Source organism: Mirounga leonina, unplaced genomic scaffold, assembly GCF_011800145.1.
Source record: "Mirounga leonina isolate KUSES-001 unplaced genomic scaffold, KU_Mleo_1.0 Mir_165, whole genome shotgun sequence".
Lineage (NCBI taxonomy): Eukaryota > Metazoa > Chordata > Mammalia > Carnivora > Phocidae > Mirounga > Mirounga leonina.
In genome coordinates, this window is record NW_023270415.1 from 70,801,115 (window position 1) to 70,945,293 (window position 144,179).

The 144,179-nt window shown below is 41.1% G+C and overlaps 1 long non-coding RNA gene and 1 pseudogene across 2 annotated transcripts; one reads left to right on the plus strand and one right to left on the minus strand.

The window, feature by feature from the left end:
* Nucleotides 1-13,254: 13,254 nt before the first annotated feature.
* LOC118015215 lies at nucleotides 13,255-70,828 on the minus strand. Of its 2 annotated transcripts, XR_004680582.1 has the most exons (4): nucleotides 70,776-70,828; nucleotides 22,636-22,862; nucleotides 19,328-19,491; nucleotides 13,255-13,321 (listed from the first exon to the last, which is right to left on the minus strand). It is a non-coding gene; the product is annotated as an uncharacterized LOC118015215 (long non-coding RNA). The 2 variants fall into 2 exon arrangements; XR_004680581.1 differs by lacking the exons at nucleotides 13,255-13,321; nucleotides 19,328-19,491 and adding an exon at nucleotides 20,479-20,859.
* A 45,707-nt stretch (nucleotides 70,829-116,535) lies between these two features.
* LOC118014787 lies at nucleotides 116,536-117,331 on the plus strand (annotated as a pseudogene).
* The last annotated feature ends 26,848 nt before the right edge of the window (nucleotides 117,332-144,179 follow it).

Sequence of the window (144,179 nt, forward strand, 5' to 3'; positions counted from 1 at the left end):
CAAACAAGTAAAAAAACATGTTTCCAGATTGGCAGATTTATATTTTTTCTGGGTTTTGTTTGTTTGTTTGTTTCTGAGGCTGACAACCTCACTCACGTATCTAACAGGTAGTCTGACTACTCGCAGAGGCTGTAGTCGTAATGTTCCCAAGAGCAGCAACATAGGGAAGGCCACAAGGCTCAAACACTTTACAAGGCTCTTCATACCTCACACTGGCCAAAGCAAATCGTGCCTTTTGTATCAGATGAAAAATTTGATGAGAAGATCTCTGTTCCCTTTCTTGGTTCATTCTTTTAAAAAAAATTACCAATTTGACAAGCATCCTTTTCAATTCATATAATTATTTCCAATTGTCCAAGAAATAACCCTAATAAATGGACAGAGGAGTCATCGGTGGACACTGGAGTAGAAAAGAAACTACAAGATGTTCTCACCAAACCTCTCACCCAAAGCAAAAGTCATCTTGACAGATCCCTCACGTAATCAAGCAAAGGCTTGAATATCTAGAGAAGGTAACTCAGTACCTCACAAAAGAGCTCTGAACTGTTCATTTACACAGCACTCAAACAACAAACATTTATTGAATACGTACTGCACGCACATCAGGACTATCAAAGGCATTATGGATAAGACAATAAATAAGATAAAGTTCCTACCCTTACAGAGATTATATTCCTGGGTAAGAGAGACAATAAAAAACCACGCCAATATGCATATAATAAAAACAAAGAAAAACAAAGCATGATAACAGAAGAGAGTACAGTAAGGGAGCTTTAATAGGGAGTCAAGGAAAGTCTCCCGGAGGAGGTAACATTGAGCAAAAATATCACCTAAAGTGAAGGAGTGAGTCATGTACAAATTTGGAGGGAAAAACATTTACATGGATTGGAAGGAAAAGAGAGAGAACATAAAATGTGAAGAAACCAAAAAGTGAACAAACTTGCATTGATCCAGTAACAGAAAGAAAACCAATATGGCTAAAACAGAGAGGGAGAAATTTCTTCGGTAATATTTTTTAGTTGAATCCTTCTCATAACTTCTACCTAATAAATTTATTATCTGTTGATTCTCACTTAGTTCAGTAAGTAATTAAGCAAACAAACAGATGCATGGATACATTATCCCAAGGCAGGTAAGCTGAAAGGATTTTCACCCCAGAAGGTGAAACTCCGCAGACCAGAAGAAGGATACCTGAGCCCCACATTCGCACAAGCCCTAGATACTGAGACTAGGGAGACTTTCTCAAGCCTTGTAACCATGAGCCTTCATCCACTGTGCCTAATGCCCACCCTCCACAAAGAAGCCATCAAGAATAACTCCACCTTGCCTCTCGTATCAGTTTTCATGTGTAAAAGTTCTAAGTCAAAGCAATGCTTCTGACTTCCAACCCTAGCAACTACCCTAGGCCCCGCTCTTGATTTCTTGTTCCCCTCCATATATTTCTGCTTTGCCCTCTGGAAATGCAAGTCCATAATCGTCAAACTCCTCTATAATGTAGACTCCTTCTCAGGTCATTCACTCCAACTTCTTTCCTGAATGGAAATCTGGCTCTCCTCTAGACAACACTTCTTTTTACAGTTCTTACTAAAGCCACTGGTTTTAACACAGTCATGAAGTAGGACACTACCCTCTATCTCCCTTGGGATTTCCTGTCACTTTTCTGAAAACCCCTTTTGAGGCTCAAGATATCTGGTTGAGCACTATTCTCTACCAGCTTTGGCCTTCTACTGCACCCCTAGTTATTCCATCTTATTCACTAAAGAACTTGGCATCTGACTCAGAGCGTTCCCCTGAAACTCTATTCCTACCTTGTCGTTTCTGATGTCGGTGACAATACAGATGAGTTATCCAGTAAGCTGGCTTCTCGACAACCTGGACCTTCATCTCGAGGTACCTTCTACTTTCCCGACCTCTGCTACTAACTCCCAGGTTCTCCCCACCTGACACTGTTCTACTTCTGAAGTTACTGATTCAACCACTCAGATCTCAACTTCTGCCCCAGCTTCCTCATCACCTCCTCAAATTACTCTTAGTTTCCAACATTGAAACTCACTGTAAATTGACCTCACTGCTCTAAACCAGGAGCAGTTCACTTCCTGCCCTAAGCAGTTCATATGACCTATCAAATTTCAATAAGTTTTGGATAAAAATATTCCAAATTCTTCTGTCCCTCTCTCTTCATCTGTCCCTTTTTCATATTTAACTACAAAAACCCTATTCTTGAACTTTTTTCTGTCTATATGCAAGCAGCCAAGCACTGCTGGAAAGAAAGATATAATAGGATATTTCAATCAAGGTCCTAGCAAGAAATATAGAGCAAATTCAAATTGGGGAATTCAGGAAAGTTTTAACAAGGGTACTATTTACAAAGCCATAAGCAGTGTACTGGGCAACTCAGAAAGGATCTTGCCGTACGGGGCTAGCAACAGCCAAGGTGAATTGATCACTCCAAGACCTAAGAGGGGATAAAGGAGGAGCAGCTTACCAAACCCAGAGACAAGGCTACTTGGCAGGATCTATGATTTTGGTTGAGAGGTGCATCTAGACTCCGGCAGCTCCTACGAAAGAGGAGTCGACAGAATAAACACCACAACCTTCCTCTTCTCCTTTCCTCTAATCTCCTGCTATTGCTTTCCATGGACAAAACTTCCTGAAGATAGAAGAGGTGGTGGATATAGCCATATAGGGCATCCCCTGGAGGGTTAGGGGTGCATTTTGAGGGGCAAGTGGAAATTGTCAAGCACAGTGAATATATGGGAATAATCCACAACTATACATTCATGATCATCACCCCAACTGGACTTTGAAAATATTTACACGTTTCTCTTGCTAACACTTTCTCCAACTTTTCACAATTATTTCAAAACTTCCATTCTCTTTAGAACTCCACACTTCACCCCGTGTCCCATTTCACTATTAGCAGATGATCTGGTGTCTAGTTTCTCAGAGAAAACAAAAGCCATCAGAACACTCTCAATTTCCTTGCTACAAATCTACAGAACCCATCCTCTCCAGCTCTCGTCCTGCTATCACAGATGAGCAGTTTCTCTTATGCAAATCTACTCCCTCTTCTGCTGTGGATCCTATCCCCTCCCTCCTTCTCAGAAGACCTTATATTGTCCACATTTGTTTTCTCCCTACATAAAATCTCATTCTGCCAGAGCCTTTCCCATCAGCATTTGAACATACTTGATATAGCCCGTATTTAAGAAACTTATTCCAGCTCCTCATGCTCTTCTAGTAAGGACACATTATCACTCTTCCCTTTTGTAGCCAAGTTTTCCCCCCTAAAACTGTGTATATTTTGTATGTTTACCAATAATAGATAACAAGTCATTCCCTTGAAATAGACTAGTCCAGGGAGGAGCAGAGGGTGAGCTAGATAGATAACCCATTCCCTTCGTTTTCCAGATGAAGACCAGAGATGAGCAGTGACCTGCTCAAGGTCATACAGCAAGTTTTAGGATTGAAATTAAATCTGATGATCTAGGCTCACCAGCCCCAGTGCTTTCCCTGCAACAAGCAGCCTCCTTCATTTGACTCACCCCAATAGTAGTAAAAGTATTCACATTTAGAATGTATTCCTATCATAAATTACATTTAATAGCTTGTATAAAATGGAAAAAGTAGTCAGGAAAATGACCCAGGTACCATAAATCTGGCCACATCTCAACTGCCGAGGGCAGAGGAGGCAGGAAGGACCAGGAGGGACCAGAGAGCATAGACACTATTAAAGTTCAATTTTTAAAGGGCAGTGCTTGACTTCAAAAATCTTTAGGTTCCTCTCTTACTGCCTTGAGATCTGCCATCATTTAAAACATTTGTGTCTAAGAATCTTCAATCTTATTAAAATATTTGGCTATATTAAAGTCACATGACATTAGCTCATGATAAATATTTCTACTCCCCAACCCTGATTTATGAGAACCAGCTAGTAAATAGTCTCTGATTCAAAGAGTGATTAACCATTATTCACAAAGCAAAATGAGCCTGCCCTGGCACGTCATAAATTTAATGTAATCTCATCTTGCTTCACATTTTATCCATAGTTTTATTCTACTTTCCATCTTCTCCCATCTTGCCACAGACTCCAAGAGATGTGCACAAAGGAACATCTGAAGAGACGTCTCCTGTCAAACCATATCCTGGGGAGATGGCAAGGAGGACTCAGGGAATCATAGTAACTGACTGTTACTATCAGAACACAATTGGAAGTGGTCTTCAGGGGAAGGTGTGAGATTTGCCATAAGTCCCCTATCTTGAATCAATTCAAGACTAGACGTTAAAAGGCAAACCCCAGCCTTCCTGGAAAAGAAGGAATTTGACTGTTGAGGACATAATATGGGCAGTATGTGTTTGGTAGATCAATGGTAATTTGTCAGGCTTTCCAACCATAGTGATGGTTAATCCAGGAAGTGAATCATTTCTCAGGGTGATTGCTCTTAAGAGAGCCATATAGTCAATTCCTCCCTCCACCATGGATTTCCAGTCACTAAAGTCATCAAGTTGCCCTGAACACCCCTCAAAATAATGTGCTGTTACTGTAAAGGGCCTCCTGTGGCTCACTACAGACCACATCTGGTCCATGCCTTCAGATTCCCTTTCCACCATGCCCTGCTCACCTTACGTTCAAAGTTCCTACCACACCAGTTTCTCTCAGCATTGCTCTGTCTGCCGGGGTCCCAATCATCTCTCAAAATTCATCTCAACTGTCTTCTTTTGGGAAAATGTCCCTAAGTATATCCCTCCCCATGTCCTTTATAGCAACTCTTCTCAAACCTGAATGTGCAAATAAATTACCTAGGGATTTTGTTAATATGCACATTCTCATCCAGTGGGGCTATGGTACAGGGTCTGCCTTTCCAGCAAAGTCCTAGATGATGCTGATGCTGATGCTGATGCTCTATGGACACCCTGGGCACTAAGACTCTGTAGCATAAGAGCACCTCTCCCGAGCTCTGACAACACCCCGGGCACTAACCTCTTTCCTACAACTCTTTTGCAACCGTTCAATTGCAGTTTTATCTCTACCAGTCGACAGGGGCTCTTGAGGTCAGAAACTATGACTCTTTCAGGTGCAAGTGGCAAGAATCCAACTAAATGGAGAACAAGGGAAAAGGTAAGGGATGTTTTGGCTCAATCATCTGAAACAAAAAATCTAGAAACATCCAGGTTCAGACACAGCTGGATCCACATGTTCAAATGATATTGTCAGTACTCAGTTCTCTCCCTCTCTTGACTCTGCTTTATTTTGTTTGGCTTCTTTATTAGGAAGTGAAAGTGCTGAGCTTAGCAACTTCAAGAAGAAGAAATACACTCCTTTCCAGGTAATCAGAGACTAATGAAACAGAGAGGTTAGATAAGCAATATCTAATCAAAGATATTAAGTCCACTAACAGAGACATGTTCGGGGTACAACAAGACCTGAGGTGATAAGGGACCTACTCAACCTGGAGAATCCAAGGAGGGTAGATGGGACAGGCCTTCCAGAAGAGATGATGTCAAATCTAGGTCCATTATTAGGGAAGAGCATCCAGGGAGAAGTCACCCTAAATGCTCCCCTTAGCAACTTCAGTAATAATGTACATCAAAATCAGGAAAGCCAGTCTGATACCCAGATAGCTGAGATTGGCAATGCCATGTATTAGGGTGTTTGGAAATATCTAAATAGTCTGAGCAAGATCCTGAAATCAAAATGCTGGTAAGTTAAACGCCATGTAATCTTTATTTTACAGTAGAGAAAATAATTTGAAACTCAGAAATTTGAAATGACCAAACGTTTACTGACTCTTTTGAAGACATTAATAATTCCACTGCTTATTCCCAAATACCCAGGTGCATGAAGTAATACTAATACAACCATAATTTCAGAGATCAATAAAATAAGTATTCCAAGGGAGACAAATTTCCGTCTAATCAAGCTTTTTACAAAGAAGAGAGAAGCAAAGAAGGTTTCTAAGAAATATATCCATGCACATGCTGAAAAGACTGTAAAGATGATAGTAGAAAAAAGTGTCATAAATTCACCTAGCAAATATTTCATGCACACAGAGTATGGGGCAGACACAGAGACAGGGAACCTAAGAAAGGTTACAAAAACAAGTAGTTGCCTCTGCCCTACGATGGGAACCATTATTGAGAAAATATCTTCAGGGATATTAAAAATTCCCAATGCTAGACAGGCACCTGGGTGGCTCAGTCAGTTAAAAGTCTGACTCTTGATTTTGGCCCAGGTCATGATCTCAGGATCATGAGATCAAGCACCATGCTGGGCTCCATGCTGGGTGCAGAGCCTGCTTGAGATTCTCTCCCTCTCCCTCTGTCCTTCCCCCCACTCACGCACTCTCTCTAAATAAATTTTTAAAACTTAAATCTTTAAAAAAAAATTCCCAGTGCTAGGGCTTCAAGAAAAAGAATAATAGGATTGAGGTAAAGGTCCATTATCAGTACATTAAACTTGTTTAATTCAAACATACCAGAGAACATTCAAACACACATCCATACATGTATGGGTACACCATATGAAGCCCCCAGGCTCATTGGTTATGCTTATTAACCCTGAATCCAGATTTTCTGGATGCAAATCCCAGCCCCACTGAGTGCTAATTGTATGCCATGTGGCAAATCATTTAACCTCTTTTGCCTTAATCCTCACATCTAAAAAATGGAAACAATTAAGTACATGCATTTGATAATTGCTGTGAAGATTAAAAGAGATCATGCATGTAATGTGTTTGGAGCAGGCCCTAGAATGCAGTTCTTCTAAGAGTTTGCTCTCATAATGGTAGATGGCTGTTCCCTCCACTCCCTTGAGTAAGGATGAGGTGGGCTCTGGGAATCTGTATATATAAGCCTTTCTCAGCTCCAGCTCTTCTCACTGTGTGAGGATGTCAAACCTCTCAGAGTATGTTCCTTTGGGGTCCAAGAATACATCATGCCCTTAAATGCAAACCATAGGGACCCAAGACTTTTTGAGTATACACGATATCCCCAATGAGGGCTCACTTTAGAATCTTACTACCTGCAAGGTGTAATTCTAATGTCTAGAGTTACATGCCAAGATGGAGTGTGCTTACTGGAAGGGCCAAGGACCAGGAGTCAGAGACTTCTGTTCTCGTTCCAACTTAGCCATGGCCATTTTCTGTGATCTGGATACATCACTCAACTCGGTCTCGTTTTCTTATGCAATAAAATGAGGATAATATCGACCACTATTTTTCTCTCCTGAGGCTGTTGCCAAGATCAAACTAATGTAAATGTGCTTTGAAAATAAAGGAAGGAAATTAGAGAAGAATAAAGGAAAAAAGGAAGAGAAGAGGAAGGGAAGGAGGGAATGAACGCAAGTGTGGTCCAGGGCAGGGTTCCAAATGCTGATGGGTTGATGGTACCCTGAATTCTCACTGCCTGTAAATAAACTCCAAACATGACTATTGTGATACAAAGAAAAGAGCAATGATGGGGAACATTGAAGAAACATTGGTAAGGGAAATTACAAATCCTCTTCTCTGGGGTTTCCTGCACTTAGAAGGGGGATCCACTGTGGGATATTCCTGGCCTCTCTCCTCTCTCTTTCACTTTCCCCTCTTCTCACCATCCCCCACCCCAAAAGAATGGTAAGTTTGGAAGGAGAAAGAGGGCCTACATAGCTGACCCTCCTCCATTCTTCCTCATGGAAGTCTTGCTTTTCTCTGCTTCGAAAGCACGTGGGGAGACACCTCTCTCCTGGTCCACAGTTCAAGGATCAGGTGAGTAAGTAGGCCTCAGTGTAAGGAAGCCCATTAGGCCTCACAGAAAGGCCACAGTTCCAGCCTTCTCACGTTTCTCTTTTAGGGTAAAATGCCTCAGCTAATGTGCATTCTGCTGTGCTCCCCCTGGTGCCAGAAACACCAGCCTGTAAAGGCTGCTTGCTTGGGAATGGGTAAGCCAGTCTCTGCTTTCTCTCTCGCCTGTTCAATAATTAATGGTTCATATTAGTCAACACTAATGATTATATTATTATTCCTTGTCTTTGACATTAAATAAGAATTGGTCTTATATATCTTCTATAACATTAATAAGAGCAAAAACAAAAATTCATTTTAGAATATCATTTTACAGTTATGAAACATTTCCCATTTATTAATTTATTCAGATCTCAAGTTGCCCTATTCGGTGGTCAGGGAAGTTATTATGATCCATATTTTAGATGAGGAAATTGAAGTTCAGAGAGATGATCTTTAAGAGCTATTCAGCTGAAAAAATACAAAGCAGGGCTAGAAGCCAGACCTTCAGACTCTTTTTTAATGTTCGTTCTCAAATGACAAGTCATTCCATTATCCCCTCCTGGACTGAACAAACTGCACCTCACCGTATGGAGTACAGGAATACCCACTAAAGCACTCTTAGACTATACAGTCCTAATTTACTGGCCTTTATAAGGATCACAGGGCATTTTCACATATATAAATATAAAGGGTATTTATAAACTGAAAAGTGCTGAACAAATGCAAGACATTATTGTCCCATTGTTCTTACTTCAGATGTCCCATGTTCCTAAGTCACTTCACAAGTCTTTACAATGCTGGTGGAGTTTGGGTTAACTGATCCATTGTTTGTCTGTGGATTTCACATTTGTCAAGTATGAGGGAAACCAGACTTCATGAAGCAATTAAGCAGTCCAAGCCAGATCAGAGAAGATGTTTTGCTAGAAGCGATGGGAGCCAGACACATCCAGCTCTGTGTAAATTATACATGTATCTGCTTCAGAGATTGTATCACCACTCTTTGTCTGTTCTGCTTGTCCCTAACCCCGAGGATTTCACTTAGCCTTGGGCCGATAGCCCTCACTTGTATCTTCCACAGTTCTGGCCAATATGGCAATTCCTCCTGCCTGTTAAGGAGTCTGGTCAACTTGACCTGGGCCAAGCAATTTATTGAATTTTATTTAAAGGTAGATCATTTGTTTTCCTCAATATGCAAGTCTAATTCATGGAAAACCTTCAACAAGAAGATTATACTCGACTCATTTTGGAAAACTAAGACAACAGGCATTGACCTTTAAGTTAGACCAAAAATAAGGTGATATGGTGGAAAGGGCATGGTGTTTTGAATCAGGGAGACCAAGGTTCCATTCTCTGTTCTGCATTATAAACTTTGAATTCAAGTATGCTGTATATGAGCTACTTTTTATGGAATGCTTACTATGTTCTAGGACCTATTATTACTCTTTTACCTAATTTCACAATGTCTCCATTTAACTATGCATAGTTGTTCAGTAAATACTTACTGAACAACTACTATGTGGTAAGCACTGGGCCAATAGCACTGAGCCTGGAATTTATATTCCATTTAGGAAGACACACACTGAACAAGAAATTTTAAGTGTGAGGAGTATCAGGAGGGAGAAGTTCAGAGTTTTGTGTGACCATATAAAAGAGGTACCCGAGCCATCTCCACAGTCAGGAAAGACTCAAGAATGAGTAGAAAGTTAGCCAGGCTAAAAGAAAAAAGGGGTGGGGGAGGGACAGAGCATTCCAGGTGAAGAGAAAAGAAAGTGTGAAGGTTATGTGATAGGAAAGAGTATGTGACTCACCTGAGGTACTGAAACAAAGCCTAGTATGGCTAAAGCATAGAAAAGATGAAACATAGCAGGAGATGGGGCGGGAGAGAGAGATACAAAGCTTTGTTGAGCATATAAAAATTTATTTCATCTTTAGAGCCACAGAAGTCACAAAAAGGTAAGTGGGGGATTATAGGATTAGATTTGGGGTTGAACAACTCCCTCTGGCTGCAAATAGAGAATGATTTTGAAGTAGGATAGGCAGAAGAAGATGCAGGGAGACCAGAAGTGAGCAGATGGACCATGGACTGAAATGACAGAGATAGTAGACAGATTTGAAAAGTATTCAGTACATAAGGAACAGAACTTGATTGATGACACAAAGAATGAGGAAGCTCTAGAAAAGAAACAAAAGTAATACCCAAGGATCAGGCTTGATCAATTGGGTGACTGGTGGTTCCATTTACTGAGGTAAGGTATACTAGACAAGCAACAGAGTGATTATGGAGGGAGCAGGGCGGACAATGGACATGAGGAAAGACAGCCGAAGCTAAGTTGAGAGTACATTACCCAGGGTCAGGTAGTTGGGGAGTGCTGAGATTTAGTCAGATAGTGGAACTTCAAAGCCCTAGAGTTTTGCCATGATGCACTGTTTCTGCTAAGCTCTCTGAACTTCAGTATCCTCATCTAGAACACGGATGTAATACCAGTCTTATGGGTGGTTATTAATGTTATTTATTTAAGTTATATTGTTTTTCTAGGATGGGCTTTCTAACTACCTGGGGCTGCTTTACTAGCTTCCCAACTTAATGACTCCCACCCACCAACACAGAGAAACATGTCCAAGAATATAAAAAAAATTGCAATTTGTGTGGAAAAGGAGGGCAGCAGCGTTTACCATGTACTTTCTGCCCATCCAGCCAGTACTCCCTCAAAAATTTTAAAATTTTCTGTGTATATTTTCTCTAACTTTCCTCTGCAGTGAGACATGGGGAGGAAACATTAGTTTGCTTTGCATTTGTAAATATGTGTCATAACTGGAGAAAAAGCCAAGCCACCAATAGCCCAGGAGACCAACTTCTATAATGATATGGGTTGTTTGCAGACACTTATGGATAAAAATGTTTGAGTAAAACTGATCTTGGATACTGTACTCCATGAAGTTTATGCCATGTGGCAAAGAATTAAAAAAAAGAAATCTCACATTGATTTCACCAACTGAGATCATTTGAGATGACACAGCGTAGAATCACTCATCAAAATGTTAGATAATTTGTCAGTAGGAAGTTTCCTCTATTTCCTGCCCACTCCTGGCCTATCCTAGCCAAATATTCCCATCAGGTTCCTATAATCTTAGCCAAGGGATTCGCTCCTGTCCCATCCTCCTGGGACAGGAGCGAATCCTGAAGAAGCCTTGCTTCTTCAGGAATAAGGGCATGCTTCTTCAGAATAACATCCTAGAGATGCTGACACTGGAGTCGGCTAATTTTTAGATGGCTGCTTAGAGTTTTGCTCTCAGCACATGTTCTGTCTTTGTGGTCTCTAGACCCGGACATCGTGGCCCTTTACCCTCACTTCCTTCTCTTCTGTTCCTTGGCTGTAGTGCTTGAGTGCACCTGTCTCCACACTCCAACCAGCTCCCTGTGCATCCAGGTGTCTGTTCCCTTCCTCTGCTTGTGTCTACTTATCTGCTTCCACAGCCTTGCCCCAACCTTCAGGTGCTCCCATGAGCCCTCAGGTGCTCCCCTTGACACTTATTCTATGGTGCTAAAAAGTCCCCTTTACAGGTCTGTCATCCTTACTGGGCTACTCAAGAGGAGTCCTGCTCCCCTCTGTATCTCCGAGGCCTACTACAGAAGTTGGCAAGTAGGAAACACATAATATGACTTTGTAAACTAAACCCCTCACTTATATAGAGCTCCAGAATCTCTTCAAACAGCAGAGCTGATCTTGTGTCATATCACAATACATCGTACAGTATCATATCATATGTATTTTACAGAAGGCAGAGAAGTGAGGGTATGTCAATGAACACTAGGAATTGAGTTACTTGTCCTTCACATATTGTTCAGATTTTTAGATACTCATCTATCCCATTTTGGTATAAAGGAATCACTAAAAAGCTGTTAGAGGTAGCAAAGTCTCTTAAAGCAAAAGAGTAGACTGTTTTCAGAGCCTAATTCTCAGCTCCTCACTCCCACCCAAGGACAACCACTTCCAGGATTAGAGCAAACAGAACAAAAAGTGATACTATTTTCAAACACATCAATCCATCTTGAACTTATCAAGTTCCAGAGCCAGAGCTTATGGATCTCACTTCAGGGTGAGAGGGGAGGAGTCACATGCCACTTGGAATATGGTAGGTTCTTGCTAATTATGTATTCAGTGGATGAATCATTAGATAATCCTACAGTTTCTCTCAACACTAATGTCACTGTAAGCAGGGAGATTCCATCAGACCCTGGACTGATGCCCACTTTGGACAAGCCCTGGGCTTTGTGTCTGGGTGTTCCAAACCCTACACCTTTCTACGCAATTTGACAGTAGCTAAGACTTGACTTCCAGCTTAGCTCGAATTCTTGACCATTTCTCTCTGTATTTCTATTTCTCTAACTTCCTCAAACATTAGCCTATGAAAAGCCATTGACTTTTCCCCCTTTCACTCTAGACACCTGGTTAGTTTAATGCTTTTTTACTTTTTTAAATCATGGTAAGAACCTTAACATGAGATCTACCCACTTAACGAAATTTTAAGTGTACAACGCAGTATTGCTAACTCTAGACATGATGCAGGTCTCTAGAACGTGGTCTTCACTTGATCTTAGCCAAAAGGCCAAGAAGCGATTCTAGAACGTGGTCTTACAGAACTTAAAGTTTATACCCATTGAACAATGTCAAAGAAAGTTATGTAATATAACGGGGACTGTGTTAGGCTGGAAGGATATGAGTCCCTTTTCCATCATGTGTGTCCCAGGACAGGTTTGCTAATTCCCTTGACCCTGGTTTCTTCAAGGACAATAGGAGTGTAAAGATCATTTTCCTGTCTGCCTCACTTGGTAATGATGAAAGTCACATGAGACCACATGTGGCTTCACAAATATTATTACTACATATTTAAACACTCTGAGGTGTTCCAATGGTAATGTGTTAGAAATATTTACATTTTGGGAGGAATAATAGGATAGATCAAAAATCAAAAACTGGTGACTCCTGGGAACCACCCAGCCACTAGAAGTGTTTTATCTGGCCTGCATGGTGTTTTGGTTTTTTTTTTTAAGATTTTAATTATTTGACAGAGAGAGACACCGCAAGAGAGGGAACACAAGCAGGGGGAGTGGGAGAGAGAGAAGCAGGCTTTCCACTGAGCAGAGAGCCCAATGCAGGGCTTGATCCCAGGACCCTGGGATCATGCCCTGAGCAGAATGCTTAATGACTGAGCCACCCAGGCGCCCCTGGCCTGCATGGTGTTTTTATGTACTGGGGCCAGTCCTAAAAAGTATGATTTGATATATATATATATAAAAAAAAAAAAAACCAGAATCCTAATGTCTCTTTAAAACTGGAACTCTAGCAATACAGGGCCTGTTTCCCGGGGGGGGGGGGGGGGGGACATTTGGCTGGAGCTGAGTAACACCTGCCCTTTTGGATAAATCATGACCTCTACAATTCACTGCAGTTCCCACCTGTCACACAGGTATATGTACATGAACACACACCTGTTTCACTCATTTCAGTTAATGGTCTGGATCCAGTAGTCATTTTTCTTGTGGCCCACTGGTGTAGCTGAAATAGAGCCAGAAAATCCTAGATTCAAATTCTGACTTTTCCATTTAGTACCTTTGTAACTATAGACAAGAGATTAACCCATCTGAAATTCTCCATCCTCTCACTTTTCATATGGACATAAAACTATTTAATATGTAAGGTTTTATGAGACTTAGATATGGTGTTTATACAGTGGTAGGCACATATTCATTAAAAGACATCATGTTATTTGAAATGAAAGTCATACTGGAAGAAAACTGTAGCAAAAGGAAGGTATCTCTAATGGTAGAAATTAAGGCATTGGGGAAAAGACGTTTTCATATAGAGAAATTTCTACACATAGGATTTGAACTTTATGAGACCACACAGCTGCTCCTAGAACTTCAATGATTAATATAAATAAATAATGGTCTGTCAGAATAGCCAGGCTGTCTTGAACAACCCCCAATTTTCAATCAGGGAATATTGTGTGTGTGTTCATTGCTCCCTTCCAGCTCTTCCATTTTTTCATATGTTGTGCTCTTCTCAATCTTGCCAAGCCTTCATGCATCTCAATCTTCAAGATCCAGCTTGCATGTCCATTTTCTGAGAAGTTCGTCCCTGCCACCTTCAGGTTAGATTAGCTGCCCCTTCCTCTGTACCTCCACAGCATCTGAAATTTCTTTCTATCATTAACAATAATTACACAGAGCAGTAAATTTTCTTACTTGTATACCTCACTCAATATTGTAAGGCCCCCAGGGGCAAGAATGATATCTGTGATTAATTTTATGTGTCAAATTAGCTGGGCCACAGTACCCATACATGATCAGACATTATTCTAGATGTTTCTATGAAGGTATGTTTTTGAAGACATACAAATGTTTAAATGAGTACATTTTGAGGAAAGCAGATTACCCTCCATAATATGGGTGGGCTTTGTACAATCACAGTTGGAGGTCTTAACAGAAAGAGACAGACCCCCTAAGCAAGAAAGAAGTCGGCCTTAGACTTGGACTACAAACCCCTCCCTGGATCTCTGGCCTGCCAGCCCACTCTGCCGAGCTGGGACTTGCCAGCTGCCACAATCTCAAGAGCCATTGCTTAAAACAAATCTCTCTATATGTACAGGGATGTGTCCTGTTGGTTCTGTTTCTCTGGAGAACCCTGACTAACAGGTGTCTTGTGAACCATTGTCTCTCCTCCGTCTGTGGCAAACAGCAGGCATTCAGGAATTGTGGAAGGAGTAAGCACATACATTGAAATATGAACAAATGTTGCAGGAAAAGATTTTTCACTGCACGAAAGGTTAGGTGAATTCACCTCTAAGTTCTCTTCCAACTTTAAAAAACAATGATTCCTTTAAGTCTGGATGTATCTTCCATGCCAATGGACATCAAAAGAAAGCTGGGGTAGCGATTCTTATATCAGACAAATTAGATTTTAAGCTAAAGACTGTAGTTAGAGACACAGAAGACACTATACCATTCTTAAAGGGTCTATCCAACAAGAGGATCTAACAATTGTAAATATCTACACCCCCCTAACATGGGAGCAGCCAACTGCTAACCAAAATAAAGAGTCATATTGATAATAATACACTAATTGTAGCAGACCTCAATACTCCACTCTCAGCAATGGACAGATCATCTAAGCAGAAAATCAACAAGGAAACAAGAGCTTTGAATGACACACTGGACCAGATGGACCTCACAGATATTTACAGAACATTCCACCATAAAACAACAGAACATTCATTCTTCTCGAGCGCATATGGAACTTTCTCCAGAATAGACCACACACTGGGTCACAAATCAAGTCTCAACCAATACCAAAAGATTTGGATTATTCCCTGCATATTCTCAGACCATAATGCTTTAAAACAGCAACTCAATCACAAGAAAAAATTTGGAAGAAATTCAAACACTTGGAAGCTAAAGACCACTCTGCTCAAGAATGTTTGGGTCAACCAGGAAATCAAAGGAGAACTTAAACAATTCATGGAAACCAATGAGAATGAACACACATCGGTCCAAAACCTATGGGATACTGCAAAGGCAGTCCTAAGGGGGAAATACATAGCCATCCAAGCCTCACTCAAAAATATAGTAAAATCCTGAATTCATCAACTAACTTTACACCTTAAAGAATTGGAGAAAAAGCAACAAGCGATGCCTAAGCCACACATCAGAAGAGAAATAATTAAGATTAGAGCAGAGATCAATCAATTAGAAACCAGAAATACAGCAGATCAGATCAACGAAACTAGAAGCTGGTTCTTTGAAAGAATTAATAAGATCAATAAACCACTGGCCAGACTTATCCAAAAGAAAAGAGAAAGGACCCAAAGTAATAAAATTATGAACAAAAGGGAGCGGTCACGACTAACACCAAGGAAATAGAAACAATTATTAGAAATTATTATCAACAACTATATGCCAAAAAATTAAGCAACCTGGAAGAAATGGATGCCTTCCTGGAAACCTATAAACTACCAAGACTGAAACAGGAAGAAACTGACAACCTGAATAGGCCAATAACAAGTAACGAGATTGAAGCAGTGATCAAAAACCTCCCAAAAAACAAGAGTCCAGGGCCTGATGGATTCCCTGGGGAATTCTACCAAACATTCATAGAAGAAATAATAACCTTTCTCCTGAAGCTGTTCTAAAAAACAGAAAGAGAAGGAAAGCTTCCAGACTCATTCTATGAGGCCAGCATCACCTTAATCCCCAAGGCAGGCAAAGACCCCATCAAAAAGGAGAGTTTCAGACCAATATCCCTGATGAATATGGATTCCAAAATTCTCAACAAAATCCTAGCTAATAGGCTCCAACAATACATTAAAAGGATCATCCACCACGACCAAGTGGGATTTATCCCCGGGATGCAAGGGTGGTTCAACATTCACAAATCAATCAATGTGATAGAACACACTAATAAGAGGAAAGAGAAGAACCATATGGTTCTCTCAATTGATGCAGAAAAATCATTTGACAAAATACAGCATCCTTTCCTGATTAAAACTCTTCAGAGTATAGGGATAGAGGGAACATTCCTCAAGTTCATAAAATCCATCTATGAAAAACCCACAGCGAATATCATCCTCAATGGGGAAAAGCTGAGAGCCTCTCCCTTAAGATCAGGAACACGTCAAGGATACCCACTCTGGCCACATAGTACTAGAAATCCTAGCGACAGCAATCAGACAACAAAAAGAAATAAAAGGTATTCAAACTGGCAAAGAAGAAGTCAAACTCTCTCTCTTCGCAGATGACATGGTACTTTATGTGGAAAATCCGAAAGACTCCACCCCCAAATTACTAGAACTCATACAGCATTTCAGTAATGTGGCAGGATACAAAATCAATGCACAAAAATCAGTTGCTTTCTTATACACTAACAATGCAACTGCAGAAAGAGAAATTAGAGAAACTATTCCATTTACAATAGCACCAAAAACCGTAAGATGCCTCGGAATAAATCTAACCAAAGAGGTAAAGGATATACACTCTAGGAACTACAGAAAACTCATGAAAGAAATTGAAAAAGACACAAAAAGATGGAAAAACATTCCATGCTCACGGATCCGAAGAATAAACATTGTTAAAATGTCTATGCTACCCAGAACAATCTATACCTTCAGTGCCATCCCGATCAAAATTCCAGTGACATTTTTCAAAGTGCCTGAACAAACAATCCTAAAATTTGTATGAAATCAGAAAAGACCCCGAATCGCCAAGGAAATGTTGAAAAAGAAAAACAAAGCTGGGGGTATCATGCTGCCTGATTTGAAGCTATATTACAAAGCAGTGCTCACCAAGACAGCATGGTACTGGCACAAAAACAGACATACAGACCAATGGAACAGAATAGAGAGCCTAGATATGGACCCTCAACTCTATGGTCAAATAATCTTCGACAAAGCAGGAAAAAACATGCAATGGAAAAAAGACAGTCTCTTCAATAAATGCTGCTGGGAAAATTGGACAGAATGAAACCCAACCATTCTCTAACACCATACACAAAGATAAACTCAAAATGGAGGAAAGACCTCAATGTGAGACAGGAATCCATCAAAATCCTAGAGGAGAACATAGGCACTAACCTCTTCGACATTGGCCACAGCAACTTCTTTCAAGATACATCTCCAAAGGCAAGTGAAACAAAAGCAAAAATGAACTTTTGGGACTTCATCAAGATAAAAAGCTTCTGCACAGCAAAGGAAACAGTCAACAAAACAAAGAGGCAACCCACAGAATGGGAGAAGAGATTTGCAAATGACACTACAGACAAAGCACTGATTTCCAAGATCTATAAAGAACTTCTCAAACTCAATACCCCAAAAACAAATAATCAAGTCAAAAAATGGGCAGAAGACATGAACAGACACTTCTCCAAAGAAGACATACAAATGGCTAACAGACACATGAAAAAATGTTCATCATCATTAGCCATCAGGGAAATCCAAATCAAAACCACACTGAGATACCACCTCACACCAGTTAGAATGGCCAAAATTGACTAGGGAAGAAACAACAAATGTTGGAGAGGTTGTGGAGAAAGGGGAACCCTCTTACACTGTTGGTGAGAATGCAAGTTGGTACAGCCACTTTGGAAAACAGTGTGGAGGTGCCTCAGAAAATTAAAAATAGAGCTACCCTATGACCCAGCAATTGCACTACTGGGTATTTACACCAAAGACACAGATGTAGTGAAAAGAAGGGCCATATGCACCCCAATGTTCACAGCAGCAATGTCCGCAATAGCCAAACTGTAGGAAGAGCTGAGATGCCCTTCAACAGACAAATGGATAAAGAAGATGTGGTCCATATATACAATGGAATATTACTCAGCCATCAGAAAAGATGAATACCCAACTTTTACATCAACATGGATGGGACTGGAGGAGATTATGCTAAGCAAAATAAGTCAAGCAGAGAAAGTCAATTATCATATGCTTTCACTTATTTGCAGAACAAAAGGAATAGCATGGAGTATATTAGGAGAAGGAAGGGAAAAATGAAGGGGGGGCATCAGAGATGGGAGATGAACCATGAGAGACTATGGACTCCGAGAAACAAACTGAAGGTTTTAGAGGGGAAGGGGGTTGGGGGATGGGTTAGCCCGGTGATGGGTATTAAGGAAGGCACATATTGCATGGAGTACTGGGTGTTATATGAAAACAGTGAATCATGGAACACTACATCAAAAACTAATGATGTACTGTATGAGGACTAGCATAACATAATAAAATTAAATTAAATTTTAAAAAATTAAAAATAGAAATACTATGTGATCCAATAATTCCACTACTGGATATTTACCCAAAGAAAATGAAAACATTAAAACGATATATGTGAAAAAAAAAATTATTCCAAAAAACCCGAAAAATACAAAAAGCTGTTAAAAGATGTTTTAAATGTGTTGAAACTTTCACTCAGCTCTTCCTATATATTTTTAATGGGTATAAAATTTGATACAATTAACTTGGATAGTTTCATCAAGAATGTTAAAATTTAGGGTCACCTGGCTGGCTCAGTAGGAAGAGCATGCAACTCCTGATCTTAAGAGTCATGAGTCTGAGCCCCAGGGTGGGTGTAGAGATTACTTAAATAAATAAATTTTTTTAAAAAATAATGTTAAAATTTATCTCTTTTGGTCCATTTATAAGGAAAGATACATATTACATCACTATTAATAGTTAAAAATTGAAAAAACAAATTTTCAAGAATTAGAAAAGATTATAATGACATTATAGTTAAATGTGCTATACTTAAATGTGCTACATAGCCAAACTTAAATGTGCTACACAGAAAGGCAGTCAATATCATTAGTCATTAGAGAAATAAAAATTAAAATCACAATGAGATACTCGTATAACCTATTAGAATGATTAAAATGAAAAAAAAAAAAAAAACTTGACAACATCAAGTGCTGGTGAAGAAACAGAGAGACTAGAACTCCACACTTTTCAGGTGGGAATACAAAATGTACAACCACTTTGGAAAACCAATTTGTAGTTTCTTATAAACACACACTCACCATATGATGCAAGAGTCATGAACACTTAAGTTCACACAACAACCTGAACACAAAGGTTCATAGCAGCTTTATTCATCATCTCCCCAGACTGGAAACAACTCAAATTTCCTTCAGCTGAGGAATATATAAACAAACTGTGGCACAGCCATTAACTGGAATACTATCTGCCAATAAAAAGAAAAGAGTATTAATTACATGCAATGATGAGGATGAATCTGAAATTCTTCCCTAGGTTAAGTGAAAGAAGCCAGACTCAAAGGCTATATGCTCTAGGATTCCATTTCCATGATATTCTGGAACATGCAAAGCTACAGGGACAACACACAGATCAGTGGTTTCCAGGGGCTGGGAGTAGGGGAAAGGTTGACTACAAAATGGCACAAAGGAAGGATCTGGTGATGGAACTGTTCTATATATTGACTGCAGTGATGGTCACATATATTTGTCATGTAGTTGCCATGTATAAATTTGTCAAAACTCACAGAATTATATACTACATAGGATGGCTTTACCTGTATATAAATCGTATCTCAATAAAAAGTTAAAAAAAAATACTATGATTCCATTCCCAGTCACTTCGTGGAAGATCTTTTCTTCTCTGAAATCACAGAAAATGTAGGCCACCTCTTATTCTGTCTTGTATGATAGTGACATATCTCCCCCCAAAATTGAGAATTCCTTGAGGGCAGAAAAGTTAAATGTGAACACCTCCTGTTCTGGTGCAGTACCCTTGGTAGATACTCTGTGAATAAATCAAATGAATTAGATTGGATTGCACTGAATTGCTCCTGAAGTCTATCTCTAAGTGTTCCAAACAGGCCTTTCATACCCCTCAGGTCTATAATAAATAATGAGCTGTTTTGCTTATTTGTCATATTTTCCTAATTGTTTTAATGCATTGTATTGATTTTTGCATAATATCTTTAATAAAAATCCTTCTGAAGTCTCTCAATGCCAACTAGTAATAAATGTTAAAAGAAATCAGGGCCTATTTGGAGGTTATTTTTCTTTTAATTAATTCAATAGTGATTAAGTTAGTGGGAAAAAATCAGAATGTCCAAATAGAAAAGTTCAAATTTAAAAAAATTACATGGGCTAAATTAGCTTCCATTTGCTTAGGACATTACTATTCACAAAACACTGCTCTATTCCAGGACATTAAATCAACCTGAGCGACATAAGGTAAAACTGAGATCCAGAGTTAGCAATTACTATCACTTATGGTCACATTTACTATGCACTAGACACTGTTACATGTTTTAAATATGTGAATTCATTAATTTTCCTAACAATAAGAAGAGGTGGGTCCTATTACTTCCCTCCTTAAAGAAGGGGGAACAGAAGCCAAGGAAAGTAAGGCAATCTATAATGGTTAATTTTATACATCAACCTGAGCGGATCCCAGTGCTACCCAAGTATTACCATCCGGTGTGTCTGTAAAGGTGTTTCTGGATGAGATGATCATTTAAACCGCAGAGTAGAGCAGACTGCTCTGTGCAATATGGGTAGGCATCACTGAATCCTTCGAAGGCCTGAATAGAACAAAAAGGCAGAGGAAAGGAGAATTTGACCTTTTCTGCCTCACTACTTGAACTGGGACACTGGTCTTCTCCTGCCCTTGGACTGAGACTTACACCATTGGCTCCCATGATTCTCGGCCCCCGGAATTAGGCTGAATGACAACAGCAGATTTCCTGGACCTCCAGCTTGCAGATGGCAGACTACAGGACTTCTCTTAATAGGATCTAGATCTTTATGGTTCTGTTCTTCTGGAGAAGCCTGGCTAACACACTATCTGAAGTCACACATAGCTTGGGGCCAGAACTCAAACCAGATTTGTTGAGTCCAAAATCTGTGTTTTGCCTGCACCAAGCTATCCCTAGATCACTCCGTCAAACATAAAACCGTTACGCAAACGTCTGTGGCTGTCAATGGGCTTGATGTGCATCTTCCATCAGACTAAATAGCTTGGAAGCATTAGCTCAGAGATCCCTTGCATGACTAAGTGGTATTAGAAATATAAAATATATAGAGTATATAGAAATATAGATTATATTATTATAATATATACATTATGTATTATATAAAAGATTATATAGGGGCGCCTGGGTGGCTCAGTTGGTTAAGCGACTGCCTTCGGCTCGGGGCATGATCCTGGAGTCCCGGGATCGAGTCCCGCATCAGGCTCCCTGCTCGGCAGGGAGTCTGCTTCTCCCTCTGACCCTCCTCCCTCTCATGCTCTCTGTCTCTCATTCTCTCTGTCTCAAATAAATAAATAAAATCTTTAAAAAAAAAAAAAGATTATATATATATGTATATATAAAGAAGACTATCTTCTTTCTTTTACTCGCCATGTTTGTGTAAGGATTATTGTTTTTACAGCCACAGACTGAGGGCCCTGAGCCCCAGTTAGCACAGCAACGATGAAAAGGGGAAAAGCAGAGGGAAACCAGTCCAGGGTCCTGAACAAGAGGACACCCACATGTGAGCTTCAGTGTTCTGTGCATTCAGGGCCTCAGTTACACTGGGGTCTGAGCAGCGTAACTTCAAATGATTTGGCAATTTTAATTGAAAGGCATGTTGGTCTTTTTGTTAAAAAATCCAAAAGGGAAGAAAAAAAAGGTTTTAGGTTCAAGGAATATTCCATCTCTATGAGACCAATGAAAGTCCAAAATATTTCCCAGCAAGATGCATTCGTTCAGCTATTAATAACTTTATTATTTTTCCACTATGGCAAGAACCTAGCTGTTCCTCTAGTTGATATTCTCTTAGATGGAAAAAAGAAATCATTATCATTTCAGGCATCAAAAATCCTATTTTCCCTCAAATGAACTGGAAATGGAAGCAAAAAAGCAGGCTTTGCTATGTGAAAAATTCAAACTGAGTATGTAGGCTTAGTCATGTCTCTGTTTTCCCACCTATAAAGTTGAATTAAAAATCAGAAAAGACAAATTTCTAAAACTACCCATTCAACTAACCCTGAATAAGAATGATATAAAGTACTTAGAGTAGGTGACCTTTGCTTAATCTTCGAGTTTCATTTTGACACTCAAATGAAGATTAAAAATTTTACATAATTAGGATTTAAAAAAAAAAAACCTCCCTAGCACTCAACGCCTGAGACGTGTTTTTTATTGCCATTCCCTCCCTGCTAGGAGGTTTCACGAGCCCAGTGAGGTCACTGCTAGTTCCACAGAATCTAGAAGTTTGATGGATGACCACTCAGAATTGAGCACAGCTCTCCATGGCCTGCTACCATCCCCACCCCTGGAAAGAGGCCCTTGGAGTGAGGGAACCCACAGTCTTACCAGTCAGGCACAGGAGCCTGCAAAATTCTACTCCAAGTGTCACTTTCTGAATCATCTGCCCTTTCTCCGAGCCTCTAGGCTTCATCTGCCCTTCGCTCCTCAGGCCCTTGGCTGGGACTTCAACCGGCTCACATGTCAGGGCGCCCTGACATCAAGGTCACCGTGGCACAGCAGGATGTTCGCCTGACCCATCTGGAAGCTTCTTGAAGCACCAGGCTGCTAACTCTCTGTGGGGCAAAGGAGAAATCTCACCCACAAAGTTTCAAGACAATGGGACAGTGTGACCCTGTTCTACAGGGGCCCTGACCCAACTGAAGCCACTCAGCCTCAGCACACACCTCTGGCCTAGCTCCTTGAGGAAAGCATAACCTCTACCGGCCAATCACAGGGTTCTTGTCCTTGCACATGTGGAGGGGCCTAAGCCTAGAGATAAGACAGAAATGAAACAGACTAGGGGAAGAGGAACAGAAACATCTTTAAAAGAAAAGGAAGGGCGCCTGGGTGGCTCAGTTGGTTAGGCGACTGCCTTCGGCTCGGGTCATGATCCTGGAGTCCCGGGATCGAGTCCCGCATCGGGCTCCCTGCTCGGCAAGGAGCCTGCTTCTCCCTCTAACCCTCCCCCCTCTCATGTACTCTCTCTCTCTCTCATTCTCGCTTTCTCAAATAAATAAATCTTTAAAAAAAAAAAAGAAAGAAAGAAAGAAAAGGAAGACAGGGCACCTGGGTGGCTCAGTCAGTTAGGCAACCTTCTCTTGGTTTTGGCTCAGGTCATGATCTCAGGGTCATGAGATGGAGCCCAGAGTCAGGCTCCGCAGGGAGTCTGCTTGAGACTGTCTCTCCCTGTGCTTCTCGCCCTGCCTGCAGGCAAGCTCGTGCTCTCTCTCTCTCTCCCTCTCAAAATAAATCTTTAAAAGAAAAGGAAGAAAAAGAGAGACCCCACCCTGTGAGTTCCACCAGCAGATTCTATTTTCAGCTCTCCTCTCTATATATCTGTCTTTCTACAGTGCCTGCCCCGAGCACAGTAACCACCCCCTATCCCCTCCCCCCCAGTCTCTTCCCCTTCCACTGCCAAGCTGCCTCTCTCTGCCAGCAAACCTGGCATAAGACGTGGCCTCTTTAAATGACAGCTCTATGCAGATGCCAGGTCCAGGCCTCGGGAGCACTTGCCCTAATAAGACCTGTTAGCAGGCAAAGGCACTTGCTCAATTAAGGGACAGCTTTTGTTCCAAGAAGGCCACCCTGGCACAGCCCCAAGTGCTCCCCACCCCCAGCTTTGATGCTCTGATTATCCTATTGTCAGATCAATAGCCCATCTGCTCCTTAGAGTAGTCTAAGCCATCCTGCGCTAAATTAAAACAGATAGGATCAATCCGCGGTTAATTTCTCCCAAGCAAACAATTTATCTCTCTTTTGGATTCTCTTGGAGGGTGAATTATATAATCCTGACATACTATTAGGGCTCTCTGACCAAAGAAAGCCCTGCTACAATGCCTGCCTGCTCTCTTTATTAGCAGCTCCACAGTGTGACAAAGCCAGAGATTTATTGGAGAGTATTATGCAGACCTGGCTTGAACCCTGCACAGTCTCTGCCAGGGCACCCTGGAAGGGAAAAAGGATCTGAATACCAGTGCATGGTAGTAATCAAACCCAAATTTGATAAGCTGAGCATAAGCTTCTATTTCTGAACAATCAATTGCCATCATTGGTGAGTAATACTTTCTCTGCTTAAGATAAAAATCAGGATACCTTGAACCAAAATGTCAGTGGAAACATAGGATTTACACCCAAGCTGAAATAAGCTGGAGGTAAGGGATAGGAAAAAATATATTAATAGTAACAGGAATTGTTAGTCTAATATTATCACTGGGCACTTAACATCCGCTAGCCCACATAATGCTAGATACTGTGTAAACTGAGGCCTGGGAAGGGTTAAATGACCTCCAAGATGACAGATGAGCAGGTGGCACAGTCAGGACTTACTACCAGGAGGCATGCACAGAGAAAGCCCCACTGGTTGTTAGAATATTGGAGTACTTCATACTAGTTGATAAACAGCAGCTGCCCCAAGCCCCAAGTGTTTTCCCCATGTAAGCCCAGCAGATTCACGCACATGTAGCTCCCCGTATCAGGACATCTGGCCTTTCCTATGTCATGGTCACTCAAGGGTTAACCTGGTACATCAGAGGGGTTCTCCAGGATGTGGCCCCATGGCTAGGGCCAACATCCGTAACAGTTGTTAATATTCTGATTATTTCTGGCATGCCCGGCTCAGTCGGTTAAGCATCTGACTCTTGATTTCAGCTCAGGTCATGATCTCAGGGTCATGAGATCAAGCCCTGCCTCAGGCGCTGTGCTCAGTGGGGAGTCTGCTTGAGATTCTCTCTCTCTCTCTCTCCTTCTGCCCCTCCCTCTGCTTGAGCATGTGCTCTCTCTCTCTCTCTCTAAAATAAATAAATAAATCTTAAAATACATATTTTTATTATTATTTCTAATAATGCCAGGATTTATTCCCAGGGATGCCAGACTTTCAAACTCATACTTTAACCAGAATGTTCTTGCTCCCAAGAGAAAAGAAGACCAATAGGAGAAAGTCTAGAGGATGCCCAGGAAGAGAGAGAGGTGATCTGGTAAAGCATCCATGAGGTCAGCCTGGCTCAGTTCAGCTCTTTGGAAGGGGTTTCTGCAGTAGGGTGGGAATAATAAGAACTAATACCTATTAATCACTTACCATATGTCTGGCATTGTTTGAGCACTTACAAATCTTCTTTTATCTTATCTTCTTGGGAAAGATACTACTGTAGTATCTAATGAAGAAAGGTAGATGAAGAGAGAAATGCAGATCAAGAAAGGCACTGTTACCCAGATACATAAAGAGACTAAGTTGCCCGATGTTGCAGATAGTAATTACTAAGAATGGTGTCAAGATCCCAACCTAGGCTATTTAGCTCCAGAGCCCAGGCTGTCAGCCAGCTCACCATATTGTTTTCCAGGGGGAAAGAAAGGAAAAGAAAGTCAAGCAAGTGAGTCATCTCAGCGACTTGATTCCTGTATCCTGCATCAAGGCTGCTTGCCCTGGATGCAAGGACATGTGCAGAGCAGTGACCACCATGGGGAGACTGAAACATTCACTCAAGGGACTGTACAGCCCAGGAACTGGGGCTTTATTCTTATCAATCTCTGACCACTCTACCAGGCTGATCTAGCATAAGAAATACCCTTCACAACCATCTGAACTGATAAATAGCTTTAAATCGTCAACTTTGAAAAAGGCTCAGCAGTAAAAACGACAGAAAAGAAGGAAGAAGAGCAGAGACTGAGCTCCTGGACTGGGGACCAGGAAGCAGTAGGACACCCCAGCCTGTGAAATGGGAGAATTCAAGGCACTTCTGGGTGTACAGAGTTTACCAAAATCACTCAGGTTTGGCTAGGAAAACAGAATCGCACTGTTAATAAAGAAAATGAGTAATAGAGAAGTGGTTGAAAAGTCATGGGAGGACTGACAAATCAAAAAATGGGGATGATAACACAATGAAGACAGGGCAGCAAGCAGCTGCACTGGGGCTACCTACAGGAAAGAAACTGGGGTTATCAGAAGCCAGAAGCTCAGAGAAATGGCTGCAGAGAACCAGGACCCAGACCCTCTGGGGCAGGGGCACTGCCTGGCTGCTTCTCTACCCCTAAAGGGAGCTTGTGGCAATGGCCCTATAGAACTGAATTTCAGTCCTAAAAGGAAGGATGCTGCCAGGTTTCCCTGACGAGCATGGTGAAACTGCAAAAATATACAAAGAAGCTGGGAACTGGACTTAACTGCTGCTGTGGGGATGAGGGGCTGCTGTAGTCGAGACAGCACCCAGAGGAACAGCAACCAACAGAAAGAACAAGTCCCTACTCCCTCCTCCTGCCCTCTGGCTTCTCTCCAGTGCCCCTGTTGGGAGAGACTAACAGGGAGCCAGCAGCGAAGGAGAAATGGAAGTTGCCAACTATAAACCCTAGCATCACAAAGCTGAATATGGAATTGTGGACTTGGAGCTTAATATTCAGCATATACCTGCCCCCCTCCGAAAGTAGTCTGCCATGCAAGGTTGCAGTTCTGAAAGCCATTGTACCAGATCATAATATCGATGAGGGCTAACATTTATTGAGTATTTGGGTCTACATAAAGCCCTGTGCTAGGCACATAACACAGAATAGTTCATTAATCCTCACTAACCTAAGCATAGATACCATCATGATTCTGACTTTAGGGACAAGAAAACTGAGGTCAGTAATGTTTTCAAGGTCACTCAGAATTCAAGCCTCTACCTCCTACCCTACATACTTAACCATTACTAGAAGCTAGTCTACTGTGCACTGTTGGTAGGAATGTAAATTGGTGCAGCCACTATGGAAAACAGTATGGAAGCTCCTCAAAAAAAGTAAAAATAGAACTACCCTATGATCTAGCAATTCCACTCCTGGGAATATTCCCAAAGGAAACAAGATTATTATGCCAAAGAGACAGCTACACCCCCATGTTCATAGCAGCATTATTTACCATAGCCAATACATGGAAACAGCCTAAGTGAACAACAATGGACGAACAGATAAAGATGTGTGTACACACACACACACACACACACACCCCAAAATGTCATTCAGCCACAAAACAGAAGGACATCCTGCCATTTGCAGCAACAGACATGGGACCTTGAGAGCATTATATTAAATAAGTCAGACAAAGAAAGACAAATACTGTATGATCTCACCAATAAGTGGAATCTTTGGGGAAAAAAAACTCACTCTTAGAAAAAGAGATCACATGTGTGGTTACCAGAGTTCGGGGAAGGGAATCAGATGAAGGTGGTCAAAAGGTACAAACTTCTGGTTATAAGATAAATAAGTACTAGGAATATAATGTACAATATGATGACTAGTTAACACAGCTGTGTGGTATATATGAAAGTTAATGAATTGAGTAAATCCTAAGAGATCTCATCACAAGGGAAAGAAACATTTTTACTTTTCTTTTTAATCTATAGGAAATGATGGATATTAACTAAACTCACTGTGGTCATCATTTCATAATAGATGTAAGTCACATCGTTATGCTGTACACTTTAAACTTACACAGTGCTGTATGTCAATTCACCTAAGAAGTCCTTCCAAAGTGTCATTGCTCACCAAAGTTAGTTTCTCCCTCCTCCATATTCCTCTTAACCCCTTGTAGATTACTGTGTCTCTCATTTGTTGAATTTAGTGGAATGAAGTTAGCACAGTCTTTGACTGAAAACCCAGGTCCTCTGGCTTTCTCTCAACTGAGAGGCTGCACATGTATATGCAGGCTCCTTGAGTAGTATTTTTGAAGTCTTTATTTCATGAAACTCATTCCTTGTCTCCATCTCTATTCACTATATTAAGTGATCTGAACTCTACATGGATTACAGCCAATGCACAAACATAATTAGTCTTAAAAATGTTCAAGAACCACTCGTATCCCTACATTGGACATCAACAAAGCCGAAGATGACCTTGGGTTCTCTGGATCATTCTAAATGGAATGCTCTTGGATAGACTACAAGATGTGCCCAGTTATCTAAACCCTAGGTCAACTAGTCTTAGGTCAACTTTATCTAAACCCGAGGAGGAAAATATTGTTTGGCTAGGGGATTTGGGGGCAGGAGTGGCCAGTGTCAGATGAAGCAGTGGTATACAACATATTGGCTACTATTCACATGCTCCTGGAGACCTAGTTTAGCCTATGGCTTGGTTATTTCTTGTCCTCTGGACACCATAAGCACATGTCCAACATGCAAGGTGAGCTGATCTCAGAACAAGCAATAAAATTACCATGGGAAAACCAAGCCAATAGATCTCCACAACCCATAACCAATTTATTCAAGGTCACAGAGACCAATACATCATTTAGACAAGCCATTGACCTCCATGTACCTCAGTGTGACCTTCTCCAACACAATGCCACTATTATTGATTATTGTTATGGTGAAAACCTAAGATAATGTTGGAATGAGGATCAGAAAGCTTGAGTTGTAGGCCTATATCCAAACCTACTCCATGACTCTGGGCAAGTCAACTCCCATCTCTGAACTTTCCTATGCATAAAAACGAAATCCTCAGACCAGTTCTAATTATTTGTGTTTCTTTGATTTCAACACCACAGGGGATATAAATATAAATGTGAATGCCTCCATCCCTTAAGAACAAAAAATCTCATTGCCTTTGACAAGAGTTATGCACATGGAACTGATGATGTTGGAATCATGGAATCTCAGAGCCTAAAGGAACTCTTATTCTGTGAGATAATCCAGGTTCCTCAAATAGAAGTGTTCAACCCAAAGTCACACATGGCAGATTCTGGACTTGAAGTGAGCTCTTCAGAGTCCACTCGCTGCTCCTTGGCGCACACATCAGCGTCCAATGATAATGTACTATCATTCACCATTCATTCTCATTTAAAAAATGCCTGGAACTGTAGAGCAACAGATTAGCAATATTCACTTATTCAAAAATATTTACTAAGTGCTGAACTGAATTTTGCTCTTAATATCAACAGCCAAAAATATAGCCTATGCTCAATTGAAATCTGTGTTTGGGGCACTGACCATCAGCTTAGCTCTCTTTGGTTGTATAATCATTTGCTTCCAAGAGTTGGAATTAAAATAACCACAAGGAACGTGGGCTTTTTGCTGCTGCCAGGCTAATATCCTTGGTGATACTGGAAAGGTAGTTAACTCTTCCTACTTCCTTTAATCCTTTTCAAAATTCAATTCCAAAAATCTTCCTGAAGCCCAAGCTAGGTAATGAGATCAAGTATTTGAAACTGATTGACAACAGCAGAGTTGTCCTCATCACTGGATCAAACCCACCCCCTTGCAGTAAGGATAGACCTGCCTATGGAAGCCATTGCTCTGGGGAGGAAGAGTCCCCACTTATCGGGTGCTAGAAAAGTCTGAGGCACTACACAGAAATGGCTGTCCTAACGTACTCCCCTCACCCCAAGTCAGTTATCTCTGTGTCCTTTTTCCAATTCACAGCTCAAAACCAGTCATTCAACAACGTGTTTTTGAGTGTCTAATATGTGCCAAAGTGCTAGTCTAGTGGGAGGAACACTGTGGTAAGCCAAAGAGACTAGCTCCCACTCCCCTGATCTTTATGTTCTGGTATCGCCTCTGGGAAGCCTTAGGATGCACTGTCTCTCATTAGAGCAAAGCTCATCTCTTTGCCCTTGGGTCTCCTGTGGCACTGTTACTCACTTTGGACAGCCCTTTTCATGTATTTTCATTAAGTGTGCCATGTCAGTCTCCTCTTCTAAACTTGCATCACCTCAAGGGCAAGTACTGAGATTAGTTTTTCTCCATATCCCCTGGTACCTAACATAAAATCTGTCCGGTAATAAGAACTCAATCCTTGCCTTAAGGATCTAATTTATTTATCTTGACTTCAAATCTCCCTGCTGTGATTAGACTGGCCATCACCCCATGCCACTCCACCTGCTAAGAGCACTATGAAGCAGACAACAGGTTAGTAATAATTTTATAGTCCTAGAAGCATACACTGCTTCAAAGTTAATGTGGCTAATTCACATTTATGATTTCGTCCCATCTTCTTGGAGCATAGAAAGGGCAACTGTACAGAGAGAAACACATGACTCAGGGGAGACAGGAAGCTACCCTTCCACCAAGGCCATAGCTGGGTAAAGAGTCACTTCCCCTCCCTCCAGTTGATTCTTGTAGTAGCTTGTTTACACAGAGGACATCAGCATCACATGGTCTGTGCCTTCTCAGAAGGCGGAAACTGAAAATATCACTGCTCTACATAGCCAGTTGGGAATGGAGATGACCACTGGTGGAGGCAAAGGTGAAAACTGCTAGTGTCAAAAGTTTAGCAGAGGAGGACGGGGGAAAGCTCAATGAGCACACACTACCCATTTCAGCCTCATGGTCCCACTGGGAAAAAGAAAAGTTCCGGGGTTGATGCTGAGAAGACTAAATGGACAGATGGGTTATCCAAGAGATTTCAAAGTGAAAACTGGATCTCATAATATTGAAGATACGGCTAATGAAAAATTCCTGATAAACTCTTGGTTATGTCATTAAGGTTTCTGTCTTTTATTTCAGATCATTCTAGCAGGGCTGCTGACGAGGTATTCTGGCCCCAGGGAACAGTTCATGAATTGTGTAAACTGGGAATGTGGTCAAAGAAGGCAGAGAGAGAGGTGCTAAATGTGAAACAACCCTATAAGCTAGGTATTAATTGTCCCAATTTAAAAAGGAGAAGAGTGAAACTCGCAGGTGTTAGTATCTTGCCCAAGGGCACCTAGCTTGTGAGAGACAAAGCCAGCAGATAGACCCAGGCCAACTAAAGTCAAATCTCACTCCCTTCTCCACCACAGTTCCAGAGCAATCTTCACCAACCTCAACAAACATTTATTATGGGAAGCTTTTATGGAACTTTGAGCTTAAAAGAAAAAGAAAACCATGGATGCCCCTTCCTTCCTGATCGGTTAATGCATCCAGGAGATTAACTTACACCCCCCTAATAGATTCAACTCCCCACGCATGGTCCTTCACAGACAGAAGAAGATTGATACGATACATCCAAAAAATAAAAAAGGCTTCAATTGGCTGTCAGAACTTTAATTAAAACACTTATAGATAAACTTCACTGCAGCAAATTGTCTGTGCCACTATTACTGTAGCAAGATGGATGTTCCCTGGGAAAACAGACAGAAGACTCTCCCCCAGACGAATGGGCAATTTCATAGCCATTGATTTTTTACTTTGAAAATTCTTCCCTGGCTCTTGGGAATTGGAACTTGTTCTGGGTGACCTGGCAGCAGTGTTACTTTTTTTTTTTTCTTTTATGGAAGTGGAAGACTTATTTCCTAAGCCCATTCATATTTTATCTTCATTGCTCTCAGAATCACACTGAAGCTGTAGGAGATTGTTGAGGGGCATGGATGGAAGCTTCAGAGGGCCAGGGTGGAGAGAAAGGGTCTGAAGAGTAGGGAAAAGGAAAATGAACAGAGAAAACAGAAAGACTGGGAAAATGAACTGGATAATGAGGGAGAGAACTGGGAAAGTGAGGTCAAATATTTTTGATAAGATTGTTACTAACATCTGAAAATAGACTCATGTAAGTTACAATTTCAAGTAAAAAATTACTACAAATAAATTGGAAAAAAAATCATGCATCTAATTCAATGAACAACATTGCCTCAAGGTATTGGCTTATGGGTGATTCTCTTGTTGAGAAGCCCTGCTCTAGTCTAAGCAACCGTCACCTCTCAGCTGGGTTGGTGTCCTATCTGATTATCCCACCTCCATCTTTCTGCCCTTGTGTCTGTTCTGCACACAGCAGCCGGGAGGAAGTCAGGTCATGCCTCCACTTTCTGAAGACCTCTTCCATGGCTTCCCACCATACTTAGAACAGAAGCAAAGCCCTTTAACAATCTGCTTCTCTGACCACATCACCCATCACTGATCCCTGGCACCTTGCTCAAGTTGCCACCTGGCCACCCGATGTCTCCTGGACATGCCATGCACACACATCACTCGGAGGTCTGGGCTTGCTATCCTGTCTCCCAGGTCTTTACAAGGCTGGTTCTTGTTTCATTCAGACCTTTGTTCAAATGCCCGTCCATCTGAAAGTCCTCTCCAAATCCCCCTATCTCAAGTATCACTCACTTACCGTCTCATTCCTCTGCCTTGTCTTCATAGCATTTTAGTTGCACACACATAGACACTCACACATGTATATATGTATGTGTGTGTATTAATCAGAGTTCTCTAGAGAAGTACAACCAATATGATATATATATATATTATAGGTATTCGATGGATTAGATAGATAGATAGATAGATAGATAGATGATAGATAGATGATAGAGATTTTAAGGAATTGGCTCATGCAATTATGAGGGCTGACAAATCCAAAATCTGCAGGGGAGGCTGGAGACCCAAGGAAGAGTTGATGCTACAGTCTTGAGTCTCAAGAGCAGAATTCCTTCTTTGTGAGACTTTATTCCTTTTACTTCAAGCCTTCAACTGACTGGATGAGGCCCACCCACATTATGGAAGATAATCTGCTTTATTGAAAGTCTACTCATTTAAAGGTTAATCAAAATACTTTCACAGAAACACTAGACTAGCCTATGACCAAAATCTGGGTACCATGACCTAGCAAGTTGACACATAAAATTATTCATCATAGTTAGCTCCATAAGAACAGGAATTTATCTCTCACTAACTGCTCTTCCCCACTGTCTAGAGCCAGGCCTCCATAAGCCCAGTACTCAATAAATATGTTGAATACATATTAATAAACTGTTTATCCCCCAAAAGTCAGCCTGCCTGATTGAACTGACTAGTTGCACAACTGAATCAAGTTAGTCAGTGTTAAACTACCCTGGTATATAATGGAGCCAACTCAGACTTTACAATTTGTGAGGGATAAATTTCATCCCACCTTCCCCACTCCAGTGCTCCCTGAAGACATGGCAATGGTCACACCATCTGGAGAATCAAAGAGAAGGCCGGTGGGCAAGAATAGATCCCCTGAGTGGGTGAAGCAGCAGAGAAGCTAAACACTAAAGGTGCGGATGCAACCACACAGAGTTGGAAATGTAAGAGGAGAAGCGGGAAGAGGAGCTGGCTGCTTCTGAAGGAGGATGCAGAGCAGGCCCATATGGATTGTTTCCAAATCCTGCCACTGACCTGGGAACCCCAGGTAGATTTCCTGGCAGCGCAAGGACACTTGCTCCAGAGGGGAGCAGCCACATGCTGTGCAAGGCATGTAATGTTGACAAATACGACCAATAGGAAACATAAAGAGAAACTAAAAAGACACCCATACCCCCTTAACACACAGACACACACACACACATGTGCACATGGACACGCACACACGCACGCAAGCATGCACACATGTGCACCCCAGCCACCCATAAGGTCTGGATTTCTACAGCACACCTCACTCAGGAAAACCATCATTAAACCAGGGCTTTGAGTATGTACTGCGGAGTGGAAAACTCTAAAGCTTGTCTCCCTCCCTCCACCCTCTGCACCTAGAACTGTAAACAGTTCTTCCTCTCTTTGCCTCCTAGCAAATTCTTAATCTTGGAATATGTACCAGATTTCTCTGAGCTACAGTTTCCTGTCTATAAATTAGGAGCTATCATTTCCCCCCTTTCAGTGTTGTCCTAAGGCTGAAATCAAATACTGCACAAACAGGGCTTAACACAGGGTCTTGCAGGGAGGAGAGACTCCATGTTAATGTAGCCCCAGTTGTGCCAGGCCCCTCCTGTCCCTGGGCACAAATGGGATTACGAGAGCAGCGTGAACTCCCATCTCCCCCTCTGCCGAACTCCCCCATACCACACTTCAGCTCCGCGCAGAATGGCACCATTTAGGACGAAGCAACCCCAGCAGGTACCTCCCACTGCTCTTGAACAAGTCCGTCTGTCTCCCCTGTGCTCAACATCTCTGTGTACTTTTTCCCCCTTGCAGATGCCCTCATCTAGGCTGCTGGGTGTGGACCCAACTGAGGAGCCCTCCCCATCACCCCTGCTGCCGGTGCCTGGGACAGAGGGCTGGCATCTTCCACCAGGGGGCTGCTTTCACGTACTCCTGGAGCTGCAGCCGTCAAGGTGCTGGAGGAAAGATGCCTTCCATGTGCGAGCAGATCACCAGGCCAAAAAAACAAAAGCCTCTACCACACCAGGTTCACATTTCCTTCCTCCTCCTAGCTGAGCGTTTCAGACAGGTTATTTCGTGTCTCATTTTCCTAACTAAAACAGAGAGGAAAAATACCCACTCCACGGAGCAGGAATAACACACACAAATGCATCGGCACATAGATGGCACCTGATCTCTGCTGGCAACCACTGCCTTTCTTACCTTCTAGAGAAATGAGAAAACTGGACATTGAGCAAAGACGCTTGTATCTCATTGTTTCACAGGGCACCTTAAGAAAAGCGTCCCTTTTGCTTCTTCCTTGGGAGCTTGCCATGGACTGAATGTGCCCCCCCCCAAATTCATATGTTGAAGCTCTAATTCCCAGTGTGATATCTGGAGGTGGGGCCTTTGGGAGGTAGAGTCCTCAGCAGAGGGATTAATGCCCTTATAAAAAGACACAAAGAGGGGCGTCTGGGTGGCTCAGTTGGTTAAGCGACTGCCTTCGGCTCAAGTCATGATCCTGGAGTCCCGGGATTGAGTCCCACATCGGGCTCCCTGCTCAGCAGGGGGTCTGCTTCTCCCTCTGACCCTCCCCCGTCTCATGCTCTCTGTCTCTCATTCTCTCAATCTCAAATAAATAAATAAAATCTTAAAAAAAAAAAAAAGACACAAAGAGGGGGGCGGAGCAAGATGGCAGAGGAGTAGGAGACCTGGATTTCGTCTCCTCTCAGGAATTCAGCTGGATAGGGATCAAACCATTCTGAACACCTACAAACCCAACAGGAGATCGAAGAAAAGAAGAGCAACAACTCTTTGAACACAAAAGCGACCACTTTCTGGAAGGGACCCAACAAGCGGCAGATCTGGAGAGACTCACCTTTTTCCCCGGGGAGGAGTGGCATGAGAGCGCACCGCAAGGATCTGCAGGGTTTGGAGACTCCACACAGGATTGGGTGCCAGAGATAGAAATGCTAGGTCACAGGCCAGGTGAGCACGGAGTGCGGCCGGAGACCAGGGAGACAGGAATGACTGACGGCTTTTCTCTGGGGAGCACTGAGGAGCGGGGCCGAGTTCTCGGCTCCTCCGAGGCGGAGATCAGGAGGCCACCATTTTCACTCTGGGCCTCCAAAGCTGTACGGAAAGCTTGCAGGGAACAAAAGCTCCCGAGAGCAAACCCGAGCAGATTACTTAGCCCAGTCGGGGCAAGGGCGGGGCAATTCCAACTCCAGCAAAGACTTTTGGAAACCACGGCAACAGGGCCCTCCCCCAGAAGATCAGCAAGAACAGCCAGCCAAGACCAAGTTTACCGATCAATGAGAACGGCAGAACTCCAGCACTAGGGGAATACTGCACATGGAATTCATGGCTTTTTTACCATGATTCTGTAGTCTTTCAAAGTTAAGTTTTGTTTTTTTTAACTTTTTTTTTTCTTTTTGAATTTTTCTTTTTCCCTTTTTCAACCAACATCTTATCAATCCCTTTTTAAAAACAAAAAAAATTTTATTTTTCTTTTTTTTTTTTTTTCATTTTTAGAGTCATATTCTATCCCTTCACAGTAGTTACCCATATTTTTGGCATATATATATAAGTTGTTCTCTCTTTAAAATTTTGAGAAAGTTTCTTCTAACAGACCAAATATACCCTAAATCTCTAGTGTATGGTTTTTTTTCTACTCCCCTGCCTGATCACATTCTCTCCCTTTTTTTTCCTTTATTTTTAAATCCTTTTCTTTCCTTTTTCAAACAACTTCTTATCCATTCCTTTTATAAAATTTTTTATAATTTCCATCCTTACAGTCATATTCCATGCCTTCATCATATCAACCCTTATTTTTGTACATATATAAGTTTTTCTTTCTTTAAAATTTTTAGAGGCACTTTCTTCTAACAGACCAAAATACACCCAAAATCTAGTGTGAGGCACTGACCTATATACCAGCCTGATCATATTTGATCACATTCTGGTTTTTATTGTTTTGTTCTGTTTTTCTTTGTTTTTATCTTTACTTTTTCTTTTTCTTCTTTTTCTTTTTCTTTTTTCTTTCTTTCCCTTTCTTTTCCCACTGCTTCAGGTCTTTTCTGATTTGTTTAGAGTATATTTTCTGGGAACGTTGTTACCCTGTTAGCATTTTGTTCTCTCATTAATCTATTCTCCTCTGGGCAAAATGACAAGATGGAAAAAATCACCTCAACAAAAAGAACAAGAGGTAATACTGACTGTCAGGGACCTACTCAATACGGACATTAGTATGATGTCAGATCTAGAGTTCAGAATCATCACTTTAAAGATACTAGCTGAGCTTGAAAAAAGCATGGAAGTTATTAGAGAAACCCTTTCTGAAAAATAAAAGAACTAAAATCTAAGCAAGTCGAAATCAAAAAGGCTATTAATGAGGTGCAATCAAATATGGGGGTGCTAACTGCTAGGTTAAATGAGGCAGAAGAGAGAATCCATGATATAAAAGATCAAATGATGGAAAATAAAGAAGCTGAGAAAAAGAGAGATAAACAACTACTGGATCACGAGGGCAGAATTCGAGAGATAAGCGATACCGTAAGACAAAACAGCATTAGAATAATTGGGATCCCAGAAGAAGAAGAATGAGAGAGAGGGGCAGAAGGTATAATGGAGCAAATTATAGCAGAGAACTTCCCTAATTTCGGGAAGGAAACAGGCATCACAATCCAGGAGGCACAGAGAACCCCTCTCAAAATCAATAAAAATAGGTCAACACCCCGACATCTAATAGTAAAACTTACGAATCTCAGAGACAAAGAGAAAATCCTGAAAACAGCTCAGGAGAAGAGATCTGTAACCTACAATGGTAGAAACATTAGATTGGCAACAGACCTATCCACAGAGACCTGGCAGGCCAGAAAGGACTGGCAGGATATCTTCAGAGCACTAAATGAGAAAAATATGCAGCCAAGAATACTATATCCAGCTAGGCTGTCATTGACAATAGAAGGAGAGATAAAAAGCTTCCAGGACAAACAAAAACTAAAGGAATTTGCAAACACAAAACAAGCCCTACAAGAAATATTGAAAGGGGTCCTCTAAGCAAAGAGAGAGCCTACAAGCAACATAGACCAGAAAGGAACACAGACAATATACAGTAACAGTCACCTTACAGGCAATACAATGGCACTAAATTCCTATCTTTCAATAGTTACCCTGAATGTAAATGGGCTAAATGCCCCAATCAAAAGACACAGGCTATCAGACTGGATTAAAAAACAAAACCCATCGATATACTGTCTGCAAGAGACTCATTTTAGACCCAAAGACACCCCCAGATTGAAAGTGAGGGAATGGAAAACCATTTACCATGCTAACGGACACCAAAAGAAAGCTGGGGTGGCAATCCTTATATCAGACAAATTAGATTTTAAACCAAAGACTGTAATAAGAGATGAGGAAGGACACTATATCCTACTTAAAGGGTCTATCCAACAAGAAGATCTAACAATTGTAAATATCTATGCCCCTAACATGGGAACAGCCAATTATATAAGGAAATTAATAACAAAAGCAAAGAAACACATCAACAAAAATACAATAATAGTGCGGGACTTTAACACCCCCCTCACTGAAATGGACAGATCGTCTAAGCAAAAGATCAACACGGAAATAAAGACTTTAAATGACACACTGGACCAAATGGACTTCACAGATATATTCAGAACATTCCATCCCAAAGCAACGGAATGCACATTCTTCTCTACTGCCCATGGAACATTCTCCAGAATCGAGCACATCCTAGGTCATAAATCAGATCTCAACCGGTACCAAAAGATTGGGATCATTCCCTGCCTATTTTCAGAACACAATGCTTTGAAACTAGAACTCAATCACAAGAGAAAGTCGGAAAGAACTCAAATACATGGAGGCTAAAGAGCATCCTACTAAGGAATGAATGGGTCAACCAGGAAATTAAAGAAGAATTAAAAAAATTCATGGAAACCAATGAAAATGAAAACACAACTATTCAAAATCTTTGGGATGAAGCAAAGGCAGTCCTAAGAGGAAAGTATATAGCATTACAAGCCTTTCTCAAGAAACAAGAAAGGTCTCACATACACAACCTAACCCTACACCTAAAGGAGCTGGAGAGAGAACAGCAAATAAAGCCTAAACCCAGCAGGAGAAGAGAAATAATAAGGATCAGAGCAGAAATCAATGAAATAGAAACTAAAAGAACAGTAGAACAGATCAAAGAAACTAGGAGCTGGTTCTTTGAAAGAATTAACAAGATTGATAAACCCCTGGCCAGACTTATCAAAAAGAAAAGAGAAATGACCCAAATCAACAAAATCATGAATGAAAGAGGAGAGATCACAACCAACACCAAAGAAATACAAACAATTATAAGAACATACTATGAGCAACTGTATGCCAGCAAATTAGATAACCTGGAAGAAATGGATGCATTCCTAGAGATGTATCAACTACCACAACTGAACCAGGAAGAGATAGAAAACCTGAACAGACCTATAACCACTAAGGAAATTGAAGCAGTTATCAAAAATCTCCCAACAAACAAAAGCCCAGGACCAGATGGCTTCCCAGGGGAATTCTACCAAACATTTAAAGAAGAATTAATACTTATTCTTCTGAAACTGTTCCAAAAAATAGAAATGGAAGGAAAACTTCCAAACTCATTTTATGAGGCCACCATTACCTTGATCCCCAAACCAGACAAAGACCCCATCAAAAAGGAGAACTACAAACCAATATCCCTGATGAACATGGATGCAAAAATTCTCACCAAAATACTAGCCAGTAGGATCCAACAGTACATTAAAAGGATTATTCACCATGACCAAGTGGGATTTATCCCTGGGCTGCAAGGTTGGTTCAACATCCACAAATCAATCAATGTGATACAATACATTAACAAAAGAAAGAACAAGAATCATATGATCCTCTCAATAGATGCAGAAAAAGCATTTGACAAAGTACAGCATCCTTTCTTGATCAAAACTCTTCAGAGTATAGGGATCGAGGGTACATACCTCAATATCATAAAAGCCATCTATGAAAAACCTACAGTGAATATCATTGTCAATGGGGAAAAACTGAGAGCTTCCCCCCTAAGGTCAGGAACACGGCAGGGTTGTCCACTATCACCACTGCTATTCAACACAGTATTAGAAGTCCTAGCCACAGCAATCAGACAACAAAAAGAAATCAAAGGCATCCAAATCGGCAAAGAAGAAGTCAAACTCTCACTCTTTGCAGATGATATGATACTTTATGTGGAAAACCCCAAAGACTCCACCCCAAAACTGCTAGAACTCATACAGGAATTCAGTAAAGTGGCAGGATATAAAATCAATGCACAGAAGTCAGTGGCATTCCTATACACCAACAACAAGACAGAAGAAAGAGAAATTAAGGAGTCGATCCCATTTACAATTGCACCCAAAACCATAAGATACCTAGGAATAAATCTAACCAAAGAGGCAAAGGATCTGTACTCGGAAAACTATAAAATACTCATGAAAGAAATCGAGGAAGACACAAAGAAATGGAAAAACATTCCATGCTCATGGATTGGAAGAACAAATATTGTGAAGATGTCAATGCTACCTAGACCAATCTACACCTTCAATGCAATCCCCATCAAAATACCATCCACTTTTTTCAAAGAAATGGAACAAATCATCCTAAAATTTGTATGGAACCAGAAAAGACCCCGAATAGCCAGAGGAATGTTGAAAAAGAAAAGCAAAGCTGGCGGCATCACAATTCCGGACTTCCAGCTCTATTACAAAGCTGTCATCATCAAGACAGCATGGTACTGGCACAAAAACAGACACATCGATCAATGGAACAGAATAGAGAGCCCAGAAATGGACCGTCAACTCTATGGTGAACTCATCTTTGACAAAGCAGGAAAGAATGTCCAATGGAACAAAGACAGTCTCTTCAACAAATGGTGTTGGGAAAATTGGATAGCCACATGCAGAAGAATGAAACTGGACCCTTTCCTTACACCACACACAAAAATAGACTCCAAATGGTTGAAAGACCTCAATGTGAGACAGGAGTCCATCAAAATCCTAAAGGAGAACACAGGCAGCAACCTCTTCGACCTCAGCCACAGCAACTTCTTCCTAGAAACATCGCCAAAGGCAAGGGAAGCAAGGGCAAAAATGAACTATTGGGACTCCATCAAGATAAAAAGCTTTTGCAAAGCAAAGGAAACAGTCAACAAAACCAAAAGACAACCGACAGAATTGGAGAAGATATTTGCAAATGACATATCAGATAAAGGGCTAGTATCCAAAATCTATAAAGAACTGATCAAACTGAACACCCAAAGAACAAAGAATCCAATCAAGAAATAGGCAGAAGACATGAACAGATATTTTTCCAAAGAAGACATCCAAATGGCCAACAGACACATGAAAAAGTGCTCAATATTGCTCGGCATCAGGGAAATCCAAATCAAAACCTCAATGAGATATCCCCTCACACCAGTCAGAATGGCTAAAATTAACAAGTCAGGAAACGACAGATCTTGGCAGGGATGCGGAGAAAGGGGAACCCTCCTACACTGTTGGTGGGAATGCAAGCTGGTGCAGCCACTCTGGAAAACAGTATGGAGGTTCCTCAAAAAGTTGAAAATAGAGCTACCATATGATCCAGTAATTGCACTACTGGGTATTTACCCCAAAGATACAAAAGTAGGGATCCGAAAGGGTACGTGCACCCTGATGTTTATAGCAGCAATCTCCACAATAGCCAAACTGTGGAAAGAGCCAAGATGTCCATTGACAGATGAATGGATAAAGAAGAGGTGGTATATATATACAATGGAATATTATGCAGCCATCAAAAGGAATGAGATCTTGCCATTTGCAACAACGTGGATGGAACTGGAGGGTATTATGCTGAGCGAAATAAGTCAGAGAAAGACATGTATCATGTGACCTCACTGATATGAGGAATTCTTAATCTCAGGAAACAAACTGAGGGTTGCTGGAGTGGGGTGGGGGGGTAGGAGGGATGGGGTGGCTGGGTGATAGACACTGGGGAGGGTATGTGCTCTGGTGAGCACCGTGAATTGTGCAAGACTGTTGAATCACAGATCTGTACCTCTGAAACAAATATTATATGTTTAAAAAAAAAAAAAGAAGATAGCAGGAGGGGAAGAATGAAGGGTGGGAAATCGGAGGGGGAGACAAACCATGAGAGACGATGGACTCTGAGAAATAAACTGAGGGTTCTAGAGGGGAGGGGGTGGGAGGATGGGTTAGCCTGGTGATGGGTATTAAAGAGCGCACGTTCTGCATGGAGCACTGTGTGATATACGCAAACAATGAATCATGGAACACTACATCAAAAACTAATGATGTGATGTATGGTGATTAACATAACATAATAAAAAATAATAGTAATAATTTTAAAAAAAGAATTTAGAGGGCTCTGTATTTGGCTGGGAAAATAATTACATTCTCACTTGCATTCATCTTGAGTTGAAATTTAGCATTTCTCTCAAGTTTGAATGTAAGCAACAAACCACAAACTATTAACAGTAACTGTAACTGTCATCAGTAGAAATCACAGGTACTTCCATATCACATTGCAATTGTTGCAAATATCACAAAATGTCATTTATGTTCATTACCACTTTGAAATTATTGTAGTTATTAAATTTCTGCTAGATCTTATAATTTGATGTGTTCACAAAGAAGCCCACATATTACTATAACACAAATACATTTTTTAAATTGTGATGACTATTTAAATAAATTGGTGTATTTTGAATTTTAAATTTTGTAATGGATACTGAATAATATGATATACATTATAATATGTATTATAATACCATATTATTAATAAGATATTATCTGATACATTTAAAAATATATTATTTCAAAAATAGGATCGTAAGCTTCACCTGACTAGCAAAAAGATCCATGGGACAAAATGGTTTAAAACATCTTGAGTATAGAGCATTTTTACAGAAAAGATAGCTGGGAAGAGACACATTGGTTGGGGAAAAACAGGGAGAGCCTGGGTGACTGGAGGTCAGAGGTGTGTTTGTAACAACAAATGACAGGCTTCTGTAGGTGAGTATTATTAACCATCCTCAAATTCTTGAATAAGATTCTGGTATCTGGGGCACCTGGGTGGCTCAGTTGGTTAAGCGACTGCCTTCGGCTCAGGTCATGATCCTGGAGTCCCGGTATCGAGTCCCGCATCGGGCTCCCTGCTTGGCCGGGGGGTCTGCTTCTCCCTCTGACCCTCTTCCGTCTCATGCTCTCTCTCATTCTCTCGGTCTCAAATAAAATAAATAAAATCTTTAAAAAAAAAAAAAAAAGATTCTGGTATCAAGATAATATAGAATGTTTTCTTGTTGAGCCCAAGCCTAGACAATGCGGGCTATTCGCTGCCCAATCAGCAATCTGCAGCTACTGCTTAGAATTCTAAATCTGAAAAACTTCTCGACCTTCAGCCCATTTTATACCCGAGGAAGCATCTGGGATTTCTGTTGCCTCTTGTGTTGGTGACCAGTCTGAGTTACTAGGGTCTTTTAATTCAATAGATTTCAATTAGGATATTTGTGTTGCATAATTGCTTAATGTTTTAACTTCCACCACAATCATTAGAATCTTCATTGAAGTCTTCAAGTGCCTTAGAGCAAGCGTCAAAATCTCCAATGCTCTCATGGGGGAAGCAGATGATGTGAGTGTATGAGGATGAAACCAACTGTCTGGGACCCTTCTGACACACTGCATTGTATTCTGGGGTTCACTAAAGTCCTTGCTCCATTCTCCCCATTTCCTTCCAGACACTGATTTTGAGTGGTGCTATACTGCTATGAAGACCAGCGTTTCCAGAGCTTCCAATCTTCCCGGAGAAACTAGAATTCCAGAATTTTATATAATATATCCTAATTCTTAAATGCTGTGAATCAGCCAGCACCTGAACTGCCAACCTCTGGCTTACCGTTGCATGTTCGGTGAGGACATTTCTAACACTGAGGGCAGGTTATTGTGATGGTGGCTTCCCCAGATCCCTGTTGGGTACGACATCTGAATGGCATCTGACAAAAGTCTCTCACAGTTGCCCTTAACGAACTAGGGCAGGTGTTAGAAGCTCCATACTACAGATTAAAAACCGAGCCTCAGAGAGGTTACCTGACAAAGCCAATGCCACAGAGCTGAAGGGGAGCTGAGCTGGTCCATACTTTAGGTCTAGGTTGGCCTCACTACCCTGGGTTTAGCTGGCCATTTCCAGCTGCCAACTCTCTCACTGGGATACATTTAAATAGCTTTAAACAGAAGCCTGGCAACATACAATTTTGGCACCTAGTCCAACTGCTTCAACTGCCTCTAGTATTTTATGTTCTAATCAATTGGTTTCATGCTTTTTAAGTGTTCATATATATCCTGGTGTGCAGTGATCTGAAAGGTATCGTGAAACAACTTTGATTTTTCCATTTGTTCAAAGATTTTAACAGGTTGATCACATCAGCAGTGAGCCGTGGGTCCCTCCCCCTCTCCTCCTTTGCTGAAATATTACCACAACGAGTTGGTTTCTCTGGAAATAGCCACTTGCTATAGCGATAAATCTTAGGGTCACTGTGTAACCCCTGATGCATTTCCCATTTTCCCACCAAATTCCACTGTCCAAATTTGGAGTCCCAACTTGACCACAAGCAGATACAATTTCACTTTGTGGGATTTTCCCAGCTTCTCCTTGCATTATGGTTGCAAAGCCTGTAACACCAGCTGTGGCTGAGCCAGCCCTCCAAAAAAGGCAATTGTGCTCCTTGATGGAATCACGAAGTAGGGCAGGGCTGCCAGCACCGCTCCTTGAACGGCCTTTTCAGGATTCTGGGGCTGTTTCCAGGCCTTCCTCCCACTCCACCGGTTAATGATGTGGGCCCCTCAAACCGCTCAGAATTCTTTAAAAGACCTAAGAAAGAAGGGGAAAAAACAATGCATCCTCTTGCCCCTGTTTTCTGGGATTCCATGTCTAATTTCTTCATCACCAAGACCCTACATTCTTTCATCCACTTAATCAATATGCATTGATAATTTACCAACCGTGTCTCAGGCATTTACACTGGGGGTTAGAGAGAACAAGCTAAAGAAGACAGGCTCCAGTTCTGTGGAGACTCATCACACAACAAGGGAGGCATGTGTGGGATAATAACAGGAAGACCAGTCTGCCGTGCTTTATCCACAATGCGTGAGGCCAGGGGAGTTTCAGAATTCAGACATTTTCAGACCTTAGTGGCAAGATATGATATGGCGTGTGGTGTGTGTCTGTGTGTTTCACAGGACCCCCTTATCAAATCTAACTGGTATAAAACTCAGAAACAGCCTCCTATCAGCTCAGGTCAGATTTTGCCCCCCAATTCATTTGGCACCAAACTTTAAATTTCAGAGCCTTTTGGGTTTAGGAATTGCAGATAGATTATGGAACTTGAAAAGTTATCATTGACTGAGTGTCTACTATGTCCCACAAAACAGACATGTTTTATTCCCTCTGAACCCCCCCTGCACAGCCCTGCTCTGATTGTTCCTGAACATCCTCCCTATCTGATAAACTTTCACACAGACCACCCCAAGTGAACCTGGTAACACCACGGCAGGATACCATTCTATTTTAAGGAAAGGAAGCCACGGTTTATGGAGCCCAAGTAACTCTCTAAGGTTGCACAGCAAGTAAATGGCCTGGGACTCTCGTCTCAGGGACCAAAAGAAGCTATGCCGTTTCCATGGTGCAAAACTGCTGCTCAACTTGGGAGCCACTCTGATCCCGCTGGAAGCCCTTGCTGCCCTCTCTACTTTCAGTTCCAAAGCCCCCCAGTTTCCCTGAGAGGCCCCATAACATGCAGATGGTAAGTCCTACTCCACAGGCCTGTTCTGAGTAACACACCCATCTTGATGGACCTTGGTTTTCCCTCTGTGCCTCATTGCAAAAAGCTTTGGAATCTGACCTCTCCAGGGTTGAATTTCATTCCTGACCTAACATGAGCTTGGGAAAGTCACTAACGCTCTGTGAGAGTGTTTTCTCATCCTTGAAATGGGAAAAAAAAAAAAAAAGTTCATAATTATTGGAGTTATTATGGGGATAAAATGAGTTTGTGTAAAGTACCTGGAAAACAGTAAGTGCTTGACAAAGGGTAGCTATTACTGTTGTAATTATTATTGCTTTTGTTACCATCCTTATTGTAAAGTTATTACTTGAACACATTCTATGTCCTAGGTAGTATATAAAGTGAATTAGATGCAGTAATGGAGAGAAATCCATTCTACTCTAAGTACCTGGCAAGCTGACAGTCTTTTATGATGATCATATGATCCACAATACTGTGAACAAAGCTGAGCGACGCAAGAATAGGCACTTGACCCATGAACTACAACCCATGAACCTATAGTCATCTATAGTGGCTTCTGGCTTCTAGGGTCTCTTGGTACAAAGCGCTTGTCCAAAAGGGATAATGACAATTTACTAAACCCATCAGAAAGTCTTTTTAGAAGCCTGGATGTGAAATATGTCAAAGAAAGAGCAACTGGTCATGAGCTCTGAGGCCAAAGTACAGACTAGATGGGGAGCAAAACCGATGGGGTCACAAAGCCAGGATCTGTAAGGGCATAGACGATAAAAAGAAGGGACTTAGAAGAAGCGAGAAGTGTGTCTGTAACACGAGGAACATACAGAGAGAGAAAGCACTGCAGCTGAGTTGCCAAGATGCCGGAGTAGGCACTTGAACCAGGACCCCTTAAACTCCAGAGTTCAGGCTCTTGTCTTCCACATGGGGAGCCACAGATCCCTGTGTTGCCTGGGGCCAGTCAAAAAAGCAGAAATGAGGGGTAGGGGACCTGGGGAGGCCAGTGTCAAAGTAGAGTGTGTGTAGCCCTTCAAAAGGGGGCAGCTGCTAACATGTTTTAGACCAACAGTACTATGTGGGAACGTGAGCCAAAGATGTCAGGTCTTCTGACTTTTCAAGAGAAGCCAGAAATCCAGATATCCTTGGGAAAATGCCTGAGCTTTAATGTTGAAAATTAATTCAGCTTTTTAAGGACTGTTCAGGCAAACACACACACGAGCGTGAGCACATACACTCCTTTGGGTTACATTTAGTGTATAGGCCTCCAAATTGAGAACACTGCCTTCTACTGCCAACTGTAAGACAAGGGAGATTTTTAGTGTGATGTCCAAACTTTCTTCTCTATGCCACGGGGACAGGAAAAGAGAAAGCTGTACTATCATGCCAATGAGAAAATATCCCAGAAACTGCCATTTAAAGGCAATTTCTAAAAAACAGAATTCAAAGGGAATCCCTCATTAAATGACACAAACCATCTCATAAATCCAAAGGAAAAGGAGATATATGTTTCTGGTCAAGATACAGTAATAGAGATCAGATTTACCCTCCCACCTGAAACAACTAAAAAATCAACATATATATGACACAGCATTTTTTGAGACATTGACCATAAGGTCATAAAGGACAGTGACCTGTGAGAGGATGCAAGTGAATGAGGCCGGCCCTGCAGTTGCCCCAGATCACTACCTGGAGTTTCCAGCCATGGCACAGGGAGGAGAAAAGGAGAAGTCCAGTGGAGCCTGATGGTCTCACTGAATCAAGACAATGGAGCTCAGAATGTGGGAAAACCAAAAGGGCAGGAATTTGGAGGACAGAGTACAGAAGAGAGAGCTGCATGGACAGAGAGCCCGAGTGATCTACAGGGTCCCCGAGTCCTCAGCTGGGTACTTACTCATCAGCACATGGGTGTGAGGAGAGGAATCATTCCCCACAGCTGACATGGGGCCAGGAACAATTCTTTTTCCCAATAGCCAGAGTGGAAAATCTCCCATTTCATGGAGAATTGGGTAAAATATTTGGAATAGCTTTGCCTGAGTAATGGGGAAAAATAACCCTAGATGAAATGGTTCTCTATGTCATTTTAACAAAGCTTAAAAGCAAAACCCAAAAGGATAAAAAAATTTGTTAAATTTTGACAAATGTGTATACCTATGAAAGAATTGCCACAATTAACATAATGGCCAAAACCATCACCCCCAAAAGTTTCTTCACACTGTTTTGCAATGCCTCTCTCCTCCCCTCTGTGCTCTGTGTGCCCTCTGCCCCAATTCCTGGGCAAACAGTAATGTGGGTTCTCCTCACGATAGATTGGTTCATACTTCTCAGAACTTTATAGATGTAGACTCAACACTATGCACTTTTTTTTTTACATCTGCTTCTTTTAGTCAGCGTAGTGATTCTGAGATCCAGTTATGCTACTGCATATGCCAACTGTTCATCTGTATTCCACTAGAAAGCCAAGGTTAGCGAGACGCAAAGAGCCCTTCCACCCACTGAGAGCAGGTTTGCTGTCCAAGCACGTGGGTGTGTAAGAACAGTGACTCACTCAAAGGGAGTGAACATTTTACTTCCTCAAAGCTGGAAGTGAGAGTGGGTGATATTCAGAAAGTCAGGAAGCCGCGCAGTGAAGGACATGAGGCCAGTCGTGGCCGTCTAGAAGCAAATGTAAAAGACCAGAGCAGCCCTCCCAAGAACCAGCAGGGAAGAACTCCGAGCCTTTATACATAATTCTGTGTAGGGGTTGATCCAGAGACACCCCATTTCCTTACTCAGTCTGGGACCTAGTTGCAAGAAAATTTCACCTCCTGTCTCTGATTATTACTTAGTAACAACTAGAAAAATGGTATACAAATGATTCTGAGGTTGCACAGAGAAGGATAACTGTTTCAGCAGTGAGTATTGGAAGCATGGGGCAGGAAAATGATAGAACACACAATCCACATCTGCCATTCCCGCCTTAGAGTATCCTCCACTTGGAGACCTGAGAAATCCTAGGTCTCATGTCTTGCCATTCCAAATCTGTTACTTTCCCTTTCCAGGACAGGGCCTTTCTTTGATAGTCTTCACAATCTCTCTACTATTCTAGGAGAAGTACCTCGCTCTAACCAGAAGTAAGGCAACTGGGTGTGCAGGTTGGTCTCTAGCAGATGCTTCCTTGTGCCATTTCACCTACTTGTCCTCAGTTCCTCACCCATTCCATGATATTATGCATTGGATGTCTCTGCCCTCCCAAAATTCGATTCCGTGAAGCCCTACCCCCCACTGTGATGATATTTGGAGGTGGGGTCCTTGGAAGGCAATTAGGCTTAGATGAGGTCACGAGGGTGGGGCCCCCAAATGGGACTAGTGTCCTTATAAGAAAAGGAAAAGAGAGGAGTACCTGGGTGGCTGAGTCGGTTAAGCATCTGTCTTGGGCTCAGGTCATGATCCTGGGGTCCTGGGATCGAGCCCCACATTGGGCTCCCTGCTTGGTGGGGGGCCTGGTTCTCCCTCTGCCTGCCACTCCCCCTGCTTATACTCTCTCTCTGTGTCAAATAAATAAATAAAATCTTTTAAAAAGAAGGAGGGCGCCTGGGTGGCTCAGTTGTTAGCCGTCTGCCTTCGGCTCAGGTCATGATCCCAGGGTCCTGGGATCGAGCCCCACATCGGGCTCCCTGCTCAGCGGGAAGCCTGCTTCTCCCTCTCCCACTCCCCCTGCTTGTGTTCCCTCTCTCGCTGTGTCTCTCTGTCAAATAAATAAATAAAATCTTTAAAATAAATAAATAAAATTTAAAAAATTAAAATGAAGGAAAGGAAATGAAAGGAAAGGAAAGGAAAGAAAAAGGGAAGGGAAAAGGAAAGGAAGAGAGATTAGAGTGCTCTCCTCTGCTCACTGCCATGCTCCCACGTGGCGCTGGTGCACACTCTCTCTCTGAACCATGTGAGGAACAGCAAGAATGCAGCAACCTGCAACCCAGAAAAGGGAATCACCAGGAACCACGTCTGCCTGCGCCTTGATTTCAGACTTTCCCAGGCTCCTGAACTGTGCGAAATAAGCGTTCCTTGTTGAAGCCCCTGTCTGTCGTATTTGGTACAGTAGCCTGAGCTAAGCCACACGGGCATGTTAACCTGGACGATCTGAACATGGTAACAAATAAATACAACTATCGCTGTCCAGCAGGTTTCCCTATAGCAGACTTCTTGTAAGTCTGAGAACATGATAAAATTTTTTAAATTCAGAAATTCGATCCGTTCGCATTTCAAAATGACCAGTTATTTTCCATATTCACTTACTCCTCCTATGTATGGATTCTGTTCTGTACAAAGTCATTAAGCACTTTGCAAGGAGAAGAAAAAATTGCTTTTGACCTTTGGGGAATGCAATTTAGGGTTTATTGTTTGGAAAGCCCCAGGTAAATAATGATTATATAGCAATAAATTGTGTAATTGCATTTAATCTGTGCCTAGAGGCTAGCAAGCATGACAAATCAGTACCTTCCAAAGAGAAGACCCTGCTTCTGGGAGGCAGCAGGAACCAACCAGTGTAAGGACACCTGTCACTGCAGCAAGCATCTCTCCAGAGGTCAAGACAGTGCAGAGGCATCAGGTTCGGTCCAAATTCAATCAGGGCCATTCAAGTGATGAGGAAGATCAGGACAAATTATTAGAGGCAGGGGAAATAGGTCCTAGGATAGAAGATCATAGGATTTTGAATGGTGCTGTTTGGCTAAGAGCTGGCTTCTCAAATGTGTCCCCCCAAAATCCAGCCAACAGAATGGGGTTGGGAAAAGCCACAGAGGAAGAGGAATGAGGTAACTAGTTGAGGATCTATTCTCACCCAGTGGCAGGTGTGCCCTTGAATGAGGGACTGACCTTTTCTGAGTTGGGGGCAGGAACATATAGCAATTAAAACGTGAGCACCAGAGTTAGACTACTGGGACTTTCATCCCAGCCCTGGCATGTCTTCCCTCCCTGACCTTGAGTTCTCCGAGTTTCTTTGTTTGTTGTATGGGGCCAGGCCCATTACCTGCCCCACAGGGTTGTGTGAAATTCATGAAACGATACACAGAAAAGCTCTATGTTGACAATACTAAAAACAATAAAACCCCATTTGTAACAGAAATGAGGTTTTCAACACAAAAGTGTCTTTCAGAAAATGGAAACAATCTTTTTCCTTAACAATTTTTATGAAAATTTTCATGAAAATCTTTTTGAACACACCATATGCTTCCCTACACACTGTAAGAGAGTGTAAGGAAAAAACATCTCTGGAAGAACATGGGGGCTTTGGCCTGGCTTTACGACTTAGGAGCTGTGAAACCCTGCGCCAGTCACAGGATGTGTCTGAGCAGCAATTTGCGGGTGTAATTTAAAAACGCACATGTCACAAAGCAGATAGACAAGATGTATGTGATGAGTGCTATACATACTAACTCACCAAAAATAAATTTTTGTGTGTTTTCTTCAGGTTTCAAGACCGTCATCATGGACACGGATTACTACACCACAACATGATGACGTTTTTAGCCCAAGGGGGCAAATGTAAAAAACAAACAAAAAACCCTTTCACAGGACTGCCATCCTCTTGGGAAACCAGACGTCCACTGCAACTAACACAGTGTCTTCCCTATACTCACTGCCCAGGAAATATTTGTTAATATTTGAAATATTAGATAAATTAATCTGCATTCTAAGGATAGTAACTTCAGTCTTTTATAAAGAAAATTATATGCTAATTATGAAGAATATAAGTCATATCACATATGCATAAAGAAATGTCTTAATTTGGGCTACTATAACAAAAAATACCATAAACTGGGTAGGTTAAACAACAGAAATTTATGTTTTACAGCTCTGGAGGCTGGAAGTCTGAGATCAGGGTGCCCAGCATGGTCAGGTTCTACAGCGTTCTCTCTTCCTGGTTCACAGAGTGCTAGCTCCACTTTGTGTCCTCACGTGGTACAGAGAAAGGGCAAACTCTGCCTTTTCGCATAAGAACGCTAATCCCATTATGGGGGCTCCATGCATTATCTAATCACCCCACAAAGGCTCCACTTCCAAATACATTGGGAGGTAGGATCTCAATATGTGAATTGAGGAGAGGAGCACATTCAGTGATAGAAGTTAGCAAGGGAAAAATTACCCAACATCACATCACCTAGAAATAAGCATTGCCAACACCTGATGGAAATCAATCCAATCCTCAACCTATCGCACATTATTAGAAAGGGATAAAAGAAAAAAGTAAAGATGGTAACTCATGGATACACAGATATACTGATAGAATGGTTTTTTTAAAAAAACAATGGATTCATAAATATAAATGCTATTTTGAATAAAAGTGTAATGTTTAATTTCATCTGAATTTAATAAAGAAAAAAAAGAACATAAGGAAAAACGCAAGTAAATTCCTAAACTAAATGTTTTGTTAATTCATAAGAGAGTCCTCTAAAAGCTGAAGAAATAAAAGATTACAAAATATACTTTAGGAAGCCCTTTGAAGTCAAACATTCAACATTGTGCTGTACCCTTGGTTTCACTGAGGATTCGCATAATTACTTTGTTTCATACCTCCCATCCCCCTTCCTTCCCATATTTTAGTAACTATATTACTATGCTTAACTTGTCAGAGTTTGGAGAGTTTGCATTTTATTCTAAAGCCATTATACAGTTTTAATTGTACATTATAACGTATACAACTGCTATCTATTGAGCACCTATCATGTGCCAGGTACTGTTCACTGTACTAAGTATACAGTAGTAAACCAAACTTAGTCCCTGTTCTCATGGAGCTCAGAGCAAGAGACGGATAATAAACATTCTGTGTCTCTCAACATGCACATACACAGGAAATACGTGCGTTGCGATAAACGTTATGAATAAAAAGACAGTGGGTGAGGGAGGCTGAGAGGAGAGTGTCAGAGTGGGTCAGGATATTTTATACAGGGTGGTCTAGTGATTTTAAGAACTTTCTAGAAAACAAGAGCAGTAAGTGCAAAGCCAGCTTTTTATAGGGGCTTCCTGGTCCCTGGGATCTTTTGTTTGGTTAAATTTTCATCAAGAAACAAACTCTTGATTGAGTCTTTCCAAGAAGTACTCACTGGTGTTGTATTCCAGAAGTTCCCAAATGCCTGAGGAAGTCAGCCTCTTGCCTCATTACTTAGAAGACAAACCAGCTGATGATAAACAACCAGCTCACCATTCTTTTCCTCCGAACTTTATTAATACTGCCCCATGGTCTTCTGGCATGGACAGCTGCTATGGCAACATCTCAGAGGGCAAAGTGCCTAGAGACAGAACGATTGCTAAATAACTATCATGCCATCCCTGGTAAGGGGGAGAGCAGGGGGAAGCAGGCAATAAAAGGGTAGGAGAGGCGCTGCATGGCTCAGGATCTGTCCTCTCGATGGTTTTGTCAACATGGTGGTGTTGGACCATGAAGATGTGGCGTCGAGGCCAGCTTTCGGAATCTTGGAAATTTAGGTTCCAAAACTCTCCCTTTCTGAGTCTCAGTTTTCCTATCTGTAAAATGGGAGTAACAACAATTACCTTGGTGAGGTCTCTGTAAGGATGAGAGGCAATGTATATAAAGCCCTAAGCAAAGTGCCAAGTGCCAATCCCGCAGTATGTAATAAGTAAGAAATGCTATTATTTCTATTGTACAAACTTGGCTACACCACCAAGTTGTGAGGACCAAATCATGTATATAAACATAATAAGGGGATACACTCATATGTATATCTCTCTATATCTATCACCAGTCTCTATATATGCATATATATTTTAAAAATATGCATAGGAGATGAAATATACATACAAAAAGAAAGACACCAGCCTATTTAGAAAGATTCCTGACCAATGCTGCATTAAATGTTGATATAATGCCAATAGATGACATATATATTTGCAGAGATTTTTTTCTGCAATTGTCAATCTAACCCACATTAAAGTTTTATCCAGGAATTTAAATATTAATTTGCTTTTATTTATGAAAAACTGCTTGCAAACCAGTAACTCCCAAAATGCAAGCTCCTTCCTGAAATCTAATGTGGAATAGATGAATTCACATAGCTGGCCAAAGGGAAGGGGCCCACTAAACTGATGAAAATAGCACTTCACCAACTTGGTGGTCCATCAAAATCCAGTCCAGTCATCAACAGACATTACTCCTCCTATCAAAGTCATTATAGTTGCTTCTTCCTGGACTGTTTTTGTCTTATCTTCGCTGTATTAATAAACCAACTATCCGTTGTGAGCAAGCAGGACAAATGGACAGAATCTGGTAAGCTTACGTGGAACTGACAAGTCCTTTAGACCCCAGTACCTATGTCATTTATCTTCGTTTCCTCTGCTGTCTTCTATTTTTACTTCTAATTTTTTAATTGGTGAGAAGATTCTAGGCTCCTCGGAGCACATTTGAGTCTTCGATAATGTCAGAATGACACACCTGAGGAAAAGCACCCTCCATGGAATTAAAATGTTTGTTGGCAGGTTTATAACCATCTAGGCTTCTCCAGAACTTGAGCTCTGAACAGTTTGGGTCACCAGTTAACACACAAATAAAATTGCTGCATCAGGCAAATTCTAGGCTTTTGGAGGACCTAAATCTTCAAGTCCAGAGGGACAGGAACATACAACTAGAAATCTGGTAGGCCAAGGGCTTTAGGTGAAGAGGAGGAGGGTGAAAGAGCCTGACATGGAGCCCCAGGGCAGGAGACGTAGGTGTACACACTTCTGACCTGGAAGAAGCTCAGGAACCATCTAGACTGAGCTGAGCAGTGGCCCTTGAACTTGAGAAGACATCCGAATCACTGGAGGGGTTTGTTGAACACACATTGCTGGGGCCCACCTCACAGGTTCTGATTCAGTAGGTCTGGGGAGGGGTGTGAGAATGCTGCATTTCTAACAAGTTCACAAGGTAATGCCCATACAGCTGGCCCGGGGGAACACAATCTGAGAACCTCTGGGTTAGGGCAATGGTTGTTAAACTTCACTACACAGTATAATCACCTACGGAGATTTTAAAAGTTCCAATACCCAAGTCCCATCTCACACCAATTACACTGGAATCCTTGTGGGTAGGACACAGTTAGCATTCAGAATCTTTTAAGGTTTCCCAGATGATTGCAACATGCTGCCAATTTTAACAAACCGACTTCTGTTTCAGGTGGAAAACCAAGACTACCTTGTTGGTGGCAGGACAAACTCTAGATCCTGGGTCTTGTCTCCTACTGTGGGTTCTTTCTGCTTCTCTCAGAACACCGACTCTTGGAGAAAGCGCAAGTACATAGCAGACGGGGTACGGAAGCAGGTTTTAACAAAAATCTCCTGTATTCCTGTGCCCGTTACAAGCACTGCAATATCACATATTGTTTCTCAACCGCTGCATAAAAAGTACTCCAAATCGTAGTAGCTTAAAACAGCAAATAGTTATTACCTCACAGTTTTTGTGATCAGAAATCACAACCAGGCTGCAGGCATGAATTCTGCCCTGGATGAGAGGACAGAGGGGACCCAGGAGGAAAAAAGAGAGAGAGCAATACAAAAAGGAAACCAAGAATAAAGCTTATCCTCCAAATTTCCTGGAGTATAAAGGAAGAGAAGGGCTGAAAATCATAAGGAAAGTGAGGGAAAGAGAAACATGAGCTTTACTGAAAATGGACTGATAAACAAGAAAGTAACTGTGCTACCCGCATTAAAGTAATTGGGAAAAATATGTAAATATCTAATTTCATCCAGATGTCTAGATTGGCTGAATAAATGTAATAATATAAATGAAACTTTAAATCTTGAAGAAATTTATATTCCACCTGAAGACTGAAGTAATAGGCTATCTAGGAACAAAGAGACTATTTTCATACTAACGGTCTGTGTCTAAGTCCCAACTAGGACTCTGGTCTCCTGGTTCTCAGCCCATACCTTCCTTACGTAACCCCACCCACATCCCAACAAATACACATTCAACCCCACAGCAGATCATCAACATTCCAGACCATAAACTCAGTTTTAACTGAGTATTGTGGCAGCACAACCAGTCACAAAGGTGAGAAACAAGTGTGTTGGTAAGTCCGTGCTGCAGGCGGCTTCTTCCACTCCGAGTCTGTCAACCCAGGGAAAAGGGAAGTTTGCAACTGACATAAAGAACAGCATCAGAATATGCCCAGCTCGGGGCGCCTGGGTGGCTCAGTCATTAGCGTCTGCCTTCGGCTCAGGTCATGATCCCAGGGTCCTGGGACCGAGCCCCGCATCTGGCTCCCTGCTCCATGGGAAGCCTGCTTCTCCCTCTCCCACTCCCCCTGCTTGTGTTCCCTCTCTCGCTGTGTCTCTCTCTGTCAAATAAATAAATAAAATCTTAAAAAAAAAAAAAAAAAAGAATATGCCCAGCTCAATTTGGCTTTATTTCTCTTCTCAAGAAGCATTAAGTAAGGGTCAGATATGTGCCAAGCACTGTGCCGGGCACAGAGGTTACAAGTCCAGATAAGACTTGCTGTCTGCTCTTGAGGAGCTCCAGGTCCAAGAGGAGAAGAGAGGTCAGTCAGTAACTACAGTACAGTGCAGAGAGGTGCCTTACTGGGAACATGCATCAGGGGAATTGAAATCACACTGGGGGTTAGAGAAGGCTTCCTAACGAAAGAGACTCTTGAGATGAATTTAAAAGGATGTAATGTATTTGGATAAAAGTAAAGAAAACCTTCAATAGAAGTAAGTTTATGTACAAAGGAGTGAAGACTTCAAAGAGCATTATGTGCTCGGAAATAGAAAAGAAATTCAGTGTGGTTAGACTGATGAATTTTGGGAGGAAAGGGGCAAGGACTAATACCAAAAAGCACTGTCCTTGTTTCCTATTGCTGAGCTAACGAAGTCCCACAGAGCTAGTGGCTTCAAAGGACACAAACTTAGTCTCTGACAGTTCTAAGTGTCCGAAGTCCAAAATGAGTCCCACAGGGCTAAAATCAAGGTGTAGGCAGAGCTGGCTCCTTCTGGAGTCTCCAGGGGAAAAGCTATGTCTTATCGCTTCCAGTTTCTAAGGCTGCCAGCATGCGTTGACCATGTCACTCCAATCTCTGCCTCTGTCATCACACTGCCTTCCTCTGGATCCAAATCTCTCTCTGCCTCTCTAATGTAGAGACACCTGTGATTAGAACTTAGGGCCCACCTAAATAATCCAAGCTAATCTCCATCTCAGGATCCTTCACTCTGTCACAGTCACAAAGTCCATTTTGCCATAAGAGGTAACATCCACAGGTTCCAGGGATTAGGATGCAGACATCTTTGGGGGACATTATTCCACGTACCACAAAAACATTGTTAACTAAAATGAGGTTTGTTCACCTTAAAATCCATAGACAGCCATGGTAAGGTTCTAAGCAATACAGTGAGGAAGCAGATTTGGAGAAGCTCACCCTGGCAACCACCTTGTAGAAGATGAATCAAAGGGACAGAAGCCGCCAAGTTTTCAATAATCTGAGTAAAAAGTGATGACGACTTGAACTAGGCAGGGAGTTTGGGAAATGGAGAGAAGGAATTGATATGACAGATTTTACATCTAAATTAAGAACCTCAGAAGACTGTTAGAATCTGGAGAATAAAGGGAAAGGAGGCACTGGGAAGACTTACAGATTTCTGGCTGTGATCACTGGTTAGTTTTGATGGCATTCACATCAACCTGATGTGCACTAGGTCAGCAGGTCTGTGGCTAGATTTCATGTTTCCTAATGTCAAAGACACTGAGGATTTCAGTGATATTGTAGGGACAGAAGCCAAATTACTGGTAAGGCCATAGAAGGGAAGTTTAAAAAAAAAAATGACCTATACAGACTGATTTTTCAAGAAAATTAGCTAAAAAGGGAAAGTGAGAATCTGTGTTCACTTGCTTGCTTATTTTTTAATATGGTCTATTCTGAAGGGAAAGAGAGAGTGTCATAAAATACAAACAGAAAAGAAAAGGGGTGTAAGGCTAGAGTATAAGGTTCCTAAGGAAGCAGAACAGCATGAGATCCAGGATACATTTTAACCATAATACACGAATCAGAGGGAGTTTCATCACATCCACTGACGGAGGAAAGAGAAGGAAGTATGAACATGCACAAAGATAAGGGTACAAATGTCAGAGGATGAAACTAAGGAAAATCTCATCTTCGGCCCTAATTTCCATCTCAGTAAAAGCGAGTGCACAGCCACCTGCTACAAGTGAGAAGAGTGGTGGAAGCTGGAGGTTTGAGCAAAGAAGTAAAAATGTAAAATAGCTGTGGACAGAATGGAAGATAACATGAACCACAGAGAAATGCAGAATTGTTGCAAGTACCAAAAGCCAGCTGGGACTCTGAATTTGTATTGATATCAAATATCCACAGTAGCTTGATTTTTCTATCAGAACTCGGCTCACTAGATACTGAAATGAGAAACAGAGCAGTTAAACTGGGACAAGGTTGGGTTTTACAATACAGACAAGGAGCAATTAATGACATAATGTGAAAACATACGTGAAATGCTGGAGCACAGTAACCTAACTGAGCCAAGCCGGACAGCAAGGGATGGGAGGCAAGAAGCGGGGGGATAACTGAAAGAAGAGCCAGGATGTGGAGGTCTAAATGACAGACAGAGGGTAAGGAAGAGTAAAAGAACTAAAGTAGAGGATGGGGAATGGGATTTGGAGCTCAAGAGTTATAAGAGGAGCCTTTGACCATATCAATGACCAAGAGAGCACGTAGACAAGGGGGAAATGGGGTAAGGATCACTGGAGACAAGAATGACAAAACACAGCTTCCTGCTTCCTTTATGCTGGGCTCCATGCCTGCTACCCCTGGGACCCTCCTAGGAGGATGAGTGTGCCACTAACTGGAAGACTTGATGGGAACTGCTAACTTTAAATGTTTCCCAAAAGTACAGGTAAAATAAAATGAAGAGTATCATCTAATGGAGTTTCCAATGTATGATCTTTTGGTACCCTGATATCTCAGCCCTTCCCACTTACAAACTTTAGGATAGAAAAACGGTATGCCCTGGGAACGGGTCTAAGGATACACTTCACCCTGAGCTGACCCTCTGCAATTGTCTATATTTGGTTACTGCTGAAATTAACTGGTGTCACATCAGCACTAAATTAGGAATGTATTTCATGTTTCCTAATGTCAAAGACCTTATAAAGTAAGTGTAAACATCTACAGAAGAGGAGAGAACACTAGTAAATAATTTTCCATTAAACCATTATGTTTCTCAAGGTCTCCCAAGGGTTGTTTATGAAAAGTGGGAGAAGTCCTGTGATTCTGGCAGAAAAGAAATGCCTCCACTTTCTCTAGCCAGGACTATGAAATCTGTCAGACCTCGGGTAGTCAAGAATTCAGAAATTTAGTGCTGATTCATTCAACCATGTAAAAATTTTATGACCTGCTTTCTTTGTGCTGTTAAAAAATTGGGTGATCTTAGACAAGTTATTTGAATTCACTGAACCCAGGGATCCTCATCTGCCAGGTGGGTCTATGAAACCTGACTTACTGTCACAGAAAATAAAAGGATAATAAAACTGCACAATCTTATTTCCCCTCAACAGAAGTCTAAACCTCTAAGTCTAGAAGTCCAAGCTCTCCAACTAAGGTAAACTGTGATAAGATGCATAAATATATATATATAAATATGTACAAAATATAGATTATATATATATTTGTATATAATATATATTATGTAAATTACAATCTATAGATTTTATATATATACATATATAGTATATACCTAATATCTATCTAGGTATCATAATCTACTGGTGGTGTCATTTTACCAGTTTGAATGAAGTATAAAAACATTACCTCCAAAAAATAAAAACAAACAAAAAAACAACTCATTACCTCCCTCTTGTTCCTTGGATATTCTGCCCCTTGAATATACTCATACATATTTTATCATTTTGTATATACATTTTTCATATATGTATATATGTATATATAACTATATGTATTTATAAGAATAGATCTGATATATATGTGTGTAAACATATATATAACTAATATATATAAAATTAGTAAGATACATAGATAGGAAGTTTCAAGGGAAATTTAAAACTTCATTGACCTGAATAAAAATTAAAATACTACACATCAAAATTTCTGATATATAGCTAAAGCAGTGCTGAGAGGGAAATTTATAGCACTAAATGAATATATATATATATATATATATATATATATATATATATATATATATATGGAAAGTCTCATATCAATGATCGAAGCTCCTACGTCAAGAACCTGGAAAATAAAGAACAATGTAAACTCAAAGTAAGAATAAGGAAGGAAATAAAGAACAGAAACCAACTAAACTAAAAATGACGGAGAAAATTAATAAACAAAGAGCCTCTTTTTGAAAAGATTAATAAAGTTGAAAGATCTTTAGCAAAACTGACAAAGGCTGAAAGAGAAGACACAAATTACCAACATCAGGAATAAAACAGGGATATTACAATAGACCTTACGGGTTATCAAAAGGATAAGGGAGTGTTAAGAACATCTCTACACACATAAATTTGAAAACTAAGATGAGATGAACCAATTCCTTGAAAAACACAAACTGTAACAACTTACTCAATGTGAAATATTTGAATATCCCTATAACTATTAAAAAAAAAATTAAGTTTGTGGGGCACCTGTGTGGCTCAGTTGGTTAGGCAACTGCCTTTGGCTCAGGTCATGATCCTGAAGTCCTGGGATTGAGTCCCACATCGGGCTCCCAGCTCATCAGGGAGCCTGCTTCTCCCTCTGACCCTCTCCCTTCTCATGCTGTTTCTCACTCTCTCTCTCTCAAATAAATAAATAAAATCTTTAAAAAAAAAGATTAAAAAAAATTAAGTTTGTAATTTAAAAATTCCATAAAAGTGGGCACCTGGGTGGCTCAGTCAGTTAAGCATCTGCCTTCAGCTCAGGTCATGGTCCCAGGGTCCTGGGATCGAGTCCTGCATTGGGCTCCTTGCTCGGCGGGGAGTCTGCTTCTCTCTCCCTCTGTCCCCCCAATGCCGCTTGTGAACTCTTTCTCTCTGTGTCAAATAAATAAATAAAATCTTAAAAAAAAAATTCCATAAAAGTAATCTCCAGACCTAGATGGTGTCACTGGAGAATTCCACCAAATATTTAAAGAATCAGTAACAATTCTACACAATCTTTTCCAGAAAAGGGAAGAGGAGGGAACACTTTCCATTTTATTTTATTAAGATAGTATGACACTGATACCATAAAGAGACAAAAAGACAGTTCTAAAAAATAAAATAAATAATAAATAAAATTACAGACCACTCATGAAAATAGATGCAAAACCCTTAACAAAATATGAGCAAATAGAAATCAGCAACATATAAAAGAATTATACATAATGAGGAGAGATTTATTCCAGGGATAAAAGACTAGTTCAGTATTTGAAAATCAATAAATGTAATCCATTTTACTAACAGGCTAAAGAAGAAAAATCTCACCACTATGTTACTTTATGCAAGGAAAGCATTTGACAGATTTCAACATGATTTCAAAAAAAAAAAAAACTACAGCTAACATTATACTTAATAACTAAAGACTGAGTCCTTTCCCTTAAAATTGGGGGAAAAACCACAACAGGGGCAGGGCAACTCTGCTCAAACAGGGTTGCCTGAGTAACAGCGTGGCAGGCCCCTCCCCCAGAAGACAGGCTAGGAGAACAAGAAGCCAGCAACCCTAAGGTCCCTATAAAACAGGTGCATCTTGCTTGGGTTGTGGTCAATAATTTGGATCTGTACATTCCCTCAACCACCCCTCAACAGAATGACTAGGAGGAGGAACCTCCAAAATAGGAAAGACTCAGAGACTGTGACTTCTGCCACAGATTTACAAATGGATACAGATATAACCAAAATGTCTAAGATGGAATTCAGGGTAGCAATTGTGAAGACAATAGCTAGAATGGAAAAATAGATTAATGGCCACATAGAGTCTCTAAGGGCAGAAATGAAAGCTGAAATGGCAGACTTTAAAAATACTACTAGTGGGCGCCTGGGTGGCTCAGTTGGTTGAGTGACTGCCTTCAGCTCAGGTCATGATCCTGGAGTCCCGGGATCGAGTCCCACATCAGGCTCCCTGCTCAGCAGGGAGTCTGCTTCTCCCTCTGACCCTCCCCCCTCTCATGTGCTCTCTCTCTCTCTCTTTCTCTCTCTCAAATAAATAAATAAAATCTTAAAAAAAAAAAACCTTTAAAAAAAAATACTACTAGTGAGATCCAATCTAATCTAGATAATCTAACAGCTAGGGTAAGCAAGGCAGAAGAATGAATTAGTGATATAGAGACCAATTAATAGACAGGAAGGAAAAAGAAGAGGCCAGGGAAAAACAACACAGAATCCACGAAAATAGAAAAAGAAAAAAAAAAAAAGAATCAGAGAAATAAGTGATGCCATGAAACATTCCCATGTCAGAATTATTGGGATCCCTGAGGGGGTGGAGAGAGAGGACTAGGAGATATATTTGAGCAAATCGTAGATGAGAACTTCCCTAATCTGGGGAATGAAACAAACATTTGTGCCCTAGAGGCAGAGAGGACCCCTCCCAAGATCAAGGAAAACAGGCCAATGCCACAGCATGTAACAGTAAAATTCGCAAACCTTAGAACCAAGGAAACCATCTTAAGGGTAGTTAGGAGGAAGAGATTCCTTACATACAAAGGGAGGAACATCAGAATAATGTCAGACCTATCCACAGAGACCTGGCAAGCCAGAAAGGCCTGGCAAGACATATTCAGGGTACTAAAGAAGAAGAACATGCAGCCAAGAATACTTTATCCAGCAAGGCTTTCATTTAGAATGGATGGAGAGATGCAGAGCTTCCAAGACAGACAGAAACTGAAAGAATATGTGACCACTAAGCAGGCCCTGCAAGAAATATTAAGGGGGGTTCTATAAAAGGAGAAAGACCCCAAGAATGATATACAACAGAAATTTACAGGGACAATCTATAAAAACAACATCTTCACAAGCAACATGATGACAATAAATTCGTATCTTTCAATAATCACTCTAAACGTGAATGGCCTAAATACGCCCATGAAACAGCACAGGGTTGCAGACTGGATAAAAAGACAGGACCCATGCATATGCTGTCTACAACAGACTGATTATGAACCTAAAGATACATCCAGACTGAAAGTAAAGGGATAGAGATCCATCTTCCATGCCAACAGACCTCAAAAGAAAGCTGGGGTAGCAATTCTTATATCAGACAAATTAGATTTTAGGCTAAAGACTGTAGTTAGAGACCCAGAAGGACACTATATCATTCTTAAAGGGTCTATCCAACAAGAAGATCTAACAATTGTAAATATCTACGCCCCCAACATGGGAGCAGCCAACTACATAAGCCAACTGTTAACCAAAATAGAGTCATATTGATAATAATACGTTAATTGTAGGAGACCTCAATACTCCACTCTCAGCAATAAACAGATCATCTAGGCAGAAAATCAACAAAAAAAACAAGAGCTTTAAATGACACACTGGACCAGTGGACCTCATAGATAGAACATTCCACCCTAAAACAACATAACATTCATTCTTCTCGAGCACACATGGAACTTTCTCCAGAATAGACCACATACTGGGTCAAAAATCAGGTCTCAATCGATACTAAAAGATTTGGATTATTCCCTGCACATTCTCAGACCATAATGCTCTAAAACTGGAACTCAATCACAAGAAAAAGTTTGGCAGAAATTCAAACACTTGGAAGCTAAAGACCACTCTGCTCAAGAATGTTTGGGTCAACCAGGAAATCAAAGAGAACTTAAACAATTCATGGAAACCAATGAGAATGAAAATACCTTGGTCCAAAACCTATGGGATACTGCAAAGGCGGTCCTAAGGGGGAAATACATAGCCATCCAAGCCTCACTCAAAAAAAATAATAAAATCCCCAATTCACCAACTAACTTTACACCTTAAAGAACTGGAGAAAAAGCAACAAACGATGCCTAAGCCACGCATTAGAAGAGAAATAATTAAGATTAGAGCAGAGATCAATCAATTAGAAATCAGAAATACAGCAGATCAGATCAATGAAACTAGAAACTGGTTCTTTGAAAGAATTAATAAGATCAATAAACCACTGGCCAGACTTATCCAAAAGAAAAGAGAAAGGACCCAAAGTAATAAAATTATGAATGAAAGGGAGAGGTCACAACTAACACCAAGGAAATAGAAACAATTATTAGAAATTATTATCAACAACTATATGCCAATAAATTAAGCAACCTGGAAGAAATGGATGCCTTCCTGGAAACCTATAAACTACCAAGACTAAAACAGGAAGAAATTGACAACCTGAATAGGCCAATAACCAGTAATGAGATTGAAGCAGTGATCAAAACCTCCCAAAAAACAAGAGTCCAGGGCCTGATGAATTCCCTGGGGAATTCTACCAAACAGTCAAAGAAGAAATAATACCTATTCTCCTGAAGCTGTTCTAAAAAACAGAAACAGAAGGAAAGCTTCCAGACTCATTCTATGAGGCCAGCATTACTTTAATCCCCAACCAGGCAAAGACCCCATCAAAAAGGAGAATTTCAGACTGATATCCCTGGTGAATATGGATTCCAAAATCCTCAACAAAATCCTAGCTGATAGGATCCAACAATACATTAAAAGGATCATCCACCACGACCAAGTGGGATTTATCCCCGGGATGCAAGCGTGGTTCAACAGTCACAAATCAATCAATGTGATAGAATACATTAATAAGAGGAGAGAGAAGAACCATATGGTCCTCTCAATTGATGCAGAAAAAGCATTTGACAAAATACAACATCCTTTCCTGATTAAAACTCTCCAGAGTATAGGGATAGAGGGAACATTCCTCAAGTTCATAAAATCCATCTATGAAAAACCCACAGCGAATATCATCCTCAATGGAGAAAAGCTGAGAGCCTTTCCCTTAAGATCAGGAACACAACAAGGATGCCTACTCTCGCCACTATTGTTCAACATAGTACTAGAAGTCTTAGCAATGGCAATCAGACAACAAAAAGAAATAAAAGGTATTCAAATTGGCAAAGAAGAAGTCATACTCTCTCTTCGCAGATGACATGGTACTTTATGTGGAAAATCCGAAAGACTCCACCCCCAAATTACTAGAACTCATACAGCAATTCAGTAATGTGGCAGGATACAAAATCAATGCACAGAAATCAGTTGCTTTCTTATACACTAACAATGCAACTGTAGAAAGAGAAATCAGAGAGACGATTCCATTTACAATAGCACCAAAAACCATAAGATGCCTCGGAATAAACCTAACCAAAGAGGTAAAGGATATACACTCTAGAAACTACAGAAAACTCATGAAAGAAATTGAAAAAGACACAAAAAGATGGAAAAATATTCCATGCTCATGGATCGGAAGAATAAACATTGTTAAAATGTCTCTGCTACCCAGAACAATCTATACCTTCACACCATCCCGATCAAAATTCCAATGACATTTTTCAAAGTGCTGGGACAAACAATCCTAAAATTTGTATGAAATCAGAAAAGACCCCGAATCGCCAAGGAAATGTTGAAAAAGAAAAACAAACCTGGGGGCATCACGCTGCCTGATTTCAAGCTACATTACAAGGCAGTGATCACCAAGACAGCATGGTACTGGCACAAAAACAGACATATAGACCAATGGAACAGAACAGAGAACCCAGATTTGGACCCTCAACTCTATGGTCAAATAATCTTTGACAACGTAGGAAAAAATATGCAATGGAAAAAAGACAGTCTCTTCAAAAAATGGTGCTGGGAAAATTGGACAGAATGAAACTCGACCATTCTCTAACACCATACACAAAGATAAACTCAAAATGGAGGAAAGACCTCAGTGTGAGACAGGAATCCACCAAAATCCTAGAGGAGAACATAGGCAGTAACGTCTCTGACATTGGCCACGGCAACTACTTTCAAGATACATCTCCAAAGGCAAGTGAAACAAAAGCAAAAATGAACTTTTGGGACTTCATCAAGATAAAAAGCTTCTGCACAGCAAAGGAAACAGTCAACAAAACAAAGAGGCAACTCACAGAATGGGAGAAGATATTTGCAAATGACACTACAGATAAAGGGCTGGTATCCAGGATCTATAAAGAACTCCTCAAACTCAATACCCCAAAAACAAACAATCAAGTCAAAAAATGGGCAGAAGACATGAAAAGACACTTCTCCAAAGAAGACATACAAATGGCTAACAGACACATGAAAAAATGTTCATCATCATTAGCCATCAGGGAAATCCAAATCAAAACCACACTGAGATACCACCTCACACCAGTTAGAATGGCAAAAATTGACTAGGCAAGAAACAACAAATGTTGGAGAGGTTGTGGAGAAAGGGGAACCCTCTTACACTGTTGGTGGGAATGCAAGTTAGTACAGCCACTTTGGAAAACAGTGTGGAGGTGCCTCAGAAAATTAAAAATAGAGCTACCCTATGACCCAGCAATTGCACTACTGGGTATTTACACCAAAGACACAGATGTAGTGAAAAGAAGGGCCATATGCACCCCAATGTTCACAGCAGCAATGTCCGCAATAGCCAAACTGTGGGAAGAGCTGAGATGCCCTTCAACAGACAAATGGATAAAGAAGATGTGGTCCATATATACAATGGAATATTACTCAGCCATCAGAAAAGATCAATACCCAACTTTTACATCAACATGGATGGGACTGGAGGAGATTATGCTAAGCAAAATAAGTCAAGCAGAGAAAGTCAATTATCATATGGTTTCACTTATTTGTGGAACATAAGGAATATCATGGAGGACACTAGGAGAAGGAAGGGAAAAATGAAGGGGGAGAAATCAGAGGGAGAGATGAACCATGAGAGACTTTGGATTCCGAGAAACAAACTCAGGGTTTTGTGGGGGGAGTGGGATGGGTTAGCCCAGTGATGGGTATTAGGGAGGGCATATACTGCATGGAGCACTGGGTGTTATACAAAAACAATGAATCATGGATCACTACATCAAAAACTATTAATGTATGGTGACTAACATATTAAATTAAATAAAATTTTAAAAAATAATAAATAAAAAAATAAAGTTGGGGGAAAATTGGGGCAACAATTTCCACTCTTACCATTCTTATTCAATGGGAAACTGGAAGCTTTAGCCAGTGCAATAGGGCAAGAAACGGGAAAAATAGGCATGTATATCAGAAAAGAAAAAAGAAAGTGATCTCTATTTGAAAGTGACATGACAGTCTATGTAGAAAATCCCAGTGAGTCCACAAAAACATTCTTAGAACTAGTAAGTGAATTTAGCAAGGTCACAGAATACAAGATCAACACACAGACATTTACACGCATGCAAGTGCACACACGCACACACACACACACACTCAACTGTATTTCTGTATACCACCGATAAACATGGTCAGGCAAATTAAATATATATTATTATTTACAACTGCTCCAAAAAAAATACAATGCATATGGCAAAAATCTAACAAATTACGTTCAGGACTTGTAATGTTAACAACTACAAAATGCTAATGAAAGAAATCAAAGAATACCTAAATAGATGGGGAGATATACTGTGCTCATGGACTGAAATACTGAATATATTAATGATGTCAATTCTCCTCAAATTGTCTAACACAATCCTATAAATATCTCAGAAAGACTTTGTATAGATATGGACAATATTATTCTAAAATTTATATGTAAAGGTACTCGCCCAAGACTAAAATAATCTTGACAAGAAGAATGAAATGGAAGATACTATTCTTGCTTATGTTAAGGTTTACTATATAGCTACAGTAATCACAACAGTGCAGTATTGGCAGAAAATCAGACATACAGGTCAATGTAAAGAACAGAGAACCCTAAAGCAGACCCACAAATACACCAAACTAATTTTTAACAAAGTTGCAAAACTGAGACAAAGACATAGCTGATCCCATTAAGTCAAACTAAGGGACTAAGGACAGTCAGACAAGGAAGAAAAGAAAAACTGACATAGAATTAGTGGGCTATTGACTATTAAGAGCAAGTGGGGCTCAATCCCACCAGAGACCTTTGAGGTACAGTGTAGGATGGACCTCAGAATTGTCTCTCTGGCACCACAGAAGATGGGAGCCTTGCGTGCTGATTCCTACTGTTGACTGGTGGAAGGTTGCCTTCAAGCAAGGAATCCCACTGGATTCTGGGCCACACCTCCAAGTTGCCTGACTGAGCTTCTGAGGGTTCAGGAGAAGGCTTATGGCAGAGAAGCTGAAAAATGTTGCTGGCACTGAGGTGGAAAGTCTCCATGTACTCCCCTGTGGTCAGTCAGAGGCTCAGCTGAAGTCACAGGGGGCTGACGGACAAGAGTTAAGGGCACCAACAGCCTTTGCTACATAAGTCTAATTCTGGAGTAGAGCATTGGCAAGAACATTTGGCCACAGGAACAAGACAATATATAAGTTTTCATTATTATTTAAAGAAGGTATTTTTCCCTAGTTATCCTTTTAGCTTTTCTCAGTTGTTTCAGGACTTGAATATGAAAGGGGATGTTGCTGTAACTCCTTTCCAATACACCTAAACCTAATCCAAGTGCAAAATACAATCTTAAACCTCACCCTCATCTTTAACCTCATAGTGTCTCCCTCACTTTCACTGTAACACTAATCCAAACCCCACCCCAAACCTTCTCCTAACCCAAACACAAACCCAAGCTAACCCTAACCCTCACCCTGACTCTACTGCCTGCTTCTTTTCTGAACTACCCTTGTTTCATTGAATATTGCATTAGATACGGGATATGGTAAATGGTATGTTCTAGATGCTCTGCATTCTGTGATTTTTGTGCCAGCTAGCAGTTAACTAGGCTGAATTCAAATTCCAAACTGACTTCCCTTGCAGGTTACAGAAGCTGGAATCTCTGCTCAGGGTTTCCAACTTCCAGCAGCAGCTTTTTCACCAAGCTCACTGGAGTCCCCTCGCCTCATACACATGGAGTTTAGCAATCTGCCAAGGATTTGGGAAAATTGTATGCACAGACTTCAGGGCTCACTTCTTCCGGGGCTCCCACCCTTTCCAGAATTTCCCTTCCTACCTTTCTGGCTCTTCTGCCAGCCCTGAACTCCCTCCTGTTTTCTCTGTAATTTTCGCCTCTTTTTGATTACTCTCCAGTGCCATCAAATCATTGTTTTATAGATACATTTTTTTTTTGTCTGTGTCCAACCAAGCTGCTTCATCATTACCAGAAGCCAGAAGTCTCTAGAATCAAGTTTAACTCCTCACAGGGAACTCTCCTTGAGCCAAAGTTCTGGGGGAGGGATCAATAATACATCATGATAGGGGTCAGAGGAATCTAAGCTACCTCCTCATGCAATTGACTGTGCCTTCCTGATTCCCTGCAGCCCAGGATCCTATCTACCCTTTCCTCTCAATGGTGGCTTGCTATTGCACACACCAACCTTATGTCGTAGTGCATCAGATAATAGCCAGTTCATGATAAGCAGCTCCAATCCGGTGCATTGGTCAAATATTTAGTCTCCACCAGGACTCAGTAGCAACTCAAGGAGTTTTCTCAAAAGGAGAACAGTTATTAGTAAATATGAGCACAGTGTTACTCTAAAGCCCTGGTGGACGTGCTCTGTGATTCTTCCTTGGAGGCCTTCCAGAGGCTCCATATAGCATCCTATTTGCCACAAACACCATGCATACAATTGGATCAATCAGATTAAGATACTCCTTTCCTGGAGAGGAGTGAGTGAAGGATGGAGAGAATCCAGGAGTGGTATGTTAGTGAAACTCCCTACAGATGATAGGAAATCATTACAAATGGGAATAGTTTTCTCCCTGACCCCCAACATAAAGCCTGACACAGAGCTGGCACTCAATCCATACTAGAACACATGAATGTATAAATGGATAAATCACTACTATCACTGTATCAAATTTGTATTGATCTTATACAAATATTACATAATAAATCACATATTCAATTCTCACACATTTCAGGCAATATAGAATCCTGGCCAATAAAGACTTGTAAAAGTGTCAGCATTCACTTTACTGGGCACTTGTAAAATGCCAAAGTTGTACTTATTTATTATTCATTCAGAATATGTTGTGTGCCAGGCATCATGCTAAGTGCTAAGGAGATATATATGAACAAAGGAATGAATGACATTGTTCGTGACCTCAAGAACCTAACAGTCTAGGAGACAATATGTCATGGGCCCACTTGGCTGAAAGTCAAAAGAACTGAGTTCCAAGTCCAGCCTGCCTCTTCATAGCTCTCTCCTTAACCCAGGAGGCAACTTCTTCCCCATGGATATTTTGACTCACTAACCTTGTCATTATCCCACCAACATAGTCTGAAATCCAGAAGAAAGCAGACAGGTGATGAACACGGCACTCATCAGAAAAATGTATTTTCATAGAACTCTTAGAGCCACAAATAATGTGAATGCAAGAACAGGAAGAATCATAGGGGAACAGAGCATGGAAAATATGATTGAGCCACATTACCCACAGGCTCTGAGACACTTTTCATTCTGGGACTCCTTATGATAATAAATGAATAACAGAAAAGGTTGGTTACACAATGTCCAGTTCTGAGTTAAATACAGATAAATCCTGGTACCCTAAGTGTTTTATGCTGTCTGTATATGCTTGGAAAAGAGACCAAAGAGAGAAAGAAGCAGAGAGAAAGAGAAATGGAAAAAGAGGGAAACAGATCATGATTCAGTTGGTGCAGCAGATTTTATCACTTCTTTTTTTCTCCCTGACTGATTTGTTTTTCCTTAGGTTGCAAGCTTGGCAATTGCTCTTGGGAGACACAATGAGATCTGGCAAATTCTGCATAGATTCTAGATTTGGCCTCATCTGTGTCTAATGAAGTGTCTGTCTAATAAAGATCATCATGGATCAGTGGATTCACCTCATTCATTCCATCCATTTCAAAACAAGCCCACTCCCACCTCACCCTTAGATGAATGCTAATTATATATTGAAATACCTAAAAAAAGAAAGAAATATATATATATAAATACTCAAAGGGGGGGGAGGGAAAAGCAAACAGTCTCACACCAGGAAATAATTTCCATATCTGGGTAAATCCTTCCCACTTTTCATTTGTATATTCTTACTTTGTTTTGATTCTTATTTTGCATGACTGAAATATTCTATATATAACTTTGTGCCCTTTTCTTCAACCTATTTTTACAAGGGAGCATTTTCCAAATTATTTATAAGTCCTTCCTCATTTTTAAGGAATGCATAGGTCTACATCAACTGAGTGTTCTGTTGTTTGTAGCCATTCATTAAATTCATTAGATAGGACTGAAGCTGGATTCCATCTTTGTTCATAAACTATTCCTCTGTATGTGTTTATGGGGGGCTATTACCGGGTAGTTATATACCCACCACTTGTCTGTTGACTCTGCATTAGGAGTCTTGAGGGCAGGGAGTGTTTGTCCACCTCTGTTCCTCCACTGCTCAGCACAGAGCCTGACTTCTAGTAAGTAAGCAATAAATGCTTGTGGGAAGAAGAACCAGCAGATCAATCATTCAGGCACCCAAACGTACCCTAAAAGAACTGAGTAGAATTATAAACAGGAGTACTCATGTTAAGAACGTAGAACATAACATGTCAGCACTTACCAGGGAGCCCAGGGACACAAAATTTCTGACAGGGACTTCACAGCAGCGAATAAGCTGACCCATAAAAACATCTTATCTCCTCTGGCAGTGTGATAATGTCTATTTCTAAGAAGGTGGCCTATTACAGGAATTGCTTTTCTGAGTATAGCTCAGTCAGATACAGTTGAGGTTCCTATTCTTAGCTCTAACTCAATTCCTTTCCAGCAAAGGGCACACGCTAAAATGCTCTCCTTGGGTTTACCTGCGGACTGTTAGAGATCTATTTCTATACCCGTCTCCTTGCTTCCCCACTTGCATACTCCACCCCCACTGTGAGCTGTCTGAGGCAGGAGTCAAATCCTGCCCTTCTCAGGTTCCCCAATATGTAGCACAGAGCCTGGAACAGAACACACGAAGTTCAAATTGGACTCATCCCAGACGATTCCAAACCCTGGGATCTTTCATTTATTCAAGAAATTTGCCTATTGAGCGTCTGCTCTATATAGTTATATGCTACCTGTTAGGGCCACTGGGGTGAGCAAGACAGAAGAAACAATCAGGTGGCAGCCATTCAATGCTTAGAGTATTAATAAAATCTTGGCTTAAACTTAAGACATTGCATTAAGTAGCCCAAAGATAATGCAGAAGCAACAACTTAACTTAGACTCCACTCAGCTGGAATATAATCAGGCCTGGCTCAACATGTCTAGAATGAACAGCTTCTTTAAAGGGCTTGCCACTTTGGTGGCAATGAGAACAAAGTCTCTGTCCCTTTCTCTTACCTGGAGCCTTCTGAGCTGCAGCATCGACTGGCCAGGAATCAATATCTGTGACTGTGACATGCTCTGTGAGACCCTGAGAAGGTTAAACCTGACTTAACTGATCGCTGTGATTAATCGGAGGCGGTCCCCTCAGGTTTGTACTGTCATCCTTCAGGCTGATGCCCCGTGCAAACCAGACTCATTTGAATAAGCGGCCGGAGTTCCCTACAGAGAATCCCCAGAAATGCGGAAAGGGGTCAATCTGTGAGCCAGGAGGGGGAAATTCTCTGAGTGAAAGGCAATGCTCATGACCAGGTTGGGTTTAATCAGCCACATGGGAAGACAGAGAAATGATTAAAGCTGGCCAACACCCCGCCCCCAAAACTGGGCACCACTTCCTCCCGGGACTGCCCCTTCCTCTCCATCGGCCTGCCCTTCATGTTTCCTGCTTATCCTCCTTTCTCAGTGTCCTGTACAGCTGACAGCCAATGTCGGGAGGCTCTGGAAGTCTCTGTTCCAACCCAGGATTTAGTCCATGTATGTCACATTACCTTGACTAAGGCTCAGTTTAGTCATCTGAAAAACAGGCAGTAAAATGCCGATGTATTCGTTTCCTAGGGCTGCCATAATGAAACACCAGAACCGGGGTGGCTTATATGGAAATTTCCTGCATCACAGTTCTCGAGGCTAGATGTCTGAAATCACGGTATTAGTAGGACTAGTTCCTTCTGAGGGCCATGAGGAAGAACCTCTTCTATTCTTCTCCCCCAGCTCCAGGCGGCCTCCGGCATGCCCTTGACCTGTAGATGGAACCCTGTGTCTTCACATCCTCTTCCCTTTGTGGGTGTCTGTCTCCAAATTTTCCCTTCTTAAAAGGACATCAATCATACTGGATTAGAGCCTACCCTAATGATATCATTTGAACTTGGTCACCCTGCAGAGACCCTATTTCTTTTTTTTTTTTTTTTTTAAGATTTTATTTATTTATTTGACAGAGAGAGACACAGCGAGAGAGGGAACACAAGCAGGGGGAGTGGGAGAGGGAGAAGCAGGCTCCCCGCAGAGCAGGGAGCCCGATGCGGGACTTGATCCCAGGACCCTGGGATCATGACCTGAGCTGAAGGCAGTCGCTTAACCAACTGAGCCACCCAGGCGCCCGCAGAGACTTCAAATGAGGTCACATTCTGAGGTACTGAGGATTAGGACCTCACGTATCTTTTTGAGGAGACCTGATTCAACCTATGACAGCTAACTCATAGCATTGTTACAAGGATCAAATGTTCTAAAGTGTGTAGCAAGTACCTAGTAGGTACAGAAAAAAACAAAACTACTCCCTTTCCTTGCTTTTTATTTTCAGCTTTAATTTTCAGCCTTGCCACAAAACTTTTTTTCTTTCTCACTACCAATAAGCTCCCCCCGACACACATAATCTATTGTTTGTTCAACATTTTCTTCAACCCAGCCTTTCCAAGAATATCAGGGTCTGACATCCTTGGGCACTTCCTAGATGCTCAATAACCACTGTATAGGGAAAGAGTTTCACTTTTTATTTAAGTACCCTCTGACCTACTTATATCTCCTAAGAACACGATCGGCAATGGAATGAATGAGAATATAACAGTATAATGTTAAATAAGAATGAATTAAAAATGTATTTAACATTGAGTCTATGGATTCTGAGACTCAAAACACTATGGTGTTTATGTGCACAACATGTTAAAGGCAGACACATTCCTCTCATGGTTTTGAGAGAATAAAATAAATTTATGTAGGAGGCTTGCCACCTGGTCGACAGTAAGTAGGCCTTACATTCACTATGCCTGTTGCCCAGTCCTAGACCCTGCCGTCTACAAGCTCTCTGTCAAATGGTTTGGCTTGCACGACAGTGTGAAGGCCTGAGGCTGAGAGAGCAGAGGCACCACAGGAACACTGAGGGAGGAGGGACCCCTCTGTCTGGGAACACTTCTCAACCCAGTACGAGGAGGAAGGGAGCCTTCAGAAAGCCTTGGTAACAGCATGTACCAGGTCAGAGAGCCTGGGACAGGGCTGCACGCTCTGATATTGTCAGCCGGCCCCCCTCCGCTGGAGCATAAAGTGCCTATTCCTCATGTGTGGAAGATCAGAGGGAGAGCGAAGTGGGGCTAGGTCATGGTAGGCTTGTTGTTCGGTATAAGACAAGACTTGGTCCTGAAGATGATGGGGCAACCATCAAAGAACCAAACATCGGGAGTAAATTCATTCACCATTCACTCAAACGTTCATTCATGTAATGTGTATCTCTGTTGTACTAAGTGTTGTGTTAGTTTTGGGGTGATAAAAGATGACAAACACAGAGCCCTTATTCTGGATAGGTTAAGAATTGCATTTATGGTATGGATGTCTCAGTTATTTCAAGTGAAATATTCCTCACACTCTATGCTTCAGGTTTTTCCTTTCTAAAGCAGTGTGTTAGACAAGATTGCTAAAATTCTTTCCTGGGAAAGTTTCACAAATACTGGAGAATAAATGCAAAGTATGCTTTACCCTGGAGGCTTTATTATATAATGCTTACAAGTAACGACCATGAAGTCAGAGAGACTTTCATTCCAAGTCAAGCTTCCCCACTAATCGTTTATCAGTAGTTCTCTTTCATCAAATTACTTAACTTTTCTAAACTTCAGTATCCTCATCTATAAAGCAAGACTATCAATACCTACCTTGAGGGGACGGTGTAAGTATTCAATATGAAAATACTGTGAACTGCCTGGAGCAAAGCCTAGCATATTTAAGTACTCAATACATAAATGGCATAAAATACCAAAATCACCTTCAGAAAGTATTAACTTGTTTTCCTCAAAGGGTACCTTTGGCACAACCAGCTATATATAAAGGCACAGCTTGTAATTATTTATAAATGTCTAATTACTCAACAAACACATCGCAAATACCCCACAGTTGGGAACTGGATTTGCTCAATGTATGCTTAAATTAATATTTTAATATAATTTAATGTAAATGGTAATCTAATAAATATTAATCCAAGCCAAACATTAACTAATATATGCAACTTGACTTGCCAGGAAGAAGCAATGACTTGTGATTGCTTAGAACATATGAAATATTTATGTATCCTGCGCTACCTGGAGAATTCAAGCTTTCTATGCCACAGGGCTGTCCCTTCAACTAAAGATGTGCTAATAACACTGTGTTGAAGGGACTAGGGAGGAGACAGGTAGAATATTCTATCTAGTACCCCTGCCACCTGGTCTCAGATTCCCCTTCAGCCAATATGAGACCCGACTTCAGATCACATCTGCAAGAGCTCCTTGATATCTGTCCCGTCCCTAGGTCGTCTTGTTATAGAAAATAAAATAGCTAGACCTTTTTAATAATCTTAACATACCAAGGAGAAGACAAAGGCTCTTGTGCCTACTGTTACTAAAGTAGGTTTTACTTTACAAGATGATTCCATGCATATCTATTAACTAGAACCCATTTGCCTACAGCAAAAGCTCATTAGCCGATATTTACACCTTCAGGCAAGGCACTACACCAAAAATGTGAAATAGAAATCTTCCAATCATTTAGTCAAACTGGTACCATATGCCAATAATGTGCAAGGCAATGGGAACGCAGAGCAGGAAAAGTCTCTACTGCTACGGATGAGGGAAACAAAGGCAAAAGAAAAAATTAAACTTCCTTACTGCCTACAGCCCACTGACAAGTCCTTGAAACAGGCAGAGTGACCTTCCTCTCGGAACTCAGCTGCCTCGATGTTGACACTTTGCTAAGGGCAAAAGGCCATTTTAGCTTAATGTCATCCTGACCCCCCCAGGATCCTGTGAGTCTACTTTAACATATAAAAATTCCTTTGGAAACTTCCTTTATCTCTACCCACCCCCCAAGATAATGTTAGTAGTCATCCCCCAAACATATGGCCCACTAATATACATCTGAAAGTCTCAGGACTAAGGTTTCATTAGACAATAATAAATGACCTTTTCCTAACAATATTTGGCCCCCTGAAGATCCTGGAAACCTTGCTTCCAAAATTCCTTAGAGACTTATCCTATCCCTAACACCCACCCCACTTGAAAGTATATAATCAGTCACCTCTCACAACCCCAGTGCAGCTCTTTCTGCCCAGGGGTGCTGTCTCTGTGCTTTAATAAAACCACCTTTTTGCACTGAAGATGTCTCAAGAATTCATTCTTGAGCATTCACTCCCAGATGCCAACATTTCACATCAGTACTGCAGCCTTAACTCATGAGCTTAAGTGATACAATCAAAAACCTAAAGTTCATCACAAGGTAGATGTGTACTGTGAACATGTTGGGAATTAAAACCTAGTCCAGCGATGGCTGTCGGACCACCAAAGTACCCCCTGACCAGTGCCCCATATTAGTGTGAGATCCTTCAGTGGCTGGACTCTCCCAATTAGAGGAACACGATGCTCATGTTGCCTTACCACTGAGCTTTTATTTGGCTGAATGAAGGGAGAGTTGAATTGCAAGAAAAAGAAAGGGGATTTGCTTGCAGCCTGTAAAAGGAAGGACAGAGTAGTTGCTGGGGAAGACTTGAAAAAGAGAAGAGAATTCCCAGGTAGCTATTTTGACAAGATTTTGCTGCATGCCGTGATGAAACCCACAAATCTTCGGTGAAATTTACCTTATTTAATGATGTTCTCTTTTTGTAGCCATAAGTGTTACTGATATACTGTCCTTTCCTTTTTTCAGGCCCACTGAGGACTGAATTTCGTCCTGACCTCTTTGTGCTTGGCTAAGGCAATGTGTTAGTATCCTAGGGGTGCTATAACAAGTATCACATCCTGGGTGGCTAAAAGCAGCAGAAATATATTGTCTCACAGTTCTGGAAACTAGAAGTCCAAAAAAATCAAGCCATCAGCAGGACCATGCTAAAGAAACCTTTAGAGGAGAATCCTTTCTTGTCCTTCCTAGCTTCTGGTAGTTTGAAAGACATTGGAATGTCTTTGGAATGCAAGGAATTCTTGGCACTCCTTGGCGCGCGATGCAGCATTGCAATCTGTGCTTCCATCATCCTGTGGCATTCTTCCCTCCTGTGTCTGTGCCTGCTTTCTCTTCCTGCTATAAGAACACTATTCATATTGGATTAGAACCCACCCTAAATGAGTATGACCTCATCTTAACTTGATTACATCTACAAAGACCCTATTTCCAAATAAGAGCACATTCATAGGTTATAGGGATTAGGACTTCCGTACCTCTTTTTGGGGGGAGGCAGCTCCACCCATAACAGGCCACATCAATGGCTTTTGCCACTACGTGTCATCAGAAGTAACATTTGTCTTTTCCAGGCTGTAGCACTTAATAACTGGGGGAAAGACGTAATATAGTTCTCTCGCTCTCATGGTGTCCTTCCAATATTCTAGGGGATGTCTCTTTTGTCAGCCTAGGTTCTGAAGTGAGAACAATGGAGCTGATCCCTAATAGACATGTAATGTAAGAAATACATATTTTTGTTGTCTTACCTATTGCAATTTGGAGGTTGCTTGTTACTATAGCATAACTTTGTCTGCCCTGACTGATCCCCTTTATTGTAGGAGACTTGGCTCCTGGAGGAAGTGAAATGAGACAACACCTGCCCAAAGTTGCTCAGAGACATCCAGGCAGATCTAATTATAAGGCACTAAAATCTAAATCAGGGAAATCTAAGCAGCAAAGTACCTGGAGAAATTTCAGGTTAGAGACCTGAGCAGTATGAGATTTTGTTTCTGCATTGTTTTACTATCAATGACGAGAACACTCTTTCACTTGATCCAGTGAGCTGGGGTCCTTTAATCCTCACAGCAGCCCCATGAAGCAACTGCATTCTTCCAGGCACGACCCTCTCTACCTTGTTCCTCACAGACAGGCTCCGTATCCTATGAATCAATCAGCAAACAGTCATGCAGTTCAAATGAGAGGAACACTGTGAAAGAACTGAAAACGGGACAAGAAGGAGCACAAGAGAGTAAGGAAAAAGGAGATCAGCCCCTGCAGAGACAGTGCCAGTGAATCGAGGACATCATCAAGAAGGAAGTGGATGTGTGCAGAAGCTTTCCCGTAAAAAAGACTTTCACAAATGGTGGCGAGAGAAGATTCAAAGGAATTCGGGGAGGAAGTGATGGCAGGGGCAAAAACATGGTAATGAGATAATGTAGGGGCTATTCCAGGATCAAAGAGTATGTGGAGGTTGTTCGCTATGATTATAAAACTTTCATCAGACGTTGAGATGTGTTAAAGAAGTTCGATCAACAGTGGAGAGACAAGTTAGGTTTTGTGACAGTTGAGACCCACTCTGAATAGACTCATGAGAGATAGACCAGGATGTGCGGTACCATTAGAGTTTAGCATGAACACATGAAGGAATTCTGAGAGGAGTGACCCTGAAAGGGCAGGACATGAGAAAGTCCTTGAAGTATAAGAACTGGCCAGTAGGGTGTGCATCTTTGACTACATGGTAGTATGCACTGGCTGTGGTAGGCAGCCTCTAAGATGGCCTTCAATGAGCCCCATTTGCTGCGATTCATGTCTTTGCTCTCCCCTTGGAGGTGCACTGGATTTAATGACTCACTTCCAGCATCAGAATGCAGCAAAGGTGATGGGATGTCACCTCTGAGATTAGCTTACCAAAAACAACTGTGATTTCCATCTTTGTCTGTCTGTCTCTCTCTTCCCTTCTCCCTCTGCCTCTCCCTTTCATGCAGGCACCCAAGCACCCTTCATATTGCCCTTGATTTCACTCACTGTCTTTCAGATCTCATAGCCCTGGGGGAACCACCTCCTATGTCATGAGGCCACCCTGTGAAGAGACTCACATGGCAAGAGATGGAGGCCTGCTAACAACCACATGAGTTAGCTTAGAGTGAAGTCCCCAATGCCACAGTCAAGCCTTCAAATGAGACTGCAGCCTGGTCAACAGCAAGTCTGCACCCCACCAGAGATCTTACACCAGAGGCCCCAGCTATACTGTACCCAGATTCCTTACCCACAGAAAGGGTGAGATAGTTAATGTTTGTTGTTTTAAGCTGCTAAATTTGGGGGTAATTTGTCATGCAACCATGTATAAGTAATATCCCTGCTATTCCATATTAGCCAGGCAGTCTAGGTCAAATCTGTAAAATGGCCTTAATGATAATATCCAACTTATAAGGTTGTTGTGAGCCATAAATGAGGTAATAATTTAAACTACTAGAACAGTGCTGAGAACATAGTAAGTCCTCAATAAATATTAGCTATTGTTTTGGCAGACATTAGCATGTGGTAGATAGTCACAACTGAGAGGGTAGCCTGCTCAGGCACTGAAGTTGCACATGGAAAAAGAATTCTAACTCAGAATGCCTCAAGTTACAGGGAATTGGCCAGTTAACAGAACTGAGGTCCAGAGATGGGGGCTTAAGCAAAGTTATCAAGATCTGTAAGTCCTCTTCTCTGCAATATCCCAGACTGCCCTGTCTTATCTCTCAGCTTATTCCCTAGGCTGGCTTCCAACATTAGGGCCAAACAGCCACAGCAACATTAGGTCTCATGCACTTATAACAAATCCAAGAGAAGAGAGAGCTTCTCTTTATCCAACCAGTGAATCCAGGATTTCATACTGGGTGGACCAACTTGAGTTATGTTACCATGCATGGACCTATCAATTTATCCATAGGAAAGCCCATCACTGCTCTAGTTACACACCCTTCCTTCAACCAATCACAATGTGAAGATGTCAAGTGTATATACAGCATTAGTACAAAAGGGATCATTGTTAGAGGCATAAATGTGGCCAATCTCATTACAGGATACTGGGGAGGTGATGCTAATACAGACTATAGGAGGCTATTGCTATAGTGCAGAGTAAGAGCTCAGAAGATTTACGCTTGGGCAATCAGTAGCAGTGGGGCCAAAAGAATCAATATGGGTAAGTGAGAATTGCAAAGTTTATAGAAACACAACAGGATTTAGTACCTGGTGGATGGGTGGATGATGACAAAGGGGGAATTAAAGAGTTTCGAGACTAGGCCAATGAGAAGGAATGACACAAAACTAAACCTCAGAAGGACACACAGACTAATAACAGATTAAGTATCTATTGAGTATCTAAGTGCCAGACTCCAGGTCATCACTCCCCATCATCCTGCTACCCTGGGTTCCATAAGTTATTAGAATTTGACAAGCTTTTTCCAATCTCAGAATTTTATGTTTCACATTCCCTCATATATGTTGTTTTCATGGTTCTTTGAAATGCTGATTCCTCTTTAGAATTCTACCTAAAGAAGATCATTCTATCTAAAGAAGAGTATTCCCCAAATCATCAATAACAACACCCTATTTGTTAGGAAACAGCATCAGAAAATATTGATCTTTATCTCCTCCCCATGTTACGGAAGAATATTTTTATGTCTTTTCTTTACATGTAGGACACTCCTATATAATATAAGGAGTTCAAAATTATTTTTGAATTAGTGAATGAGTGAGTGAATTGAATGGGGATCAATACTCAACAAGACAATCTCCAGCCCCAGCCCCCTTGCCAGAAACAGGCAAAATGAACCATAAGGACCACAGGATATAAATTTAAAGGCCAGCTCATGGTGAATTCAAGACCATTCAAAAATATTTCTGTGCAGCAAATTCCCAGCAACCCTTCCCATGTTAAATAAATAAAAAGACAAAGTGTAAAAATAGATCTTCTAGTACCTAAAACCACAGTCCTGAACAATCTAGAGGCTCCTGTATTTTCACTTCCTTTGACAGCACTTTCTCTTCAACTTCTGTTTTGCTTCCTTCTGAATTCTGATGCTATTTCGATACCAAGTACTGTCTTCATTTGACAGAAGAGGACAATCTAAACTGTAGAGGGGAAACAGGACTTTGCAGAAGATGTGTAATACAGAAGATGTTCTCACACTCAATTGTGGATGGAGAATAGATTCCTGTGCATATTGGCAGCAAATATCTCTTATTTTATCTAGTGTTCAGCCTTTATGTAGGGCAGGATTTGAAAAATAGTGGTCTGTGAATGGTTTCCATATGATAAGGACATACAACAATAAGTGGGGACAAGTCTAGTGGGGAATCAAGGGGCCTGCCACTGTCTTACAAAAAGTCATCTTCTGAAATAGGCACAAACATCCACATGCAACAGAAATGGAAACATGCTCAAAGAGGTTAAATCGCTGCTCACCTTTATGTAGGTAGTAAGTGTTGGAATCGGATTCCTGATTCAGGTCTTTCTGACTCTGAAGTCATGTTTTTCCCTGTTAAACCTTGCAGCAGGGGAAGAGCATACATGATCATTCACTTCTCCATTTACAAACCATCTGAAACTGACATGACAAGTTCTGCCAACTGCAGGGGGAATTATGGATGCTCAATCCCTCACTAGACAGATTAGTAGGAAGTCACTTTTCTTGGGACTCTCTTCTTCCATGAAATTGCACCAAAACACAAGGCCCAAAAGGGTCGTTCCTTCCAAATTAGTTCTAGAAATGTGCTATACAGCGTAATGCCTACAGTCAACTACTGTATCATGCACTGAAAAATGTGTTAAGCGGGTAGATCTAATGTTAAGTGTTCTTACCACAAAGAAAAAGGGACTCAAGAAAGTTTTGGAAATAATGGACAGGATGATGGTTACATGGGTGCATATGCATATGTCTAAATACATCACATTTTATACTTCAAATATGTGCAGTGTATACTGATTACACCTCAATGACACTGTTAAATATAAATTACATCAGAGTAGGCAAGGTACCAAATTCCAACCTGCTGCTACTGGCAAGACCTCTTATCACTCTAAGTTGTTATAATGGAATAGTGGTCTCCACAGCAATAGTCCCTCATTAAACAAGCTCCTTACTCACAGCACTACTATTCTTCAAGGGAAAATGATCTCACTCCTTCAGGGGGAATATTGGCCAAAGGGATTCCAGGCTGAGACCAGTGTTCAGTTTCATCACCATGTTCAGCTAATGTTCCCCAGGGCACAGCACTATGTTGAGGTAGCTGAATCTGGAAGAGATTCTGACGTCACTCGCAGTATGAGGCAACCAGCCCACCTCCAAGGTGATTTAGATCCAGGCCATCAGCCTAAGTCTTCCCATTCTTAAGGAGAATTTTATTTGGAGGATATCATTGACTTACCCTGCAACTAGATATTCAGCAGATCCAGCCAGCTTCCTTCCAATAATTCTCTCTTAATTAGAATCTCAGGGAGAAGGGATAGTTTGTTGTCCCTTCACCTCTAAAAAGCCATGGGATCCTCATGCAATTTTATTCACCTCCTCCTCTGCAGAGATAAACTCTGCATACCATTGATCTAGACAGTGGCACTCTTAATAAAGTTATACGTTTCTGCTATACATTATCTCAACACAGTGGTTGTGTTTTTCTCACTATATATTTGCATAATTAAGTGGCCCACTCAAATGGGCCTTCACAAGAGAGTCAGCTTCCTTCGATTAAGGTTTTAAAATAAACAGATACGTACCTTCTACTTTGGTACAGATCAATAAACATTTAAATAATATTTATGGAGCATTTGCTCAGTATTAGATATCAAATACCATGTCCTGGTCTAGGCCTTTCAGAGCTCAGAACTCAGTAAGTGGGTAAATAACTGCAGACCCTTATTATAAGATAACATAGTAAATGCTACAGAAACATGAAAAAAAGAAATTACTTTTATATGGGGGGTGGGCAGAGGCAGTAGACAGAGAAGAGGCAACACTTAAACCAAGAGTTGAAGATATCTGATCAAGCAGAGAAAATAGGACAAATATTTGCCAAGGCAGCCCAAGTTCATGTCCAATTATGATGGTCTTTTGGATGTATCAACTCAGCTAGGCTACAGCCCTCAGTTACTCAGGTAAAACACTAATTTAGGTTGTGGAAGTACTTTGTAGCTGTGACTAAAGTCCATAGCAGCTGACTTTAAGGTAAATTTTCCTAGATAACCCAGATGGGCCTGATTTAATCAGCTGAAGGAAAAATAGTGTTAAGGCTTCCTTGAGAGAAGGAAAAATTCTGCTTATGGACAGAAGCTTCAGTCTGCATCCATAAATTCCAGTCTGCTCTTCCTGATGGCCTGACCTATGGATTTTGGAATAGCCTAGCCAACCTCCACAATCACATCAGCCAATTCATTGCGTTACATCTCTTAATATTTATTTCCTACTAGTTCTGGCTGAACTCCAACTAATTCAAGTTTTGGTACCTGGAAGTGGAGTATTGCTGTAACAAATACTTAAAAATATGAAAGTGGCTTTGCAACTGGGCAATGGGCAGAAGCTGGAATAATTTGGGGTTGCATCACAGAAAAAGCCTACATTGCCTTGAACAGACTATTAGTAGAAATATGGATGTTACAGTCTGCTAGTGAGGACTCAAAAGGAAATGAAGAACATGGTGAAAAACATAAATTGCTAAACCAGGCAGGAAGCTACTAAGTATACAAGTAAATAAACCTTTGCAAAGCAGAGCAGAGTTTTTGCCAATACCAAATGTCTTAGTCAGTTTGGGCTGCTATTTTTAAAATAACCATATACTGGGCAGGGTGGAGTGAAGGGGGCTCAAACAACAGAAATTTATTCTTCACAATTCTGAACACTAGAAGTCCAAGGTGCCAGCCAATTTGGTTCGTGGTGAGGGCCGTCTTGCTGATTTGCAGGCAGATGCCTTTTTGCTATACCATCACACAATGAAAAATGAGATCATCTCCCTTTTGTCTCTTCTTTTATGGGCACTAGTCCCAATCATTAGGGCCCCACTCTTATGACCTAACTACCTCCCAAAGCCCCCACTTCCAAAAACATCACATTTGGGGATTAGGCTTCAACATATGAATTTTGGGGGAACACAAACATTCAGTAACAGCTAGATATTGTGGTGTCCAAAACTGGAGTTCAGTACCTATTTCAAAGGAAAGCCATACTGAAAACCCCAGCTTTCAGTTTGTAATCACTGGAGGGCTACACCTAGAAGTGGGGGCAAATACAATTTCAGATACAGCCATATGAATGCTGCAACCAAGAATGAATGAGACTCACTCATGAATGGATTATGAGGATTTACCACTATCCTAGATACCTATTAGAGAACAGGATGGACCATTCCCAGAGGAAGAGAGCATTTTCAAGAGCCTCTACAACTTTTCACATACAACACCAGGCCTTCAATATAAAAATAACGAACACAACAAAAACAAGACGAACATAAAAAGATACAGAAATAGATCTTTCAATGACCATTTTCTAATGTTGCATAACAAACCATCACACACCCAGAGAATTAAAACAACACTCACTTATTATCTCACAGTTTCTAAAGGTCTAATCCATGCACAGCACCACTGGGTTCTCTGCTCAGAGTCTCACAAGGTTGAAGACAGTGAGGCTGCATCCTTATCTAGTGTTTAGGATCCTCTTCCAAGCTCAGTCAGATTGTCAGAAGAATTGAAGGCCCCATTTTCATGGCTGCTCAGCTCTTAGAAGTCACCCGCAGGTCCTTGCCATGTGACCATCTCGCAAATTGGCAGCTTACTTCTTCAAAGCCAGCAGGAGAGTCTCTCCTTAGTCTGCTATGAAGAAGTCTCAGCACAGAAATGATTATCTCATCACGTTTATTATACAGTGTAACCTACCTAATCAGGGAGTAATACCTCACCAAATTCACAGATACCACCCACATTCAAGAGGGATAGGATTATACATGCAATGTACATGAGTGGGGGAGGGGTGGAATGTAGGGCCCATCTTATAGTTCTGCTTGCCACACGAACCAAATATTGTTTTTAACTATAATTAATATGTAAAATAAAATGGATAACAAAATGGACAATTTCACCAAAGAAATCAAGCCAATAAAAATTCAAATAGAAATATTAAAACTGAAAATTTCAATAACTGAACTTACGAACTCAACACGTAGGCTTAGGAGCAAATTAGGTGCAACAGAAGAAAGGATCAGTCAGGTGGAAGATACATCAACAGAAAATACACAGGCTGAAGCAAGATTAAAAAATATGAAAATACAGAAAGAGGGTAAGATAAGATAGACTGATCAATAAATAGGCCATAGATCTACATATATTTTATGTATTTATATGTGATATATACGAATAAGGCTAAAGTTCTAATATACATGTAATTGAAGTCTCAGAAGATGAAAGAGATAGAAAAATTATTTAAATAAAAAAGGGTGACAATTTTCCAAGACAAACAAGGATTAAGCAACCCAAGGAAGATCACTACAAAGGGGAAATCACAACTAGGAATATCACAAACAATGAAAACAAAATGAAAAACAACAAAAAATTAAAGCATAGAAAAAATACATTAACTTCAAATTAGAAACAGTAATAGTTAGGGGTGACATCTCGACACAAACAACAGGAGCCAGAAGAAAATGGAAGAGTGCCTGTAAAGGACTGGAAAACAAGGAGTTGACAGAAATGCAGAACTCTAGGCTCAGAGAAAACAACCCTCAAAGCAAAGGTAACATAAAGACATTTCCAGAGAAGCAAAAAGAGGTAATTCGTATCCGACAGATATGCAGGAAAAAAAAAGAGAAATTTTCAAGCAGAAGAAAAAAGATCCCAAAGGCAAACACAGAAGTGGAATCAGAAATGAACAGTAATAGGAATGATAAATATGTTGGTAAGACTAAATGAATATAGACTATACAAAAAAATTAAAATTTTATGGACTTCAAATATATGTAAAATTATAATGTCCAAAAAAAGGCAACAAATTAAAGTGCTCAAAGCACCAGCATTATTGGTGCGGTGGGGCACACAACCCAGGACGCTGCAGTTTATAGCAACAGGGACAGAAACGGAGACAGTGTGGCCTGGAGAGCTCACTGAAGAACAGACTGCGGTCTCTCTGCTCTGAGGCAGAGGGTTGGAAACGGTCTCTTCTGCTCTGACTCGAGGAAGACACGCGGAAAGCCGCCAGGGAAAGCCACCAGAGAACAAAAGCCCCAAAGACTGATTCCCACTGAGCCCATCCCCTGCCACAGGGGCGCAGGGCAACTCCGCCCAAATAGGGTTGCTTGAGTAACAGCGCGGCAGGCCCCTCCCCCAGAAGACAGTCTGGGAAAACAAGAGGCCAGCAACCCTAAGGTCCCAAGAAAACAGGTGCATCTTGCTTGGGTTCTGGTCAATAATTTGGACTCTATACATTCCCTCAACCACCCCTCAACAGAATGACTAGGAGGAGGAGCCCCCAAAACAGAAAAGACTCAGAGATTATGACTTATGCTGCAGATTTACAAATGGATGCAGACATAGCCAAGATGTCGGATGGAATTCAGGCTAGCAACTGTGAAGACAATGGCTAGAATGGAGAAATCAATTAATGGCAACATAGAGTCTCTAAGGGCAGAAATAAAAGGTGAATTGGCAGAACTTAAAAATGCTATCAATGAGATCCAATCCAATATAGATAATCTAACAGCTAGGGTAACTGAGACAGAAGAGAGAATAAGCGATTTGGAAGACAGTATAATAGATAAAAAGGGAAAAGAGGAGGCCAGGGAAAAACAACTCAGAATCCATGAAAATAGAATCAGAGAAATAGGTGACACCATGAGGCATTCCAATGTCAGAATAATTGGAATCCCGCAGGGAGTGGAGAGAGAGAGAGGACTAGAAGATGTATTTGAGCAAATCGTAGCTGAGAACTTCCCTAATCTGGGGAATGAAACAAACATTCGAGTCCTAGAGGCAGAGAGGACCCCCCCTAAGATCAAGGAAAACAAGCCAACACCCCGGCATGTAATAGTAAAACTTGCAAATCTTAGAACCAAGGAAACCATCTTAAGGGCAGTTAGGGGGAAGAGATTCCTTACGTACACAGGGAGGAACATCAGAATAACATCAGACCTATCCACAGAGACCTGGCAAGCCAGAAAGGCCTGGCAAGACATATTCAGGGTACTAAATGAGAAGAACATGCAGCCAAGAATACTTTATCCAGCAAGGCTTTCATTTAGAATGGATGGAGAGATGCAGAGCTTCCACAACCGGCAGAAGTTGAAAGAATATGTGACCACTAAGCCGGCCCTGCAAGAAATATTAAGAGGGGTACTATAAAAGGAGAAAGACCCCAAGACTGATCTACAACACAAATTTACAGGGACAATCTATAAAAACAATGTCTTCACAGGCAACATGATGACAATTAATTCATATCTTTCAATAATCACTCTCAATGTGAATGGCCTAAACGCTGCCATAAAATGGCACAGGGTTGCAGTCTGGATAAAAAGACAGGACCCATCCATATGCTGTCTACAAGAGACTCATTTTGAACCTAAAGATACATCCAGACTGAAAGTGAAGGGATGGAGATCTATCTTCCATGCCAGTGAACCTCAAAAGAAAGCTGGGGTAGCAATTCTTACATCAGACAAATTAGATTTTAAACTAAAGTCTGTAATAAGAGACACAGAAGGACACTATATCATTCTATTTCTTTGTTATGTTAATCCCCATACATTACATAATTAGCTTTTGATGTAGTGTTCCATGATTCATTGTTTGTGCATAACACCCAGTGCTCCATGCAAAATGTGCCCTCCTCAATACCCATCACCAGGCTAACCCATCCTTCCACCCCACATCCCCTCTAGAACCCTCAGTTTGTTTCTCAGAGTCCATCATCTCTCATGGTTCGTCTACCCCCCATTCATTGTTCCCCTCCTGCTATCTTCTTCTTCTTCTTTTTTTTCTTAATATATATTGCATTATTTGTTTCAGAGGTACAAATCTGAGATTCAACACTCTTGCACAATTCACAGCGCTTACTAGAGCACGTACCCTCCCCAGTGTCTATCACCCAGTCACCCCATCCCTCCCACCCCACCCCCCACTCCAGCAACCCTCAGTTTCTTCCCTGAGATTAAGAATTCCTCATATCAGTGAGGTGATATGATACATGTCTTTCTCTATTTGACTTATTTCGCTCAGCATAATACCCACCATTTCCGTCCACGTTGTTGCAAATGGCAAGATCTCATTCCTTCTGATGGCTGCATAATATTCCATTGTATATATATACCACCTCTTCTTTATCCATTCATCTGTCGATGGACATCTTGGCTCTTTCCAGTTTGGCTATTGTGGACATTGCTGCTATAAACATCGGGGTGCCCGTACCCTTTCGGATCCCTACTTTTGTGTCTTTGGGGTAAATACCCAGTAGTGCAATTACTGGATCGTATGGTAGCTCTATTTTCAACTTTTTGAGGAACCTCCATACTGTTTTCCAGAGTGGCTGCACCAGCTTGCATAACCACCAACAGTGTAGGAGGGTTCCCCTTTCTCCGCATCCCCGCCAACATCTCTCTTTTCCTGACTTGTTAATTTTAGCCATTCTGACTGGTGTGAGGGGGTATCTCATTGAGGTTTTGATTTGGATTTCCCTGATGCCGAGCGATGTTGAGCACTTTTTCATGTGTCTGTTGGCCATTTGGATGTCTTCTTTGGAAAAATGTCTGTTCATGTCTTCTGCCCATTTCTTGATTGGATTCTTTGTTCTTTGGGTGTTGAGTTTGATAAGTTCTTTATAGATTTTGGATACTAGGCCTTTATCTGATATGTCATTGCAAATATCTTCTCCCATTCTGTTGGTTGTCTTTTGGTTTTGTTGACTATTTCTTTTGCTGTGCAAAAACTTTTTATCTTGATGACGTCGCAATAGTTCATTTTTGCCCTTCCTTTCCTTGCCTTTGGCGATGTTTCTAGGAAGAAGTTGCTGCAGCTGAGGTCGAAGAGGTTGCTGCCTGTGTTCTCCTTTAGGATTTTGATGAACTCCTGTCTCACATTGAGGTCTTTTAACCATTTGGAGTCTATTTTTGTGTGTGGTGTAAGGAAATGGTCCAGTTTCCTTCTTCTGCATGTGGCTATTCAATTTTCCCAACACCATTTGTTGAAGAGACTGTCTTTGTTCCATTGGACATTCTTTCCTGCTTTGTCAAAGATGACGTGACCATAGAGTTGAGGGTCCATTTCTGGGCTCTCTAATCTGTTCCATTGATCTATGTGTCTGCTTCTGTGCCGGTACCATGCTGTCTTGATGATGACAGGTTTGTAATAGAGCTGGAAGTCCGGAATTGTGATGCCGCCAGCTTTGCTTTTCTTTTTCAACATTCCTCTGGCTATTCGGGGTCTTTTCTGGTTCCATACAAATTTTAGGATGATTTGTTCCATTTCTTTGAAAAAAGTGGATGGTATTTTGATGGGGATTGCACTGAATATGTAGATTGCTCTAGGTAGCATTGACATCTTCACAATATTTGTTCTTCCAATCCATGAGCATGGAACGTTTTTCCATTTCTTTGTGCCTTCCTCGATTTCTTTCATGAGTATTTTATAGTTTTCTGAGTACAGATCCTTTGCCTCTTTGGTTAGATTTATTCCTAGGTATCTTATGGTTTTGGGTGCAATTGTAAATGGAATTGACTCCTTAATTTCTCTTTCTTCTGTCTTGTTGTTGGTGTATAGGAATGCCACTGACTTCTGTGCATTGATTTTATATCCTGCCACTTTACTGAATTCCTGTATGAGTTCTAGCAGTTTTGGGGTGGAGTCTTTGGGGTTTTCCACATAAAGTATCATATCATCTGCAAAGAGTGAGAGTTTGACTTCTTCTTTGCCAATTTGGATGCCTTTATTTCTTTTTGTTGTCTGATTGCTGTGGCTAGGACTTTCAATACTATGTTGAATAACAGTGGTGATAGTGGACATCCCTGCCACATTCCTGACCTTAGGGGGGAAGCTCTCAGTTTTTCCACATTGACAATGATATTCACTGTAGGTTTTTCATAGATGGCTTTTATGATATTGAGGTATGTAACCTCGAACCCTATACTCTGAAAAGTTTTGATCAAGAAAGGATGCTGTACTTTGTCAAATGCTTTTTCTGCATCTATTGAGAGGATCATATGATTCTTGTTCTTTCTTTTGTTAATGTATGTATCACGTTGATTGATTTGTGGATGTTGAACCAACCTTGCAGCCCAGAGATAAATACCACTTGGTCGTGGTGAATAATCCTTTTAATGTACTGTTGGATCCTACTGGCTAGTATTTTGGTAAGAATTTTTGCATCCATGTTCATCAGGGATGTTGGTCTGTAGTTCTCCTTTTTGATGGGGTCTTTGTCTGGTTTGGGGATCAAGGTAATGGTGGCCTCATAAAATGAGTTTGGAAGTTTTCCTTCCATTTCTATTTTTTGGAACAGTTTCAGAAGAATAAGTATTAATTCTTCTTTAAATGTTTGGTAGAATTCCCCTGGGAAGCCATCTGGCCCTGGGCTTTTGTTTGTTGGGAGATTTTTGATGACTACTTCAATTTCCTTAGTGGTTATAGGTCTGTTCAGGTTTTCTATTTCTTCTGCTTCAGTTCTGGTAGTTGATACAACTCTAGGAATGCATCCATGTCTTCCAGGTTATCTAATTTGCTGGCATACAGTTGCTCATAATATGTTCTTATAATTGTTTGTATTTTTTTGGTGTTGGTTGTGATCTCTCCTCTTTCATTCATGATTTTGTTGATTTGGGTCATTTCTCTTTTCTTTTTGATAAGTCTGGCCAGGGGTTTATCAATCTTGTTAATTCTTTCAAAGAACCAGCTCCTAGTTTCGTTGATCTGTTCTACTGTTCTTTTCATTTCTATTTCATTGATTTCTGCTCTGATCTTTATTATTTCTCTTCTCCTGCTGGGTTTAGGCTTTATTTTCTGTTCTCTCTCCAGCTCCTTTAGGTGTAGGGTTAGGTTGTGTACTTGAGACCTTTCTTGTTTCTTCAGAAAGGCTTGTATTGCTATATACTTTCCTCTTAGGACTGCCTTTGCTGCATCCCAAAGATTTTGAACAGTTGTGTTTTCATTTTCATTGGTTTCCATGAATTTTTTAAATTCTTCTTTAATTTCCTGGTTGACCCATTCATTCCTTAGTAAGATGCTCTTTAGCCTCCATGTATTTGAGTTCTTTCTGACTTTCCTCTTGTGATTGAGTTCTAGTTTCAAAGCATTGTGGTCTGAAAATAGGCAGGGAATGATCCCAATCTTTTGGTACCGGTTGAGATCTGATTTATGACCTAGGATGTGCTCGATTCTGGAGAATGTTCCATGGGCACTAGAGAAGAATGTGTATTCCGTTGCTTTGGGATGGAATGTTCTGAATATGTCTGTGAAGTCCATTTGGTCCAGTGTGTCATTTAAAGTCTTTATTTCCGTGTTGATCTTTTGCTTAGACGATCTGTCCATTTCAGTGAGGGGGGTGTTAAAGTCCCGCACTATTATTGTATTTTTGTTGATGTGTTTCTTTGCTTTTGTTATTAATTTCCTTATATAATTGGCTGCTCCCATGTTAGGGGCATAGATATTTACAATTGTTAGATCTTCTTGTTGGACAGACCCTTTAAGTAGGATATAGTGTCCTTCCTCATCTCTTATTACAGTCTTTGGTTTAAAATCTAATTTGTCTGATATAAAGATTGCCACACCAACTTTCTTTTGGTGTCCATTAGCATGGTAAATGGTTTTCCACCCCCTCACTTTCAATCTGGGGGTGTCTTGGGGTCTAAAATGAGTCTCTTGCAGACAGCATACCGATGGGTCTTGTTTTTTAATCCAATCTGATAGCCTGTGTCTTTTGATTAGGGCATTTAGCCCATTTACATTCAGGGTAACTATTGAAAGATAGGAATTTAGTGCCATTGTATTGCCTGTAAGGTGACTGTTACTGTATATTGTCTGTGTTCCTTTCTGGTCTATGTTGCTTGTAGGCTCTCTCTTTGCTTAGAGGACCCCTTTCAAGATTTCTTGTAGGGCTTGTTTTGTGTTTGCAAATTCCTTTAGTTTTTTTTTGTCCTGGAAGTTTTTTATCTCTCCTTCTATTGTCAGTGACAGCCTAGCTGGATATAGTATTCTTGGCTGCATATTTTTCTCATTTAGTGCTCTGAAGGTATCCTGCCAGTCCTTTCTGGCCTGCAAGGTCTCTGTGGATAGGTCTGTTGCCAATCTAATGTTTCTACCATTGTAGGTTACAGATCTCTTCTCCCAAGCTGCTTTCAGGATTTTCTCTTTGTCTCTGAGACTCATAACTTTTACTATTAGATGTCGGGGTGTTGACCTATTTTTATTGATTTTGAGAGGGGTTCTCTGTGCCTCCTGGATTTTGATGCCTGTTTCCTTCCCCAAATTAGGGAAGTTCTCTGCTATAATTTGCTCCATTATACCTTCTGCCCCTCTCGTTCTTCTTCCTCTGGGATCCCAATTATTCTAATGTTGTTTTGTCTTATGGTATCACTTACCTCTCGAAATCTGCCCTTGTGATCCAGTAGTTGTTTATCTCTCTTTTTCTCAGCTTCTTTATTTTCCATCATTTGGTCTTTTTTATCACTGATTCTCTCTTCTGCCTCATTTAACCTAGTAGTTAGCGTCCCCATATTTGATTGCACCTCATTAATAGCCTTTTTGATTTCAACTTGGTTACATTTTAGTTCTTTTACTTCTCCAGAAAGGGTTTCTCTAATAACTTCCATGCTTTTTTCAAGCCCAGCTAGTATCTTTAAAGTGATGATTCTGAACTCTAGATCTGACATCATACTAATGTCCGTATTGAGTAGGTCCCTGGCAGTCGGTACTACCGCCTGTTCTTTTTGTTGAGGTGATTTTTTCCGTCTTGTCCTTTTGCCCAGAGGAGGATAGATTAGTGAGAGAATAAAATGCTAAGAGGATAACAACGTTCCCACAAAATATATTCTAAACAAATCAGAAAAGACCTGAAACAGTGGGAAAAGAAACGTAAAGAGAGAAAAAAGAAAAAGAAAAAAAAAAAAGGAAAAGATAAAGATAAAAGCAAACAAAAACAGAACAAAACAAAACAAAAAAAAACAGAATGTGATCAAATATGATCAGGCTGTTATATAGATAGTGCCACACACTAGATTTTGAGTATTTGGTCTGTTAGAAGAAAGTACCTCCCAAAATTTTAAAGAAAGAAAAACTTATATATGTAGAAGGGATGGAATATGACTGTAAAGATGGAAATTATAAAAAACTTTATAAAAGGAATTGATAAGAAGTTGTTTGAAAAAAGAAAGAAGAGGATTTAAAAAGAAAAGAGAGGGAAAAAAAAGGGAGAGAATGTGATCAGGCAGGGGAGTACAAAAAAAAACATACAATAGAGATTTAGGGTATATTTTGATCTGTTAGAAGAAATGATCTCAAAATTTTAAAGAGAGAACAACTTATATATATATATGCCAAAAATACAGGTAACTACTATGAAGGGATAGACTATGACTCTAAAAATGAAAAATAAAAATTTTTTTTTAAAAAAAGGATTGATAAGATGTTGGTTGAAAAAGGGAAAAAGAAAAATTGAAAAAAAAAAAAAGACAGTTAAAAAAAAATTAACTTTGAAAGACTAAAGAATCATAGTAAAAAAGCCATGAATTCCATGTGCAGTATTCTCCTAGCGCTGGAGTTCTGCCGTTCTCATTGATCAGTAAACGTGGTCTTGGCTGGCTGTTCTCACTGATCTTCTCGGGGAGGGGCCTGTTGCCGTGGTTCCCAAATGTCTTTGCCGGAGGCGGAATTGCCCCACCCTTGCCCGGTCCGGGCTAAGTAATCTGCTCAGGTTTGCTCTCCAGAGCTTTGGTTCCCTGCAAGTTTTCCATACAGCTTTGGAGGCGGAGAGTGAAAATGGCAGCCTTCCAATCTCTGCCTCAGAGGAGCCGAGAACTCAGGCCCCGCTCCTCGGTGAGCCCCCAGAGAAAAGCCGCCAGTCACTCTTGTCTCCCCGGTCTCCGGCCACACTCCGTGCTCACCTGGCCTGTGACCGGGTGTTTCTGTCTCTGGCACCCGACCCCGTGTGGAGTCTCCAAACCCAGCAGATCCCTGCGGTGTGTTCCCGCACCTCTCCTCCCAGGGGAAGAAGGTGAGTCTCCCCAAACCTCCCGCTTGTTGGGTCCCTGCTGGAGGAGCAGTGGCCCAACTGTGCCACGGATCACGGTTTATGGCAACCCCGAGCTGAGAGCCCCCACCTCGGCTCCCTCTCTGCAGCCGGCTTCCCCACTCCGATACCTGGGAGCTCTGCCGCACTCAGACACCCCTGGTCTTTCTATGACCCCGAGGGTCTTGAGACCACACTGTCCCACGAGGGTTCAACCCCTGCTTAGCCACCCGAGTGACGTCCCTCAGAGAGGCCGACTTCTAAAAGTTCTGACTTTGTGCCCCACGGCTCTATCACTTGCCAGAAGCGGCCGACGGAGGCCCCTCCCCTGCCGTCTATCCTCCTGAATATCGCCTCGGATTCACTTCTCTGCACGTCCTACCTTCCAGAAAGTGGTCGCTTTTCTGTTCAGAGAGTTGTTGCTCTTCTTTTCTTCAATCTCCTGTTGAGATCGTAGGTGTTCAGAATGGTTTGATCCCTATCCAGCTGAATTCCTGAGACCAGACGAAATCCAGGTCTCCTACTCCGCCATCTTGCTTCGCCTCCCCCCGCCCCGACACTATATCATTCTTAAAGGGTCTATCCAACAAGAAGATCTAACAATTGTAAATATCTATGCCCCCAATATGGGAGCAGCCATCTACATAAGCCAACTGCTAACCAAAATAAAGAGTTATATTGATAACAATACGTTAATTGTAGGAGACCTCAATACTCCACTCTCAGCAATGGACAGATCATCTAAGCAGAAATTCAACAAGGAAACAAGAGCTTTGAATGATACATTGGACCAGATGGACCTCATAGATATTTACAGAACATTCCACCCTAAAACAACAGAATACTCATTCTTCTCGAGTGCACATGGAACTTTCTCCAGAATAGACCATATATTGGGTCACAAATCAGGTCTCAACCGATACCAAAAGATTGAGATTATTCCCTGCATATTCTCAGACCACAATGCTCTAAAACTGGAACTCAATCACAAGAAAAAATTTGGAAGAAATTCAAACACTTGGAAGCTAAAGACCACTCTGCTCAAGAATGTTTGGGTCAACCAAGAAATCAAAGAAGAACTTAAACAATTCATGGAAATCAATGAGAACGAAAACACATCGGTCCAAAACCTATGGGATACTGCAAAGGCGGTCCTAAGGGGGAAATACATAGCCATCCAAGCCTCACTCAAAAAAATAGAAAAATCATGATTTCACCAACTAACTCTACACCTTAAAGAACTAGAGAAAAAGCAACAAATGACGCCTAAGCCACACATTAGAAGAGAAATAATTAAAATTAGAGCAGAAATCAAAGAATTAGAAACCAGAAACACAGTAGATCAGATCAACGAAACTAGAAGTTGGTTCTTTGAAAGAATTAATAAGATTGATAAACCACTGGCCAGACTTATCCAAAAGAAGAGAGAAAGGACCCAAATTAATAAAATTATGAATGAAAGGGGAGAGATCACGACTAACACCAAGGAAATAGAAACAATTATTAGAAATTATTATCAACAACTATATGCCAATAAACTGAACAATCTGGATGAAATGGAGGCCTTCCTGGAAACCTATAAGCTGCCAAGACTAAAACAGGAAGAAATTGACAACCTGAATAGGCCAATAACCAGTAAAGAGATTGAAGCAGTGATCAAAAACCTCCCAAAAAACAAGAGTCCAGGGCCTGATGGATTCCCTGGGAAATTCTACCAAACATTCAAAGAAGAAATAATACCTATTCTACTGAAGTTGTTTCAAAAAACAGAAACAGAAGGAAAACTTCCAAACTCATTCTATGAGGCCACCATTACCTTAATCCCCAAACCAGGCAAAGATCCCATCAAAAAGGAGAATTTCAGACTGATATCCCTGATGAATATGGATTCCAAAATTCTCAACAAAATCCTAGCTGATAGGCTCCAACAATACATTAAAAGGATCATCCACCACGACCAAATGGGATTTATCCCCGGGATGCAAGGGTGGTTCAACATTCACAAATCAATCAATGTGATAGGACACATTAATAAGAGGAGGGAGAAGAACCATATGGTCCTCTCAATTGATGCAGAAAAAGCATTTGACAAAGTACAGCATCCTTTCCTGATTAAAACTCTCCAGAGTATAGGGATAGAGGGAACATTCCTCAAGCTCATAAAATCCATCTATGAAAAACCCACAGTGAATATCATCCTCAATGGGGAAAAGCTGAGAGCCTTTCCCTTAAGATCAGGAACACGTCAAGGGTGCCCACTCTCACCACTGTTGTTCAACATAGTACTAGAAGTCCTAGCAACAGCAATCAGACAACAAAAAGAAATAAAAGGTATTCAAATTGGCAAAGAAGTCAAAGTCTCTCTTTTCGCAGACGACATGATACTTTATGTGGAAAACCCAAAAGACTCCACCCCCAAATTACTAGAGCCCATTCAGCAATTCAGTAATGTGGCAGGATACAAAATCAATGCACAGAAATCAGTTGCTTTCTTATACACTAACAACGCAACTGTAGAAAGAGAAATTAAAGAAACGATTCCATTTACAATAGCACCAAAAACCATAAGCTACCTCGGAATAAACCTAACCAAAGAGGTAAAGGATATACACTCTAGGAACTACAAAACACTCATGAAAGAAATTGAAGAAGACACAAATAGATGGAAAAATATTCCATGCTCATGGATCAGAAGAATAAACATTGTTAAAATGTCTATGCTACCCAGAGCAATCTATACCTTCAATGCCATCCCGATCAAAATTCCAATGACATTTTTCAAAGTGCTGGAACAAACAATCCTAAAATTTGTATGGAATCAGAAAAGTCCCCAAATTGCCAAGGAGATGTTGAAAAAGAAAAACAAAGCTGGGGGCATCACGTTGCCCGATTTCAAGCTATATTACAAAGTTGTGATCACCAACACAGCATGGTACTGGCACAAAAACAGACATATAGACCAATGGAACAGAATAGAGAACCCAGATATGGACCCTCAACTCTGTGGTCAAATAATCTTTGACAAAGCAGGAAAAAACATGCAATGGAAAAAAGACAGTCTCTTCAATAAATGGTGCTGGGAAAATTGGACTGCCACATGCAGAAGAATGAAACTCGACCATTCTCTAACACCATTCACAAAGGTAAACTCAAAGTGGATGAAAGACCTCAATGTGAGACAGGAATCCATCAAAATCCTAGAGGAGAACATAGGCAGTAACCTCTGTGACATTGCCCACAGCAACTTCTTTCAAGATACATCTCCAAAAGCTAGTGAAACAAAAGCAAAAATGAACTTTTGGGACTTCATCAAGATAAAAAGCTTCTGCACAGCAAAGGAAACAGTCAACAAAACAAAGAGGCAACCCACAGAATGGGAGAAGATATTTGCAAATGACACTACAGATAAAGGGCTGGTATCCAAAATCTATAAAGAACTTCTCAAACTCAACACCCAAAAAACAAATAATCAAGTCAAAAAGTGGGCAGAAGAGATGAACAGACACTTCTCTGAAGAAGACATACAAATGGCTAACAGACACATGAAAAAATGTTCATCATCATTAGCCATCAGGGAAATCCAAATCAAAACCACACTGAGATACCACCTTACACCAGTTAGAATGGCCAAAATGGAGAGGGAAAGAAACAACAAATGTTGGAGAGGTTGTGGAGAAAGGGGAACCCTCTTACACTGTTGGTGGGAATGCAAGTTGGTACAGCCACTTTGGAAAACAGTGTGGAGGTTCCTCAAAAATTTAAAAATAGAGCTACCCTATGACCCAGCAATTGCACTCCTGGGTATTTACCCCAAAGACACAGATGTAGTGAAAAGAAGGGCCATAGGCACCCCAATGTTCATAGCAGCAATGTCCACAATAGCCAAACTGGAAAAAGCCGAGATGCCCTTCAACAGATGAATGGATAAAGAAGATGTGGTCCACATATACAATGGAATATTACTCAGCCATCAGAAAAGATGAATACCCAACTTTTACATCAACATGGATGGGACCAGAGGAGATTATGCTAAGCGAAATAAGTCAAGCAGAGAAGGTCAATTATCATATGGTATCACTTATTTGTGGAACATAAGGAATAACATGGAGGACCTTAGGAGAAGGGAGGGAAAAATGGGCGGGGGGAATTGGAGGGAGAGATGAACCATGAGAGACTATGGACCTGAGAAACAAACAGGGTTTTAGAGGGGACGGGGGAGGGGAGATTGGTTAGCCCGGTGATGGGTATTAAGGAGGGCAGGTACTGCATGGAGCACTGGGTGTTATACGAAAACAATGGATTGTGGATCACTACATCAAAAACTAATGATGTATTGTATGGTGACTAACATAATATAATAAAATTAAAAACTACAAAAAAAAAAAAGCACCAGCATTATTGGGAGATGGTAAAAATATTAGTTTATGTTAAATATATATATATTAGTTTGTTAAATTCAGTAAATCTACAACTAATCCTATAATCTTTAGGATAACTACTTGAACTGTAACTAAAATTCTAATAAACAGGAGAAGCAGAATTTGGAGGGGAAATGGGATTTAGAAATATTTGCATACTCCTAAATAATACAAAAAAGAAAAATTAAACATAAAACAAGTGGATCAAATAGAAAATAAATAAGAAAAAGACTTTAAAGCACAAATACATCAGTAATTATATTTAATGTTAATGGACTAAATTCTCTAATTGAAAGATACACACTGTCTGACTAGAAAAAAAAATTTGTATGTTGTTTACGTGTGATATACCTTAAATATAAGGACACAGAAATATTAACACTCAAAGGGTTTAAAAAGATGAACCATCCAAAAACTCACCAAAAGAACTTGGGGTAGCTATACTAATATCCTCCAATACAGACTCCAAGCTAAGGAGCATTATCAGAGATAAAGAGACATACTTATGATACAAAGTCAATTGAAAGCCAAATGTAATAATTCTAAATTTACATGCACCTAGTAACACAACATCACCTGTATAAATTTCACAGAAAAAGGACAAACAGAACATATCCTAATGGGAGATGAATGTGCCATATAACACCCCTCCAATGTGAGGCCAGTCTCTTCCCTGACTGTAACTTCTCCTTCTCTACACAGGGGTAACTGCAGGACTCACTGCTCCCCAGCTGTACATACTGGTTTTTAACTTTTCTTGGCTTTTAAATGTCACTACTTCTTCTCCTTGTAATCGTACCTTTATCCTACATAATCTCCAAGGTTCAGTCCAAATATCACCTCCTCCATGAAGCCTTCCCAGAGTCCCCTAAATGAGAATATGTAATTCCTCCCAGACTCAGATACACGTTCAAAGCCCTTGGCATTTTCTACCTTAAACCCTTAATTATTTTTGCACATGTCTTAATGTCTTTTAGGAAGACAGGACTTGCATAGGCTTCAACGTTGCATGGACTACGCCTGACAGAACATGGTCCCAACCTTAATACAAGCTCAATCAGTATCTGTCAAGTAAATGAATAATAATTTTCCCACTCACCTTTCTCCTAAAAGTGTCAGCCAACTCCAAAACATGGGAGGAGAAAATTAAAAATCTGTTTTTGGAGAAAATGAAGCTCATTTCAGATAGGAGTTCCTCAAGCCACCAGCATTTAGAATTTCTGCAGTTGACTGTACCCTTCCAAAGGGGCTCCCTGGAAGCTGTGACAGGATTCTGGACATACAAAACCCTACCTTGCCAAGACCTCAGGCACAGGTCACCTTCTCTGGCTAGAGCAGACGTTACCACCGGGAGCTGGTGACTCTGTCTTACTGTACATTCAAATATTTAAATAAATTAGCTGTCAGGTTTCTATTTCCCACACCCTTAATGTTCCACCTGTTCTCTAAGATAGGAAGGACAGGTAAAAGTGACTGAGACAGGGGAATGACATGATTTAGCAACTCCGCGCTTCCAAAAGAGCTGCTTCCCTTTGATGAGATGCACGAATGTCTCAGATTCTCTGCTTCATCATTTATAAAAAGGAAATCATAACACTACTTATTGTGTAAGGTCGTTGTCAGAATCGGATGAGAAAATACAGGCGAGGCCACTCAGCAACACCTGTAGAGAAAGTTTCGCTCCTTCCCTACCTTGGAGGAAGCCATTTCCCTTGTTCAGAAAACTCACTGGTGGGAGAGGAGAGATGACACACCCACACCCATCATTCTCCTTGGAAAAGAACAGAGATTTGCCCTGGCTGGCTGGCATTTCCAGAAGCTTTGCCGCCATTCTGAGGATTCCTTGTGCACCGGATGAAACTGGATTTCCACTAAAGCACTCCACACCCCGACCTCGCCCTGCCAGAGGGGCTGACTCCTGTCCAAAACTGAGCTGAGCTTGCCATCTAGAGGACACCCACAGACAGGCAGGCACCGAAGCTGACTTTAGCGCCTGGAAGAGATGAAGCTCAGTTCCTTCGCAGGCAAACATTTACTGAGGCTCTGCTGTGAACCACATGCTGTAGGACAGGGCATGACGCAGCCCCCGCCAACAGCCCAGAAACTAGTGGGGAGCTCACATTCTAGATGGATCTCAGTGTCCAAAGTGAGCCCTGGTTTCTGACAGGAGGGGTCCCATTATGTAATGGTACACAATGGATTTGCTCACTGAGAAGTCACACAGCGGGTTGGTAGAGGGGCTGAGTTGAGTTCTGCACAGAGGATCTGGGTTCCAGATTCTGGGCACTCACCACAACTGCACTGAGCATCAGAAGGCCCCACCCCTCGTTTTACAGCCAAGGAAACCTGGACCACACAGCTGGAAAGTAGCAGAGCTGACCCGTGAAGCCACTCTTGCTGTGTCTATGCTCCTGCTAGGACACCAAGAGACTGACCTATGCCAAAAGCAGCCAGACTGTAGGACGGTGTAGACAGAGGGCTGTGTATGGAGTTTTCCGGACCAAATGCCCTTCAAGGGCAGGTATGCAGAAGCCAGTTGTTTTTAGATCTTGTTGAGGCCCTCACTTCCAGCGATGGAATAAATGAGGAACCTTGGCCTCTGGCCTAGATTCACATATCTGTTCTCACCCTATAAATCTGGTCCATTTGGAGAAAGCCTCTCTGATTTTCATGGGCGTTCCTCATTTGCCAGGAATGTCTCTACATTTGGAACTGTGCTTATGGTCCAGGAATCCCTTTGCTTATGAAAGGTGGCAATGAGGCTCCATACAATTCAGGACATTTAAGCTGGAAAGGAAATCTCTTTTCCAGAAGCTAGAATGTGCTCCAGGACACTAAATATTTCACCAACATTATATCCTTTTCAGACCCATAATATAGCTCATTATTGCATTTGCAGCCAGTTTGGGTTCATCCACAAAGCCATTAAACAAACACGCATTCTGCACCTACCATGAGCCAAATACCAGGCTAAGCAAAGCACTACGGATTCAGTGATGAACACAGCGGTCACCGAAATTGCCTGCACTGAGCTTGCGTGTCATTGTCCAGATAATCATGTCACAATATGATGAATGCATAGAAAGGAAAAAGATGGCTTCTCTGAATAAATGCCAAGGATCCACGGACTGCAGAATGAAACCAGATTTGAGATAAGTTTTCTGCTCATTCCCTATATAGAATGCCCACAGCATTCTATGCACACCTTTCTCAGGGCTCTGCTCCACTTCTCTGCTGTCATTACTTCTCATTTTGTGTTTTGGCTTTCATTACAGTTTATACTTGTCTGTATCTCCCACAAGACTCTCAGCTTCTTGAGGTCAGCAGAAATTTCTACCAAACAGTAGGTGCTGGCTGAAGTTTTTGAATGAATAAAGGAAAGAATCAAAATGAACCAGTCAGTCAGCCAAGTTTCATATTACTGATAAAACCACCTCCCTAAAAGTTTTTAATTTGAAATGCATGAGACTATAGACATGGTTACTGGCGACTGGCAAAAAATTTAGAGTTACACATTTCTCTATCCAAGTATATCACTGCAAGTCACTCAGCATTTATTACCCAAGCAATCTGTCAGACAGTGCTGGATGTGGATGAGCGTTTATATAATGAGCCATCAGATGCTTGAGGATTCTCAGAGAGGATCATGCCTAACACAAGCAGGAATAATCAGAGTAATGAAAATAGGAATAACCAGGCTTATCTTTGTGGAAGCCAAATTAACCTGAAATCCCACTATAATTACTGGGAAGAGCTGCCTCACCCTCTGTCCCAGGAATGGAAACACGTGAGAGGTATGTCAAAAGACTATGCCACAAAGGAACAGACATTTGCCAGAGTACACTTAGTCTTTTTAAACATAAATATAAGATATTGAGAAATAATTTTTGGTAATCTCCAACCTGGTTTTCAATGAAGTCATGATATCTCCTAGTTGCATCATACCCTTCAAACCAATCACCCTGGAGCACCTTTACTCACTCTTTAAGATTTGGGTCAGATCACACTTTGACTTGACAGCACTCCCCAATCTTTAGGAAGTCAGCCCCCAAGTGCATTATATGCACCTCTAGTCGTAAGTTTTTAACAAGAAACGCCAGTCAGTGTAAGAGAAACTACAATTTCATGAGCATCTATCTATGCACACAAAACTGAGCGAGGCACTCTCTCATGGCATGATTTCATAAGCATAAAAACATGCCATGGCAAGCATTATTGACTTTCTTATACATAAAGAAAATTTATGCTGAGGGAGACTAGGTCACTTGCTTAGAAACGCCCAGATAATGAACAACAGAACTAGGACCTTAATCCACGTCCCATCCTGCAAAGCCCACTTTCTTGCCCTTGCACCAATAGTTCTCAAAATGTTGTGTATGAATTATACATATTGTTTGCTTTATCTTTATTTTATTTTTGTTTTCAATCCCATTAATGGCAAGGCATACTGGCTTTTAGATTATGATAAGTATGTGAAGTTTCCGGGCACCTGGGTGGCTCAGTTGGTTAAGCAACTGCCTTCGGCTCAGGTCATGATCCCGGAGTCCCAGGATCGAGTCCTGCATCGGGCTCCCTGCTCAGCAGGGAGTCTGCTTCTCCCTCTGACCCTCCTCCCTCTCATGCTCTCTGTCTCTCATTCTCTCTCTCTCAAATAAATAAATAAAATCTTAAAAAAAAAAAAAAGTATGTGAAGTTTCCTATTTAAATACATTATTTTACTGAATGAGTGATTTATAGAAATCTGTTATGTGACAATACAATTGGTGTGAGGATCTATACAATACCATAAGCATGACACACAGCTGACTAACGTCTGGGGAACTCCGCTTACTTGCTACGATAACTTCCCTACTTCCCTCATTTGTCATTGCTTCTTGCTCTCTTTACCTCTGGACTAGTCTCTCAACCCTGAGTGCACACTAGAATCACCCAATACTGATGCTTAGATCCCTTTCTAACTCAATAAGAGTCTCTGGGAGTGAAGCCTAAACACGGATTTTTTTTTTTTTTTCAAAGCTTCCGAAATACTTCTACTGGCAATCAGGGTTAAAAAGCCTGGGTTACACCCAGGGCACAACACACTAACTGGCATGTAGCAGGTCAACAACAATGATTCAGTGAAGGAATTATGTTGTCCTGGGCTCCACCAAGCCTAGGGCCCTGAAATGCACCACTGGGGCCACATTTCAGATTATATCCTCTAGCATGTTCATTAAGAATATAATGTGATGCTGAACAAAAGGCCTCTGTATGGACAATCAATCTGTTCTGGAGGGACACTCTGTTATGACCAAACCAACATTAAATAATTCCCAATTCCTCATGCCCATCAGTGCGTGGACTTTGTGTTTCTTTTTACTAAAGGATTTGAGGCAATTTAACCCAACTATAAGCAGAAGGCAGCCATGTTCTGAATGAGTAAGCCATGCACCTGAAAGGTGGTCCCAGGAGAGCCACTCCTTATTATGCACCTTGAGCCCTGTATCCCCTCAGCGTTTCTTCTCACCACCCCTGGTGGAGCTGATAACTAATGCCCAACTCTCACATAAGGATCAATCTGGTGGAGTGAAAAGGGATGGATTTTAGGAACAGACAGACCCTAGATTAAATCATCTATCCATCACCTACTCTCCAAAAGCATTTGTTTCTTCATATTAAAAGGAAAATCGTAATATTTATCTTGTAGAAGTAGAGACACTATATGGAAAGTTCCCCAAGCGTGCCTGGCACATAGTAGGTACTCCAGAAAGATGAACATATAACACTCCCATGGTGAGAGGAAGGAAGGAATGAGGAGCTATATAAGGCTATACAAGATGATTATGACTATCAGAGGTATATGTTTCTCCCCATATAAGCAAACACAGCATTTTCCCCACCCTTGATGAGAAAAATTAGCTTCTGTGTCTTTCCCAAAAAAAAAAAAGATGGACTCAACAAGAAGATTCTTCAAGGCTTAGAAATGCATGTCACTTTACTGAGTCAATATATAGCTTCAGGTAACAAATAGCCTTTTCCGGTAATTCTATCATTATTTTAACATTAGTTGGAAAGAATATAAATGCTGAAAATTAAAGAGACTTGGTTTTATTTGTGTTTGAAAAATAAAGCCTGAGAAAGAGCCATTTTATAGGGTGAATTCTTGGCTTTAAAATATGCCCTGGAGGATTGACTAAAAATGGCTCCTTGGACCCTTATTACACTAAGAACTCCAAGTATCTCTAACAGGGAAGCATCATTTCCACAGCCTTCAAATAGCCAGAGTTAAACCTCAGGACAGTTTTCTCATTATCCACACAAAAAGGAAATTCTCCCTTCTACTTATTGAGCAAATACTTACTGAGTTCCTGCTGGGTGCAGTGTACCATTTCAATCAACGATTTTTTAATACTCCCCATATGGAAGTAACTAGCCTAAGAATCTCCTCTTCTAACCCTCTTAGTTTAACCATGTGGCAACCTACTTATATCAAGTTACAACATCATCATCACCACCATAAAAGCATTTACTGTTCAAACTCTAAGAGCTTTACAGGCACTATCTGAAATCCTGATGTTCTCATCAACCATAATAAACACTATTCTTGATACCCAATTTGTAGAGGATGAAACCAAAGCTTAGAAAGAAGGAAACTGACCAACGTCACATCGCAAGTAAGTGACGGAGGTAGCACTAGAAATCATGTCTAGTTTTGCCTGAAACCAAAGCCTGCACCGAGTCCAGATGAACTCAGGGACCATAGCAGTCAATGCTAAGATGAAGCCAATCACAGCACACACAGTGGCAGAGCAACGATCAACCAAGGATTTACTGACTAATTTTATTTGGACATCTGGCTCGTTGATTTGGCCTATTTAGCATAGACAGATCTTTCCACAAAGTCCTTCCCTTTTCCTATCTCAAATACCACAATTTAAAGGGATTGTCAATGGAAGGATCCCTAAAGATCATTTAATCTGATTCCTTCTCATGCTAAGATGAGGAAGGTAAGGTCCAGAGAGGGAAACTCATTTGCTTAAGGTCATATAGGAAGTCATCAATACAGCTGTGACCTGGGCTCTGGGCTCCTGATTTCCATCTCAGTACTTTTTCTAAGACATATTGCTGTTTCCATCCTATACCCGATGCATAGGGTCAGCTTAGCTGGTCTGGTTATAATAAATAATGTAAAATAAAACATTAAAAATTGACGTGATTGGCCCTGGATGAACTCACATGGAAAAAAAAAGAGGGAAAAGACATTTCTAGGAAACATCTAGAACAAAGGCAGAATCATGAAAGAAATCCAGCTTAATGTGTTCAAAAAAGGAAATCCATCTGGTATACATAGCAAGGGAAGTAAAAAGACAGAATAAATTATTCTTCCCCTCAAATTTCTTCTAGGGCATTAGAAATACAATGGTGACCATGATATGGTCCACTCTTCAGGAAATTTATAATCTAGTTGCTTAAACAAGAAAACAGGTAATTACAATACTGTAATGTAAGTGCCATGATAGGAGTAAGTCCAAGGTACTGCAGAAGCATAGAGGAGGAGGAGCTTATCCAGACTGAGGAAGGTTTATTGGAAGAAGTGGAAGCTAAACAGGGTCCTGAAGAGGAATAAGGCTAGTGGAAGACAGGTCAATAGAACCATTCAAGACAGAAGAATCAAATGAAAGGCACAGCGATTAAAGAGAACATGGCTTGTCTTGAGTACAGTCCAGAGTTCAGTATGGTAAATCCCAAAGAATGAAGAGGTGACAGTGAAAAGCAATGCTGAGTAAAAGACATAGACCAGGTTGTGCTGGACATTACAAATTGTGCTTGTTGTTTGAGGCATTATCCTGAGGGGGGAAAAGACCACTGAGAATGTTTAAGCAACTGAATGGCATGACAAAATGCATGCTTTACACAGATCCACAGGACTGCTGGCTGGCAGGTGGAACTGACAAGGACAAGATGATAAGCAGGGAAGCTCGTCAGCTGGCTGTGGCAATACTCTAAACAGTAAATGACAAGGGCATGAACTATGATTTTGGGAGAAGTGGATGAAGTCAAGCAACATGAATAAAGTGGAATCAGCATGTCCTGGGAATTGTTAGATATTGAGAGGGAAAAGTCAAGAATAACTCTCAACGTTCCCACTAGGGCCACGAGTGGCATAATGGGGTGTTCACCGAGATAAGCCCTCAATACACAATATATGTTCCTGGAAATGTAGGGGTCTGAGGTTTATAATAGGTGTCTTTGTTGCACTACTTGAATAATCTCTAAAAGGAAAACAATGTCTTTGACAATTTCACTGCACATGATATCTGAGCCTAACTGAAGGACTCAATTGAATAGCTAAAAATAGGTGGTTAAACTAGTAATTTGGGTGGGGGGGGGGGGAGATAGGTCTTGCCAAGTTTATATTTCGTCACATGATTTGACTTCCAGACCCAAATCCAAATCAAGACAGATTCAAATGCGGTTTGATCTTGACCGAGAATGTGAAGAGGAGAGAAAGTGGGAAAACCAAGCATTAGCAATATTTCAGCAGGAATCATTAGCTATCTTGGACACCTTACACAAAACACAATCCTGATGAGTGAATCATGAATTAGTAAATCCTGAGAGCAAAGACTTCTACTGCCACAATGTCAAATCAGTTTAAACTTCATGCAGAACGTGTCTGGCTACACCAGCTCTGGCTTTTGCCAAACCTCATAGAATATGCTGGAGCCATTTTACAGACCTCTGCATTCCTGTAGGTCTCCCTACCCTAAGCTCTGTCCCCTCTAATGTTGTGTTTCTCTGGGGATGATAGGTCTTGGGGCCTTGGGTTCAATTCAGTGTATGCCAGGACTTGGAGACATTTTAAACAAGTTAAAATCTACGTGTTGTTTTCAATTAAAGGCTATGTAAGGCAAAGGAATACCAGCTCAGCCACCAAAAATTTGGGTCTGGGGCAACTTCCTCAGCCTCCCTGACAGACCAAGTGTGTTGTGGTGAGCCTGGCTCCTGTCAAAAGCAATGGGAGAGACAGCAAGGGACACTGGGAAAATTAGGCTTGGCACCACCCTGAGCCACTGAATATTTAAATGCATGGCGTGTGAAATGTGGCTTGAACATCATGGTCTGGGAAGAATGAGAATTCTGGGTAGGATTTGGGTACTTGTAAGAAATGACTGAAAAGATCCATCTCAAGGCAAAATTGAATAATGGGAGAAATAGTGATGATCAGATAGAAGGTAGGAATGAGTAAAGAGAATACACAAGTTCTTTGTGGACTTTTACTTTATTTTGGAAAAATACACTCAGTAGTGGCTTGCTCACCAAATTCATTCATTCAATGAATATTTACTGAGGCTGAACTTTGTGTATGTTTGGAAATACTCTACAGTCTATATAAGACTCTGATGTAAAAAGGAGACTGGGTGAAGAGAGTGCACCAAAAACTCTAATACTAGTGAAGTCAAAAATTTCCTAAAAATACGTATTTTCTAGGTCATTACTGAGTGAAGAGCACAGGGTTTTGGAGGTCTAGTAGATCTGACTTTGGTCTTAGCTCTGTTATTTACAAAGGCTGGCACGTAGTTGCTGGCACATTGCAGATAATCCATAGATACTTGATGAATAAATGGAGTATGTGCCTCCTATGGGCCCCACAATGTACTGATGGCATATGCATTTCCTCATGAATTATAAACGCCATGTGAAGTAGTAGTACTACTACTGTCCCTATCTTACAAATTAAAAAAACTGGGGTTAAGAGAGTTTATATAACTTGCATAGGGTGACACAGCTAGTGGGTAGGGAAGGTGAAACTCAAACCCAATCTACCTAACAATAAAAACAGAACATCAGATCTCTGCCTTAGAATAAATTATTCTTACACGGGATATGGATAGAGGGAATAATCCTAGGGGGAAATCATCTGAGAGAATGGAGGAAAATCAAGATGATGCCTTTGGGAGAAAGGGAAGATTTCCATATTGGAGTGAAACATAAAAGGGGACTCTTACCAGACTGTGAGGTGGGACCTGCTCAGGAAGCAGTAAGTATGCCTTGAACCAAACAAAGGATGATGTATAGGCATTAGCAAGTTGGGTTAGAGAGTCCCAGTTATCAACTGCTGCTGTGTTTGATATTTGCCTACCAAGAGAACAAAGATAAACATATGAAGGCTAATTGAAGATACTGGATGAATGTGTGGTCTTCCTCGAATAGGTAGCTAAAATACGGAAGAAAGTTGGCCAAGAACATTCTAGTAACACAGGGATCAGCAAACTATGACTAGCGGGCCAAATCTAGCTCACTACCTCCTTTTGCAAATAAAGTTTTATCAAAACACAAGTATGTTCACTCATTTACATATCATCTATGGCTACTTTCATACAACAAAGGCAGAGTTAAACAGAAGTGAGAGAGACCCTATAGCCTGAAAAGCCTAAAATACTACCCAACCTTTTAAAGAAGATCCATGCTAACCCCTGCGGTAAGGTTATATGACATAACAAACCTGACTGAGCAAGTGTCTCATATACACTAAGTTGGTAGAAAATTAAGTTTTGCCTGATTCGCCTCCACCCAACTGGTCTCCTCACACAAAGTAGCCAGTGGTGAGGACCCTCAAAGGTAGCTAACTTTATGATGAAGAGAAAGGAAGTCGTTAGTGTTTCGCAGGACTGAACGTTAGGACTGAACAAGGAGCTTTCATACCTGTTCTCACACTGAATCCTCCCCACCACTCAGGAAACATACACTTGTGTTCCCCATCTTCCAGAAGTTTCACACCTACGAAGGGAAAGAGGCAGATTGAGTCCAGGCCTGTCTACATCCTATTCTAACGCAAGTCTAATCAAGCCCGGAGTAAAAGAATTAAAGGATTTCCAGACCCAGATGATACTTTTCTCTCTTCTTCTAGTTGCGGGTCAGGACTTTGCAGGGAAAAGGAACATTTAGGAAGTGGGGACCATCAAAATGATATTGACTATCAGGCTTTGACGTATCACCATGTCAGAACAGTGGGTCCCTGGAAGTGGAGGTGAGTCACCATCTCATCAACACCAGGGACAACAGCTTCACGGGCCAACAGGGAAGATTGATGAAGACTTCTAATCAAAATCTCAAAGGAAGAGAGAAAAATGACCCAATACAATGGAAACCTAGGTATCATGAAGGAATCTGAGGGACATAGGAGAAAGAAACAAAACAAAGGAGGAGAGGAGATCAGCAGCATTGTTCAGAGGAAACAAGAAGGCCAAACTACAAACAAATCCCAACTCTCTCCATACCAACCAATATACAGGATGGAAGTGTAAAACTAAATTAAATCCAACAGATTGTGTTGGGTGTGCTACTATACTATGAGCTGTGGGCAAAGAAAAAAAAAAACCGTGACAGAGGTATCGCCATAGGAAAGAGCAGTGACTCAGAGTCACACTTCCATTCACATCTCGTCTACTGTCCCTAGCTGGGTAGTTTGGGCAAGTGACTTAACTTCTCTGAGCTTCAGTTGCCTCAAATGTCAAAAAAAAAAAAAAAAAGTTAATAAAAGTGAGTGTCTCAATGGGCTACTGTTAATTAATTTTTTAGAGTCCAAAGTTCTCAGTACATAATAAAATGCTCAATAAATATGAGACCTTTTTTTTAAAAAAGATTTTATTTATTTATTTGAGAGAGAGACTGAGAGAGAGAGAGCATGAGAGGGGGGAGGGTCGGGAGGGTCAGAAGGAGAAGCAGACTCCCTGTCGAGCAGGGAGCCCGATGCGGGACTCGATCCAGGGACTCCAGGATCATGACCTGAGCTGAAGGCAGTTGCTTAACCAACTGAGCCACCCAGGCGCCCTAAATATGAGACATTTTAGCGAGTGTAACGGAAACAGGTCGGGGACAGCTCCTGTCTGGAAGGAACGCAGAAGTGCGTGAGGAGAATGCTCCCCAGGGTGGGTGGAGTATAAAAATAGTGTAAGGGGCTAGAAGTGAGGGTGGGAAGGTTGGCTGGCTTCTTTTCCTCCATTACGGCCCAGCCCCATTCAATCCCAACCCTGATACTACCTCTGCTGAAACCCTACTAATAGCTCTATTTGGATTCAGGGTAACATTCAAACTCCTTAGCACACAGCATACAATTAATGTGCTCAGTCAATGTGCATTTATTTAGCACTTACTGTATGTCAGGAACTGTTCTTATGAGGCATATTACATGGGCCTCAACTACGAGAAGTTCACAGACCAGTGAGAAAAAAGATTCATGGCAACATGCTCAGCACAATGTAATCAGAGCTATGACAAGTGTGTGCCCACAACACCATGGGCGGGGGGGGCGGGGGGAGGGCCGGGTAAGGACTCATCTCCTTCAGCTTGGCCATGTCAGGGAAAACGGTAGAGATAGGACTGAGCTGACTTTCAACAACTAAGGAGAGAAGGAAAAAATCTAGAAGGCAGGGAACAGCACACAGAAAAGCATGGAGATAAACCAAACTGGCATTTCGGTGGTGTCCTTACGAGTCCAACACAGCTGGAGTTTAGAGAGGTGCACGTATGGAGCTGCAGGAGATGAGGGGAACGAGCAAGGTAGATAAGACCGGTGGCTGGGGACGCCATGCTAGAGAACGTGTACTCTACCCTGTGGATAATGGGGGAAGCAGGGCCACTGCTGCACCAGACAGACCACACAGGGGCCAGGAGGCAGGATGAGGGGCCACTGAGGGGCTCCTGCCACAGCCTAGGCTGTACGGGATGGATGAATGAGCAACATGAAGGATCACAGAGACGAGTGGCTCCAGCAACTTCTGCTGGTGTTTCCACTCACATGAGAAAGTGAAGTGGCTTTCATGTCCTGTTCAACTGCTCGCCGTCCCCCACCCCCGCCTTCATGAATGGTTTCTCTCTTCTGCACACATGTGTATCTCTTCCTCCAATACTGGGATCTCAGAGCTGCAGCCAGCGTGTCTTGTGTTGTGCTAGTTATATTTAAACAATTCGCTCTGTGAGGCAAGTGCCCAAACCAATTAAATCAGAATCCCCAGGAGTCCCAGGCAGAGAATGGAAATAAACAGTCAAGGTAGAGTTTGAACCAAAATAGCCATCAGTTAGAGCCACTCTGAGACCGCTCTGACTGCAGAAGAGTCAAAGTAAGGATGCTGAGACCAGGCAAAGACCTGAAAGGGGAGCATAAAATGGCCAGCCTCTTCAGAGGCTAACACTGCTCCAGATACGCCCTAGGAATTCAGAAGCCAAGGCTAGTCTCTTTTGACTCACTCATTACTAGTGTGGATACACCAATTATGTGCATGCCATGCAGTGGAATAAGACACAGTCCGATCCCTCAAGAAGCTCCCAACTTAGAGGAGCTAGGTAGGAAACCACTTGAACGTGCTGCACTGTAATAACTGCTAAGATGTGAAAAATGCGGAAGTACTTCAGTCCACCTGCCAGGAAAGAAAGCGTTGACACTGTAAAGAATAGTCAAGCCGGGTCTAGAAGGGCAAGACTTTATAAAGTTGAGGAAACAGCTCACACAAAAGCAGAGGTGTGAGAAACTGAGGTAAGCCTTGGAAAATGTGAAAAGAAACTTGGCCAAATCTGAACACTTAAAGCTGAAAACCTTGCTCCAGATCCCTTTGTCTCTCCCTCTTGCCCTCAGGGCAAAGGCCTCCAGAGGCTACTTTCTACTCTTGACATCAGAAAGGCTGGGGGACAAACACTGTCTTGAGGCAGAAGAGAGCTACAAGTGGGGTCACAGTTAATCAGCATATCCGAAAACCTATGATCCAGCCATTGTTAAAAATGAAAGCAATCAGACATGGTCCATCTACAGAGAACTTCCTAAAATACGTGTCTGAGGTTATGAATTTCGTCAGTGGCATCTAAACTCCAGGGAAAGCTGAATTCCTTTCCCAAGCCTGCCAGTTAGTTAGCCATGTGACCCTAGGAAGGCCTCAGTTTCCCAATCCATAAAAAGGGGATGAGGATGTGTGGATAGGACGTATGTGAGGTGATCTGGCACAGAGCCTGACACCCAGCAGATAATGAGCAAATGTCAGCTCCCTTACATCCCCCCCAACCCCTTGAGTCCTGGATTGAGTTCAATGGACACACCTCGCACACACTACAGTCTTGGTTAAAACACCTATCAACTTCACGTAGCCCGTCAGGTCTACCAAAAGATGCAGAAGAAGGACAATAACAGCATTGACTATGTGCCAAATACTTGGCCTCTATTTCCTCATTTAATTTTCACAACGACCCAGGGGGGCACTGGAGGTTCTGCATCCCCATTTTACAGTTGAGAAATTCTGAGGCTCAGAGAGCTGAAGTGAGATCCCAGGTCATACAGCCAGTTAGCTGGCAGAGGCAATGAGTGACTCCAGATCTGAAGCAGTGCTGTGTCCACTCAGACGCTCCAAAGATGGCCACTCCAGAAATGCTCGGCACCCCGGACCTGGATGAAGCATGACCGCTTTCACACGGCCGAGAGCAGACTTGTCGCTAACCCAGCTCAGTCACGTCTGCTGGTGTTTCCTGTGCATCAGATGAGACGTCCATACGACTTCTGGAACTTTGTTATTAATGACAAATTACAAGAATCATTCTCATAATATGGAAACAGAATTTATAAGCAAGTTCCCAGGACAAAAACTGGTAGGCGTTCTTAATTCTTTAAGTCAATAAGAAAAAAAGATAATGAATTTGATGAGTGGGATTTGGGACAATTAAAAGTGAGCAAAATGTCTGTTTCTCCAGTATCGGCCTTTTTTTTTTTTTTTTTTTTTGCCACTTTGGAGAGGGTTTGTGCCTTTTTTTAAACTTCCAGATTTCATACTTTCTGTTCAGCTTTTGCAACTTCCCAAGAGCATGGTTTAAAAAAAAATTGAAAAAAAATAGAACCTCAGCCCTTCTGTATCACTTTCAAGAAGGTACCTCTTGCAGAAAAAAATTTAGGACATAAAAAACCCTTGCAGGCTTGCTTCAGCTCTTCCCTTCCCTTCAAGACCATTCTTTTTTTTTTTTTTTTTTCTGGTAAGTAAGTAGTCTTCGGATGATCAGTGTTGCATATCTTTGGGAAAAATTCATGCCAGGCTAGTCAAATAATAACGGCTGCTATCATCAGCTTGCAATGGTTTCCAAGTTACTCCCCAGAAAAGAAACCAAACAGACACAAGCACACAGTCTTCTCTAATTTTGACACTGGAAATATCTATTTGAAAGTTCTAGATAAAAAAAGAACACAAATAATCACAAAAGAGCACCGTATCATCGCCAATCTAAAGCAGAACCCAGACCATGCAGCATGCACTGCTCATTAGCTCCCTCCACACCACCTTCTAGCACACACCGAAATAAACTCCCGGTTTCTCCATGGCACACTGTGCACAGTGGTCTATCTACTGGAAACATCTGGCAGCTTTGGTCACTCAATGTAAACCTCCCAAGTAGGACTGGAGTGTAACCATTTAACCGAAAAAAAAAAGAAGAAGAAGAAGAAAATGTGCCTGCTCCCAGCTTTGCCACTGACTAGTTAAGAAACTTTATAAATCCACCACACTGTTTCTTTTTCATTTCAAACCATGTCCCACACGCATTATACACATGGTCCTACCTTCTAGAGCAAAGGAGGCTAACTACTATCTTTTCTGGAAAATGCGAAGTTCTCATTCCATTCGATTCGACAAACATTTCTGCGGGCTGGCGGAGCACCAGGTAGTAGGTTACAAAAGCAAAGACATCACCCTTTACTGTAGTTTTGTGGCACTAAGATGGTACCTCCCCAACCACTGGGCTCAGGCACACGAGACCGCTACGCCCCGAGTTTAATCCCCTCGGTACCTGGGGAGGCTGGACAGGGCTGAGCTGGCCAGAGCCCAGAGATGGTTAACACTGCAGTGAGCAATCTTCTCTATTTGTCCCAGTATCCTGAACAATGGGCACCTTTTCCGTGAGTGAAAAAGGTGAGGCAGAATTTAACGAAGAAGACTGTTGACATGCCTAGGGTTATTTGCCCCAACCCTGATGCTTTTGAAATCTTCTATCTACTTTTTATGTTTTTCTGTATCTGGTTCCTTCCAGTTAATGGCCACATCTTGTGGTCTTAAATATTCCTCCCTTCTTGGTGTCTGTTTCTAGTCTTCTTTTAGCCAAAAACAAACAAACAACACAAAACAAAAAAAACAGAGCAATTAGGCCTAAGTCACATTACATTCAACAGACACTTCCTGAGTGCCTACGATGTGTTAGGGACATTGGGCTCTTACAGAGGAAACACAAGCACAGACAGGGAAGGTGTACAGTTACAGTCTTCAATGGGGTCACAACCTAAAATTTTAAATAAGATAAGGGTTAGCAGGCCCCAGGTGAATAAGCAGGTCCCCCAAATCCTAGGGATTATGTTTGAGACTACTGCAAAATGCCTCACTGGTTTTAAAACAAAGCCCAATGAGGAGTTTCAAAATTTGAGCTGAGGAGTAAGCTTCATTTGCGCGCACATCAGCAGGCCACGGAAGTAGAAAGCAGAGAACCTCCGAAACAACTGCATTTACAGTTTTGGCTCCGTCTATTCCTGGCTGAAGATCTGATATTTCAAGTTGCTTAATCTCTCTGTTTCAGGTTCTTGTCTTAGAAAATGTGGAAAATAATACCTATATTCAGGATTCTTATAAAACTTAGAGCTGATACATAAAGCTTGGTCCTAACTCCAAGTTAGTATCTGATAAATGGTAGCTTCTCTTTTTAAGTTCTACACCCTATATTTGGAAATTGACCTATTATTGATAAGAAAAGAACATTTTCCAAGGACACAGATATATACACAAATTACTGAAATGCTTGGAGAGTATGGAGGATATTGTCAATTATATGTCCACTAACCAACAAGTCCTTATTTCTGAAATGCTCTCAAAACTGCACTACTTCGCTTACTGCCTCAGTATAGTGAATATACATCCATCATCTTTTGTCACACAAGCTTTAAGATCATTGTTTTGAACATCAGTGCCCTCTGCAATGCTTTGTGCACAGTAGGTCTTCAAAGTTTGCTAAGGGAGCAAAGAAATGATTGAACACAGTTTTTGACATAGCTAGGAGAGCTTACGCTAAATCAGCCTGGGCCAGCTTCCCCTCCTATCACATCCTTGAAATAACCCTGTTTGCTTATGAACGGCCTCTGCCTCCTAAAAGTGGAATCAATCACATGGCAGTGTGATATGCAGAAACAAAACAAAACAAAAACATGTTTCCAATCCTGGATGTGACAAGAGACAATGTCTCATGGAACTCTGATTTTTTTTCATCTATAAGGATAATAATAAAGTTACTGTGAGAAGTCAGTGAGGAAATGTCTACAACATTCCTAGCACTGGCACCTGGCATGCAACTGATTAATTCAGTTGGTGCCAGTTTCCTGACCCACTCTTTTCACTTGTGATAATCCCAGGCCAATAATTTAACCTCTCTGAACCTATGTGTCCCCACCAATATAGTAGGGATGCTAACATCTACCTTGGAGGATTTGGTAAGGAGTGTTTGGGAAGTATCTAGCATAGGGTCTGTAGCATGGTACGTACTTCAATATCACCACTTTTCCTTCACCCTACAGAAGCATTTTTATAAATCTGTTTCACTGTAAATTCTAATCACTGAGGAAAGGGGGGGGCGGGTTGTGTGTATTTCATTTGCCAAAAAGCCACTGTATATTTTAAACCCATAAGAAAAGCCCATTGTAATCTAAATGCCCCCTGGAACTACTTCCCATATCAGAAGGTTTGGGGCCCACATGGCCATGCTCATTTTGAATGGCTGGATATCTAGGCCAGAGCTCAGAATCTGCAGAATGCAAAGCTGTCAGAGTCACCCAGTGGGAAAGAGACTACATGACCCTGAGTCATGTGGGAGATGTGCAAATTCTGGCCAGCAGAAATAGCATCAGATAATGCCCAAAGGCTTGCTCTACAATGGAGTTCATTATCATTCATGTGAATGAAGTGGGAAAGGTACTGTCATCTCTTCCTGCGGTTTACTGAGTTTTCATTGACAAAAACATAAGAACACTTTTGTTTGCTAACACACTGACCTTTGCAGGCCAGCTAGGGCCCAGCCGTGCGAAGTTGCACTTCATGTTTCAATGGAGCAAATCTCCCCCAATGAGAGAAAAGGTTACTTCCCCCCTCAGACTCCCCTGACCACTACCTCTGCCAGATCCTGTCATGTGCTAAAGAGAGAAGACAAAGCAAAAACGGCAGCCAGCAGAAAAACCACTTCTCATCTTGCCCAACTTCTGAATCCCGAATGCTAAACCAGAGTCCAGTGGTGCTATCGGGCTGTGGTCAAGTCCCACCCCAGTCGTGACGCATGCACAGAGGTGGTGTGGGTGTCATGCCCACGGTTATAAAGCATCACACTGGAGGTGTCAATGGTGTCTCAGGCATGATCGCAAAGCCTGTTCCAGAAGCCCTCTTTCTTCAGACAACAAAAGAAACAATACAATCACACCTTTCCTTACAGTCCCATTCTGAGCTTACTCTCTGATCACCTTAACTGAATGTGAACTCCCATTTTAAACAAGCTCCTCCAAAAGAGAAAATTGAGGTCCACCAAGGTCAGTGATCAGCCTGAAGTCACCCATCAATAAGGGTTGGAGCCAGAATTACAAGCAAGAGGAGAAAAAACCATGTCTAGAAGCACAGATTTAAAGATGGCTGTGGCATGTCAGAACATGAGGACCTGGTGGCTCTAATAACCAGAGGAGCCTCCAGTTCAGGTCTGGCCATGGTGGAGCAGCTGGTGGGGCGAGGGGCCACTGCTTTGCTTTTGAGCCCGCCCAACTCCGATGGGAAGGCCCAAGCCAAGAAGTTAGGGAAGCACTGTGCCTTTGCCCCAGCTGACGTGATCTCCAAGAAGGCCGTGCAAGCAGCCCTGACTCTAGCAAAAGGAAAGTTGGCCACGTGGATGTGGCAGTCAACTGTGCAGGCATTGCAGTGGCCATTAAGACATAGGACTTCAAGAAGAATCAGGTCCATACCTTGAAGGACTTCCAGCAAAGTTCTCAATGTAATCTCATAGGCGCCTTCAATGTGATCCACCTAGTGGCTGGGGAGATGGGCCAGAATCAACCAGACCAGGGAGGCCAATGTGGGGTCATCATCAACACTGCCAGAACTGGCTGCATTTGAGGGCCAGGTTGGACAAGCTGCTTACTCTGCTTCCAAGGGGGTCATAGTGGGCATGACACTGCCCATTGCTCGGCATCGAGCTCCCCTGGGATTCCAAGTGATGGCCACTGCTCCAGGCCTATTTGGCACCCTGCTGCTGACCAGCCTCCCAGAAAAGTGTGCAACTTCTTGGCCAGCCAGGTGTCCTTCCCCAGCCACCTGGGTGACCCTGCTGAGTATGCTCATCTGATTTAAGCCCTCATCGAGAACCCACTCATCAATGGAGAGGTCATGAGGCTCGGTGGGGCCATCCGCATGCAGCCTTGAAGGCGGAGGACAGAGAAAACAAATGTTCCTCTGCTCCTCCTTCCCCTGGAGTACTGCACTGCAGCCTGGGAGGAAGTCCAGTAGCCATTTTGTAATTCTGCCCAACAGTCACACTCTGTGCCTAATAAAGTCCCTATTTCTCACAAAAAAAAAAAAAAAAGGTACAAACAAACAAAAGAAACAAAGATCTAAATACACTGTTGAAAAGAACCATATAAGGAGTATCCAGCACAGAGGCTGGCTTAGAGTAGGCATCCAAAAATTATTTCCTTTCCTCCTATAGAAGAGTTAAACATTCTGTTCAATTTGTGGTTCTCCCATATTGCAGGACCCTTCTAACAGCAGAAATCATCATTTCCACAGAAGGTTATGGCAACCACAACAACAATAATACTTGCCACTCTTTACTTAATGGCCATTGTCTAACCAGATATCGTTCTCAAAGCTTTAAATACAATGTAATCCCAACCGACCAAAGAAGGGAAATATCACAAAAAGGAACATCACCCCACTCATAATGACAACCAGAAACACAATGAATGAGTTCTCCCAGGCTGGGGCCAAATCCCATGTGTTAAGGGTCAGATGACCATGTAATTAATCACCCAAAACAAGACAAACTTCAGAACGAAAGGACATGCTGTGAATAATTACTTGGGGATAATGTGCAGACACCAGGACTGACCGTCCTGGACAAATCAGAACATACAATCACCCTGGTTTAACAACTCAAGTTCTATGTCCCAAGAAGCCAATTCACTATTTTTCAGGAAGTAAGCATGGACAAAGAGAAAGACAGACATCTTTGGTGGAATACTTTGTGATTCTAGGCTCTGAACACCGTTGAAGAGAAGCTTATGGCACACATGATTGAGGGGATAATGGAATTTAAACCTCCAAGCCTACAGAGACACCTGTCTCCTGGCTCACTTCCACTCTGGCCAATAAGTCTTTTCCCACTTTGGGTCTGTGAACATGCTGTCTTCCATTCCTGAAATGCTCTCTCCACCACTCACAAAACTTTTTATCTGGTTAATTTCTATTACCAACCAAGCATCGGCTTAAAGCATTACTATTTTTCAGAGAATGGTTTACCTGACCATCTCTGCACAAACCCCAATCTAAATAGAATCTGTCAATGTACCTGTTCCTTTCTCTTTGATAGCCCTTACAAAATTATCTGTTAATATATTTCTTTGAATAACTTTTTATTTTTTTATTAAGTTCAATTAGCCAAGATATAGTACATCATTACTTTTTGATGTAGTGTTCAATGATTCATTAGTTGCACATAACACCCAGTGCCCATCAGATCACGTGCCCTCCTTAATGCCCATCACCCAGTTACCCCATCCCCCACCCCCGTCCCTTCTGCAAACCTCAATTTGTTTCCTGGAGTCCAGGGTTTCTCATGGTTTGTCTCCCTCTCTGATTTCTCCCCATTCAGTTTTCCCTCCCTTCCCCTATGGTCCTCTGTGCTACACCTTATATTCCACATATTAGTGAAACCATATAATAATTGTCTTTCTCTGCTTGACTTTTCACTTAGTTAGCATAATCCCCTCCAGTTCCATCCATGTCAATGCAAATGGTGGGTATTCATCCTTTCTAATGGCTGAGTAATATTCCATTGTATATATGGACCACATCTTCTTTATCCATTCATCTGTTGAAGGACATCTTGGCTCCTTCCACACCTTGGCTATTGTGGACATTGCTGCTATGAACACTGGGGTGCATGTGCCCCTTCTTTTCACTACATCTGTATCTTTAGGGTAAATCCCCAGGAGTGCAATTTCTGAGTCATAAGGTAGCTCTATTTTTAATGTCTTGAGGAACTTCCATACTGTTTTCCAGAGTGGCTGTACCAGCTTGAATAACTTTTTTAAAGTTTATCTTCCTATAGAATATGTTTCATGAAAGAAGCAAAGTAGGGACTGTATCCCTAGGCACATGGTGCAGGGTCTGTTAGACAGTGTTGTTCATTGAACAAATCAATCCACTGATAAGGAAAAGAAGCTGAATTTAAGAAACATCTACTGTGTTCCATTTAATTCTCACAGCAACTTTGGAAAACACATATAATTTCCAAATTACAGACAGGAAAACTGAGACTCTTCAAATTATGTAGCCTGGGCAAGGTGATCCAGTGACCAGATTACCTGAGTCAACTCTCCAGACACTCACTTTTACCTCTGTGAAAATCCCTAGAATACTGAATTAGTCATAAGAAAGTAGCTTTATACAGGGTTAATCATAACAATGAATGGTATCTAGAGTTCTGAGTATTTTGTCCCAACTGGAGAATTCATTCTGCCCCCAGCACAACAAAACCCATCGCTCTGGAGCCTGTGGGATGTCCCTGCCTACTCTCTTCTGGATTCCTCCCTCCTAGATAGGATTACATGAACCTTGCTAATTTCTGAGGACTTCATTCCTTTTCCCTGGGGTACATGCAAACTGTGTCCTTCTATTACTGTGCTAAGCACAAAAGATAAATTAATTAACTTGCTCAAGATCATACAACCACTAAGCGGCAAAGCTGGTTTCAGCTCAGGTCTGCCTGACTCCCAGGCTCTTAACCCCATGTTAGAATAGTAGTTAAGTCACAGCTCTTCATAATTATGTTCCAGTCCTGACCACAAGGTCTGGTCATTGTCAATTACACTTCAATGATTCCCAAGTTACCTCAATGCTAAAGTCTTCCCTTGGCCTAAAAAGTCGTCCCTCTACAGACAAAGATCATCCAGAGAGATGTCCCCTGGAACTGTTTTCCATGCCATATTCATTAATAGAAATGTGGACCCCAGAAATCTCAATGTGAGAGGATCAGTCCCTTTTCCATTGGTCGTTCTCATCCATTATAACATGAGGGTAGGGGCATCTAATTCCAGTGACTTAAACAGCAATCTTTAAGTAAGTAATAGACCTTTATTTCATAGAAAGACCAGGAAAATAATACCTCTGTCCTGCTTCCTATCATACAGGCCTCTGGGCATCTCCACTGAATTTCCTCTCGCTTTCTTTGTTCAAGGTTACTTTCACTGGTTAGTTTCTTCCCAGATACATTCCTTGAAGGGAAGGGGCAGGGTAGGAGATCACCACCTGCCCCTGGGACTGCCAGGCCAGAAGAGCCTTCCCAGTGAGTGTCTCTCAGAGGAAGGAAGAGCAGATGTCTGTTCTTAAATGAACTGGGTTTGGGGCAAAAGCCTCAGGTGTCTCTGGCACCTGCTACTTACACACCGTACCTATTAGCTGCTATTGCCCAATGAGTAGATGCCACAGGAAAACTGTAAATCACTAAATGTTAGTAGATCATTTAGCTTAGAAGATGTCTTGTAAGTTATCTTTGCCGGTTCAAGGTGGCCAAGACGCTGAGAAACTCTAGAAGTTTTTACATGAGCTAAATATATATATATATAAATGTTTCCAAAAGCTAAATATATTTTTATTTCTTCCTGGTGCATCTTTAATTTTGCAAATGTTTTTCCAATGGTTATGTGTTACTTTCATGATTATATTGGTTTACAATTACTAAAATAAGATTATATTTTTACTCACAATAAGACTTGATAAGTGAACTAAAATGTCAAGTTTAATAATAATTTGAGGAGGTAAATGAGAATGGAACACTTAACAACACTCAGAGAAGAAGATACACAAATCCATTCTCTAATAGAAATCGAATAATGACACTTCACTTCATTTTACGTAACTACCATGTAAAACCACAATAATTTCTCATGGTACTTATAATAAAACTCTAAATCCTCATCATAGCTTAAAAGGCCCAACATAATCTGGCCCCCACCAGCATCTTTGATCACACCTCCTACCATTCACCTCCTTCCTCACTGCGATTGGTTTCTTGAATATGACAGCCTCTCCCTGTCCCAGGACATTTACACAATCTGTTTCCTTTGCCTGGAACACTCTGCCCTCCTGCCTGCACATGATACCTCCTTGAATGGTTGAATGGATACTCAAGTCTCAGCTCAAATGCCACCTCCTCAACAGGGCCTTTTCTGATTACCCCATCCAAATCAGCCTCTTCCCATGGTCACCAAAGTCACCATCTGGAACAATGCCTGTCTCATTTTCTTGACGATATTTACTACTGTCAGAAATTATCTTGTTCATTTATTTGTTCCAAACTGTTATACATTTTAATAGAAGATGTCATCATGACTCATATACATATAAAATGAACACATATCAGATTTTATTTAACTCAAAAACTCATAAGGTAACCAGTGAAATGTTACAACCAGTTCAAAAGAGAAGTCCAAGTACCACACGCGGATATTCAGCTAAGGAATGCTGAAACTGATTTATAAACTGATGTTAAACTGACAAAAATGCTCAACATTGACAGGGTGATAATCAAATGCATTCCACCAGATACCGTCTGCATTTTTATGCACAGGAATTAATTGCATTCCTTACAGTTTTCTACAACTTCTATCTCTACACAGTTGTAAAATGGCCTAGTTGAAGAAAAAGATGCCGCTCCCACCCCCATAGTATCAAATAATCTCCAGAGACCCCAGATTCCCTGAGAGGATATTGAGTAATCTCTTTGGCCCATTTCAAAGTCATCCACAGTTTTTCCTTACATTATCTATTACTATCTCAAATTACCTTGTTCCTTTAGTTGTTCCTTTTTCTAATCTCTCTGCCTTGGAATGTAAGTTTCATGAGAGCAGAAACTGCCTGCCTTATTCATCAAGTTTTCCCCAAAGCCCAGAACTATGGCTGATTTATTTTATGTGTTCAGAAATATCTGTTGAATAAAGAGGTGACCAATAATTACTTGAAAAAATGAGTCACACTCATAATTTTTAAAAATGCTAATTAAAATAAGATAATCACTTCTTTCCTTTCATATTTGCCAAGGTTCCATCAAGTTCTGCTGAGTCTATAAAAAGAAGGCATTATGGACTGTCAGCAGTCAGCCCACCACCACTCCCTTCTAAGGCATGAGCTGCACTTTCTAGAATCTCCTTCCTAGGCAGTTCAGAGCTAAGAGTGCCAAAGAGAAGAACTCATGGGAAATGTGGAAGGCGGCAGTGAAGCAGAAGCCAGGGACCCTAGTGGCCAACGGTGGTGACTTTCCAGACCTGCCCATAAGCTCCCACTCTGCAATCGTAATGATGGGTAGTGGCAGACTCTTCAACATCTCCATGAGTTCCAACTTCTCTGCCCACCCTGGGCCAAAGTCATCAGTGATGGATTTTCCCAACTTCCGGCACAGTATTCCAGATCCTCACTTCTACATCCTTCCCATACTCCTGTACGCCTAATTCCTACATTAAACTCTTTACCCTATAAAACTTCTAGTGTGTGGTTTTATTTTCTTGACCAAACCCAGACTGATACAGAAGGGATTACACATACTGCTGTGGTAAATGCCTTTCTCTTTCACTCAACAAGTATGCATTAAGTAGTTACTCAGTCCTGGAGAATAACAATTCGATAATATGCAAAAAGTTCACAACCTTTGACCCAGTTACTCCATTCCTAAGAATTAATCTATTCTAAGGAAGCAATTGTTAATCCAGACGAAGATCTAGGTTTATGTAAAAGGATGTTAGTGGGAGCAAAAGTAATACCTTTTCTTAAATAAGAAAAGACCAAAAAGTCCAAAACCAGGAAAGTAGTTTAAAATTTAAGGTGTATTCATAAAGTAAAATATTATTGTATGAGTCATAGGGTTTTTTAATTACTTCATGATACAGCAAAATTACCACAACTAAAGTTAAGAGAAGATGCCAATATATCAAATAATGTACAAAGTATTTCGATTTGCTAAAACAAAAAATTAAATGCATGCCACCCTCTGTGGTACATTGTCTTTGTGACTTTGGGCAGATCAGTTAACTTTCTGAATACCAGTTTCCTTATCTGTCAAGTGGAGATCCTAACACTTGCCATGGCTTTCTTAAAGAGTCAGACGATGCATATGTTTTATCTAAAGCACCAGACCAACGTAAGGGGCCTTACACACCGCACCCTCACCGCACAGCAGGAAGAGAACAGCATAGTGGTTAGCACCAAACCCTCAGAGCCAGAGGCCAGGGTTCGAATCTTGGCTTTGCCACTAACAGTGACATATTAGGAAAATCACTTTGCCTCTGTGCCTCAGTTTTTGTATCCGAAAAATAGACTTAAAACTAGTATTATTTTATATTGTTATTATAGACACCAAGGCAGATAACTTATGCAGTGTTTAGGACAGCACTTAGTACATGGTAAAAGTTAAATAGATGGTAATATATTCTAGGATAAACTTGTCCAGCATCACCTAGTTAATACTAATACTTTATTTTTTTTTTTTAAGATTTATTTGACAGATAGAGACATAGTGAGAGAGGGAACACAAGCCGGGGGAATAGGAGAGGGAGAAGCAGGCTTCCCCCCGAGCAGGGAGCCTGATGCGGGGCTCGATCTCAGGACCCTGGGACCGTGACCTGAGCCGAAGGCAGACGCTTAACGACTGAGCCACCAAGGCGCCCCAATACTGATACTTTAGAGACAAGCATATGAATTGCAATATTAACACTTGCATTTTATATACTCCGTCTCCTCAGATCTTCACAACAACACTATGAAGTAGGCATTGTCACCCCAATCCTACAATCAAGGCATCTGGAGCTCAGTGAAGTTGTGACTTGCCCAAGGGCACAGAGCTCGAAAATGTAAGAGTCAGAGCTTCATCCCATTTCCCTGTGTCAGGCTAACTCCATCCCCCTAGGACCTTTTCCATTGGGCCATAAACCATAGCAACTTTTAATTTCAGGTTTCTGGTAACATTGGGACTCTCTGGGTTATTCTACTCTCCAATTTTGTGGGATCTTTTTTCCCTCAGACATCATCACCAGCTCTTAAGCATTATCACTGTATCCCAGAGTACCTAGTATGGTGCCTGGCTAATAGCAAGCCCCAGTACATGAAGGTCAAATGAATAAAGAAACGCATGCATGCTAAGTCAATGGGGGAAAGACAGAATAATCTCCTCCTACCTACTAAGGCTTTTTTTTCCTTTTAATAGCAAGAATAAATGCTGAGATAACTAGCCGTGAAAATAGTAACCACTCAGCTCCCAGCAAACTACTGTAATCTCCCTGACTTGTCCCCCATCAACTTCAGTCAATAGTGCAATCCTATGGCACATTAAGCTCGGAATTTGATCCAAAAGAAACACAATCAGTAGGCGCATAGGCAATTGTTCTGATTAAATACAGCCTGCTGGAATTAAAACACCATAGGCTGTTTGCAGAGCTCCTTGGTTTTAATTAGATGAACCCCCATTTTAATAGCAAAGATACAACAATGTATTCTTCAGGCCTGGTGGAGTGACAAATGTAATTAGTCTATGATAGTGTAGCTGATCTGCATCCAGTTGTGGAAATTACAAGATGATCAATTAAAGCTGCCCAACCTAATTCCTCAAAGTTTCATTTGGTGGACTGAGGTAGGCACTTCTCCTTGCGTCGGGCTTCAGGGAGCAATTTATCTCGCCAACATCCCCAATGGAAGGGAACTAACATTTGTTACCAGCTGATTATGCACTGAGCTCTGAGCTTTGGCATTTATATAGACCATCTCTGCCAGTCCTCCCAGTAACCACTATTTTACCAATGTGCAAACTGAGGCTCAAAGAGGTTACATAACTTTTTCTGACATGCATCTGGGATGTGGCAGAGCTTGGATTCAAACCTGGAGTTGCCTGGTTTCGAAGATGTGGGTGTTGGTTGGGGCAGGTAAGCGGTAGGCCTGCCTAGGTTCAAATCCTGACTCCTATACACGGTAAGAGAAAGCCTTGGTAAGTTTCTTAAATTTCTCCATCCTCGGTAGTCTCATCCGTCAAGTGGATATCATAGTAGTACCTATTTCATAAAACAAGCATGAAAAGTAAGTCAGACTGCATGAAGAGCAGAGAGCTGTTATTAGCTGTTAACTCTAATCTCAGGGAGTGATGCTGACATACATCTCTGAGGTGTCAAAGAAATGAGCAAGTAGGGTCCAGAGAATTCCACATGTTTGGATGAGGTCACATATAGTAAGTGCCAGAGCAAGGACTCAACTCTGCACTGGACCCCTTAAACACTCAACCAAGTGCCACAGACGTTCACTTTACCTCCGCTGATCCTCTGAACAAACCTACCAGATGGGGAGCACAGAAGCCCTACGTAAGGAGACTGACTGAGCTCAGAGCACTGAAGTGACCAGACTGTGGCACTCACACATGGGAACAGAGAAGCAAGCTTAACCTCCTCCCACCTCACAATGTCTGTGGCACTGGCTCTGTGAAGGCTGAGTGAGTGGGGAGGATGGCCCAGGTCCAAATGCCAGCTCTGCAGCTTATTCCCTGGGAGACCCAGTTCTCTCACCTGCAGGTCAGAGATGGTGGGAGTCCCCAGCTCATACTGCTGTTCTAAGTGTTTAAATAAGTTATCGCTCGGGAAGTGCTTAGGACTGTGCTGGCCACAATTTCGCCTTGTTGTAGCCAAGTTCCGCTCCCTCTGCATGGGAATACAACAGTTCTTACCTTCTGTAATGCTTGCGAATTCAATGATTTAATCCATGGAAAATGCTTAGCATGGTTGTCAATATACTGTGGAAGCGCTAGGTCGATGCTGCTTGTCTTCATCATGTAGCAGTAGTGGGCTGGTGGTGACAGTAAACCATCAAAGTACAAATCTCCCGTGGAGATAATCCTCCCTAGATTGTTACCAGACCTTCACACCTTAACCTGAATGGTACTTTTGTTTGCTTTGGTTTCCTTCCTGAAAAATGTACCTGTGTACTCCTGGGGGAAGGAGAATAGTGATAATTCTACCCATCACCGCCAATAACAGGGAGAGTCCATCTTGCTGAGGATACAGAAAGACAAAGTTCACCCCCTTAGTATTCACCTCCTAGAGCCGTTGTAAGGATGAAACAGGACAATTCATGGAAAGATCATGGTTTGGGGGATGCACAAGAACTTCCCAGGGCCTCACAAACAACACTAGTGTTATAGGATATCACAGCAGGTGATCCGGAGGTCTTCCAGCTCTAACACTCTTCAAAGGGAAGACCGTTTGTCTGCAGACTTGTTTGTATGCTGGCTTAGGGTGGTATTAAAGACAACAATTCTTGGACAGTGGTGCCCCCTAATGATCCCATACCAATATTAAGACATTACGAGTCTAAAATCTTAACCCAAGAAATTGATGCTCAAATGACCTACCCCAATTAACTCAAAAATGACTTCGTTCTTTTCAACTCTATCCAGCTGTGTTCGAGGCACTGTGCAGAAAAGTAAAAGAGTCAGAAAATGTGGTGCCTCCTAGTGCTGCTTTGAGAACTAACCCTGTGTCTCTCTTTGGTGGCATCACACGCCTCTCACCCTCTGTGCTCCAATGGCACTGACCTTCTTTTCATTACCTGCAACAACCGCTCTCCTGACCTCAGAATCCACAAACTTTGTTTCCTCTTCCTGAATGGCTCTCTTGCCCCTTCCCTCTGCCCCTCAGGACTCCTCCATCTTATCATCAGCCATCTTTCAAGTCTCCCACAAATGTCACAGAAAAGTCTGACCCCACACCCACAGCGAGGACACGCCCTCCTGTCACCTCTATCTCAGCCTTCATTTTGTCCCACAGGCTTTATTGCAACCACAGTTACACCACCGACTGGGCCATTGGGTGTAATGTTTACTGCAGCAACTCAACTAGACAGGAAGCTCCATGAGGGCAAACTCACACCTGTATCTCTAGGCCCTATTACAACATGGTAACACTCCTTAAAATTGTGTTTCCTTATTTCAATAATCACAACGGAGTGTGAGACATTTTGGTGTTTGAGTTTATTTTGTTTCTATTTTCTTTTTCAGAAAAGGAAGAGTGGCAGATTAAATTCCTTACAACAACCTGGTATTAAAAAGTACTGAAATGCCTGTTTCAAAATATCTTGTTAAAATAAATTCACTTTCACTGTGAATCGGTTTAGGGGGCCAGTACTGCACCAAGATAAAGTCCCATGGGTTTTGGCAGTATCTACCGAGGTTACAATCCATTCACTCTTTGACCCATTAATTCTACTTCTAGAAATCTATCCTACAGAAATTAATTCTACCTCTAGAAATCTATCCTGCTAAAGCATGAAATGACAAAAGCATGTGGTCATTAATTGTAGTATTATCTGTAAGTCAAAATATCAAACACAAATACCCATATAGTGTGGTTCAATAAACCACGGTACATCCGCACAATGCAATACAGCTGACCCTTGAACAACGCAGGAATTAGGGGTGCTGGCCCCCTCCCCATGCAGTCAAATATCTGCATATAACTTTGACTTCCTGAAAACTTAACTATTAATAGCTTACTGCTGACTAGAAGCCTTACTGATAAACAGTCAACTAGCACATATTTTGGATGTTGTATGAATTTGTACAATAAAGTCAGCTAAAGAAAAGAAAATGTTTTTAAGAAAATCATAAGGGGGACATCTGGGTGGCTCTGTTGGTTGAGCATCCAACTCTTAACTTCTGCTCAGGTCGTGATCTCAGGGTTGTGAGATCGATCCCGCATCCGGCTCTGTGCTCAGTGCGGAGTCTGCTTGTCCTTCTCCTTCTGCTCCTCCCCACACTTGCACTCTCTCACTCTCTTTCTCAAATAAATAAATAAATAAATAAATAAATAAATAAATAAATAAGAGAAAATACATTTACTGTGCTGTACTGTATTTATTGAAAAAAATCCGTGTATAAGTGGACCCAAGCGTGTCAAACCCATGTTGTTCAGGGGTCAACTGTACTATGTGGTCACAAAAACAAAACAAGGGAAGCTTGGGTGGCTCAGTTGGTTGAGTGTCTGCCTTTGGCTCAGATCATGATCCCGGGGTCCTGGGGTTGAGTCCTACATTGGGCTCCCTGCTCAGCGGGGAGCCTGCTTCTCCCTCTGCCTGCAGCTCCCCCTGCTTGTGCTCTCTCTCTCTCTCTCTGACACATAAATAAATATAATCTTTAAAAAAACAAAAAAAAAGTGAGGACAATCTCTACATAGTAATATGGAGAGTTCGACAAGGTACACTGCTAAGTGAAAACAGGAACATATAGAACATTTATAATATGCTACCTTTTGAGGGCACCTGGGTGGCTTAGTTAGTTGAGCATCTGATTCCTGATTTCAGCTCAGGTCATGATCTCAGGGTCCTGGGATGGAGCCCCAGGTGGGGCTCCACACTCACCAAGGAGTCTGCTTGAGAGTCACTCACACCCTACCTGCCCCTCCCCCTGCTCATAGGTGCTCTCTAAATAAAGTCTTTTTTTAAAATATGCTACCTTTTGTCTAAGAGAAAAAACAAGAATCTCCATGTTGCATATATCTGCAAAAATAACAACAACAAAATACAGGAAATATAAACAAGAGATTGACAAAAGTGGTCACCTTATAGGAAATGCATTGAGGAATATGTGGGGGGAAAGAGATTGAAGCAAACTTCCTTGTATATACCTTTCTATGCCGTTATGCATTGTGAATAATGTCAGTTCATTACCCATTAAAAGTAAAGCTAATTTTTAAAAGCATTTCTGAAAATAAACCAAGACAAATAAATCTAACCATATATCAATTTAGTAACATAACCACACGGAAAAACGATTATTTTTCCCCCCCAAGATGCTCTGACCACAGTACTTTGATTGAACATCTTCAGTGGGATATGCTCCAAGGACAAAAGGAACTACAAAGAAACATCAACCAAACCTGACTATTTTATGTTATTAATAAAATTCATATTGTTATTTTGAAACTATTTTCTTATATTGTACAATAAAGGAAATGAGGAATTATATTAATGATGGTCTAAGAAAACCTAAGATTCAATTATAAAATAAAAAATTAACTATAAAAGTAATGTTGAAATTGAAGTGGAAATGTTAAATGAATGGTTTCATTAACTGTAGATATCTGTCTTAGCCCACTGAAATGGCCTAGCAACAATGTCACCCATCACAATAATCACTCCAGGCACTCAGGTTATGCTCTATAAAATCAGGATTTCTTGGAGAACTGGTTGCTTTCAGGGCTGGATCAGGAAAAGTACAAGGTGAGCCTGGAACATGCTGTCATGTTCAAAAGCAAAGAAGCTTTCAAATAGTAATTGGGTATGTCCAAAGGACACAAGAACCAGCTGAAAGGAGCTCATGCTGCCCCAAATTGTGATGATTGGAGCATTAAAAGAAGCAGTTCTTCTGCTTCTACCAAAGCCGTGAGTCCATAATGATTCTCAAAACAGAGAAAGCTAGGAATAAAAATTCATTTGTCACTATTTGAAGTGGTCATTAAAGAAACATCATCCTTTGCAAATTGCTCAAGAGAAGTAATTAAGTACTCATCCTGCCTTGTCAGTAAAAACTGTACATCAGGGCAAATGGACCCACTTATGACAGAAAGGTCTGTTTCATGGAAGAATATCAAGCAATAAATACAAAAGGAATGTTAGAATTATAAAGTCAACACTTCACCACTCCTAATAGATTCTCAGGCTTGGAAGCTGCTCTGTTAGCACAGAAAGGCAGGTAATTAAGTGCAGTCCAAGGAGAATCAGAGAAAGCTTTGAGGGAGTCCATGTGGGCTGAGGCTTGAGTAAGAGCAAAGAACAAGAACAGGAGAAGGACTTGTCAGACGGAGGAAGATGCAGGAAGCCTGGAAAAGCTTAAGGATCTGCACTGATATTGGAGGGGACTGTTACCCATTAAAGAGATCCAGAGTCAGCACAAACCTGAAATTGCAGAGAATCAAAATTATCCTTAGACAATCCCTTTGGAAGGAGCTGTGTTGGGCCCAATATGTGGCCTTCAGGAAGCGCATTACACCCCAGTTTCTCTGCACAGAGTTGGGACCACACCACGATCTGAGAAACGGGAGGTAGTTAGCAACTGAGGGGGATGGCACACTCTGAGAGATAACGTGTAACAGAAGCCAATTGAGGGAAAAAACAAGAGTCCTGTCTGCCATCTTTGGCTTTTTCAGGGACATATGGCACATTTGGCAGACCAATTCCCCATTACTGACACCGTTTATACTGTTCATTGTTATCCCCATCTCCTCTCACTTGTAATCAAAACCACCCATGTCCTTGGCCTCTGTTGCTGAGTATTCCTGTCCATGAGTATTCACATGAGAAGAGGTGAGGGGCCAGAGGTGAGACTGGAGAAGTGGGCAGAAGTCACGTTAGGAAGGGAGTAGGGTAGGAGGAAAGCTACTGGAGAGTTTTAAGTGTGGTATGGCATGAGATGTGAGCTCTGAAAAGATGACTGGCTTCATTGTGAAGAGGGGCACGGAGGCCTACTGCGGATTTGAGTGGGGCTAAGAATGCAGACAAGTAAGAAGGTTGTTATCACCATTATGTTTAAATATGGCTTCTTTTTCAAGTCTTCCTTAAGAGGCCAAGCATCACATGTACTTGACACGAATGCAAAGTTTTAGATGTGAAGGGAACAGTGGATGCCAGCTTTAGAACCCCAGTGCACAAAGAACAGGCTATTTAGGGATCTAGACTCTTTAGCCACAGAAAGCTAGTGGGTGAGAAGTGGCTGGTTCCCACTGAACTCCCCTGGGCAAATGAAGGGAACCAAAAGGTGTTTCTTCCCAATAACTGACCATAGTAGTAGAAATTATAAATGGGGCCAGGAAGTGGTCCCTTTCACTTCAACCCACCTAGAATACATTCAAAATAGCGGCCACTTGCAAAAACAAACCTCAAAATTCTAAACAGTCTCTTTAGCACATATCCACTCATTCAGCAAACTTTACGGAGCATGACCACACCATGGGTTAGGTTTACAAAAATTAGAAATTAGCCCCCCTGGGAAGTAAAGTCCTGACAAATGAGACACACAAGTGAACAGGAAATTCAGAACAGGGGGATGGGTGCCCTGATGGGGGTGAGCACAGCCAAGACTATGACTTCAGTAACCCTGGGAAGCCACACCTGATGGATGCAAACAGGCTTCTTCACTTACTACAGTCAAAATACCATCAGCCTTACGTATGAAAAATAGAAGAATTCTGGTGGATTTCATTGCCAGCTTGCCTCATCAGCAAACAAATGTTTTTAGTTTCCAACTTTATTGTTAAAAATATTCCTAAAGTGAACAAGACCACCATGATGGTTAGCAGCTACAGTAAAATGAATGAAATTGAATTATTCAGTGATATGGTAGTCCCCTCTTATCCACAGGGAATACATGCCAACACCTCCAGTAGATGCCTGAAACCATGGACAATGCCCAATCCTATACAGACTATATTTTTTCTATACATACATACATGTAATAAAGTTCAATTGACAAACTAGGCATAGTAAGAGATTAACACCAATACCTAATAATAAAACAGAACAAGTGTAACAATATACTGTAGTAAAAGTTCCGTGAATGTGGTCTCTTTCTTAAAGTATCTTATTGAACAGTACTCACCCTTCTTCTTGTGATGATATGAGATTATCAAATGCCTCCATGATGAGATGAAGTGAGGTCGATGACATGGGCATTGTCACATAGCATTAGGCTGCTGTTTACCTTTAGTTGATATGTCAGAGGGAGGATCATCTGCTTCCGGAAAGTGGCTGACCGTGGGTAACTGAAACCGCAGCCTGGGGGTGGGGGTGGAGGGACCACTGTAGATATCATATAACTAAAAGAATTTTTTTCAGGAATTTGAGAGCTACAGGTGGGAATGCCTACTTTACTCCTCTGCTCCTGAATGCTAAAATAACAGTGATGACTGATAGAGACATAGGTGATAAAGATGTTGCTAGATAAAAAAGACAACAAACTCCCCTTCTATGTCTCTGATATGGTCTTTGCTGCATGGTTATTTTCTTTCTTCAAAATACTTAATCCAAGAGAAATAAATCTCAGTTAATTTGAAAATTCTGGTGAGTCTGGATCTAGTAGTGTACAATATTGTGCAAAAACACACTTTACATCCAAATGCCCATCAATTTGTGAATGCATTTATAAAATGTAGCATTTTCCATTTAATTGAATACCATTCGGCAATTCATAGCGGACTATGATACACACTATAATTATATATATGGATGAACCTCAAAAATATTAAGCTGAGTTTAAGAAGCCAAATGCAAAAAACTGTATCATTTACAGGAAATATCTAGAATGACTACATATTTCACCTATAAGAAATGTCTATAGAAGGCAAATCTGTACAGACAGAAATCAGATCATGAATGCTTATGGGTGAGAGTGAAGCAGGAATTAACTGCAAAAAGGCACAAGAGAACTTCTTAGAGTGATGGAAATGTTTCAAAATGTATTGTGGTGATGGTTGCCCAACTCTAGAAATTTACTAAGATAATTAAATTGAAAACTTATAATGAGTGAATTTTATGTTGTGTAAACTAGTCTAATAAAGCTATTAAAACACACACACACACACACACTTCATATATTTTTAATCCCAGGCAAATAGGAAGTACTTGAAGAGCATGCCTTGTAGCTACCTTACACTGAGCATCTCCTCAAGAGCCAGGGACTTTTATGTGTGTTCCAGAAAACCACTTTCAGACAAGTAACGCGATTAGCCCAGGGACATATACCAGAGCAAAGCTGAGTTAGCAATGGAAGCCAACTGGGCCCACCTCTAAATCATGTACACAATCTTTTTCAATTATGCTCCCAAAACAGAAACAAATAGCTGCCCCAGATTTACATGGTATAGTCAAAGTAAGAAATTAGACTGCCCCTGCACCAGCTTCCTTCCTCTTTTTCCCTGCTTTGGTCAGCCTCTGCTCCTCTGGTCTCCTGGCCACTGCCTCAGGATCTCCTCTAAGTCAGAACTGGGCATGTCCTTCCTGTGCCCAGAAATGAGGCTCTGATGCAGAAACACTGGCTTGAGCCCTTTACAACCCAGCTCCAGCACCCAGCCTGTAGAGCATCCTTGCTCACTGCTCCCCTCTGCTGCTGCACAGCCCTGCACTGCTTTGCTCTGAACTTCTCACGGTTCTTTGAAGGTGAGGGCCATCTTCGCATCTCTCTGCCCCTTGTCCATGCAGTTCCTCTCACCTGACATGCCTGACCTCTCCTTGTCCCTGCTGGGTATTGGCAAACCCCTGCTCTTCTTTTAAAATCATGAACAAAGGGCGCCTGGGTGGCTCAGTTGGTTAAGCAACTGCCTTCGGCTCAGGTCATGATCCTGGAGTCCCGGGATCGAGTCCCGCATCGGGCTCCCTGATCAGCAGGGAGTCTGCTTCTCCCTCTGACCCTCCTCCCTCTCATGCTCTCTGTCTCTCATCGTCTCTCTCGCAAATAAATAAAATCTTAAAAAAAAAATTTTTTTTAAATAAAAAAAATAAATAAAATCATGAACAAATATCACATTCTTAGAAGAGCCCTCCACTGCTTCTCTAAGCATAGTTACTCCTGACAGCTTATGCTACTTGGATCATTTTCTTCAGTCTCTTAAATAGCATTTAAATACATCTACCCACTATCATTCTAGTGTATTTGTTATATTTTCTTTATAACTATAGCAGGCATCATTAAAGAGATTACCTGGATTCAAATCTCCATCCCATCATTTAGTAGCTCTGTGACTTTGGATAGATTGTGTGAACTCTTGATACATCAATTTTCCCAACAGTAAAATGAAACTAATGAAAGACTATACTTCACGGGTATTTCTAAGATTTAAATATACTCATAATCATTAAGGAAAAAGTGTATCTTCTGGTCCATAGTAAGTGCTTAATAATATTAATTTTTACTGTTATAGTAAAGGCTCAATAAATGTGAATGGAATAAATGGGTGAGAGGGAGGGAAGGAAAGGAGGAAGGGAAGGAGAAGCCAGAGGCCCCTTCCTAGCACGGAGAACAGCACAAGGTTTACACTCAGCAGCCCTGAATCTTTGCCCTGCTGCGTGTACGTTGGGTAATCTTGAATAAGTTATTTGGCCTCCATGTGTTTCGAGATGAACATAAGTATTCTATTGTATTACACATGTAAAATACTTAGCATGCAGGGCCTAGCCCACAGTTAAGTAATGATGAAGAAAAAAGAGAAAGTTTTGTGAAAAAGAAAAATCCTCTGCTTAATATTCATCTTTAGGCAAAGGCATCCGGACACTTCTTTAACCATCCTGCATTTACACACTGTAGGGTGCTGCCTCAAAGGCCAGGATTCCCGGATGCCTGAGAGAGGTAGACTGTGAAACATTATGATCTAGTCTCACCCCCACCTCCATCCTGTCCCAAAGCTCATGGGCATTACAAAAAAGTTTCTTTCAACGTGGTCATCTCCAGTGAATCTTAATTTGGGTTTTTTTTGCCCACTTCCTCAAGAGAATAGTATTAAGAGCACAGAGAAAATAGTTCAGTGAAAAAAACTAGCCAAAAAGCAATGAAGAAATTCTCAGCAAAATATTAGCAAACCATTAGCAAAGAAATTCTCAGCAAAATATTAGCAAACCAAAATATTAGCAAAGATTAGCAAAATACTAGCAAACCAGACTCATAGAAAAAAAATTAAACATCTTGACCAAGTGGGTTTTGTCAAAGAAAAACAAGGCTGTGTCAGCTCTTTCTACAGAAACTGAAACAGCCAAACAATACTGAAAAATAAGAACAAAGTTGGAGGACTTGCACTTCCCAACTTGAAAATTTACTCTATACTACACTACACCACACTAATCAAGATAGTGAAGTACTGGTGAAAAGATAGACATCTTAAATCAATGGAACTGAGGGTCCCAAACTTCACATTTGCAATCTACTGTTTTTCAACAGAGTTATCAAGAAAATTAACAGGAAAGAAAATCTTGTCAACAAATGTTACTGGGACAACTGACCATTCATCTGCAAAAACATTGATGTGGACACCTACCCCACACCATACCACAAATACTCACTGAAAATTGATCAAAGACCAAAATGTAAGAGCTAAAACTATAAAACTCTAAGAAGAAAACAGAAGAGAAAAATCTTCATGATCTTGGGTTAGGCAATGATTTCTTAGATACAACACAAAAGTACAAGCAATACAAGAAAAAAACTAAAAAATCAGACTTAACATTAAAAACTTTTGTGATTCAAAAGACATTCGGTAAAGTGAGAAGACATGCACAGAATGGGAGTAAATACTTGCAAATCCTATACCTAGTAAGGCACTTGTATCTGGAAACTATAGAGAACTCTTAAAACTCAGTAATAAATAGACAACCCAATTAAAAAATGGGCCAGGGATTTGAATAGACATTTCTCCAAAGAAGATTCACAAATGACCAATAAGCACATGAAAGGATGCTCAACATCAAGATTCATTAGGAAATGCAAATCCAAACAATAAGATACCACTTCATACCCAGTAGGATGGTTAGAATTTAAAAGTCAGATAGTAACAAGTGTTGACAAGGATGTGGAAAAATTAGAACCCTCATACATTGCTGGTGAAATGTAAAATGGTACAGCCACATCTATAAACAGTTTCACAGTTTCTTAAATAGTTAACTATAGACTTACCATATGACCCAGCAATTCCAATTCTAGGTATCTGCCCAAGTGGAATAAAAGCAAGTGTGTACAAAAAAAAATTTAATGAAGGAAAAATGAATGTCCACAGCAGCATTACTCATAATAACCAAGAAATGATTTTCTCTAAATGTCACTGCATACTTTTTATATGGATTTGTTAATCTAGCTATTTTGAATGTCAGTTTCTCTTGAATTTTACATTTGTCTCTGAACTTTCAAAATAGTTAACATTTTGTATTCTAAAGATGAGATTTTAATTTTATCAACTTTGTTATTTTTGCAGCTTTATGCCCCAATCCCTCCCCTCCCCAAGCCCTGCCTCTGCTATAGTCCTTAAGCAAAACTCAACTACCCTTACTAGGAGACAGAGCAAACTGTCCTAGATCTGGTTTAAACATTAGTTTCACAGTTTTCAGGGAATTACACCAGTTGAGGTTTCGGCAAAATTATTTCCACTGAATAGGTTTACAGGGAATTGATGTTCTGGTGAATTGCCTTTTGGCAAATGGATTTACAGCAAACTGACTGAGAGCCAGTGAACAACTCAATTTTTCTCCTGTATATTCTATCTCCTCCTAGCTTCTTTCCGTGTACACAGAAATGAGTCCACTGATAGTCACATGCTTTCACTGTTTGAACCTCTCAGGAGCTTCCAGGCTTTGAGACCTAAAGCTTTTCAGTTCAGATTTATTGCCATGAGTATGGATCATAACAAGGGTGAGGGGTGGATCATAATAAGGGTGAGGGGTGTAAACCAGGCAGCATACACTAGTTGTCTCCTTCCCTTTTTATTTTCAATAGCCATGAAATCCTTTCTTCAAAAGCATACAGAAGTCTAATACGAAAGACATAAAAGAAGATAAGCTCTGGGACGCCTGGGTGGCTCAGTTGGTTAAGTGGCTGCCTTCGGCCCGGGTATGATCCCAGGGTCCTGGGATCGAGTCCCACATCGCACTCCTTGCTCAGCAGGGAGCCTGCTTCTCCCTCTCTCTCCCTCTGCTTGTGCTCTCTCTGACAAATAAATAAAATCTTCAAAAAAAAAAAAAAAGATAAGCTCTTGCTGAGATGGAGCCATTAAGCCCACACCCCATAACCTCTCCCATGTGCACATCTGTTCCTACAGTAGCCTGAGTTCCTCAGAAGGTGACCTGCCATTCTACAAATCACAGTTTAAAAATCAGAGACTTCTGGCCATAGCAACATTTTTCTAGATATGTCTCCTGAGGCAAGAGAAATAAAAAGCAAAAATAAACTACTGGGATTGCATCAAAATAAAAAGTTTCTACACAGCAAAGGAAACAATCAACAAAATTAAAAGGCAACCTATGGAATGAGAGAAGATATCTGTAAAGCACATATCCAATAAAGGGTTAGTATCAAAAATATATAAAGAACTTAATGCAACTCAACAAAAACAATCCAAATTAAAAATGGGCAAAAGACATGAACAGACATTTCTCCAAAGAAGACACACAGATGGCCAACAGACACGTGAAAAGATGCTCAACATCCCTCACCATCAGCAAAATGCAAATCAAAACTACAATGAGATAACTCCTCACACCTCTCAGAATAGCTAAAATCAACAACACAGGAAACAACAGATGTTGGCAAGGATGTGGAGAAAAAGGAACTTTCTTGCACTGGTAGTGGGAATGAAAGCTGGTGCAGTCACTCTGGAAATCAGTATGGAGGTTCCTCAAAAAGTTAAAAATAAAACTACCCTATGATCCAGGAATCATACTATGGGTATTTAACCAAAGAATACAAAACACTAATTCAAAGGTATATGTGCACCCTTATATTTATAGCAGCATTATTTACAATAGCCAAATTACAGAAGCAGCCCAAATGTCCACTGACTGATGAATGGAGAAAGAAGATGTGATCTATATATACAATAGAATATTATTCAGCCATAAAAAAGAATGAAATCTTGCCATTTGCAATGACATGGATGGAGCTAGAGAGTATAATGCTAAGTGAAATAAGTCAGTCAGGGAAAGACAAATACCATATCATTTTATTTATATGTGGTATAGGAAACAAAACAAATGAGCAAAGGAAAAAACAAGAAAGAGAAACAAACCAAGAAATAGACTTGTAACTATAGAGAACAAACAGATGGTTACCACAGGGGAGGTGGTAGGGGATGGGTGAAAGAGATGAAGGGGATTAAGGAGTGCACTTGTCATGATGAACATCAGGTGATGCATGGAAGTGTTATATCACTCTATTGTACACTTGAAACTGATATAACACCATATGTTAACTAATTGGAATTTGAGATAACATTTTTTAATCACTAATTTCACCCAACTACATCTTCTCATGGTCAGAAAACAGACTCAGAGAGTCTAATGACCTTAGTCATATTTGCAGGGAAGAATAAAAAAATAATCACAGGGGTGCTTGGGTGGCTCAGTTGGTTAAGCATTTGCCTTCGGTTCAGGTCATGATCCCGGGGTCCTGAAATTGAGCCCTGCGGTGCACTCCCTGCTCAGCAGGGAGTCTGCTTCTCCCTCCCTCTACCCCCTGCTCATGCTCTCTCTCTCACTCACGCTATCTCAAATAAATAAAATCTTTGAAAATAAATAAACATAATCACAGGATATTAATTCCCCCCAAAATGTGAATAACTATAGTCATTATCTAACTATTTGGTATAGAAATCTCTAGTATCTAAATGGCTCTTCCCAAACTGAGAATGGAAAGAACATGGATGTCTACTCCATCAGATCAAATTCCAGCTCTATTTCTTCCTATCTGTGTAAATTTGGGCTATCTCTTAACCTATCTGAGCCTCAATTTTTTCATCTGTAATGAATGGATAAAAACATCTAAGTTAGCAGATTTCTATGGTGATTAAACAAGCTAATATATATAAGCGCTTAGACTCTACACCATAGTAGGTACACAAAATGTTATTTCCTTTCCCTCCTCCTTGCCTCCTGCCCTTCTTTCTGCTGTACACAGTACCTGAGAATTTGAGTGTTGTGTCTTCCAAATGCAATCCTCCCCCAAAGAGTCACCAGCACTCAAAATAATCTGTGACCATAAGTTCACATTGATCAGTCATTTAAAACCCACAAAGTAAATAAATGCTACAGGGAGCAGCAAATAAAGCTGAAAATAGTTAAGAACCATACAAATTTGCATCAGAAATATCACTTCCCTTTCACATCTCTCAAACATCTATCACCTCATTTGGGCGCTTTATACAGTCTTTTCTCCAAAATTCTACTGGAAGTTTCCCATGTGCTTATTGGAGACAGGAACCAATAGCTTTTCTCAAAGTTCCCAGACTTCACTGCTCTCCATCACGTAGGTTCTCAGGGGGATATAATGCTGGAGACCCATCTGCTGAGCCCCTTCCCCAGTTCCCAAGTTAATGTGTTCCTAGAAAGCTAAACAATGCACCACGGAAAAAAGACTTCCACAGAAAATCCGGAAATGAAATTCTCAGGGTTTACCTGAAATTCCTGCTAGGGCTTCCGCTGGAGGGAAGACAGAGGAGAGGTAGGAAGAGAAATGCACAGATTACAAGTACTGAGAAGCACAAGAGAAGAAGGCAGGGTCTAGTATCTAGCAGGCCCTGAAGTTCTGATGGGTGAGAAGTGAGGTGTCCCACCTGGGCTAGAGAATGACCTTTACCATGGTCACTTTCATAGCTGCCTTTTATTGAAAGCCTTTTACATAACGGGCACAGGCTAGAAGCTTTATATACATTGTCACATTTGAAACTTAGACACCCATCTAAGACTTCTCAATTGTTATTTTTGAAGGAAGGAGGAAACTTTAAACTCTGACCAAGAACAACAATCTTATCTCAATAATAGGATATGAAAGATTTCCACGGGGTCACTCTGATTCCCCTTCAGTACCCCTGGAATGTCCGTACTTAAAACTCATCAAAAGTTCACCACTGCTTTTAGACTAATAAATTAAACTCCTTACATCAGTCAAAGTGTCCAGTGTGATTTCATTCCTGCTTACCTGTTCTGTTTCTTATTTTCTGCCAGGCCCTCCTGTAACACCATATGCTCAACACAAACCTAACTGTGTTTTCTCCCCTGTCCCTGCCTCACTTCCCTCCCTTGGTCTCCCTTTCACTCTATCAAAAACTCTACCCACTGGTTCCCCCCACCCCCACTCAGAAAACTCATCCTCAGATTTTCAGATGCCAGTTCTAAATCACCTTCCTTGGGAAGTCTTCACCAAAAGCCCAAGACTACTATATTAGATGATTCCCTAAGACGAAGCACCTCGTCCTGGCACCCCTGAATCACCGCATCACAGACTCTGATTGTAGACTACCAGAGTTGGAAACCTTATTCCAACCTTCTCAGGGTATTGACTGGGAAATGAAGCCCATCAGAAAACATTACTGAAAGGTCTGAGTTAGGACATGAGTTCTACCTCCTTTCTCAATGGCTTCATGAAATCAGGCCCACGAGGTGATTATAATAATCTGCTGCCCAGTCACCCAGGTCCTCAATGCAGTTCTGTCCTGAAGAACATTTAGGCCTGACTCTTCTGTCCCTGTCTGTCTCTGTCTGCCTGTGTCTCTCTCTCTCCTCTACTCCATCACACCACAGGTTTATTGCACAGGAATGTTGCTGATGAAATATTTTTCACCAAGTCACGCATAATTGGTTTAATGTCTCAGTCTCCCAAGAGCATTTGCATTTTAACAGGGGACAATATTTTATTAGCATTAATGTTAATTATTGAATAAAATAGCATTCATTTTTATAGCACTTTAGAGTTTACAAGACACATCATTTCTTGGCCTTTGGGCTAAGATAAAGTGTAGAGTTTACAAGACACATTTACATATAGTATCAAATCTATACTCACAGAGGTGAAGAGAAGAATGTGCTTTCATTAAAAGAAAAAAATTACCTCAAATTATATTTTCTTCCTGTGTGATAACTCTTCTCTTTACTTGGGGAGAGAGGGTTTTTAAATTGAGATATTATATGCAATTAACAAGCGATGCTGAATCCTAGACTGTTTGTATAATTAAGAAAGATTGTGAGGTATTCTTACATTTTAATAGAAAATGTTTATTTTGAGGAATTCTTAATCTCAGGAAACAAACTGAGGGTTGCTGGAGTGGGGTAGGGGGGGTGGGAGGGATGAGGTGGCTGGGTGATAGACATTGGGGAGGGTATGTGCTATGGTGAGCGCTGTGAATTGTGCAAGACTGTTGAATCACAGACTTGTATCTCTGAAATAATAAATTATATGTTAAAAAAAAAAGAAGAAGAAGAAGATAGCAGGAAGGGAAAAATGAAGGGGGGAAATCGGAGGGGGAGACAAACCATGAGAGACAATGGACTCTGAGAAACAAACTGAGGCTTCTAGAGGGGAGGGAGGTGGGGGATGGGTTATAAAAAAGAAAATGTTTATTTTGTTATAAATAATAAATAATTCTCATTGTAACAAATTTAAGAAGTGAATTTTTTCCTTAAAGGATAATTCCTGATAAGAATATGTTCTTATTGGCAGAACCATCAGTCATCACCAAACAAGGTGGAGTTCCATTCATGATTATGCTGGAAACACAAAGCTAGGATGTTAGGACATATGTTCCGTTTCCAACTTTGTTCTTTGCCCTCTCTTAACATTTGGAAATCCATCAGAGAAGAAAGCATGGTAGGGTTTTCTTGTTGGATCTTAGTTCTCTGACTTCAGTCATTGAAGGTTTTGAATAGGAAGGATGTGATAAGAAGGGATTTTGCAAATTTTAATCAAATGGTTATGGCCAGACTGTAATGAGTCAAGAGAGTAGAAATGGAACTATTGGCCAGAATTCTAAATAAGATGTAATTAGGGTCCGATCCAGGGTTGCAGCAGTAGAGATGGAAAGAAGTGAATTGTGTGGCGGTAACATGAAATGTACCTCCAGTATTGATTGAAGTGTCATCTTCCTGCCATGATGCAACATTCCTAAGCTCATTATTAATATTGCCAAGCAACTCAAAAAGAATGAAAAGCCACATTCAACATGGTGATAACATCAGAGCCTCTCGGATTTTTTTCACATAAAATGTCTGCCATTTGTTCAATAATTACTAAGAATAAGAAAACAGGACTAAGAAAAAAAAACTGACAATAAAAACCAATACACAAGTGACCCACTATTGGATTTAATAAACACAGATTTTTTTTAAAACTGTGTTGATGTTTTCAAGAATACAGATGACAGAATGTAGAACATTATCAGATAAATGGAATCGTTAAGAAAGAATCAAATGGAAATTCTAGAAGTAAAAAATAACTGAAATCAGAAATGCAATAAATAGACACAATGGATAGCACAAAGCTTATTTTTATGAGTGAACTAAAAGAACTAAAAGAGGCATTAGGAAAAACTATCCAGACTGAAGCACAGCGGGACAAAAAAACATCAAAAATAAATTTTAAAAAAAGAGAGTATGAGAAACAAATGGACAATAGTGGAAAAGTAATACTATATGTAACTGAAATTCCACAAAAGGAAGAAAAAAAAAAACCATGCTGACAAGTACGTAACTCTCAAGTATGTGACGGACATTTACCAAACTGACCATATGGCCTGATACAAAGCAAGCTTCCACACAATTCACAGGATTGACATTATATGAAATAGGTTTTATGATGGCACTGGATATAAATTAAAAATACATAACAGGCAACTAGAAAATTCTCAAATGTTTGAAAATTAGACCATAAACTGCTAAATAATATATTCAACAATAAATCAGAGGGAATATTAGAAAAAAGGTTAACTAAGTGATATTGAAAATTTGATATTTAAAACTTGTGGCATTCACATATATGAAAAGCCCACAGCTAACATCAACCTTAATGGGGAAGAACTGAGAGCTTTTCTCCTAAGGTTGGGAACAAGACAAGGATATCCATTCTCACCACTGTTATTCAACATAGTACTGGAAGTCCCAGACACAGCAATCAGACAATAAAAAGGAATAAAGGGCAACCAAATTGGCAAGAAAGAAGAAAAACTTCCACTATTTGCAGATGACATGATACATATATAGAAAACCTGGAAGACTCCACCAAAAAACTGCTAGAACTGATAAATCATGATAAATCATGATAAATCAAAAAGTCACAGGATACAAAATCAATATACAGAAATCTGTTACATTTCAATACACCAGTGATGAAGCAGCAGAAAAAGAAATTAAGAAAACAATCCTATTTGTAATCGCACCAAAAATAATAAGTAAGATACCTAGGAATAAATCTAACCAAAGAGGTGAAAGACCTGTATTCTGAAAACTGTAAAACATTGATGAAAGAGATTGAAGACAATACAAAGAAAAGACATTCCACGATCACAGGTTGAAAGAACAAATACTGTGAAAATGTCTACCCTACCCAAAGCAATTACAGATTCAACACAATCCCTATCAAAATACCAACAGCATTTTTCACAGAACTAGGACAAACAATCCTAAACTTTATAAGGAACTACAAAAGACCCTAAATAGCAAAAGAAATTTTGAGGTATTTGAGCTGGAGGTATTACAATTCTGGACTTCAAGTTATATTACAAAGCTGTAGTAATCAAAACAGTATGGTACTGGCACAAAAACAGACACACGGATCAGCAGAACAGAAAAGAAAGCCCAGAAATAAACCCACAATTATATGGTGAATTAATCTTCAATGAAGGAAGAAAGAATATCCAATAAAAAAAAGACAGTCTCTCCAACAAATGGTATTAGGAAAACTGGACCACTTTCTTTCACCATTCACAAAAATAAACTCAAAATGCATTAAAGACCTAAATATGATACCTGAAATTATAAAAATCCTAGAAGAAAACACAGGCAAAAATGTCTCTGACTGGGCGCCTGGGTGGCTCAGTTGGTTAAGCGACTGCCTTCAGCTCAGGTCATGATCCTGGAGTCCCGGGATCGAGTCCTGCATCGGGCTCCCTGCTCAGCAGGGAGTCTGCTTCTCCCTCTGACCCTCCTCCCTCTCATACTCTCTGTCTCTCATTCTCTCTCTCGCAAATAAATAAAATCTTAAAAAAAAAAAAAGTCTCTGACATAGGCCATAGCACATTTTTCTAGATACGTCTCCTGAAGCAAGCAAAACAACAGCAAAAATAAACTCTTGAGATTACATCAAAATAAAAAGCTTCTGCACAGTGAAGGAAACAATCAACAAAATTAAAAGGCAACCTACAGATTGGGAGAAGATATCTGCAAAGCACATATCCAATAAAGGGTTAGTATCCAAAATATATAAAGAACTTATACAACTCAACACCCCCAAAAAACA